The following is a 144,179-nucleotide window of genomic DNA, read 5'->3' on the forward strand; positions in this document are numbered from 1 at the left end:
TATGACATGTCCCATAGACTTGCATTGCTTTAGTGTCACCCTGCGGCAAAATAGGGTAACACAACTCAATGAAAATGTCCCAGTGTGAATGGGGCCTAAATAAGGACCTAGGTAAGGTAGTAGCTGAAGGAATCATCACCCTTACCTAGTGCTAGCAAGCGCGCAGCCGCCGGTGACAGGCGCCTTCAGCCTCCCGTGTTTTGCTAGGTACACACGATTTCACATCAAATCAATAATTTCCGACATGTCTGTTCTATCATGGAATCGATTTTGTACAGTTCTGATCCGTTATCAATTGGAAGCAGATCAGACATGGTGGAAATCATCAATTTGACTCATCCATGATGGAAAAGTGTATTGTGTGAATCTAGCATTAGCGGGCTAAAACTAGCTTGAGCAACTGGCCTAAAAAGCACAAACCTCCCTCCCCCCCCACACACACACACACATAAAATACTTACCTAACCTCCATTGATTTCTTCTAACCCTCCTGTAGCTCCGTGCACGGCTCCTGGCGTTTTGGCCTGACCTGCACCAGGACTAGAGATGGCCCAAACGGTTCGACCGCGAACTTATTAGTGCAAACTTCGGTGGTTCGCGTTCACAGTGAACCGCGAACTTTATGGCGGTTCGACCCGCCCCCTATACTACATCGTTAGGGTCAAGTTTGACCCTCTACATCACAGCCAGCAGGTACAGCGTAGTCAATCAGGCTACACTCCCTCCTGGAGCGCCCCCCCTTATAAAAAGCAGGCAGCATCAGCCATTTCACTCACTCGTGTGGCTGCAGTAATTAGAGAAGGGAGAGGTGCTGCAGAAACATTAGGGAAAGCTTAGTTAGCCTACAGTTAGGCTTGTTAGGTTGCTCCTTCTTGCTGAGACTTCTTGCTAAAAAGCACCCCTCATCCTCAACAGCTCTTTTGAGAGCTAATGTTGTTCTTGTGATCTATTTTTTTTTTGTGTGTGTCCCACAGACACTTGTGTTGCATATACAGCCCTGTCAGTCAGTCTTAGCTGCTGTACCTTGGCCTCTTGGTAATTCCTTCTGTGCCACTGCCAGGCCCAGCACATTCAGTGACTACCTGTGTGTGTGTGACAGGTGCACATTTGTAATACCCATCACTGCATATACCTACCTGTTGTTCAGTGCACCCACCCACCTACCTACGTGACCACACGCAGTGTCACTGCACCTGTCACAGTACCTGTGTATGTGTGTGACAGCTGCACATTTGTAATACACATCACTGCATATACCTACCTGTTGTTCAGTGCACCCACCTACCTACGTGAGCACACGCAGTGTGATATTTAATACCACCAGTCACTGTACCTGTTCACAGTAACCTGTGTGTGTGTGACAGCTGCACATTTGTAATACCCATCACTGCATATTCCTACATGTTGTTCAGTGCACCCACCTACCTACGTGAGCGCACGCAGTGTCACTGCACCTGTTCACGGTACCTGTGTGTGTGACAGCTGCAAATTTGTACTACCAGACATTGCATAATTGTTCACAGTACCTGTGTGACCGCACGCTGTGTAATATACCACTCCGTGCATACCTGTTAACTGCACCTGTGTGACAGCTGCACATTGTATTGAAATACCAGTCACTGCATACCTTTCACTGCACCTGTGTGACTGCACATTGTATTAGTCAAGTTAGTGCATACCTTTCACTTCATCCCCCCTGATATGGACAAAACAGGCATGGGCAGACCCAGAGGCAGGCCACCGGGCAGGTCTGTTCGAGGTCGTGCTGACGTGATTTTGTGCGGCCCTGGCCCAAAGTACAATGCTCAGAAGAAGGCACGTCCCATCAACTCCAAAGATTGTCAGGACGTGGTTGACTATTTAAGCAGAACACCTAATCTTCCGCAGCCACCAGCGCTACTACAAGCACCACATCCGCTGCATTTGACACTTCGCAGGAATTATTTGGTGGGGAATTAACTGATTCACAGCCATTATTGTTACAACATGAAGGCGCTATGCAAGTTACACCACCTCATATGTCATATGAGTTATGTGACACTATGGCTGTAACGTGTGAGGAGGAGAATGATGAAGTACCTGTTGTTGGTGCAGTTTATGAGGTTCTGAGGCAAGCGAAGCTGGGGAGGATGATTATGACGATACCCAACCTGTACCATGAAGTTGAGAGGCAAGCGGTGTCATCTCTGGCACACAGCGTTGAGTCAAGGGTCCATCTGACCACGGATGCCTGGTCTGCCAAGCACGGTCAGGGCAGGTATATTACTTACACAGCCCATTGGGTCAATCGGGTGACCGCTGGCAAGCAGGGAGTACGTGGCTGTGCAGCGGACCTAGTGACACCTCCACGGCTTGCAGGCAGGCCTGCTGCCACCTCCTCTCCTCCTGCTACATCTTCGCTGTCGTCCTCCTCCTCCTCCTTGGCTGCGTGGCAGTTCAACTCTACTGGTGCTGCGATCTCCTCTCCAGCTACACAGCCCCAGGGCCTATGCTGTATGCCAGGTACGACAGCGTCACGCCATCTCAGACATGTCTTGCCTCAAAGCGGAGAGTCACACTGGAGCAGCTATCCTGGCTGCTCTTAACAAACAGGTGGATCAGTGGCTGACCCCGCACCAACTGGAGATCGGCAACGTGGTGTCTAACAACCTCCGCAATCTCATTTCGGCTTTGAATTTGGGAAAGTTGACACATGTACCCTGCATGGCACATGTGCTGAATCTCATAATTCAGAGATTTGTGTGTAAGTACCCAGGCTTACAGGACGTCCTAAAGCAGTCCAGGAAAGTGTGTGGGCATTTCAGGTGGTCTTACACGACCATGGCACGCTTTGATTTGCGATAGCCCGACTCGCTGGAATTCGACCCTCCTGATGTTCGATGCTACAACAGGAGAAAGCCGTCAAACAGTATCTCTACAACTACAGTCAAAGAACACAGTCTGGGGAGATGGGAATGTTCTGGCCGAAGTACTGGACACTCGTGCGAAATGCCTGCAGGCTCATGTGGCCGTTTGAGGAGGTGACAAACCTGGTGAGTCACAGTGAAGGCGCCAGCAGAGACTTGATCCCATATGCTTTCTTCCTGGAGTGTGCCGTGCGTAGAGTGGTGGATCAAGCTGTGGAGGAGCGTGAACAGGAACAGGGGGAAGAGTTGTGGGATCAATTCTCATCAGAACCAGATGTTTCCTTAACAACTGTGGCAGCACAGAGGGGGGGGGGGGGGAGGAGGAGGAGGAAGAGTCGTGTGGGGAAGAGGAGTCAGATGATGAGAAAGGTGTTGTTTTGGAGGAGGAGGCGAAAGAACAAACGCAGCAGGTGTGGCAGGGGGCTTGTGCTGCTCAGCTTTCCCCTGATATTGTTCGTGACTGGTGGGAAAAGGAGAACTTAGCTGACATCACTGAGGAAGAGCAAGAGGTGATGGATAGTGTACGTCTGCATCCAACTTTTAGCATATGGCTCCTTTATGCTGTCATGCCTGTTGAGGGACCCCCGTATAAAAAAAACTCAAGGGGACTGAGCTGTACTGGGTGGTCACGCTACTAGACCCTCGGTATATGCACAAAGTGGCAGAGATGTTTCCGAATCACCAGAAGGATGCAGCACTTGCAGAACAAGCTGGCAACTATGCTTTACAGTGTGTTTAAGGGTGATGTCACAGCAGAATGGAATAAAGGTGCCACTGCCAGTAATCCTCCTCCTCCCATGTCCACGCAGGCAAGGACAGGACACTCTAGCGATCTCAAGGTGATGTCGGACATGCGGACATTCTTTAGTCCAACGCCTTGCCTTAGCCCTTCCGGATCCACCCTCCACCAACGCCTGGACCAGCAGGTAGCCGACTACCTGGCCTTAAGTGTGGATGTAGACACTGAGCAGTGATAAATCCTTGGACTACTGGGTGCGCAGGCTTGACCTGTGGCCAGAGCTGTCGCAATTTGCCATCCAACTTCTGTTTTGCCCTGCCTCAAGCGTCCTGTCAGAAAGGACCTTCAGCGCAGCTGGAGGCATTGTCACTGAGAAAAGAAGTCGCCTAAGTCACAAAAGTGTTCAGTACCTCACCATTATCAAAATGAATGAGGCATGGATCCCGGAGGGCTACTGCCCGCCCGAAGACTAAGTCAGTCCCCGCACACAGCATCTTTGCCTGCAAGCAGTGTGACTGCCTGCCCCATGACTAAGTCGGTCCCCACACAGCATCTCTACCTGCAGGCCGCTTGACTGCCTTCTCCGCCACTACCAACAGGGTCCAGGACTCCAGGCGGATTCCTGAATTTTTAAGGCCGCTGTTATAATAATTTTTCTGGTGCGTGTACATGCCTCCCTAATTTTTCTGGCTGCACTGCAGCTGCAACAACAGCACAAAAGGTATGTACAGTACATGTGTCAATTCCCCTTCGTGATCATTACCTTGCCGTGGTGAAGGGGCATGCGTATCATAATGAAGCAATGACAGACGGCTATATTAGTGTCTCGGGAGGGGGGGCACACCCAAGATAATAAGGTCGTTGCTTCATTGTGGACAGACCAAATTCGATCAGCTGGACATTCACTGCCATTCAGCTAACACAGCCCGGCGACCATATGGGCTTAAAAACCGCCATGGCCTGCACTCTCGCCATGGTGCGCATCAGTCCAGCACGGCCGTCACTACACAAACAGCTGTTTGTGGTGCGTTACACAGTGAGTTTGGTCTGTCAGTGTGAAGCAGTACTCTAATTACACTCCCTGATTGATGTATACACATGCAATATGTTTTAAAGCACTTTAGGCCTGCAATTTAGCATTCAATGTGATTTCTGCCCTTAAAACGCTACTTTGCGTCAAATCCAGATTTTTCCCCGGGACTTTTGGCATGTATCCCACTCCGCCATGCAAAAACTCAGATGTTAGACCCCTTGAAACATCTTTTCCATAACTTTTGTAGCCAGCATAAATGTTTCTAATTTACGAAGTTCGCCTCCCCATTGAAGTCTATTGCAGTTCGCGGAAGTTCGCATGAACCAAACTTTTTGCGGCCTTTCGCAAACCGAAAATTGGAGGTTTAAGCCATCTCTAACCAGGACACGCAACACCCCAGGAGTTGTGCACAGATGCCAGGAGCTACAAGAAGGTTACTAGACGTCACTAAAGGCTCGGTAAGTATTTTAATCCATGCAAAACCCCCAAGATTTAGACCCAGTTATCCCCTCAGTCATGCCAGTAAGTTGAGACATCTGGTGGCCTGAGTTTCGGATAATGGGGTCTTTGCTGTATGCGCTTTTCCAGGAGTTTGCTCTAAATGTCTGTGTGAACTGCACGTCACAGTTAGTGTTCGGGTGATGTTCGAGTTCGGCCGAACACCTGATGGTGTTCGGCCTTTTAAGTTCGGGTTCGCCCCGAACTACTAATTGGCCGCCGAACAGGGCCCCTGTTTGGCCGAACAGGGCCCTGTTCGGCCGAATACTGCCCCCCTATGGGGTCGCAGGCATAAGGGGGGAGCATGCCCCGATCGCGGGGGGGGGGTCGGAAATTCCCCCCACCCCCTCCGCTAGCGCTCCCCCCTCTGCCCGCTTCCCCATACAAAAGTTTCAGGAAGTACCGGTCCGGTGGTAGTGGGTGGCTGGCAGTGGGCGGCACTGTGAAGTGAGTGACTGAGGAGGAGGAGTCCGGAGAGTGACGCGTTGAGGGAGGCCGGGCAGCGGGCGGTTCAGCAGTAGTACGGTACTACTGCTGAACCGCCCGCTGCCCGGCCTCCCTCAACGCGTCACTCTCCGGACTCCTCCTCAGTCACTCACTTCACAGTGCCGCCCACTGCCAGCCACCCACTACCACCGGACCGGTACTTCCTGAAACTTTTGTATGGGGAAGCGGGCAGAGGGGGGAGCGCTAGCGGAGGGGGTGGGGGGAATTTCCCCCCCCCCCCCCCCCCCCCCGCGATCGGGGCATGCTCCCCCCTTAAGCCTGCGACCCCATAGGGCCCCCAAAAGCGGGATGTTCGGGGAGTTCGGCCCGAACATGCCGAACATCGCGGCCATGTTCGGCGAACTTTCCCGAACCCGAACATCCAGGTGTTCGCCCAACACTAGTCACAGTAAGGCAGGGAGCACGCTTATCTGATTTGTGCGCCTTTTGCTGAAGGTTGCAAAACATACAGTGCCACACTGGTCATCGTACTCAATGGCCCACTCGGAAATCACACGTCATTCACGTTTTTCCCTGCGATTTTTAAATCGGACATCTTTCTGCTTTTTTCCACATGATGCACACGTTCGCAATTACAATGCATTCAAAAAAACACCGAACAAATGCGGAAAACGTGGGAAAATGAAAACGCGAAACCCAGAATCACAGAAAAAAACTCTGACAAGGGTGGTAGTCAATCCAGAATCAGGAAATTTGGGCGCCTGTGGATAATGGACTATTTGCGCACCCCAAATTCGCTAATGAAAAATATCCGCTATTGGGCGCCCGATAAAAAGTGGGTTCTGGGCCTGTCCAACTGAAATTTTTACTTTTGAAAATTTGTGTTTTGATAACTATCATTTTCAAATTCGTTTTCACAATTATAATGTTCGTAAATTATCATTTATATCTTAGAAATGTATCACTTTTTATATTAACGTTATTTGCAGTGGAGATAGGGGGTATCAGGGCTAGACGTCAGGAAGGGGGGTTTCAGGGTTAGACGTCAGGAAGGGGGGTTTCAGGGTTAGACGTCAGGAAGGGGGGTTTCAGGGTTAGACGTCAGGAAGGGGGGTTTTAGGCTTAGGCGTCAGGAAGGGGGGTTTTAGGGTTAGGCACCACCAGGAGGGTGTCTTAGGGTTAGGCACCACCAGAGGGGGTCTTAGGATCAGACACCACCGGGGGGTTCTTAGGGTTACAGTAGCTAGGCACCACCAGGGGAGGGTTCTGTGTGAGTGTAGGATTAGGTTTAGTTGTAGTATAATATCAGTAATATTTACCAATGTTTTACTATGCTCTCATTAGGACTGTAAATATATCTTCATTTTCTTTGTTACAGACGATATTTTGCCCTTTTTAATAACGTTATTTTAACATATTTATTATTCTATCTTAGATAAACATGAAGACACGATAAAAAAAAAAAAGAATTCTCATAGACAATATTTTAAAATTTCAGCGGTACCCCGCGCCCTTTTTTTCCTGGCGCCCTTATTTGATGGATGGGTTCAATATTCTCATTCATACTTGCTGAACTCTGTGAGCAAACTTTTTTCTCCAACTAAAGTGTAACTTAAACTTTTTCAATTAAACTGTATCTTACTGTAGAGTCAGTTAATCCAAATGACAGCATAGAGACACGCAGAGCATTAAGAGACTGCCAGAGCGGCAGAGTAATGTGCGACAGAAAGTGCTGAAAGCCACAGAAAGTCACACAGAGCGAAGTCTGACAGCCTAGTGCTGGTAGGATGGGAGGGCGTGTGGTTGGGGAGGGAGGAGGGAGACCCTGCTGCTGGGCTGCACAGCTGCAAATGAGAGGAAGAAACCTGAAGTGACTCAAGTGCTGCAGAAGATGTTCACGCGGGCGGTCACCCGAATCAGCAGAAAGAGACCACCATCAGGTAAGAAACGCCCATCCTGTAGTCCTTGCATTCTGGGCCCCCTCGCCCTGAGATTTTCCTGATTAGCACAGTACAGCAGAAAGTTTGAAGGGACACTTTAGTGTTTTGAACTGAACTCTGATGGTGCCAGTAGCATAGCAATAGGGGATGCAGATGCAACCACACCGGGGCCCTTGGACCAGAGGGGCCAACTAGGGGCCCTTCCTCTCCCATCAATGGTGCTATGCTGGTAATGATCACTTTTACCTATGCTTTGAATTGTGGTAATCATCAACAAACTGTCCCCCTCCTCTGCTTACACCACTCATACTGTGAATGTATAGAATGTTTTTTTGTTTTGTTTTGTTGGGGGGGGGGAGGGGATGAAAAACTTGCACTGGGGCCCAAAGCTCCGTAGCTATGCCCTGTGCTGTTTTATTTTTGTCTCTGGAGTTTTGTTTGCTTGCATATAGTCATAAGAAAAAAAGTGCACAATTTTAATTTGTAAAGTTTTACACTGAAAAATCAGTTGGTCCTTAGAAGGTTCTAAAATTATTTAAATCTAACCTCAGGTTTAGATTCCACTGTTTCTTTATTTATTCAGCGAAAAATTAAGTCAAGGAGGAGAAGCCATGTGTGCAAAACTAAGTATGCTCCAGGATTCCTTCACTTGTGGAACCTTTTTTAGCATAATATCTTGAAGTAATCATTTTCTGGATGACTTTATCAGTCTCCCACGTCATTGTGGAGGAATTTTTTTCTCCACGCATCTTCACAACGTTACCTCAGTTCATTGAAGTTTGTGGGCAGCTTCCTTAAGGTCTCACCTTAGCAGTTCGATTGGGGTGAGGTCTGGACTTTCACTAGGCCATTGCAACACCTTGAATGTTTGACTTTAGAAATACTTTAGTAAACAAAAGAATTTTAGGTTCAGTGACTGTATGGTAACCAGGTCCCTTGGCTGTAAGACAAGCCCAAATCATCACCCCTACACCACCATGCTTTACAGTTGTATGAAGTGTTTGTATGAAGTGTGCCAGTATGTTGTTTGGTTTTAGTGCTGTGCATATTGGCCAAACATCCCCACTTGGTTTCATCTGTCAAAGGGACATTGTACTAGAAGTCTTGCGGCTTGTTTGGAGGTAACTTTGCGGACGTAAGCTGCGATGTTCTTTTTTGGAGAGAAGGAACTTTCTCTTGGCAACCCTTCCAAACCAACCATACTTGTTCATTGTTTTTCTAATTGTGGTCCCTTGAACATTAATATGTTAACTAAGGTCTGTAGAGTCTTTGGTTCTTTGGGGTTTTTTTTTATTTTTCTGAGCATTTTATGGTCTGTCCTTGGGGTGACTTCACTGGCACGTCCTCTCCTGGGAAGATTAGCAGTTGTCCTGAATGTTTTCCATTTGTGAATACTTATTCTTACTGAAATTATTGACTTTAGATTGTTTGGAAATGGCTATACAACCTTACTTAGGCCTCTTTTCCATGGACTGTTTATGGGCAGTGAAATGCCCCTCCAACTCTCACAAGTGTTCACTGATGCCTGGTAACTGCTTGTTGTTGTCTGGTATCTGCTCACTGCTGCCTGGTAACTGCTCACTGCTGCCTGGTAACTGCTTGCTGAGTGCACAGTTCAACAGTCTGTGGAAAAGAGGCCTTATGCTACGTACACACATGCGACAACGATCGTTCGTTGAGAACGACCAACAAACTGTTAATTGATGAAAGAACGACCTAAGTAAAGTTAGTTTAAGGCCTCTTGCACACTGCAAGCAATTCAGATTCAGATTCCGCTTTTTAATCTGTTTTTACTTCCGATTCAGATTCAGATTTGCAGTTTGCTCCTTGCACACTGCAAATCTAAATCTGAATCGGAGGTAAAAACTGATTAAAAAGCGGAATCTGAATCTGACTTGCTTGCAGTGTGCAAGAGGCCTTAAAATGTGTGTAACGATCTGATCGTTAGAACGAACGTTACATCACATAAAGCAACTATTGCGCTTGCACATAAAAATGAGAAGTTTCATGGAGAAATAGCGAAATGCGCATGTCAAGCCTGGTACGACCGTTTCCAACGTTGTACTACTTTTGCAAACGATCGTCGTTGGTAAAAATCCGCCAAGCTAGATCGTTCGTTTTTAACGATCTAGCTCGTCCGTCGTTAGACTTAATGATCGTTGGTTGCTTTTTTTTAAACGATCGTCGTTTGAAACGATCGGGAACGATCGTTTCAAACGACTATAGTCACATGTGTGTACGCACCTTTAGACTGGTGGGCAGCAACAATTGCTTGTTTAAGATCATTATTGATGTCTTTCCCCCTTAGCATTTTGTTAACACACACCTAAATGCTCAAAACCACACACTACTTCTTCATTATGAGTTGAAGAATGACATGCATTTGTACATCTGAAGTTTTATTTATCCTTGACTTTTATGGCAAGTTTTATTTATCAAATTTTAGGTCCTGCTAAAGACCTGGTGATTTGTTTTGTTATGTCCTGAGATTCAAAACCTTAGAGAAAGAGGGGATGCATTTTTTTTCTCATGATTATTTATCTTGTTATCACCACCAGCCAACAAGCAGAAACCTAATTCACATGCCTCATTATAAAAGTCTGCCTACTGTTACAGTGTTTGATGGGCTGCATGTCTCAGTATCGTTGTCCATTCATTCCTGGGGTAGATGTCTCAGTGCACTGCGTGCATCATACTTACCCTTTTGTCATCTGCTAACAGCAGTTTTAAAGCATTTTCCATTGTCTGCTTATAACTGGGATAATTTTCAAAGTGCCTGGGGTCTGCCTGCCCATAACTACGATCTACGTCTCCATGCACTCGAGTCTGCACATTACTGGGGCACTTGTCTCAATACATGGAGTCTGCACATTAGGGATAATTGTCTGATTGCATGGAATCTGCACATTACTGGGGAATTGTTTCAGTGCATGGAGTCTGCTCATCACTGGAGTACTTGTCTTATTCCATGGGGACAGAACGTTACTGGTGTACTTGTCTACTTGTATGTAGTCTGCATAATACTGGGGTACTTGTCTCTTTGCATATAGCCTGCATCGAAACAGCGCAAAACAGCGCAGGGAAATTTGGATGCACAATGCGCCGCCGAAGGCTGTAAAGTTAATTACAGCTATAGCAGCGCTCAGACAGTAGTTTGGGCGCCACCGAAAGACAGATCCCAAATTAATTGAAAAACAGTGTAATTTGCCCACTAGCAATGGCTGGCAGCCCAATTACTTATTTCCCCAGAGTCCACGGCGACCTGGAGGGGGGATAGTAATTAACGCCACCAGGACTTTTGCAGGAGCAGGGTGAGACATTTTTTGGATTCACCCTGTGCCCAAATTTCCCAGTGCCATTTTTTTTTTTTTTTTTATTTAAAATTTTTATTTTTCCAAATAAGTGTCAATACAAGCAAATCCAACATTTCACATGAAAAACAACTTGCATAGAGTTACATACCCCTTATAGGGGAAGCATATAATGTTACATGAATTGGGATCTAAATTGCTACAATTAAGCCGTTGGAATGGTGTCCCATGATCCAACGGTTATTTGTATGATGATATGGAGAATGACTGATCTCAAAGAGAGTTGGATATTGCATCTCACTTTTGGTGGGGGAATTTCCCCAACCATCCACATCCCAGCGCCATTTTTGCATGTACGTGCCTGCATGTCACTGGGATACCTGTTTCATTGCAAGGGGTCTTCTCATGACAGTGGGATTGTTTCAATGAATGGGGATCTGCACATTACTGGGGTACTTGTCTCCTTGCATGCAGTCTGCACATTACAGCTATAGCAATGGCTATAGGGGTACTTGTCTCATTGCATGTAGTCTGCACATTACTGGGGTACTTGTTTCATTGCATGTAGTCTGCACATTACTGGGGTACCTGTCTCCTTACATGTAGTCTGCATATTACTCTGGTACTTGTCTCATTGCATGTAGTCTGCACATTACTGGGGTACTTGTCTCATTGCATGTAGTCTGCACATTACTGGGGTACTTGTCTCATTGCATGTAGTCTGCACATTACTGGGGTGCTTGTCTCATTGCATGTAGTCTGCACATTACTGGGGTACTTGTCTCATTGCATGTAGACTCACTGCACATTACTGGGGTACTTGTCTCATTGCATGTAGTCTGCACAATACTGGGGTACTTGTCTCATTGCATGTAGTCTGCACAATACTGGAGTACTTGTCTCATTGCATGTAGTCTGCACATTACTGGGGTACTTGTCTCATTGCATGTAGACTGCACATTACTGGGGTACTTGTCTCATTGCATGTAGTCTGCACATTACTGGGGTACTTGTCTCATTGCATGTAGACTGCACATTGCTGGGGTACTTGTCTCCTTGCATGTAGTCTGCACATTACTGGGGTACCTGTCTCCTTGCATGTAGTCTGCACATTACTGGGGTACTTGTCTCCATGCATGTAGTCTGCACATTACTATGGTACTTGTCTCCTTGCATGTAGTCTGCACATTACTGGGGTACTTGTCTCCTTGCATGTAGTCTGCACAATACTGGGGTACTTGTCTCATTGCATGTAGACTGCACATTACTGGGGTACTTGTCTCATTGCATGTAGTCTGCTCATCACTGGAGTACTTTGTGTCATTGCATGTAATCTGCATATCACTGGAGTACTTGTCTCCATGTAGTCTGCATATCTCTGGAGTACTTGTCTCCTTGCATGTAGTCTGCATATTACTTGGGTACTTGTCTCCATGCATGTAGTCTGAATATTACTGGGGTACTTGTCTCCTTGCATGTAGTCTGCATATTACTGGGGTACTGATTTCCTTGCATGTAGTCTGCATATTACTGGGGTACTTGTCTCCTTGCATGTAGTCTGCATATTACTGGGGTACTGATTTCCTTGCATGTAGTCTGCATATTACTGGGGTACTTGTCTCCTTGCATGTAGTCTGCACATTACTGGGGTACTTGTCTCCTTGCATGTAGTCTGCACATTACTGGGGTACTTGTCTCCTTGCATGTAATCTGCACATTACTGGAGTACTTGTCTCTTTGCATGTAGTCTTTTACATTACTGGAGTACTTGTCTCCTTCCATGCAGTCTGCATATTACTGGGGTACTGGTCTCCTTGCATGTAGTCTGCATATCTCTGGAGTACTTGTCTCATTGCATGTAGACTGCTCATCACTGGAGTACTTGTCTCATTCCATATAGTCTGCACATTACTGGGGTACTTGTCTCCTTGCATGTAGTCTGCACATTACTGGGGTACTTGTCTCATTGCATGTAGACTGCACATTACTGGGGTACTTGTCTCATTGCATGTAGTCTGCACATTACTGGGGTACTTGTCTCATTGCATGTAGACTGCACATTACTGGGGTACTTGTCTCCTTGCATGTAGTCTGCACATTACTGGGGTACCTGTCTCCTTGCATGCAGTCTGCATATTACTGGGGTACTGGTCTCCTTGCATGTAGTCTGCATATCTCTGGAGTACTTGTCTCATTGCATGTAGACTGCTCATCACTGGAGTACTTGTCTCATTCCATATAGTCTGCACATTACTGGGGTACTTGTCTCCTTGCATGTAGTCTGCACATTACTGGGGTACTTGTCTCATTGCATGTAGACTGCACATTACTGGGGTACTTGTCTCATTGCATGTAGTCTGCACATTACTGGGGTACTTGTCTCATTGCATGTAGACTGCACATTACTGGGGTACTTGTCTCCTTGCATGTAGTCTGCACATTACTGGGGTACCTGTCTCCTTGCATGTAGTCTGCACATTACTGGGGTACTTGTCTCCATGCATGTAGTCTGCACATTACTGGGGTACTTGTCTCCTTGCATGTAGTCTGCACAATACTGGGGTACTTGTCTCCTTGCATGTAGTCTGCACAATACTGGGGTACTTGTCTCATTGCATGTAGACTGCATATTACTGGGGTACTTGTCTCATTGCATGTAGTCTGCTCATCACTGGAGTACTTTGTGTCATTGCATGTAATTTGCATATCACTGGAGTACTTGTCTCCATGTAGTCTGCATATCTCTGGAGTACTTGTCTCCTTGCATGTAGTCTGCATATTACTTGGGTACTTGTCTCCATGCATGTAGTCTGAATATTACTGGGGTACTTGTCTCCTTGCATGTAGTCTGCATATTACTGGGGTACTGATTTCCTTGCATGTAGTCTGCATATTACTGGGGTACTTGTCTCCATGCATGTAGTCTGAATATTACTGGGGTACTTGTCTCCTTGCATGTAGTCTGCATATTACTGGGGTACTGATTTCCTTGCATGTAGTCTGCATATTACTGGGGTACTTGTCTCCTTGCATGTAGTCTGCACATTACTGGGGTACTTGTCTCCTTGCATGTAGTCTGCACATTACTGGGGTACTTGTCTCCTTGCATGTAATCTGCACATTACTGGGGTACTTGTCTCTTTGCATGTAGTCTTTACATTACTGGAGTACTTGTCTCCTTCCATGCAGACTACATGCAAGGAGACAAGTACCCCAGTAATATGCAGACTACATGCAAGGAGACAAGTTCACCAGTAATATGCATACTACATGCAAGGACAAGTACCTCAGTAATATGCAGACTACATGCAAGGACAAGTACCCCAGTAATATGCAGACTACATGCAATGAGACAAGTACCCCAGTAATATGCAGACTACATGCAAGGAGACAAGTACCCCAGTAATGTGCAGACTATATGGAATGAGACAAGTACTCCAGTGATGAGCAGTCTACATGCAATGAGACAAGTACTCCAGAGATATGCAGACTACATGCAAGGAGACAAGTACCCCAGTAATATGCAGTCTGCATATCTCTGGAGTACTTGTCTCATTCCATATAGTCTGCACATTACTGGGGTACTTGTCTCCTTGCATGTAGTCTGCATATTACTGGGGTACTTGTCTCATTGCATGTAGTCTGCATATTACTGGGGTACTTGTCCTTGCATGTAGTCTGCATATTACTGGGGTACTTGTCCTTGCATGTAGTATGCATATTACTGGTGAACTTGTCTCCTTGCATGTAGTCTGCATATTACTGGGGTACTTGTCTCCTTGCATGTAGTCTGCATATTACTGGGGTACTTGTCTCCTTGCATGTAGTCTGCATATTACTGGGGTACTTGTCTCCTTGCATGTAGTCTGCACATTACTGGGGTACTTGTCTCCTTGCATGTAGTCTGCACATTACTGGGGTGCTTGTCTCATTGCATGTAGTCTGCACATTACTGGGGTACTTGTCTCCTTGCATGTAGTTTGCCCATTGCTGGGGTACGTGTCTCATTACATGTAGTCTGCATATTACTGGGGTACTTGTCTCCTTGCATGTAGTCTGCATATTACTGGGGTACTTGTCTCATTGCATGTAGTCTGCATATTACTGGGGTACTTGTCTCCTTGCATGTAGTCTGCATATTATTGGGGTTCTTTTCTCCTTGCATGTAGTCTGCAACTCTGCACATTAATTTACTGGGGTACTTGTCTCCTTGCATGTAGTCTGCATATTACTGGGGTACTTGTCTTATTACATGTAGTCTGCATATTACTGGGGTACTTGTCTCATTGCATGTAGTCTGCACATTACTGGGGTACTTGTCTTATTACATGTAGTCTGCATATTACTGGGGTACTTGTCTCATTGCATGTAGTCTGCACATTACTGTGGTACTTGTCTCCTTGCATGTAGTCTGCACATTACTGGGGTACTTGTCTCCTTGCATGTAGTCTGCACATTACTGGGGTACTTGTCTCCTTGCATGTAGTCTGCATATTACTGGGGTACTTGTCTCCTTGCATGTAGTCTGCACATTGCTGGGGTACTTGTCTCATTACATGTAGTCTGCACATTACTGGGGTACTTGTCTCATTGCATGTAGTCTGCACATTACTGGGGTACTTGTCTCCTTGCATGTAGTCTGCACATTACAGGGGTACTGATCTCCTTGCATGTAGTCTGCACATTACAGGGGTACTGATCTCCTTGCATGTAGTCTGCACATTACTGGGGTACTTGTCTCATTACATGTAGTCTGCATATTACTGGGGTACTTGTCTCATTGCATGTAGTCTGCACATTACTGGGGTACTTGTCTCCTTGCATGTAGTCTGCACATTACAGGGGTACTGATCTCCTTGCATGTAGTCTGCACATTACAGGGGTACTGATCTCCTTGCATGTAGTCTGCACATTACTGGGGTACTTGTCTCATTACATGTAGTCTGCATATTACTGGGGTACTGACCTCCTTGCATGTAGTCTGCACAATACTGGGGTACTTGTCTCCTTGCATGTAGTCTGCACATTACAGGGGTACTGATCTCCTTGCATGTAGTCTGCACATTACAGGGGTACTGATCTCCTTGCATGTAGTCTGCACATTACTGGGGTACTTGTCTCATTACATGTAGTCTGCATATTACTGGGGTACTTGTCTCCTTGCATGTAGTCTGCATATTACTGGGGTACTTGTCTCCTTGCATGTAGTCTGCACATTACTGGGGTACTTGTCTCCTTGCATGTAGTCTGCATATTACTGGGGTACTTGTCTCCTTGCATGTAGTCTGCACATTACTGGGGTACTTGTCTCCTTGCATGTAGTCTGCACATTGCTGGGGTACTGATCTCCTTGCATGTAGACTGCACATTACTGGGGTACTGATCTTCTTGCATGTAGTCTGCACATTACTGGGGTACTGATCTCCTTGCATGTAGTCTGCACATTACTGGGGTACTTGTCTCCTTGCATGTAGTCTGCACATTGCTGGGGTACTTGTCTCCTTGCATGTAGTCTGCACATTACTGGGGTATTGATCTCCTTGCATGTAGTCTGCACATTGCTGGGGTTTACAATCCTTACCATACACCCTAGCTAAATCCCATGCAGATATTCTCCTGGATGGGTTGTGCACCTGGAACCCTTGTGCTGATAGGCAGGTGTGCTAGTCACTATTCCGCTGCGCTGCCCACAGTGGCCCCTGTACTTGTCTCAGTGAATGGGGGCTGCTCATTACAAGGGAAGCACAGATTGCATAAGAGGAACTTTGTTGAATGGTAAAAAGGGAAGTTCTGGAGTAGATTGCGATACGTCCTCCTCCTCCTCACATTGCTGCTTCCAGCTGTGACTTGCAGGTGACGTGTAATGAGGAGACACGACCAGACCTGTCCCCGGCACACGCATAGCGTTGGCATCCAGCCGTTAGTGCCTGGCCTGGCAGACAGGACCAGATCTGTTCCGCACACACACAACGCTGACATCACCCATCAGTGTCTGTCCAGGGTAATCCTTCATCCAGGAGGCACTTCACAAGTCAGGCTGGCTGGGTGTATGTACAGTGCAGGGAGGGGAGGAGAAGGGGGGCTAATAAGAGAACCTGCTGTAACCTGCAGCCATCCTCTGTTGCAGCAGCTCCAGGGATTCAGGAAATGTTTCAGAAGAGAGAGAGATCAACCAGTGGTCTAGCAATAGGGGATGCAGAGGTTGCAACCGCACCAGGGCCCTTGGGGGGGGGGGGGACCTCAATTGCATTATTAGCTCTTTAGTGGTGCTATGCTGGTAATGGTCACTTGTATATATGCTTTGAATAGTGGTAATCATTAAAGCTAATGGGAAGCCAAAGAAGAACAAACAGATACTCACTTAACCTCCTGAGCCATATGCCCGTCACTGTGTCGGGCATACCTCTCGCTAGAATTACAAGTCCCCCAGGAAGATTCTAATAGATTTAATGCCCCCACAAGCTTTAGCTAGCACTAGGCTAGCTAATATAAGTAGCCGGCACCCTCCGATCACCGCCGATCCCCCGATACAGCCACTTGATACATTACCCCACCTGGGTCCAGCGATCGGCGCAGCCTCCCCGCACTGCTCCAGTCTCTATGGGGAGGATCGGGTCTGCGCATGACGTTATGACGTCGGTGATGTCATGACATCATGTACGATCCTCCCCATCGAGAAGACCGGAGCTGTGCGGGGAGGCTGCGGCGATCGCTGGATAGAGGCTGAGTAAAGTATAATGGGGAGGGATCGGAAAAAAATCGGAGGGTTGGCGGCTACTTATACTAGCTAGCCTAGTGCTAGCTGAAGCTTGTGGGGGCATTAAATCTATTACAATCTTCCTGGGGGCTCTATCTGCAAAACCTCCTGAGCGGCGTAACGCTCAGGAGGTTAAGGAGAGGGAGGGCTCTGGGTCCTGTAGAGCCTTCCCATTCCTCTCACGGTCCCCTCGTTTAAACGCTGGTTACCCGTTTGAATCTCCTGCTACGGGAGGCTTTGGAATTCTTCAGGAGCTGAGAGCTCACAAAGACAGGCGGCTCTGTTGTACCTGCGTGAGTGCGCGAGACAGTATGCTTGTGCATGCGCAGTACGGAGCGACCTGTCTTCAGGGGGAACTCGGGCTCCCGAAGACTTCCAAAGCCTCCTGCGGTGGCAGAGAGCAGCATTCGACCAATCGGCTGTATGGGGTGACCAAATACTCCCAGGGCTGTATGAGGCGCCAACTACTACCTCTCTCCCTCCAATATAGGGATCCTTCCGATCAGGTGTTTTTGTGGCGACATTTGTCATCAGTGAAAATCATGATGGTCACACTTGTTTTATAACCCTTGTGAGATGGGTCTTCAGGCTTTGGGGGTCACCAGGGCAGGGCAAGGGAAAGGGTGTGAACACTGGGAGAGCCCATCAAAGTTTTGCTGGGAGCCCATGATTTGTAGTTATGACAGCAACCATTCCTCTAGATGTGTCAATTGTAGGACACTGAATGGAGCAAAGCCTGATTGAGTTGACAGTACGGATTGTGCAATAACTTCCTGCCACACAGCAGATGTGGGAGGAAGACAGCTCTGCATGTAGCGATCGTGTGCTCACTGTACAGAAGGTCATATGACTTCACCATGATCTGTTGTTGTTATTGTTCTTTTGTTTATTTTAGAGCAGTATTGGTCAACTCACTAGATACTGAGAGCCTCGGACGCCACCAAAGGATCACACCGTATATTTAGAGCCATTGTGACCCAGCAGCAGCTAAGATCCTGTAACCCACGAGTACCATTATTTAATGGCTTTGAGTCCCCGTATTGTTTTGAAAAAGGCTGATTGTCCACTTTTGCTTCCTGCTTGTGATGTAGTAATGGTGGCAGGGGTGTACCTACTTGGGAGCAATGGATAGTGTAAGCTGGATAAAACATACATAAATAGGCTTACCTCTATTAAAAAGAGGTGGTAGCCCAAAAACAGTAATACATTTTTTATAGAAACCAGACACTTGAATGATAAGGCATTTCACGGATTACAGTCCGCTTCCTCAGATCCAATAACAAAAAAATGTCTCAATAGTAGCGATTTGCAAGCAGGGAGCGCCTCTAATGTAGAGGCGCTCCCTATATAGGATAGAGGCGCTCCCTGCTTGCAAATCACTACTATTGAGACACTTTTTTTTTTATTGGATCTGAGGAAGCGGACTGCGATCCACGAAATGCCTTATCATTCAAATGTCTGGTTTCTATTAAAATGTTATTATTGTTTTTGGGCTACCTCCTTCTTTTAGAGGTAAGCCTATTTATGTATGTTTTATCCAGTTTACATTATCCATTCCACACATCACATCTTGGAGCGCTTCCTCCCTCCCAGTAATATCCCATACCAGCCCCCTCCGCTCGGGGTGTTGGCCGTGTATGTTGGTTCCTTGGAACCCTTAAACCCCTTTTTCTTTTCCTGGAGAGCGACCTACATTGACGAAGACTAAAGAACCCGAGTGAGGACGAGCTTTCCTCATCAGCCGTCACACTGTTGTTGCCGGTCTTGCAACCTATTCTTGTCACTATTCTTCACATACTGTTGTTGAGTGTCCCATACCCTCAACGTGCTTCACTATCAGGGGCTTCTGGTGTCCCTGTCTTGTTTTTTGTCTCCTTTGGAAGGTCCTCGGACTCCATTGGTACCACACACACTTCTACAGGGAAGCATACACACACACAACCACACAGACACACACACACAATCGCACACAATCACACACACACAAACATAATCACACACACAAACATAATCACACGCACACACACACAATCACACACACACAAACATAATCACACACACAAACATAATCACACGCACACATACAATCACACGCACACATACAATCACATACAATCACACACACTCCACACAGCCAAACATTAGAGCGCTGCTTTAAACTGACTTTTTTTTTATGTTTATTTTAGTTCAGCTAAGGTCTCTGCCAAAGTAGTTAGATTCCTGTAGAGAGAAGAGTCGCTTTCAACAAAATACTAGCTTAACTATGTTTATCATAAAAATGGGTCTTTTAATACACACAACCTAGCAGCCGTGAACACCCCACAAGTGTCATAAACAGGATACCAGAGACCATGAGTTGCTCTGTGACCTTCTGCTACTACTACATTATCTCTGAACAAAGACAAAATTAAAAGTTGCACTGAGGCCATGCACTGATGAGGATCAACCAATCGGAAACAGTCTTTATGCATGTTGGATTATTGTGGCTCTGTACAATTAACACGCTGACACATCATTGCATAACAGGATGATTTGCATATTTAGCAGTGATGCATTGTGGGAGACATCATATGCTCACTCCAACCTGAATAATCAGGAATACCTTCTGTTTTAAAGTGTACCAGACATGAGTAATAAGATTTAGACGTACCTGGGGTTACATGCAGCCCCCTCCACACCGATCACTCTTACGCCTTCTCGTCCTCCCGCTATCAGCCCTGTAAGTTTGGCCAGTCAGCGCATGCGCAGTGTGCCCCGAGCCCCACCAGATGAGCAGGCGCAGAGCTCTCCCGGCGCATGTGGCCATGTCACGCATGCGCAGTGTACCCCGATTGGCCAAGCTATTGGGGCTTCTAACGGGACAACAAGGAGGTGGAGGAAGATGGCGTGGGAGCAATCGGTGCGGAGGGGGCTGGAGGAAGCCTCAGGTGCGTATAAAGGGGCCCATACACTCAGCCGATTTTCTGGCCGACCGATCGATCAATATCGAACGATCGATTGATCGATTGCAAATCGGTTGGCCAATCGACCGATCGACGGCCGATTTCGATCGATTTTGATGGATTTCCATCGAACTTGCAGGGTGGAAAATCTAGGTCGATCTGATGAGATTGCTTATCATTTTGCATTGGCCCTAATGGAAATCTGATGGCAAAAAAATGCCATCAGATCGAATTTCAATAGATTTCAAACTGAAATCTATTGGAATTCTATCCTGGTAAAAAATGTTCTAAAAACACATCAGATAGATCATCAGATGCATTTCTTATCTATCTGCTGCTAATCTGACGAGTTTATGGGCACCTTTAATCTTTTATTATTACTCATCTCAGGATCACTTTAAGAAGGCAAACTTCTGTTTTGCATAATATTTTAGAAAGAGGGCTTTTTGGTCCTTTGTAGCCCCTTACACACTCCTAGGAGTTCTGGTTCACCATGAGCTTAATCTGTAGCTCTAAAAACAAAAATATTTCATAATTCCATATTTCTAGTTATGAAAAAGTTAGATAATCAGGCTACATGTTCAGAATCCCAGTATCAGCCTGGCTATTCAGATAGTCAATGAAACGGCAGGAAATTTGACACCTTTGTAGCAAATTTAGCAGATGTGAATTGTTGGTGTCCGGGTTGTGGAGCAGGTAGCGGTTGAAACATTGGGAAAACGTTCATGAAATGATTATCTATTCTACCTTATACTGTATACTCAAGTTTAAGTCTAGAAATTTAGGTCTAACTCACTAAATAAAAGTATAGGGGTCGACTTATACACAAGTCACAGGCAATACTGTGCACACTGAGTAATGTTTGACACTTTCTTGATAAAGAAAATGCCAAGAAATCACAGGTCTGAAAGTCCTCACAAGAATTAACAAGGAAAGGGGCAAAGGGAAAAATACTGGGCTGCAGGAAGGGGAGTGAATAATTGCTGCACTGGGGGCCTGGAGGAGTTACTGGCTGCACTTAAGGGACAGGAGGGGTTAATGGCTGCAATACTGCATGCAGTGCAGTTATTAACCCCTCCTGGGCCCCAAGTGCAGCTGTTAATTCTTCCTGTGTCCAAGAGCAGCCACTAACTTTTCTGGCCTGATTAGACTTATACTTGAGTCAATACAAATTCCAGCTTAAGAGAGTTGAATATTGGAGTAGACTTATACATGAGGTCAACTTGTATTCGAGTATATACGGTAGACGTTTTTCACCCACAAAACACTCCTCTCGACAATGCTGATAATAGGTTTGTCCTGCCTGGAGTTCAGTTTATAGTGAACTTTTTATAATCATCAGTAGTCAGCCCATAGATGTCTCCAGGGGAACTACACTGAGCAAAAATATAAATGCTACACTCTCGGTTTTGCTCTCATTTTGCATGAACTGAACTCAAAGGTCTGAAACATTTTCACGTACACAAAAGACCCATTACTCTCAAATATTGTTCACAAATCTGTCTAAATCATGGAGGTGAACATGCTGGGTGTGGAGGTCCTGGGCTGGTGTGGTTACATGTGATCTGCGGTTGTGAGGCCGGTTGGATGTGCTGCCAAATTCTCTGAAAAGCCTTTGGACACAGCTTATGGTAGAGAAATGAACGGACAACAGCTCTGGTAGACATTCCTGCAGTCAGCATGCCAATTCTACGCTCCGTCAAACGTTGTGGCATCTGTGGCAAACCCGGATTTACATCACAGGAGCCTATAGGCACAGCTGTCCTGTCACCTTAGACTTCACTCTCCATGAACCTACAAGCCTTCACCGAACCGCACTGCAAGTGTCCCGGCTGGCCTAGCTGTCACTTCTCCCTTACTTCCCTTGCCCGTGTCCCTTAGGTAGCCAGAAGTACCCTCTACATTAAGTAGCAAGAGGTGCTCCCAAGTATTAGATAGCCAGAGGTACCCTCAGTATTAAAGTTAGAGGTACCCCTGACTGAAGGGAGATCTCATGCTGAGAGCAGGGTGAGTAACCTCTCATTTACACTCTCATTAGGACTGCATAGGGAAGGAGAGAGGAAGGCACTCTGGGTGGGGAGTGAGCCGCGTTTCCATCATCAGGTGCCTGTAGGCACTAGAGATGTGGCGAACGGTTCCCGAACCGTTCGCCGGCGAACATCTCCAAATCCCTGGGGCTCTTACTACTTCCGGGTCGCACTGACCCGGAGTAGTACGCCTGCGCTGCCCGGCGGAGCGCGTCCTAGATTGCGCTCCTGTTGCCGGGCACTTTCTGCGCGTGTGCGTGACGTCCTGAACAACGTCACGCTCATGCGCAGAGAGCGCCCGGCAACAGGAGCGCGATCTAGGACGCGCTCCGCCGGGCAGCGCAGGCTTACTACTAGTAGTAAGAGCTCCAGAGATGTTCGCCGGGCGAACAGTTCGCCACATCTCTAGTAGGCACGATCCTACAGTGCCTTCTGGCAAATCCTGCCCTGATCTGTGACATTGTGCTGTGTGATCAAACTGCACATTTCAGAGTGAGCTTTTACTGTGGCCAGTCTATGGCACAGCTGTACAATATTCATGCTGTCTATTCAGCACCTTGATTGGCCACACCCGTGAGGTGGGATGGATTATCGCGGCAAAGGAGAAGTGCTCACTAAAGGTGGCCACTAACTGTCCAATTTCTAGCAAAAAATCATTTAAGCGATCAGAAATTCTTATCGGATTGGTTGTAAATAATCTCCGTTGATGGGTACAATCTATTACAAACAATTATAAAAATAGTCGTCCGATTGGATTTTCGTCAAATCAAAATTTGGATTTTCTTGTAGGTTGTGATAGATAGGAAGCAAAGATTAGTTCGTTGATGGTGTAGTGAACGATTTTTCTTCAGATCAGAATTTTCTCTTGAACGATTTTTCACTAGAAATGTAATCGTTAGTGGCGCCTTGAAGGTGGCCACTAACGATCCAATTTCTATCGAAAAATTGTTCGAGCCATCAGAAATTTTGATCGGAAGAAAAATCGTTCACTACACTATCAGTGAACTAATCTTTGCTTCCCATCGATCGCAACCTACAAGAAAATCCAAATTTTGGTTTGACCAAAATCCAATCGGACGACTATTTTCATAATTGTTTGTATTCGATTGTGCCCATCAACGGACATTATTATTTACAACCAATCTGATCAGAATTTCTGATCGCTTGAACGATTTTTCACTAGCAATTGGATCGTTCGTGGCCACCTTGACAAAGGGTTAGACAAATTTGTGAATAATACTTTAGAGTAACGGGTCTTTCGTGTAGGTAGAAAATGTTTCAGATCTTTGAGTTCAGCTCATGCAAAATTGGAGCAAAACCGATAGTGTTGTTTTTACATTTTTGCTCAGTGTATATAAAAGTGCGTTGTGTGGGTTTAATTAGTCAGGGCACCATGTAGGGCTGATTCTGAGCATTTATGCTGTGAGTTCTCTCTTCTTTCAAGATCTTTTACAGAGGCATGACCTGAATTGGTGTTTGCTGCGTACTGACACGTTACTGCCAGTGGTCTGTCTGTGAGTCATTGTGGTAGCAGTGATTCATAACTATGCATAACAGAACTGCAGGATACTTGTAACGGTGGCTGCACGAAGTCTTAAGGGTCACTTAACAGACGTGGCTTGTCCAGATGTTCCCAAGATGAATGGCAAACACTCGCCAGTGACTGTTTATATAAAAGAATGGTACCCTGGCTTTCAGGAGCATCAAGGCATGATTTGCATATTTCTGAGTGATGCATCATGGGAAACCACAGTGGCTCACTTATAGCTGAATGATCACAAATACCTTCTGTTTTAAGAAGCCCAAATTATATTCAGGATTCTTTCACATCAGAGCTTGTGTTTGGAAAAGCTAAAAGCATGCGTGTTTCATGTGTTACAGCACATAGGAGAATGCAGGTGAAGTTATTGTTTTTTGACCTTCAACTGTAACTGTGTGCGTTGAGACGTTTTAAAAACATATGCTCTTCCTGGACCTTGCGTTTTACATTGATTTACATTGTAACGCAAACGCGTCGGACGATTAAAAGCATCGAAATGCAACACACAAAAACGCAGCGTTAGATGTGAAAGGTAAAATGAAAGTCTATGGACTTTCAATTTACCTTGGAAAACGCAAACTATTGACATTGCGTCAAAACGTCCAAAACCAGCTCAGATGTGAAAGAGCCCTCAGCATTGCTTTTCAGTAAGAGTGTTTTTCAAATAAAAATAGGGACTCCTGCGCACTCAGCTTCTTAAAGGAATTCCGAGGTGAAAAAAAAAAAGTTGAAATAAACAATTGCATCTATCCTCTGTCTCCTAAAAATGACTTTTTTTTTAGCTATCCCACAGTTTTATTTTATATTTAAATCTAATTTTTAAGTTTCCTACTGTTTCATGGCCTCTTCTCAATGACACATTCATTGAAGTATGCCAGAGCTAAAATCTATGAATCCCTTTTTATCTCTTTTCTGCTCCCAGAACCTGTTTTCTGCCGGATGTCCTTTAAAGCTTTAATGAATAAAATAAAACATTAAAATAATGAACAATACTCATACAAATGCCATTCAATAGCCCCACAATCAATCCCCAACATCACGCATCCAATCGTTTTAGCACCAATCCACTATGCATTAAACACACTGCAAGATCTTGTTTCAACCTCATTGATGGTCAGTGACCCTGAGATATCTCGGTCCTGGTTGTAAAAAATGGTAATATAGTTCAATACTAAAAAACCTCTATAGAGAATAATGTTTAAAATATTAAAATGTAGTCCAAAAAACTCATTAAACTGTAGCAAACTTTTGCCGCAAAAAGTTTTTTAGGCTTCATTTTTTTCTACAATCAGGATCGAGATATCTCAGGGTCACTGACCATCAATCAGGTTGAAGCAAGATCTTGCAGCGTGTTGAATGCATAGTGCGGATTGGTGCTAAAACGGTTGGATGTGTGACGTTGGGGATTGATTATGGGGCATACAGTGGGATGCAAAAGTTTGGGCAACCTTGTTAATTGTCATGATTTTTCTGTATAAAACGTTGGTTGTTACGATAAAAAATGTCAGATAAATATATCATATAGGAGACACACACAGTGATATTTTAGAAATGAAATTAAGTTTATTGGATTTACAAAGTGTGCAATAATTGTTTAAATAAAATTAGGCAGGTGCATAAATTTTAATTATTCCAAAACCTTTAGAACTGATTTTTGGCTTGGTAAGCTCAGTGACCCCTGACCTACATACACAGGTGAATCCAATTATGAGAAAGAATATTTAAAGCGGTTTAAAACTCTGACAAAATGTTCAACAAAAATGTGTTTTCCTACTTTTTATAACCCATACAATTATCATATTTGCTTTTGTGCACAAGTATTAATATTCATTTAGACATTACAACTTCACAAAAGTTCAGTTAATTTACTTTGAAAGCTGCTGGTGCATTTTATTCATAACTGTTGTAATTCTGTTGTGAATGCAGCCACCAGTGATTTCTGACCTGTGTTTCACCCCAGGACTCATCAGCTGAAGTCCAGCACAGCCAGAGAATGTTTACATAAATGTATCAAGTAAAGAATGTGTACACAAGATAAGTTCGGCTGAGGGTTCTCCCTGCAGAAGAAAGAGTCAGCCCTGTGATGTAACCCTTTGAATGCTGTTTTACTAAAAAAAAAACCATTGTGTTAGTACATCATATGCTGTAAATAATCTTTTAGAGCAAAGAAGAAATTCTGGGTTATATTCCACTTTAAGGGGGTCAATTGTAAGTTTCCCTCCTCTTTAAATTTTCTCTGAAGAGTAGCAACATGGGGGTCTCAAAACAACTCTCAAATAACCTGATAACAAAGACTGTTCACCATCATGGTTTAGGGGAAGGATACAGAAAGCTGTCTCAAAGATTTCAGCTTTCTGTTTCCACAGTTAGGAACATATTGAGGAAATGGAAGACCACAGGCTCAGTTCAAGTTAAAGGGACTCCGAGCAGTGCAGAAACTATGGAAAGATGCACATCATTTTAAAGCTCTCTTTCTCCTCTTTCCAATGATATATAAACCGCCACCCTACGCCTTTTAGTTTTCGCTATTTTCGCGATTGAAATTGCAGCGACCGCGATTTCGATCGCGAAAATAGAGAAAACTAAAAGGCGTAGGGCAACGATGTAGGTGTCATCAGAAAGAGGAGAAAGAGAGCTTTAAAATGATATCCATCAAGCCATAGTTATATTGTATTACACAGGGCGACTTTTTGTCAAAGTCAGCAGCTGCATTCAGCATAATGGAGCTGCTGACACTGGGGAAAGTGTCGTCCTGTGTAATACAATATAACTATGGCTTGATGGATATCTTTTTAAAGCTCTCTTTCTCCTCTTTCTGACGACACCTAAATCGTTGCCCTACACCTTTTAGTTTTCTCTATTTTCGCGATCGAAATCGCGGTCGCGGCAATTTCAATCGCGAAAATAGCGAAAACTAAAAGACGTAGGGTGGTGGTTTATATATCATTGGAAAGAGGAGAAAGAGAGCTTTAAAATGATATGCATCTTTCCATAGTTTCTGCACTGCTCGGACTCCCTTTAAAGCTTGAAGTGACGGACCAAGAAAAATCTCAGATAGACAGAAGCAACGAATGGTGAGAACAGTCAGTCAACCCACAGACCAGCACCAAAGACCCACAACATCATCTTGCTGCAGATGGAGTCACTGTACATCATTTGGCGCACTTTACACAAAGAGATGCTGTATGCAAGAGTGTTGCAGAGGAAGCTTTTTCTCCGCCCACAGTACAAACAGAGCCGCTTGAGGTATGCTAAAGCATATTTGGACAAGCCAACTTCGTTTTGGAATAAGGTGCTGTGGACTGATGAAACTAAAATTGAGTTATTTGGGTATAACAAGGTGCGTTATGCATGGAGGAAAAAGAACACAGCATGCCAAGAAAAACACCTGCTACCTACAGTAAAATATGGTGGTAATTCCATCATGCTGTGCGGCCAGTGCAGGGACTGGGAATTTTGTCAAAGTTGAGGGACACATGGATTCTACTCAGTATCAGCAGATTTTGGAGACCAATGTCCAGGAATCCGTGACAAAGCTGAAGCTGTGACAGGGCTGGATCTTTCTACAGGACAACGACCCTAAACACTGCTCAAATTCCACTAAGGCATTCATACAGAGGAACAAGTACAATGTTCTGGAATGGCCATCTCAGTCCCCAGACCCAAATATAAATGAAAATCTGTGGTGTGAGTTAAAGAGAGCTGTCCATGCTCGGAAGCCATCAAACCTGAATGAACTAGAGATGTTTTATAAAGAGGAATGGTCCAAAATACCTTCAACAAGAATCCAGATTCTCATTAGAACCTACAGGAAGCGTTTAGAAGCTGTAATTTCTGCAGAAGGAGAATCTACTAAATTTTGATTTCATTTATTTTTTGTGGTGCCCAAATATATGCACCTGCCTAATTTTGTTTAAACAAATATTGCACGCTTTCTGTAAATCCAATAAACTTCATTCACTTCTCAAATATCACTGTGTGTGTCTCCTGTATGATATATTAAACTGACATTTTTTTATCGTAACAACCAACGATTTATACAGGAAAATCATGGCCATTAACAAGGTTGCCCAAACTTTCGCATCCCTCTGTATTTTGTATGAGTATTGTTTATTATTTTAATGTTTTATTTTATTCATTAAAGCTTTAAGAAGCTGAATGCGCAGGAGTCCCTATTTTTATTTATTTGCAAATTCAAGAGTTCTGGAGGGGCACTTCTTCACTCATCTCCTTGCAGCCCATTTATTATTTTTCTCAGGAGGAGCGTTATAATCTACTACCAGTTGTAAGAGTGTTTTTCAGTCTATTTTCGCCCCTTATACCTTCCTACTGGTTCTGGGCCACTAAAAACTGTCTGAGTATTCTGTTGTACTTATTGAAGCCCTATCACATAGAGCCACATCAATCCATACCATGCACTGATGAGGACCAACAAGTCCGAAATAGGCTGTCTGCATGTTGGATTGATGTGGCTCTGTAAAATGTAAAAGTTATAGGCTCACTATGCACCAGCAGTTCTTGATGTGCTCCCGACTTTCAGGGACATAAAAAGATCCTAAAGACAAGAGAGCCTTCCCGTTCCTCTCTGCGTCTCCTCGTTCCTCCACCGGGCCCCCTCGTTCCAGTGTTCGACAAGTGGAAGTACTCCAAAGACAAGCAACTCTAAACTGCACACGCAAATGGGGGGAGGGTTAGTGTAAAGTGGTTTAGGTAAACCAATTGTAGAATATCGGTAACATTTTTCATGTACCGCTTGGCCTGGATAGGAAGTAGGAATGAGAGGAAATTCCTCCAAATATCCTCCACTCATCCAGGAAGTAGAATTTGAGCTAGCAAATAAAAGGCACCGATTTTAACGCAGCTACTGGCAAATTGATCAGCAGCTAGTGCTCCTACTTACTAGCACAGCTTCCACTATATGAGTCGGTGCCGATATGTCTGTTAGAAGACTGTTTTGCTTGGGACTGATGTATGAGGGGGCGGAGCATTCACCCTATTTGTTACCAGCATGAAAATGCTGAGAAAGTCCCCTTTATCATCTCTTACAGGAAGCGGTTATGGAAAGATTAAACTGACGTGACGGTACTGAGTGTCTCCCTGCCAACTGTTCACATGCCACTTAGAGATAACAACATTGTGATTGCCGTATAACCGTCACTATATGGACCGTACTATGCTTTCCCTGTAAGAGCTGACTGCAATCGCTGCTGTACTCGCCCAATCTGGAGCTATCTACAGACACCAGATTTATGACAAACTGTTGTCCATGAGTGTTTCAGGTGAAATAGTCTGCCTGCAGATAGTTACAGTTCATGTATCCTCTTCTCTACCTTATACTTCCCAGGCCTGATTGTGGCCCAGCAAACCTGTACTGGATCCGCTGACAATTGTCTGATATTAAAGTGACCCTTCATGTTAACTGAAACCTGGAAGGGTCTAAATTCACCTCATGCGCTCAGTACTGAGAAGGTCAGAGTTCACCTCCTAGGCCCAGTGCTGAGAGTGGCGGAGTTCACATAGGCCCAATACTGGGGAGGGCAGAGTTCCCCTTTCAAGTTCAGTATGGAGGGGTTTAGAGTTCACCTCATACACTCAGTACTGGGGAGGGCAGAGTTCCCCTTTCAGGTTCAGTATGGAGGGGTTTAGAGTTCAACTCATACACTCAGTACTGAGGAGGTCCTAGCTACGCTTTCAGGTTCAGTGTGGAGAGAGGTAGAGTTCACCTCATACACTTAGTACTAAGGAGGTCCTAGCTCCCCTTTCAGGTTCAGTATGGAGGGGGGTAGAGTTCACCTCATACACTCAGTACTAAGGAGGTCCTAGCTCACCTTTCAGGTTCAGTATGGAGGGGGTAAGAGTTCACCTCATACACTCAGTACTGAGGAGGTACTAGCTCCCCTTTCTGGTTCAGTATGGAGGGGGGTAGAGTTCACCTCATGCACTCAGTACTGAGAAGGTCCTAGCTACGCTTTCAGGTTCAGTATGGAGGGGGGTAGAGTTCACCTCATGCACTCAGTACTGAGAAGGTCCTAGCTACGCTTTCAGGCTCAGTATGGAGGGGATTAGAGTTCACCTCATGCACTCAGTAATGAGGAGGTCCTAGCTCCCCTTTCAGGTTCAGTATGGAGGGTGTTAGAATTCACCTCATACACTCCTTATTGAGGAGCTAACTTCATAGTCTCAGCACTTAGGGGGCCAGAGTTCCCCTCTCAGGATCAGTATTGAGGGGGTTGGCATTCTCACTGGTCCTAGTACTGCAGTATTAAAAGGATGACAATATTTCTGTGCATCTTATACCTATTTTGGCCTCTCTTTCAGAAATTCACATTACAGAAATCTCTAAAGATGCCCCGGAGCACAACCAGGAAAGAACCAAGATATGGTCCTCGTCTCTGGAAAGCCTGCTGGAAGATCCCCATGGTGTTACCGCTTTTAAGGTTCGTTATTAAACAGGGATGGAGTTTTTCATTGGCCAGGGGCAAGAAAGCTCACAGTTGGAATACAAACAATACACAGACAATCCCCTACTTACAATCAGGATCAGATTTGTTTGTAAGTGATACATAGGGAAACGTGGATAAATTATTTACTATTGGACAACTTTGGATTTGGTCGCACAGTATAAACAATGTTTTTTGGTTATTTTCTATGTACTTTTAATTTGTTTTAACCCACTTAAAACAGTTTACACAATACTGCAACACATAACAACATAAACGTATTGAAAAAAACAGTACATTTTGTACATGGAGACAACTTTGTAATTTTTTCAAAATTTTAATTTCAGTTTGTAAGTAGGAGACTTTTCTGTAATAATCAAACAAAAAATTGTGAATAATATGTGACCAGTTTTAAAGGACTTACAAGGTAAAATCTAAATCTATCTATCTTTACTTACCTACTTCCAACAACCAGAGGTCATTTGGGCCCCTCGCTGCAGCTCTGGTGTTCCCCGGTGTCCCGCTGGCCACCTGTAAGAAAACCAACCCATCAGGGGTACGGCGCTTCTGCGACTGCTCGTGTGTGTGCGAGCGCCAGCTGGGGAACATGCCCATGTTATTGGATGCGTACTGCGCCTGTGTAGTACTCGACCGGAGACATGGATGCTCATGTGCAAAAGCGTTGATCCGCCCGATGGGTCTGCGATCCTTACAGGCGGCCAGCAGGACCCTGGGGAGTACCGAAGCTGCGGTGAATGACCCAAATGACTTCTAGGGGCTGGAAGAAGCCCCAGGTAAGTAAAAAGAGATTTAGGTTTTCGCCTCAGGAGTCCTTTAAATACACCTCTGTTCTGTACTGCTCCATAGTACAACTATGTACAAGCAAGGAATGACTATCACCATAGTTCCCCGTAGACTTTTCAGAGTTCCTTGTAGATGTTCCAAAGTTCCCCGTAGATGTTCCATAGTTGTTCGCCTGCTGGAATGACTCAGAGTGAGAAATCCTCAGAATAACTCAGCCAGGAGCCGCGTTACTAATTCACCCCACAGAGAATCATCACTTCAGCCATCCTGTAAATATTATGACGTGCCGACGTGTCCGAGGTGGCGGCTGCCCTACCAGAGTGTGAAAATGTTTGGATTCAAAAAATTAACTGTTCAGGGGCGCAGATGCTCTTCATAAAGGCTCACAGAAGGGACCCCAAACTTTATTTATGTAGATGTTCCATTCCCAGGTAAATGTGAGAAAAACGGAAGGAAATAAGGTGACATTGCAGGGAAAGGCCAGTGTAGGATAGACTGTGGCATGACTAATGCATCTTACCAGTACTGAGCACCTTGTGCACATGGCTGGGGGACCTATAAGTTTGGGGGTGTCACCGTCCGGGGGTCCGTTGGTTGTCAAGATATTATATATTGAGGACAATTGACAATTGAATGCTGCCATTCATCTCAAATCGGGACATGGGGGAACGATCATGTGCATGAAAGCTCGCTGCCGTCTGTCTGAACCGGACCTAAATAGCAGCACAGTTTCGGTTGGACTATGGTCTTTTCCGGGTAATTATCTAAATTTGAGCGGGCCCGTTCACACTGCACGCGTTTCCAGCCGCGTTTTGGAAACGCGTGCAGGTGGCCGATACGCACAACATCAGACATTGCATAGAGTGCAATGTCTGATGTTCACACTGCATGCGTTCCGGACCTGTGCGGTCCGGGAACGCATGCTGCACGCAGATTTTGCTAAAACGCGTGGCTGTCCCATTCACTTTTCAGTGATGGGATCAGCCACGCAACGCACACAAACGCGGATGGCCATGCGTTCGTACGCGTTGCGGTCCGCACGTGTTCCGCACGCATGGCCATCCGCATTTGTGATCTGATTGGGCCCTAAGGTGCGTAGACACCTTTGATGGATGTTGCCCACTTGCAGGGCCATAGAGGTAAGGGGGTCAATTGCCCCCGGGCCCCAGAGCCTCTGGGGGCCCCCCAAGGTGCCCCCCTCCAGCTATGGTGACCCATGACAGCGGGTATGCTGTGTGTTTACTCTGTATAGGAAAAAGAGGGGGTGAATAATGGGAATCCAAGAAACGCTTTTTAGGGGCATATGATGGACTCCTAATGATATTGTGTTATGGGGGGGATTGGATCAGGCCTGGCCACCGGCTCAGGGGCCCTGGGGGTGATTTGGTTGGAAGGGTGGAGTCAGGAGGGCCCCCGAAGTTACTTTTGCCCCAGGGCCCCATTGTAGCTAGAACTGGCCTTGCCTGTTGGGGATCGGCACCCGATCTCCTTAAGCAACATCGCTGGCCGCCTCAGCCGACTTTAGTCAAGCGCGTGTGCGAGGCTTTAAAGATAGCTAGTTATAAAAACAATGACTTTAGTAGTTGCATTGCAATATGTCTACCCTACATAAATAAACAGATGTAACTTTAGGCTTACCAGATCTTAGGAAGACTATAACTCTTCTAGTTTCACCGTGCCTTCATATAATCTATGTTTATAAACCGTAATAATAGCTGCAGTGTCCTCATGTGACAGCTGACATAAGTGAAAGGTAACGTTCGGGCCCTCAGCTTATGAAGAGTCATCTTGGAATGCTAGGCTATTTTCAGGAGTTTCTTTACAAAAGGCAAAGACATTCAAAATACACCCAGGTTTTGCTTACAGCAGCTATATGGACTGCTAGCCCAAGGCATGTATGTAACATAAAACCTGAAAAGAAGCCTGATAGAAAGGAAACAAACTACTATGCATACCTTAAAGTGAACCTCCGGACTAAAAATCTACTCAGCAGAACTGAAAAGGCCTGGTGTTTCTTTAACAGTTTCACAGCATCAGAACTTTGTTTTTCTTACCAAAGCATCATTTTTAGCTGCATTTTTAGCTAAGCTCCACCCATCAAAGAAAAAAGAGGAGGACACACAGGACACATAGGGACACGGACAGAGGAGGACACATAGGGAGAAGGGGCACACAGGACACATAGGGACACGGACAGAGGAGAGCACACAGAACACATAGGGACACGGACACAGGAGGACACATATGGAGAAGGGGCACACGGGACACATAGGGACATGGACACAAGAGGACACATAGGGAGAAGGGGCACATAGGACACGTGGGAGACAAGACACAGGAGGACCCGTGGAGAAGGAGCACACAGGACACATGTGGGAGAGAGGACACAAGAGGACACGTGGGGGACATGGGGCACACAGGAGGGAGACATGGGGCACACAGAAAAACACATGGGGCACTCAGAAGGACAGATGGGGCACACAGGAGACATGAGGTGCACAGGAGGACACAACATGTACAAGACGCTCCTGGAATATAGGCGCACCAGGTTTAGTATATTTTTTTCTCCCTGGTTTTTGGCCCTCTAAACTTGGGTGCGTCTTATATTCCAGAGCGTCTTATACGGCAGAAAATGTGGTACATTTTGTCTATACAGGAATCAGTCTGATGAAGGCTTCATAGCCGAAAGCTTACTGCTTTTCTTCTAAGTTAGCCAATAAATGGTATTATCCTGATTCAAAACGTATTACTTTTATAAAAAATACATATCCTTTAAAGAGGAACAACTTAACCCACAGTTGGTGGAACAGCTGTACTGTCTAAACTAGTTATCGGTGTTCCTCATGTGCTGAATGTAGGGTTTGTTGTTCCTGTGTGTTAAAAATAACTTTACCGGTTATCATCTGTAGAACACAGAATGGGAGGTGAAACAATCTTACATCAGAAACAAAAAGAGGGCCAGCGCGAGCCCAATATAGTGTAGTATGCACTGGTAAATGAAGGTGTGTGGAAAAAGTATGTGCAGTATACTCACAAGTCAGGGTTACCACATAGGCAACCACTGTAAAAGCAGGTCTGGAGATTAGACCTGTCCCCACCCAGGATTAAGAAGTCACTCTCTGTAGATCAAGGAAAAAAGGGGTAACACCCCCCCACCAATGGTGGATATGTATAATGTAGTATGGAGACAGAGGTGCCAGAAGGATAAAAAGATCTAAAAAGTTTAAAAATGAGGAGGTAGTGGTGGACTTACCTCCTCCGGGCAGACACAAGAAAATGCTGAGAAAGCGGGTCACTCCCGCTATACGAGTTGTATGTAAATAAATTGTTTTGCTGAAAATTGATCAGCATTTTCTTGTGTCTGCCCGGAGGAGGTAAGTCCACCACTACCTCCTCACTTTTAACCTTTATAGATCTTTTTATCCTTCTGGCGCCTCAGTATCCATACTACTATCTTACATAAGGTTGAGGGTTTAAGGATAATACTTTTATTGGACGCATTTCGTGAGACCTGTCCACTTCCTCAGGTGTACAATACAGTGTCTAAAGTCCAGATAGTAAGGTGATGATAATGCACAGTAATCAGGGCCAGTTCTAGACTTTTTGCTGCCTGAAGAAAATATTGTGAGGACCCCCACATCCTGCCCCCAAATATTGGAATAGCAATATTTACCCCACATATAAACTGCAACAACTGCACCCACGTATCATCACTGCTGTCAGTGGCATTATAGATACAAAAAATACCCCAACATGCCCCTGGCCATCGTTAGTGTTTCAGAGCAGCAGTGAGGAGAGATGGGCTATAATAATGATGGCTGCATTCTCACACTCATCGCTTCTACAAATATTATTCCAAGAAAGGACATCATGTGCTGCAAAGCGCAGATCTGAACACTGTATCTGTGTCTAGATAATGTGGCCCGCCCCTTCTCTGCTCTCTCTCCGGATGTGATCTTCATAGTACAGCGCACAATGAGGTAGAAACATTTCAATGTAGAATAGAGAGTATCTCGTCCATAGCTGGAGAAGAACAAATGATTTGACTTAGATTTTTGGATCTATGTGATCCAGAAAGTAGGAGAGGCAAAACCAGATCCTTCCACTAGGCTAATCAGATTCAGGAGCAAATAATGAATTAACTGGCAGCTTGATTAAAGGACCACTATAGCAAAAAAAAGGGACCCCTCAATTTCACACTCTCTTTCCCTTGCCTACCCTTGGTGACCCTCACAGCCTGGGGCCCATCTTCCAAGGCTCATGAAATAAGTGTGGACATCGTAATCTTCACACTCATAGCAAGTGTAGCCAAAAAAACTCCTGATCTAAAGAATGGATCCCATTATCGGAGGGAGTGACGTAGTAGTTGGGGGCCCCTTACAGCTCTGGACCTCCCTGCAGTCTAATGTCTTTCTCCCCTGTAGTTACACCCATGGAGCAGGGCTCATGCTGGTGTTGTGGGACTGGTGCTGTTGTGCTGCACTCATACTGGTGTTGTTGGGCCAATGATGTTTCTGGGCAGATGCTGGTGTTGCTGGACTGGTGCTAGTTTTGAGCTACTAGTAAAGGCAATGCTGAGCAAGTACTGCTGTTGCTGGACTTGTGGGTGTGTTGCTAAGCTGGTACTGTGGGGCTGTGTGTGTAACTGGGCTGGTTCTGGTGTTGCTGGACCGGTGGGTGTGTTGCTAGGCTGGTACTGTGGGGCCGGTGTTACCAGGCAGTGCTGATGTTCCTGGGCTGGTGTTGCTGAGCTTTTGGTGGTGTTGCTGAGCTGGTGGTGATGTGCTGGAACTGGATTGCTGGAGTTAGTAGAGTTGGGCTGGTGTTGGTTTTGCAGGGCTGGTCCTAGTGTGGCTAGGCTGGTACTGTGTTGCTAATGTTGATAGTCTGGTACTGTAGGGCTGGTGTTGCAGGGCTGGTGTTGGTGTTGCAGGGCTGGTTCTAGTGTTGCTAGGCTGGAACTGTCGAGCTGGTGTTGCTAGGCTAGTAGTGTGGGGATAATGTGGATAGGCTGGTGCTGTGGGGCTGATGTTGCTAGGCTGGTGTTGGTCTTGCTGGACTGATGCTGATGTTTCTGGGTTGATGCTGGTATTTATCAGCTGATGCTAATCTTGTAAACTGCTAGCAAATTGTTAGACTGCCTATTGAGGGTTTTATTTGCTTCTGGTACCAGAAAATGGCAGCAACAGGAATCTCTCAGATCAGATGGAGACAAAAACATTTAAAACTTGACAATGTTTTTAAACTTCCTCACTCTATCTGAACAGGGTGCACGTAAAAAAGAGAAGTATGGTGTAGTTGCTTATCAGAATTTGTATGGTTATAAGTCGGTGAGATTTCCCTTCCTGCAGCGTTTCTGAAGAGATGTTTGTATGAGGGCCTTAAATTGAGTTGAATTTATTATCGTTATTATGTATTTATCTACTGTATGGTATATGTATGTGAATGTATTGTATATGTATGCACTGTATGGATCTTCTGTACACTGTCTGTACCTACTACTGTACTACCACCGACCCTGTTGTGCCAAAAACTATTCCGGGTACAACTGACGTTGTACTTGGCGAAATAAAATGATTCTGATATAACGCTGACATCTTCTGCAGCACTGTACACGGTACATAGTCATGTCACTGACTGTCCTCAGAGGAACTCACAATATTCCTGTTGTTACCTAAACCTTTGTACACACTTGTAAACACAGGAAGAACATACAAACTCTGTGCAGATAGTGCCTTGATAGTGTCTTGACCCAGATTCAAACGGGTGACCCAGTACTACAAGGGAAGAGTGCTATCCGCTTGTAGTCTAAAACCATACTCAAAGGCAAATTTGTGGTAATCCAGGTAAACGACCAGTGTGTTTTAGGGAAATGGGAGAAAACCAAAGCAGCAGGAGGAAATCTGTGCAAAGTCTATGCAGATAGTGTGCCCATTTAGGGCCAACACTTGTAGTGATGCGAGCATGCATCCAAATCACTTAGAACTGCCATTAACGGCTATGGGGTTCCAGGGAAATGCACCATGTTGTCCAGTGCAATAGGACAGCAATCCACAGGAGGAAAAGGGCAGTGTTTCCCCACCCGACTAGCCTACGGGGAAATGCTGCAGATTTGATCCCTATTCGGCCCTAGTGGATGTTGGCCCTTAGGATTAAGCCCAAGACCCCGAAGTTCTGAGGTGAAAATGATAGCCACTACTGCAGAAGACAAGGTGAAATTATTTTTTATTAGCGGGACTGATGATTAATCGAGTGTCTATTTCTCTTCAGGACTTCTTGAAGGGAGAGTTCAGTGAGGAGAACCTGCTGTTCTGGCTCGCGTGTGAAGAATTCAAGAGGACAGTAGACCAGGATCAGGTAGGCCAGCACCATTACCGTTCCTCGGTCTGCCCATGTTATCAAATTAAAGCCTTCTCGTACTGTGTTCTTGGACACTTGTCCCAGTTTTAGGCCTGTCTATAGAAAATGATCCAACTCGTTTTAATTCAGGCTACCAGGATTGATTCATCTGCAGATGTTGGCATAAAGCTAGGCCAATCACATTTTACAATTCATGATTTTAGACCATTTTATCTAAAGGTTCTTTCATCTTCAGTTATTAGTTTCTGGATCTTAAAGTATCATGTCTATTGGTAAATTTACCTAGTGGGCCAATGAGCAGAGGAGGGGGAGTCTACTAAGGAGATTCACCCAAATGTAGTATCTCCACCACAGTCTTCTTAGCTTATATCTTAGCCAGTTTTAGTGGCTGGATAGTGTACTGGTTAAGGGCTCTGCCTTTGACATGGGAGACCAGGGTTTGAATCCTGGCTTGGGTCAGTACCTATTCAGTAAGAAGTCCTTGGGCAAGACTTCCTAAAAGGAGAAAAGCACTATACAAATGTTAAAATGATTTTTATTATTATTATTAGATTTCTCTCATTTTCAGTGCTAACCTATTTTATTCTCCTATTTCATTTTCAGTACTACCCAGTTTTCCCAAAATTAAGACATCCCCCAAAAGTAAGCCCTAGCAGAATTTTCAAGCATGCTCGAAATATAAGCCCTACCCTGAAAGTAAGCCCTAGCTGCAGTAAGGGGGAAAAGTATGAAAAATTGTGTTATTACTGGAGCCGATGGTCTCGTGGGCAGGACCACGGCTCTGTCATTGAGCCAATCACTGCAAGCTTGGGGACACAGCAGCACGGAGTTGGGGGTAAAGGAGGATGCAGGAGGACATGGGGGACACCAGGAGGACATAGGGGGAAAGGATAGAGGACAAAGGGAAACAGGGTATAAAAGAGGACACAGGCATAGAGGACGCTAAAGGTACAAGGGAGACACAAAGGTACACAAGAGATGGATCCAGCAGAAGAAGAGGCGGCACAGTGGGGAAGGCAGGAGGACACAGCACAGGAACTTGTGTTTTCATAGAAATATAAGACATCTCCTGAAAATAAGCCCTGGCACAAAAAATCATGAATTTCCCTTTGTGTAAATTTTTTGTTTCCACTGCAGATGGAGAAACGGGCCCAACACATCTACAACACCTTTCTGTCCAGCAAAGCATCAGCCCAGGTCAACGTTGAGGGGCAGTCACGTATCGGGGAGCAGATCCTGAAGGAGCCACACCCACTGATGTTTGAGAAGCTGCAGGAGCAGGTAACCGCTCTTTTTATACACCAAGACCCCCGAAACTCCTCCCACTTATCATAGCACAAACACCCAGAACATGACACGTACCACCCAAACAGCCTCACCTCCCCGCCAACTAGAAGCCAAGGGAGGAGTACAGTGGTTTGGGCACTAAGTCCTTCCTCCACCCGAGCCAGTACATCATGAGCCTGGGATGCTGTGAGGATGTAGACTTACCTTCAGAACTGAAGTGACACCCCACCAAGGTTCAAGTATGATGTCATCCCTGGAACTCTTGGTAAATGGTTGAGTAAAAGGAGGGGGGCGGTGACAGGGTTGGGGTAGAAGTGCTAATTCTAATAATTTGGGGGAAAGAAGCTAAAAAAAATGTAGGTGGGCCTTAAATGTGATAATTTTCAATCAGATGCAGTCATTTTATTGAATTGGTATACTGGGAGTTTTTGATTGCATTGAACTGAATTGGTTTTTTTTTTAAAAAAAACAATCATTTTGAATACTTTTGCACTGATGTCTTAAAGGGCAACTGAAGCAAGAGGGATATGGAGGCTGACATCTTTTTTTTAACAATGCACATTGCCTGGCTGTCCTGCTGATCCTTTGCCTCTAATATTTTTAGCCATTGGCCCTGAACAAGCATGTAGCAGAATTGGTGGTTCTGACATTATTGCCAGATCTGACAAGATTAGCTGCATGCTTGTTTCTGGTGTGATTCAGACACTTTAGCAGTCAAATAGATCAGCAGGGTTGCCAGGCAATGTGTATTGTTTATTCCTCGCACTTCAGTTCCCCTTTAAGAAGACATAACACCTTAAACACCGCCCCTCAGCATATGCCACACCTTACTTCACACCCTCTATATATGCTCATAAAGAGAGTAAAAAACATGTGCTGAAATAAATTCATTTTGAAGAAGAGGAGGTGACAATGCCTTTCAATTGTAGAGATGTAGCAAACCTCCGATTTTCGGTTCGCGTACCGCGTTCGCAAACTTTCGCGGAAGGTTCGGTTTGCGCAAACTTTCGTGAACCGCAATAGACTTCAATGGGGAGGCGAACTTTGAAATCTGGAAACACTCATGGTGGCCAGAAAAGTGATGGAAAAGATGTTTCAAGGAGTCTAATATCTGGAGGAAGACATGGTTGAGTAGAATAGACATCTAAAGTGCCAGAAAAAAATCTAGATTTCACACAAAGCAGTGTTTTAAGCCTCATCTACACGCGTAGATGAGGTGGCGATCCGGCGGCTCGATTAGCCGCCGGATCGCCTCTTCCGCGTCCCCGCTCGCCCGCGTGTGCGCCGGATTCGATGCCCGCTCGTCCCCGCGCCACTTATCTTCCGCTCAATTCCCTGCCATTGTCCCCTCGCGGGGAACGAGCAGGGAATCAGCGGTAGCAAGATCCATCCTGTCAGATCTTATCAATCGAGCCGCATCAGCGGCTCGATTGATAAGCCACATCGCCGCCTCATCTACCCGTGTAGATGAGGCTTTAAGGTCAGAAAGCTCATTCGATGTTCAATTGCAGGCCTACGCTACTTTACAACATCAGGAAGTGTAATCCTTCTTCTCCTCCCTCACTCTCTCCGGAGGAGGAGGGTCTTGTCTTCCAGGGAATTGTAGGATTTCAAAAGCCAGCTTACATACCTTGGCTGGGAATTGAACCCAGGTCTTAGTGCTTGGTAGGCAACTCTCTTCACCAGTATACCACCACCAACACTACATGCTGAAGCCAGCCTAGCATGTACCATTATGATATATCCAAGAGAAAAATGAGCTTGCTTAGGGATTTGTAGGATTTCAAAAGCCAACTCACATGCATTGGCCAGGAATTGAACCCAGGCCTACCGCGTGGTAGGCTGCTATCCTAACCATTATACCACCAACACAACACACTACAATGCTACATGCTGAAGCCAGCCTAGCATGTACCATTATGATATATCCAAGAGAAAAATGAGCTTGCTTAGGGATTTGTAGGATTTCAAAAGCCAACTCACATGCATTGGCCAGGAATTGAACCCAGGCCTACCGCGTGGTAGGCTGCTATCCTAACCATTATAACACCAACACAACACACTACAATGCTACATGCTGAAGTCAGCCTAGCATACCGGCAGAATTTCACAGGCAATTTCAGAATTCCGCCGGATTGAAAAAGCAATTCCGTTCCGACCAAACGGAATGGAATGACCAATTTCCGCCCAAAATTGAGGAAAATACATGTTGGTGGTAAAATGGTGTGGATAGCAGCCTACCACGGTGTAGGCCTGGGATGGTGTGGATAGCAGCCTACCACGGTGTAGGCCTGGGATCAGTTCCTGGCCAGTGCATGTGAGTTGGCTTTTGAAATCCTACAAATCCCTAAGCAAGCTAATTTTTCTCTTGGATATATCATAATGGTACATGCTAGGCTGGCTTCAGGTGGTATAGTGGTGAAGAGAGTTGCCAAGCACTACAACCTGGGTTCAGTTCCCATCCAAGGTATGTAAGCTGGCTTTTGAAATCCTACAATTCCCTGGAAGACAAGACCCTCCTCCGGAGGAGGAGGAGGGAGTGAGGGTGCAATATAAGGAATAACAATCAGCCAGGAGCAAGCTAACAAGCCTACAAGAGCCTAACTAAGATTTCCCTAGCAGAGTCTGTCAGCAGCTGTCCCTTCACTAATTACTGTAGGCAGACGAGTGATTAAAACGGCAGGAGAACCTTGCCTTTTATAAGGGGGGGGGCTCCAGCAGTGAGTGTAGTCTGATTGGCGACAACGTGCCTGCTAACTGTGATGTAGAGGGTCAAAGTTGGAGCATTATGGGGCGAATCGAACTTCCGCAAAAGTTCGCCTTCGCCGGTGAACGCGAACCACCCAAAGTTCGCCTGGAACCGTTCGCCGGCGAACCGTTCGGGCCATCTCTATTCAATTACGCTATAACTTAAAAAAATTCCTCTAGCAGTCCACAAACCCCTGGGGTGGACATAATGGACATGATCCACTTGTAATGGATGGGATAGTATGGCTGTACTTATAGGGGGAGATGATGCCTACACTTCTTACGATGGAGGGGGGCATTATGGGTGCAAAAAAGGAGGACATGATGACTACAGCAATTATGAAGGAGACATACCTGAATTTGTTATGGATTGACATGGCTGTGCACAGATATGGTAAAAAGTACGTTTAGGCTGTACTGGTTATAGCTAGGCCATAACATGATGGATGGCACTAGTTATACAGGGTGCATTCTACAGCAGGGTCATTTTAAGGTGAGCAGGTTGCTTTGAATACACCAGGGCAATTATGAAGGTGGTTTTTCGCCTGCACCAGAGAAATTGTGCATGGTGGGCTGACTGTGTGTGTGTGTGTGGGGGGGGGGGGGGGGGGTTTGTTCTTTTTTGTAAAATTGGGGAACATTACTGTATTTGCATGAGAGCCTGTAATTGCTTAGCTAATGGTGGTCAAATTCAATCTGCAACAGTGTCGGCAATAGACGTGTTCTTTCTGGGCCCAATGGGTAGTGATGAGCACAGATTCCGCGTAAATTTAATTTTTAATTGTAATTTGCAATTATGATGCAAAATCAGGAACCGTAATTTTGCATATGTATGTCATTTTTGCGTAATTTCATGCCAAAATTAGGGATTCATTGCAAGTGTCCAATTAATGTCATTGTCACTAAAATTGCATTGGATATTAAGAACAATTGTGGAAATAAGACAAAAAAAATTTATTTTTCAAAAATACCTTGTAGTTTTTGAGATAATCGATTTTGAAAATGCAAAGTAAACATGGTTTGTAAACTGTAATTTTTCGGCGTTTATAAACCATTTTTTGTTTTCATTTTAAAAATCAGATTTATCAAAAAATACAAGGTATTTTTGAAATTTGGTTTTTTGTTACTTATTCCCACTATTCCTCTTAACATACGTAGCAATTTTGGTGACAATAGCCTGTATGAGGACTTTGCTATTGACCACTAAAGTGGGATCAGAATTATGTGAAAATTACTCAAAAATGACGCGAAATTACAAATGGATTTTGCAAAATCAATTGAATTTCTAGATCGTAATTACATATGGCCATATTTGCAAAAAAAAATACGTTAAATTTATCCTAATCGTGATTAGCAGATTTCGACCATCTCTACCAATGGGGAAAACCTCTCCTTGGAGCCAATATAATGCTGGCTGCAAAGGGACAAACGCCTTTAGCTCCTGAGCTATTTAGTAGGACACAGAAGAAATTCTTCAATCACTGTCTGAGAAACAGAAACGTGGTATTCTCTCCAGCCAGAAGATGGTTAAGTCTTCTGCTCTATCCCACTCTTATGCAACCCTGTGCTCTGCAGAACACAGCTTCTCCTTTCCTCATGTATGTGACATGTTTAGCACATATTTGTCACCTGCTTCGCCCCTCAGAGAAACCTTTGTGATGTTTGCGAGAAATGATCCTTCCTAATGAGTCCCGTATACACTGTGCAGTACCTGGCGTGTGGGCTGTGTACAGAATGTAATACAACGAACAGTGTAAATGACCTCCATAGCACCCCATTTATGTGTTACATCCAACAACACAAATACAGAAGTACATACTTAGGGCTTAATTCAATAAGAACTTCTAACAATACAAGTACAGTACATGTCGTTTTAAAAGATCCAGTACAGCAAAGACATGGAACAACAGGAGAAGGTTCTGCCCCATGAGCTTACACTCTAGAACAGCACAGTAGCCGAGTGTTGGCATCTCGTCGCAGAATCAATTCTTGAATACCTCCCAACTATTTGAGATAAAAAAGGACACTTCAGCCATGCCCCTACCACACCCCTAACCACGCCTCCGGCACACCCCTAGTCACGCATACCATAAAGATTTCATAAGAAAAATATGTAATTTTATAATTGAAACCACACTGGTCCTCTCTATCCTGGTTCATTTTCCTTCATATTATCTTGTGAAAATACGGTAAGAAATATATCAATTTTGATAGATGGGTATAAAATTTAGAATCAATTAAACACAATTTTCAGTAAATAAAATACATACATTTACACAGCTCTGTACATCAGTCCTGAAAGAGGGACAAATATGGAAGAGAGAGGGACAGGGGTCCCAAAGAGGGACAGATGGGGGCTATGATTCTTGGCAGTTTAAATAGAGTTTGTGTGTTTTTTTCTCTTTAAGTCTGTGATGCTTTGCTATTGATTAGCTCATACCTAAACATTTCCCGGAAATCTAAAATATTTCTAAAGCTCCTTTTTGGTTTGTTTTGTGAAAGATAAACATATAACAGAGGAACTTTAACCTCTTCAGGACCACAGGCTTTACAACACCCCCCCCCCCCCCCCCCCCCCCCCCCCCCCCAAAGACCAGGCCATGTTGTGTGAAATAGGCCATTTCAGCTTTAAGGCCTCGCTGCAGGGCCGCACGACACAGCACACAAGTGATTCCCCCTCTTCTCCCCCCACCAACAGAGCTCTTTGTTGGTGGGGTCTGATCACCCCCAGGTTTGTTTTTTGTTTTTTTTTTTCAAATAAATATTTACTGTCTCTTTTTTGATGATTTTTTTTTTTAATATGCAAATTACCCTCCCTCCCCCCGTCTGCCTATCACAGCGATCGGCTGAGATAGCCTTTAGCCTATCACAGCAGATCACTTTTGAGTCCCCCAGGGGGACAGCCGTGTCACACAGCAGTCCCCTGTACCGCGCTGCTGCTGATCGCAGCGCTGTACATGTTAATTAGACGGTGGTTTCGCCATCTAACAATCGCTCACAGCCTGCTCGTGATCTCCTGCATAACAGAGCCCCAAGACTTTACACCGATCGGCGTTAGGCGGTCCTGGAGCTGCTGCCGCGGCCACACCCATCGGTGTGACGCGGTCGGCAAGTAGTTAACCAAGGACTGAACTTCCTCCCAATCAGTAGCTGATACCCCCTTTCCCATTAGAAATCTATTCCTTTTCTCAAACAGATCATCAGAGAGATCTGTATGGCTGATATTGTGGTGAGACCCCTCCCACAGTGTGATGTCATTATCAAGGTCCTGCCAGTTTCCTATCTGTGAACCTTGTGGCATTGTGGGAAAGAACGGCTGTTCCCACCTGCCAAGCAAGCATTATCTCCCTCTGTGAATAGAACTCTCAGCAACGAACATTCCGTACAGATCACCTGGCAGAACTCCACCAGTGATACATTTCAGAATGTCAATTAGGGGAGGAAAGATTTTACAATGGGAAAACACTGACTTAATAACCTATAAATTAATTTAGTAAAAAAAAAACAATTTTATTCATGATGTTATTTTCATTACAGTTCCTCTTTAAGGAATCCGATTTTTTTTTTCACATGACAAAAACATCCTGGTAGCCAGTTTGACATCCTCTCTAGTTTGTGGAGTGTTACTGAAAGTGTGTACACATGCACAATTACGGTCATTAGCAGGCATCGGAATTTGATTCCCTGGGCCACAGTTTAGGGCCGATTTCTGTACAGACAGGCTAGTGACACATTCTTTTGCCATGGATGGGGTAAGAGAGTGATAATTTCAAACTTGTCAAAAAATGCCTTTAAAACCACTGGCAAGCAAGGAAATGCTCAAAATAATTTTGATAGTCCTTTTTAACTACTTTTTGACTTTCAAAATGATGAAAAGTTATGAAAATGTATCTCCTAGGTCTAGGAGAAAACTCAGGAGAAAAAGTGAATTGCATATGAGCCCAGGTGTGTTGAGTCCACTAAGGTTGGCCTGCTCTCGCTTGAGATCATCTGCAAGTCCAGATATCTCAGCAATGTGTCACGGAGGATTGGCACTGGCTAAAGTCAAATTTTCTGACAGGAAGAGGCAGGCTTGCTGTGATATGCCCTCCGATCACCCTCCCCTACTCCCCTCTTCCTCGCCCCATTCCCTCCCCTTAAAAGGAGGAAATGGGAGGGTGATAGGAAAGAAAATTGTGGCAAGCCTGCCTCTTCCTGTCTGAAAATTTGACTTTAGCCAAAAGTCCAATTTTTCAAGGAGTGATTGCGGGGACTAGGGGGAATAAGGAGAGTAACGGATAAAGCACAGAGTTATGTAGATCCAGCATGAGCATTCCTCTGTACTTACCTTAGGTAGCTCTGCCTGGGGTCGGGTATCCTTTAAGTGTGAAGTTGTGTAGGTGTATGACATGTTTATATACATTCATTTCCTTTTTTTAATACCTTCCTAGATATTTAACCTCATGAAATATGACAGCTACAGTCGTTTTCTGAAGTCGGAAAAATTCCAGAATATGCAATCATCGGAGGAGAATTTATCTGCCAGACAGGGAGAGTCGGCACCAAAACGAGCGTCGAGAATCTACAACACATGACTGACGAGCAAGACGAAGTCTCACAAAGAACTTGCCACGCCACGGACACCATTGGGGGATATTGACCGTACTCGCAGTCCACTCAAGGCATGGAGCCCTGCAGCCAACGTAGTCTATCTCTTTGGAGTCCATCTCTTTGTCGTCCATAGAGCACCTGATGGGTATGAAGTGACTGTTGTCCCTGGAAACAATGTATTAAGCACCTGGAGAGGACTGGCCTTGATTTTGATCATCTCTATCGAGGCATATTGGTCCATGTCACAAGCTGTGGTCAGTTCACAGCAGCTCCTCAACTTTCTCTTTTGCGTCTTCTGAACACTTCCCCTTTTTATGATTTGCTTGTATTAGTGCAATAGATGAGGTATTTTAACGTTACTAATTCACTTCTAATTTTCTTCATTCCCTCTTCAGATAAGCAAGTCGGCCATTGCTTGACTCTTTTTGTTACAATGACCTCTCCACATTCTTACCCGCAAAGTCCTTTTATGCACAAAACTTATCTCATGCATAAATAACTTCTAAGCACTTTGCAAGCCGTATAAGCTTTCCAAATATGTTGTTCCTTATTAACTTAAAGAGAATCTGTACTGTAACATATTTACAGCAAAAAGCATACCATTCTATTCACTATGTTCTCCTGGGCCCCTCTGTGCTGTTTCTGCCACTCTCTGCTGCAAACCTGGCTTGTAATTAACAGTTTTAGGCAGTGTTTACAAACAAACTAACCAGCTTCTGATAGGCTCACATAAGCAGAGTGTGTGAGTCATACAGAGCCTGCAGGGGGCCTGGAGGGGGGGTGTATAGCTTCTACCAATCACAAGCAGCCCTGCACATTCCACACATTCCAGCTTTAGCCGGACTGTGCTGACAGAAGGAAACAGATTAGATCATATAACAGAGATAACACAGCCACTGTGCAATTAGAAAAGGCTGCAGTAAGCCAGAGCACATTAGGACAGGCAAAGGAACTTATAGCATAGAAGAACTAAGGCTGAAAAGTTTGTTACAGAGTCTCTTTAAAACAGAGCTGTCATGCTCCGAGCAATACATTTTCTTACTTTACAGACTGTGTTTTAGTGTTTCACTTTACATATAGTCTGCTATTTGTAGGCGGAGCTGTACGTAAAAGACCACTATCACGAAAAATTTAAAATGCATAAATAAAAAGTATATTCCTTACCAGAGTAAATGTGCTATACACTACTTTTCTCATATGTTGCAGTGACTTACAATAGGTAGTAGAAATCTGATCGAACTGACAGGTTTTGGACTAACCCATCTTCTCATGGAGGATTCTCTGGGTTTTCTTTATTTTCAAAAGCACTTAAAGGGCCTCTGTCGCAAAAATCTTAAAATGTAAAATACATGTAAACCGAAACAAATAAGAAGTATGTTTCTTCCGGAGTTAAATGAGCCATATATTACTTTTCTCCTATGTTGATGTCACTTACAGTAAGTAGTAGAAATCTGACATTACCGACAGATTTTGGACTAGCCCATCTTCACATAGGGGGTTCTCAGGGTTTTCTTTATTTTTAAATGCACTTAGTCAATGGCAATTGCTCCGTCCATCTGCCAAAAAAAGTGTACAGCGAGCAGGGAGGCTGGCCAGCATCTTTGTATTAATCTTTTTCAGGGAATACCTTTATAAAGAATAAAGGCCATGCTGAGAATGCCCCATGAAGAAATGGACTAACCCAACAGCTGTCAGTAATGTCAGATTTCTACTACCTACTGTAAGTGACAGCAACATAGGAGAAAAGTCATTTATGGCTTATTTTACTCTGGAAGAAATTAACTTTTTACTTGTGTTTTTAAATTTGAAGATTTTCACGACAGTTCCTCTTTAATGACCAGCATTTGCTTAGCCCAACTGCCACAATAGTGTGCAAACAGGTAGGCGGGGCAGTCTGCCTCTTTGAATAGATCCTTTTCATGGAGTGCTCTTGTAAAGGATACATGAAATACTGAAAATCCCCCATGAGGAGATTGACTAGTCCAAAACCTGTCAGTTCCATCAGATTTCTGTTAACTACTGTAAGTGACAGCGACATGGGAGATATGTAATTTATATCTCATTTTACTCTGGAATAGACATACTTCTTATCTGTATGTATTTACATGCATTTCAAATTGTAGGATTTTTGCAGTGCCGTCCTGTAAGGGTTGCCTTGCTCTAAGCACCTTTGCATAACTTCCAAGTTTTTGAGATGAGAACTTTCAGAGGCTGTAGGCAGCTTGTTGGTTGAAATGTTTATATTGTCTGTACGAGGCTTTAATAGTACCCGCCTATGAATATAGTGTTAAGATACTGCCAGAAAGACAGTCAGGATGGTAAAGGGTTTAGGGGGAAGTCGGGGTCAGCACAGAGTAAGGACAGTACAGGGTTAATGTGCCACGTGGTGTAAAAATAGCAGAGAATTAAGCGTGCCAGGCACTCCGCTCATATTCAGAACAATCAGCAGGAGACAATGCTGTACATAAACTCCCTGCCAACGTCAAAGCCAGCTCTGATATCACCCTCAGTGTGATGCAACTTCCTGTAAAAGGCTAATGTAGGAACTTCTGAACTTCTGTTTTGGGAAACTGTAGTGAAGGCTACGGCACTCTCCCTGCTTTGCGCTCTGCACATCAACATTAACATCCCCAACCCCCACCTTACTCTGCCTCTGGGTTTTAGTTTTAGTACAAATGTCTATTTCCTGCAGGGAAATGGCCCAAACTTAGGGTACATGTACAACAAGTCTAACTTCTGTGATGGAAAAACCCTTTAGAACAGTGGTCCTCAAACTAAGGCCCGCGGGCTGAATGTGGCCCCCTGAGGCTTTTTTACCGGCCCCCCACACACAAAATGTATTACTTATAGATGTGGTCAGCTACATCTTTAAATATTGGTGGTCCGCATATAGAATAGAAGTGCTGCCACCACCCATCCACATGGAAGCCAGAAAGCAGTAATTCGCTGGTTTCCAACCAAATTTTACATCAGGTGACACCAGGGCCGGGCCGAGGCATAGGCTGGAGAGGCTCCAGCCTCAGGGTGCAGTGTAGGAGGGGGCGCACAATTCATTCAGCTGTCATTCCTAATTGTGTTTAAAGCAGAAAGAAATAAGAAAAGGGGATACATGGCAGTGACTGCAAGCCAGATAACTAGATATTAAGGTGTTGGGGAGGTTGTGGGCCCTGTGGCGCCTCTTAGTCTAATAGCAATCAGTGTGTGATGGCTGGGGTGGCAGGGATGGAGGGGCGCACTTTGGTGTCTCAGCCTTGGGTGCTGGAGGACCTTGTCCCGGCTCTGGGTGACACTGCTGTCCAATTGGACTGCAGTGCAGGTTGTCACCTGGGTATGCTTCACTGTCTGGCTCACAAAGACTTCTACATCATTTTATGTATACTCCGGCCCCCCAGCAGTTTGAAGTATGTTGACCCGGCCCTCAACCCAAAACGTTTGGGGACCTCTGCTTTAGAACTTTTCTGATGGTAAATGGGTGTGTCTACAGATGAACTGCACAGGCTCTGCAGAGGGGCCGTCCAATCGCAAAACAGAGTATGTTGTCATGGCAGCACTTATACTCCCTGCATCCTCTGCCATGCTTGGAGACACATACTGTAGCTTTCAAGGTAATTTCATTTTTTAAGAATTAATTACAGAATAGCTTGTGTAAAACTGTAACATAGTATAAGACATTTTCAAAGGTCTTACTTTTTCTTTAAAGTACCGCTGAATCCAGGTAAAATCTATGAAATAAAGCCCATGGTGGGCTAGATTAGCGTTACAGAAGTGGCCTGGCCCTGCTCGTTGCCGTTGGGTTTATGTGGTGCACCAGTGCATGAAACGCACGTCAGGCTCTTTTAAAGATGTCAATCAAGCTGTGATCTAATTTGCTGATGTTTTTAAAGCCGACCTGAACTCAGAACTTCCTTTCTGCTCTAAAAGATTTGCGATAGCATAATAACCTTTAAACAAAAAAAATTTTTCTTTGTTACAGCTGATACAAATCCTAAAATAAATCTGTACGGTTACTACTTCCTGATTCATGGAATCAGGCATATTATTAACCTCCTGTGCTTTCAAATTTAACCCATCTGCCTTATCTGCGGTGGCAGTCATGTGACCCAGGGGAGAGATCAGATTACAAATTGTGATTAGACATAAATGAGGGGGAGTTAAACAAGCTAAGCTATCTAAATACATACAGGGTGCATTTCTCTGTATTTCTTTAGTACTGTGCAAAACTTCAGGTCCACTTTAACCACCCTGGCGTTACATTTATTGCAGCCGCGGGTGGCTTTTTTTTTTTTTTTTTAAATGTGTTTGTTTGTGTAGCTAGCACTAAGCCAGCTACACTTTCCCCCCAAGTCCCCCAGCACTGTTTATCCCCCCCGATCGCCGCTGGCAATATTTACCTGGCTGCGATCCCGTGAGAGCCGCAACTTCTCCATCCTTGCTACGGCGACGATCAGGCATGACGTCTGACGTCATCGACATCATGCGCAGTTTCGATCGCCGCCATAGCGACCCCTGGAGGCTATGGAGAGGCTGCGCCGGTGCGGGCTCTGGGGGGGGGGGTATGAATTCGGCGGCGATCAGGGGGGATCAGAGCAGGCTGGCGGCGATTGGGGGGGTGATGTAGCTAGCCAAGTGCTAGCTACACCTCCCACAGGAAATTGTATTCAAAAAGACCCTCCAGGGGCTGAGCAATCCACCGCGGCGGTAATGGACGAGCTGAGCTTGTTTACGTTTTTACCTTTATACTGAATAAAAGTTACACTTTATAATTAAATACACTCATGACCAGATTTACATCACAGTAGCCTACACTTCGTCCCCCATGAACCTACAAACCCCCGCCGAACCACACAGCAAGTGGGCTGGCTCAGCTGTTACTTCTCCAGTACTTACCTTGCCTGTTATAGGTAGCTACAGGTGTCTCTTAGCATTAAGTAGCCAGAGGTACCCTCAGTAATAAGTAGCTAGAGGTGCCACCGACTGAAGGGAGATCTCATCAGTGGAATGCCGAGAGCAGGATGAGTAACCTCTCATTTATATCTGCTCGGGATTCTGCATAGGGCAGGAGGGAGGGAAGCACTAGGGGAGGGGAGTAAGCCGCATTTCCATCATCAGGCGCCTATAGGCACGTGCCTACACTGCCTTATGGTAAAGTCAGCCCTGAATACACTTCTGACTCCAACAACTCAATTTTCTATGTCATGTATAACTAAATTCTTAAATATGCTAAGATCAGAATTTATTATGAGTAACGATCAGTGAGATGCTGATTGTATGAGTTGATGCAAATTGCATGCAGATTGGAAATGGGCCAGTCCAAATGGGCAGCAACAGAATTTAATCTGCACAGTACAAATCTGCATACAATTTGCAATGAGCCATAAAAATGAGCATCCCGTTGATGATCTCCAGCTGAGGTCCCTCAAGCACAGTGGCGAGAGAAGCCGAGAAGCACGTCGCAGAAGCATCAGGAATGTAAATACTTCTCCCGAGTTTATAAATGAGATGTTTGTTGAAATGCTGTAAATGTCTAAAGCGAATAAAATATGTTTTCATAATGAAATGGTTAAAGAAGTCTGATTCACTGAGAAACTGTTGGATAGGACCGAATTCTGGTCATCCTGCCAGAGAGAGAATTTCTAATGGCGAGCCAATCGGATACAATTAAATACCGATTGCTTCTTCTGCTTCCTAAACTTCAGCTCTTGTGGCAGAGAATCTGAGCCCTTAGTCGGGATGATGACACACTCCTACCTCTGTCAATCATGGCTGTTTATAATGGACTAATCAAAGTTAAAGGTGTGTAGCAGGCTTAACTCCAGACACCACAGTACCACTATATTCCCTCAACTTAAACTTAGGCAGATAAGAAGTCAAAAAATCACCCACAAACAAAACTTACCTCCACCTGAGCCACTTCAGGCAAAAATCTAGCGTTTGTACAGGTGCCCTCCAACGTCGTCTAAAGATACGGCATGCCACATCTTTAGCAACCTCTGACTCCAAGAGTGATCGGAGGCGCCCTACACTCTTGATTGCAAGGGTGGTCCCAATCATTCTCCTCAGTCATGGTCCATTGACCATCTAGCATGCCTACAAGTAGAGATGGGTCGAACGGTTCCAGGCGAACTTTGGGTGGTTCGCGTTCGTCAGCAAAGGCAAACTTTTGCGGAAGTTTTATTCGCCCCCATAATGCTCCATTACGGTCAACTTTGACCCTCTACATCACAGTCAGCAGGCACATTGTCGCCAATCAGACTACACTCACTGCTGGAGCCCCACCCCCCTTATAAAAGGCAAGGTTCTCTGGCCGCTTTACTCACTCGTCTGCCTACAGTAATTAGTGAAGGGATAGTTGCTGACAGACTCTGCTAGGGAAAGCTTAATTAGGCTCTTGTAGGCTTGTTAGCTTGCTCCTGGCTGATTGTTATTCCTTATATAGCACCCCACAACGGCTCCCCTCCTTCCCGAAAGTTTGTGCAAACCGAACTTTCGCGGTAGGTTCGCGAACCGAAAATCGGAGGTTCGGCCCATCTCTACCTACAAGGTTTTACAGCATAACAGGTAGAGCTGGGACAAAGTCTTCCAGCACCCAAGGCTGACACACCAAAGTGCGCCCCTCCATCACTCCCACCCCAGCCTTCACACACTGACTGCTATTAGACTAAGAGGCGCCCCAGGGTCCCCAACACCATAATCTCTAGTTATCTGGCTTGCAGTCACTGCCATGTATCCCCTTTTCTTATTTCAACTGCTTCAAACACAATAGGGGAATGATAGCTGAGTGAGTTGTGCGCCCCTCCTACACTGCGCCCTGAGGCTGGAGCCTCTCTCGCCTCTGCCCAGCCCTGATAACAGGACACTAAACATGGCTAAACATGACAGATTCTACACATATGGGAGGGGGGGGGGGCTGCACAAGACTGACAGAATGAAACATTCTCCAGGTTGTCATCAGACAAGACACAGAACATTTATATTGTGCTTTTCTCATAGCGGACCATAAAGTTCCAGAGCTGCAGCCACTAGGGGGTGCTCTATACAGGCAGCAGCAGTGTTAGGGAGTCTCCTCTGGCTTGCTTAAGGTACAGGAAGAGCTGAGATTCAAACCCAGGTCTCCTGTGTCAGAGGCTGAGCCATAAACCAGTACACTATACAGCCACTGCACTACGAAAGGCAGCCAGTTCTTTATGCTGTACTTCGGCGTCCAGTTTTCTAATAATCGTATTTTATCAATGAGCCAAAATTCGGATTAGAAGTCCTCCCAAAAAATAGACACAAACAGTGGAAAAACTATAAACTATGAACTTTTCCAAGCAGCGTACTACAACGCGCTATCGCTACTGGGAGCACTCTGTCCAGGCGCATGGCGTCACACGTATGCGCGGAGCGCTGCTGGCCGTGGCTGTGTGCTGTAGTACGCGTGCAGCCCGGCCAGCGACGGCGCACTGAAGCCTAACCAAGACAGAGGGCAATTACAGGTACCGGAGGGGGTAGAAAGTAGTACGGTGGGAGCAGTAAGCATCAGGCCAGCTCACCATACATGCCTGCTCCACCTGTGCCTCATCTTCATTTGGGCTCTGGTATCCTTTATACAGCAAAGAAACTGTGAAAGACAACTTTGCTACTAATGCTCTCTTTCTTAGCTGTACTACACACTGCAATTCATTATCCCAGTGTTATTTTCTTTTTTTTTTTGCTTCATTGTCACTTTAACCTAAAACTCTCTTTGAAGTCGACGCTCTCCTGCAGTGCCTGTCAGAGAGCGCTCTGAGACTCAGACAGGAAGCTGCCTTGTGGCGAGGTAACCAGGAAGTGAGGCGGCTGGGAAATGTTACAGTCAGTGTCACTGGCCACAAGACAGGAAGTAGTGCAGAAGTTTGATGCACGTTTCGTGTGAATACACAGGGCTTCTTTGTTACATACTGTGTGATGGTTTTAGTTTCAAAATGACGACCAGCATCAAGTTTATCTCAAGCCTTTACAGCAGCTTAATAAGCCTTTTCCGGCTGACGCAAGCCCTGATCTGCGAGATAACTAAAAATATCACGGCTGATCAGAGAGAAGACAAAGTAATTCCTGTTTTGGGTTTACATCAGTCATTTCAGCATCTCTCTGACTCTGTATCTCATTAGCTAACACCAGTTGTGGACTAATACATGACATGGCAGTGATGACTATTTCGTCAGTCACTGGTGGGCTCAAGTGACCTGGCTGACCATAATCAGGTTTAGCCTTTTTCTTTTGGTCATTTTGTAGCCTAGAATGATTCCAAGGATGTCACCCTCTATGTTTGACACTGAAGATGTTTATCGCTTTCCCTATACACCTCCATAGCGTTGAGGATCGCTAACGATTCCACTCACCCAGACCACTGCTACTTCAGTAGACCCCCTATCAGGTCGTAGGTTTCAGGCCATCTACACAAAGACCTCAAGGCACAGGAACTCTTTTTTCCCCCTCTGCTGTCAACTCTCTCCACATCCTCCTACATCTAGTCACCCCCTTCTGCTTTAGATGGACGGTCTAGACCAGGGGTCTCAAACTCAATTTACCTGGGGGGCCGCAGGAGGCAAAGTCAGGATGAGGCTGGGCCGCATAAGGAATTTCACAATCGTGACGCATCGCCGCCTCTGCCCGCCCCTCTCACTCTTCCTTCACAGAGAGGGGCGGGGAGAGGCGGCGATCCGTGCGTCGATTGACGTCAGGAGGGGCAGAGCTGAAGCTGAAAGCTCTGCCCCTTCCAGGAAATGCCGGTGGATTGCCCCCCAGGAGATTTGGGGGCTCTGCAGCCCTCGTTTAGCGGCGGGGATGCGGCGGATTACTTGGGAGCACTAAAGCGAACTAGAAAGAAGCTTTTGCCGGCGAGGGCCACAAAATATTGTATCGAGGGCCGCAAACGGCACGCGAGCCGCGAGTTTGAGACCCCTGGTCTAGACGAACTCTGCTTTTATGCACCTTATTGTTTGCTGGGTTTTTTTTTTGTTTTTTTTTGCTGTACTCTTATTTGCTATTTGCTGTTTTTACTGTACTTTTATTATTTATTTTTCATTCATCTTTTTCTCTACTCTGATCTGAGCTACACATGTGCCAAAACCAATTTCTGGGCATGACCCTGTCGTGCTTGGCCAATAAAATGATTCCGATTCTCATAAAATAACCTCTGAGGCCTAGTGCACACCAGAGCGGTTCCGTTGCGTTTTTAGGAACGCTTGCGGCTGAGGAAACGCTTGGGTAATGTATTTCAATGGGCTGGTGCACACCAGAGCGGGTCGATTTTAGCAGAAACGCAAACTCCCGGGCTGCAGCATTTTTGGGATTTCGGAGGCATTTCTACCTCCAATGTTAAGTATAGGAAAAACGCTAAACGCTTGATAAAACGCCAGATCAAAGCGGTTTTCCAGGCGTTTTTGTTACAGTAGCTGTTCAGTAACCGCTTTACTGTAACAATATCTGTAATCTGCTACACAGAAACGTTCCAAAAACGCTACACAAAACCGCAAAATGCTTCATAATAATAAGAAAAAACGCTTCAAAGTCCGCTAGCGTTTTGCGGATCTGCTAGCAGTTTTTGGTGTGCACTAGGCCTTTCTTGTAGTCTGAGATCAGGACACAGGACAGTTGGAACTGTGTCTCACGCTCTGTCACCTCCTTTCAACCAAAAAGATGGCTGCTCTCATGAAATCACAAACATTTGCTTGTTCTTTTAAAACAGAGTGGGTAAGAGATTATATAGTATCTATATATTTTAATAAAACATAACTAATGTAACTTAGTAGGTTTGTTTAGGCTTGTTAAGTTCCTCTTTAAGAGTGACCAGAAAACAAAATATATACATGTGGAACACAATTGTAACAGTTTACACTGTTGTGAATAGGGATTCATGATTTAATTTCTGCAAAAATTTAAATACAGGCATGTTCCTAGAACACAATTGTGGCATAAATTACACCCCGTAAGCGAATTTTCCAACTTTGGAAAACTAACGATACAAATGTTTTAAACACAAGAGACACGCAGAGAAATCCTTAAAAATAAAACACTTCTTTTTTTTTTATTTCTTGAAAATAAAGATATAGAATAGACCTGTGTACGTGGAGGCCGCAGCACCGCCCCTTTGCTCCTGTCATTTGTGGGTGTGGTTTCAGTCCTGTTCTTCTGTAGGATGCTGTTTTTTTTGTTACCTTGTTACATGCAATGTCCTATTGCAGAGTCATGTGATCGTGGGAGGTATCGTAATTCTTGTCACACGCCAGTCATAAAAGGAGGGGCTTGTGCCCCCCTCACCTGAGCGAACCTTCCGCTTGTGAGGCTGTACTGTGAGAAGAGGTAATGCACTCCCCTCTTTCAGTCCCGCCATGTACAGACTTCCCCCAGTGGAAGCTGCCTCAGAGGCCTCTGAGCCTCCTCTCTGTCTCTCTGTTTCTCTCTCTCGCTGTCAGTAGCGGAGGAAGGTCACCACTCCTGTTAGGGTTTCTCCGCTGGTGAGAGCACTTCCTCACTAGCCGCTCCCTGTAGAATTGGAAGTGATGTGGTTGGTGCTGACGTGGTTTTTTATGGAGGACTTGGTTTCAGGCAAATTGATGGAGTTGTTTTGGTGCTGAGGAAGAGAAACAAAAAATGTATACATATGACTGACGGATCTGCATCTTATGCTCACCATGCTTAAAAGTGATCCCAAGCAGATAGGACCCTGAAGCTTCCCTCTCTTAAGGCATCTACTGTATTAACCTCCTTGGCGGTAATCCCGAGCTAAGGTCGGGGCGGAAAAACCGCAGCTAACAGCGGTAATCCCGACCTCTACTCGGGGTAGCCGCCGGAGGCTGTGTGCAGAGTATAGCGCGCAGAGGGAGCGTCTCTACATACCTCCCAGGGGATCCCGACGTCGGACACCATTCTTCCTCTCCTCCGGGGCTGTGCTTCCTCCTGGTGAGATCGACGGCTGTTGTTATGAGGACAGCCGGCAACCTCACTTTAGAGTTGCAGCGCCACCCGAAGGATGGAGGCATAACTGCAGCACTGGAGGCAGGGAGGTGAGTGATTGCTGGGCTGTGCAGATCTCCATGGCAGCATGATTTTTTTCCAGGTTTTAGGGTCTGAAAGGGTGCAAAAAAAATGTAGACCCTAAAATCCGGAAAGAATCATACCGCCAAGGGGGTTAAGGCTCTCTTCTCTGATCTCAACACAGAGTAGGGACACCAAGAGCCAAATACAGTGTAGTATGTACTGGAAGATGAAATGAAGTATGATAGAGTAGTAAGCTATACTCACAAAGCAGGGTTACCTCAAAGGCAACCACTGTATAGGCAGGTGGGGAGATGAGACCTGACCCCACTCAGGATTAGGAAGTCGCTCTCTGTAGATGAGGAAAAAAGGGGGCAACACCCCTCCACCAGGGATGGACTTAATATAGCGTAGTATGGATACAGAGGCGCCAAAAGGATAAAAGAGTCTAAAACATTTAAAACATAGGGAGGCAGTGGTGGACTTACCTCCTCCAAACAGACACAAAAATTGCCAATGTGTTTGTCAAATACAACAAGTTTATTTACATACTCCGGGGGACAATGCAACGCGTTTCGCAAGTAAGTCCACCACTGCCTCCTCATGTTTTAAACTTTTTTGATTATTTTATCCTTTTGAAACCTCTGTATCCATACTACGCTTCTTTGATCTCAAGCTCCCTGTTGCTGAGCGCGGCCCCCCTCTGCATCGGGGCAGTGTAGTGAAAACAGAGTTCCAATAGATTTCCACATGAAATCTTCGCCTGCCAAATCTTCCCCATGCACTATGTACCCCATCGGGCCCTGGGTGAGTGTTACTGGCTCACTTTTCTGCTGGGGTGCCTCCTCCTTGTCCTGCCTGTACCACCTGACCCTGCCGCCACTGGCGTAACAATAGGGGATGCGACCCCTGCCATCGCGGGGCGGGGGGGCAGGGCCCGCTCAGGGACTTTTGGGGGGCAGGAGGGGTTGCAGCATAAGAGGAGAGCTGTGGCCGCAGATCGGTGGGGAGGGGGGAAATCCCCCCCCCCCCTTCCCTCACATCGGGCTCTCCTCTCAGCGCTCCCCCTCCTGCAATCATTGGTGGTGTTCGTGGCAGCAGCGGCGGTTACGGCAGGATGAATACATTACCTCCTTCTCGCTGGAGGTCTTCCGTTCTCCAAGTGCTTCATTCAACTTCCTGTGTAAACAGGAAGTTGCACTTAGAGAACGGAAGAGCTCCGGCGAGGAGGTAATGAGTCATCCTGCCGCCACCGCCGCTGCTGCCACGAACACCACCAATGATTGCAGGAGGGGGGAGCGCTGAGAGGAGAGCCGAGGTGAGGGGGGGAGGGATTTTCCCTCCTCCCCACCGATCTGCCACACTCTCCTCTTATACTGCGACCCCTCCTGCCCCCCAAAAGTCCCTGAGCGGGCCCTGGGGGGGGGGGATTATTTTTTTTGCAGGGGTGCCCAGGGATTTCTAGGTACGCCCCTGCCTGCCGCATGTACTAACGTCATGTACATGCAGCGGGGTTTTGCGATTCAGGTGCCTGCGGCGGTCATGGAGCAAAAGCTGAAAGATGAGACACACAAGAGAAGGCATGCAAATGGAAAAGATGACTGGGTCTCAAGTTGGACTTGTGCAATTATAGCGGTGAATTATTATACCATAGCAGACAAAAACACAACTTGATAAAGGCCTGTCGGGTCGAAACGTTGTGTTTTTGTCTGCTATGGTATAATAAATCACCACTATAATTGGACAAATCCAGGTTGAGACTCAGTCATCTTCTCCATTTGCTTGGCTGTCTATGCACCTTTGTTGGATCCGGGTGTGGCCTGGGTGACTCCCCGGTGATTATTGGATTTAGCAGTTTGAGCTATTGGACCTTTTTTCTCCTTGACACGGGGAGGCGTGCCAGCAGCCAGGTGAGCCTGGGACACCCACCACAGGCCCAGCACCTGCAGGAGACTGGAACCACACATCTGTTAATTAACAAACCTTTCAGCATTCTCCACTATAAAGTTGCAATTATTTTTTTTTACATCTAATAGTTTATTTTTTTTCTAATCCAGGCCAGATGTTTTGCATCAATAAGGGCCCTTTTACACTAAAGCTGTATACCCACCACAAGACCTCGGAAGATGGATTGGGGGATAAGGCGCTGAAAGATGCAACAAACTATCATTCTCCAATCCTTTTCCGCAATTGCGTACCGCGGGAACAAACAACGGGTGCAAACGCAACTTTGAACGATCAGGTTAATTATCGCGGTAGTCAATGGGGATTGGAATGACCGTCCACAATGGGATCTGTCATGACGGACATTCCAAACCAACGATTGTTGTGGGTAATCTGCCATCGTTGAACATTGTTTAATGAACTTTTGTTAAACGATGTTACGCGATATCACGCAAATGGCTCTGGGTCCTAACGAGCCTTCTTGTTCCTCTCACGCTCCCCACGTTCCATCGTTGGCTCCCCTGTTCCCCGCCGCAGGAGGCTTCAGAAGTCTTCAGGCAGTCTTCTACTCAGCCCTAGTACTCCCGAAGATGGACAGCTCATACTGCGCATGCGCGAGTGTGTGAGAGAGCGTACTCGTGCATGTGCAGTACAGAGCCGCTCATCTTCAGAAGCACTTGGGCACTTCCAAAGCTTCCGGCAGTTTTACTTTATTTGGCTGCTAAAGCGCTAAATTGCACCCGAATGGCGCTCGTGGATGGCAGATGTGACACTGGACTGGGTGGTGCACGCTTGTCGGGCAGTTCAGCCTCCCACCTGAAAGAGGCCTAGTGGTCTCTACATCGTAAATGCTTAGAGATCTGAGGAGACACCTTAGTAAATGAAGCCCGATCTCTATTTAGTAAAACCTCTGCAACACTCACACACCATGCTTCTCACCTGACGTTTAAAAATCCGGTGCAGTAAGCTCTTCCTGGGCGGTTCAGGTGGGTGACTCCGGTTCAGGTCAGGGGACAGGGTGCCATTCGGGCCAAAAACGTTCAGTTCTTTGAAGCATTCAGTCTCAATCATCTGCAGCAGAGAAAGCAGCAGAACACAGTGTTACAGATAGGCCTGCGATGACACCACCTAGTGGTAGGAAGCTGGAGGGGATATGTCTGATTTCCTGTGGCTGGACAACAGCGGAGAGTCTGTGTGATCCAGACCAGCACCTACTGCAATTATAAAAACTCGTACTGGGTGGCCAAACCTGCAGTGGCGTAGCTAAGGAGCTGTGGGCCCTGGTGCAGGTTTTACATGGGGCCCCCCCAAGAACTTTATACATAGCAATTGATACAGCGCACCAAAACTTGCCAAGGACAACCACAGTGTCAGAGGTGCAAGAAGGGGATTGGGAACAGTGTGTTAAGGATTACTACTATTCAAAGCATCTATAGAAGTGATAATTACCAGCACAGGACCAATAGAGAGCTAATACTGTAATAGAGGGTGGACTCTTCGGGGCCCCTCTGGCCCAAGGGCCCCGGTGCGGTCGCTACCTCTGCACCCCCTATTGCTACGCCCCTGCAAACCTGGGTTATATCAGATTATATGCTTCACTACCGAAGAATAGTACTGGCAAAATCACATGTAACGCTTTGCCAACAGGCCTTACCATAGGGGTCAAAACTGTGGCACTGTATATACTTAGAGTTGGGCCGAACCTCCGATTTTAGGTTCGCGAACCGGGTTCGCGAACTTCCGCGGAAGGTTCGGTTCGCGTTAAAGTTCGCGAACCGCAATAGACTTCAATGGGGATGCGAACTTTGGAAAAAAAAATTATGCTGGCCACAAAAGTGATGGAAAAGATGTTTCAAGGGGTCTAACACCTGGAGGGGGGCATGGCGGAGTGGGATACACGCCAAAAGTCCCCGGGAAAAATCTGGATTTGACGCAAAGCAGCGTTTTAAGGGCAGAAATCACATTGAATGCTAAATGACAGGCCTAAAGTGCTTTAAAACATCTTGCATGTGTATACATCAATCAGGTAGTGTAATTAAGGTACTGCTTCACACTGACACACCAAACTCACCGTGTAACGCACCGCAAACAGCTGTTTGTGTAGTGACGGCCGTGCTGGACTGGTGCGCACCATGGCGAGAGTGCAGGTTTTGGTGGCTTTACAGCCCATATGGTCGCCTGGCTGATGTAGCTGAATGACAGAACAGTGACTGTCCAGCTGATCAAATTTGGTCTGACCACAATGAAGCAGGTTCACTGAACAGAACAGGTATGCAGTGGCGGGTTCACTGAACAGTACAGGTATGCAGTGGCGGGTTCACTGAACAGTACAGGTATACAGTGGCGGGTTCACTGAACACAACAGGTATGCAGTGGCGGGTCCACTGAACAGAACAGGTATGCAGTGGCGGGTTCACAGAACAGGTATGCAGTGGCAGGTTTACTGAACACAACAGGTATGCAGTGGCGGGTTCACTGAACAGGTATACAGTGGCGGGTCCACTGAACAGAATAGGTATGCAGTGGCAGGTTCACTGAACACAACAGGTATGCAGTGGTGGGTTCACAGAACAGGTATGCAGTGGTGGGTTCACAAAACAGGTATGCAGTGGCAGGTTCACTGAACAGGTATGCAGTGGCGGGTTCACTGAACAGGTATGCAGTGGTGGGTTCACAGAACAGGTATGCAGTGTTGGGTTCACAGAACAGGTATGCAGTGGTGGGTTCACAGTACAGGTATGCAGTGGTGGGTTCACAGTACAGGTATGCAGTGGTGGGTTCACAGTACAGGTATGCAGTGGTGGGTTCACAGAACAGGTATGCAGTATTGGGTTCACAGAACAGGTATGCAGTGGTGGGTTCACAGTACAGGTATGCAGTGGTGGGTTCACAGTACAGGTATGCAGTGGTGGGTTCACAGTACAGGTATGCAGTGGTGGGTTCACAGAACAGGTATGCAGTGTTGGGTTCACAGAACAGGTATGCAGTGGTGGGTTCACAGTACAGGTATGCAGTGGTGGGTTCACAGAACAGGTATGCAGTGTTGGGTTCACAGAACAGGTATGCAGCCAGGAACAAGCTAAGCCTAACTAATCTTTCCCTATGAGAGACAGTCTGCAGCAGCTCGCCCTACTCTCACTAATGCAGGCACACGAGTGACCGTAATGGCCGCCGCTGCCTGCCTTATATAAGGGGGTGGGGCTCCAGGGGCTAGTGTAGGGCTAGTGTAGCCTAATTGGCTACACTGGGCCTGCTGACTGTGATGTAGAGGGTCAAAGTTGACCCTCCATGTGCATTATGGGGCGAACCGAAGTTCCGCAAAGGTTCGCCTGCGGGACGCGAACGCGAACCACGGAAGTTCGCACGGAACCGTTCGCAGGCGAACCGTTCGACCCAACTCTATATATACTGTGTGTATTTATGCACTCTTCTGCACTAATTTTTCTTATACCCCAGTTTACCTTCTATGAAGGAGATATACCTGTATGTATTTGACCCCTATGGGGTTTATACTGTGCGTATATGCCAAGGGACTACTCTATTCATCACTGACCCCCCCCCCCCCCCCAAAGGGGGAAACAGCTGATATACCTAAATGTATTGACATATTCTATGTGTACATTTACCTATTGAATGGACACTTGTGGAGGATTAGTTTAGCGACAAAAATGTTTATAGTATCTGAGACTGAATGAGATCGCTACACCCCACTGGAGATATACCGTGAGGGGGATCAGCAAAGACCCTGATGTCAATTCAGACACTAGTCACTGATAAAAACGATTTACCAATTGCTTGCACAATCTGTCCACTCATCACTAATTAACATTTATAAATACATCAGAGGGCAATATAATAGCTTGGCGGATGAGCTTTTTGTCCCTAGGCCTTCTCAAAGGACCAGAGGACATGATCTGCGCATGGAGGAAAAACGTTTTAGTCATTTATTTAGGAAAGGGTTCTTTACAGTAAGAGTGATTAAGATGTGGAATGCATTGCCACAGGAAGTCGTTATGGCAAACTCTATACCTGCATTTAAAGGGGGCTTAGATGCTTTCCTTGCGTTGAAAGACATCCATGGCTACAATTACTAGGTTATGCCCAATGATGTTGATCCAGGGATTTTATCTGATTGCCATCTGGAGTCGGGAAGGAATTTTTCCCTTTTGGGGCTAATTGGACCATGCCTTGTAAGGGTTTTTTTGCCTTCCTCTGGATCAACAGGGATATGTGAGGGAGCAGGCTGGTGTTGTACTTTATACTGGTTGAACTCGATGGACGTATGTCTTTTTTTCAACCAAAATAACTATGTAACTATGTAACTATCTATTGTCTTTTCTGAGTCTGAAGTAGCAGATGGCCATACTTTTTCAGAACAGAAACAAAGGTCATACAGACCAAACATTGTACATATTGGTGAGGCCTGTTGGCAAAGTGTTTCATATCAGATTATAGTAAAGACTGCTAAAAGGTTTTAATTGCAGTAACGGGGGCAGTAAAGACAGCCCCATCCCCGGAGTTATTCAAATCAAGATTGAAAAGCCACCTGTTTAGCCTGGCCTTTCCAGACTTACAGAATTCTTCCTCTATTCCACTACTTTCCAATCAACCAATTATTGGTCTGAGCCATTTTGCTTTACAAATGTTATTTGTTGTTGTTGTTGTAACTTGTGCAGGGAGAATGCTGTAATAATATCCGGGACGCCTGGATATGTTATCAATACATTTCAGTGCTGCACATGACAACAAGTGCATTTATTTCCTTAAAGCGGAATATAACCCTGCATTTCAACTTTGCTCTAAAACATTATTTACAGCATATTATATGCAAAAAGCATTTTTTTTTTTACTAGACCAGCATTGGAAGGGTTAAACACAGAGGTTTAAAGTTCCGTGGAGAGATATGCAGAAGTTCAGATTGTTACATTCTATTTAGTTAAATGTATCTATTGAGAAATGTTACACACTCTTTGGCTGTCCTCCAGCTCCTTCTCAGTCAGAGAGAGTGAGTCACATTCCACACTTAGATACATTTATGTAAACAAAATGTATCTATGTCAGCTTCGGATGCGTCTGCATAAATCTCCAGGAATTTTAAAGCTCTGTGTAACCCTTCCAATGCTGGTCTAGTAAAAAAAAAAAAAAATGCTGGTTGCATATAATATACTGTATATAATGTTTTAGAGCAAAGTTGAAATGCAAGGTTATATTCCGCTACTGGGTAAAATTATTTAAAATAAACACACCATGTACTTGCAAAAGAATATTCAATACTTACCTCACCGTCAGTTCCTCTCAGAAGTTCACCATTTTCTTCATACAATGACGCCTTAGGCCTCTTGCACACTACATGCAATTCAGATTTTTTTTAATACATCCGATTTTTGATTCTGATTAAAAAATGTAGCAGCATGCAGTACGTTTTTTAATCGGAATCACAAATCGGATCAGATAAAAAAATCTAAATCACATGTTGTGTGCAAGAGACCTCACAGTTTGACAAGATTTTGTCAGAACTGAAATGTATCAGTTGATGTCAGTTATATATCAGTTGTTAATACACATATTTATGCTTCTGGTGAGAGGTAATAGTTTAATAAATATCACTTTTAATCATAACTTCTAAAACAGGTGCTACCTGGACTAGAAGTCTGCGTAACTAGAAGTCTCCGGGCCCCCCTGCAAGAATTTGAGCGCCCCCCACACCCTGGGGCCCGCTCATGGACAGTTTAGGGGGGCTGGAGGGGTCGCAGCATGAGGGGAGAGCTTGGTAGCACGTTGGTGGGGAGGGGGGACGGTCTCCCCTCTGCGCTCCCCTCCTGCATCTATGTAAGTGGCAGCAGCAGTGGCGGCAGCAGCAGCTATAATTACCTCCATTCACCACCAGAGGTCGCCGATCTGCAAGGGCTTCACATTACTTCCTGTTTTAACAGGAAGTAATGTGAAGCCCTTGCAGATCCGCAACCTCCGTGGTGAATGGAGGTAATTATAGCTGCTGCCGCTGCCACTTACATAGATGCAGGAGGGGAGCGCAGAGGGGAGAGCCCGAGGTGAGGGAGGGGGGGACCGTCCCCCCTCCCCGCCGATGTGCTACCAAGCTCTCCCCTCATGCTGTGACCCCTCCAGCCCCCCAAAACGACCATGAGCGGGCCCCAAGGGGGCCCGGGGGCTGCTTCCCCTATTGTTTCGCCAGTGTACCTGTACTGCCTACAGTATTAATCGTCTTAGCGAGAGAGTAGGATAAATAAATATAAACACCCTTTAAGCAACTAGAGGGGTCTGCTATATAGCAGAGTAATGGTGGCCTATTGAACTTCTTTCCTTTTACCAACTGCTATGAATGTGTGCCATAGTTACACACAGACTTTATGATCTCTAATTAGTTATCAGGTACAATTATGCATTGACATAACCGAGTGCAGAGAAACTGTAATTTACAGCACTGGGTTAATAACCCTTGTAGTAAAAGAAAAAGAAAAAAAGAAACATGGAATGCAGGCATGTTCTAATTACAACTGGTACTAAATACACAGCTATTTATCTCATTACGGAATTGATCCCGTAGACCCAGCTCAATGTCACTTGTACAAACACTGGTAAAATTGCAGTGTACTATCTGCGCACAGCAATTTTACTGCCTGGTAACTGATTGCTGGGCACACGGTTCAACTGCCCATGTGAAAGGGCCCTTCCCCTTTAGCAGCCAATTTATTTAGAGGCTTGCAAGTGCTCCAGGCCAATTTATTTTAGCACATGTTTTAATTTCTTACTTTTTATATTTCCTTGCTTCTAATTAGCACTGCTGTAATGTGTATTTATGGCCAGTTGTCACTAGGTGGCAGTGTGAGACAATAACAGGGGACTTCTGCTTTCAGTTTTTATATTTTCTGCTAGTAGAGAGAGATCAAAGCATATCAAGAATTTACAGCACGAGTTCTGCCGACTGATGTCAAAAGTGCACTTATCTCAAACAAGATAACTCTATTAAAGCTGCTAATAGGCTAAACTCTCCTACCCACGTTCATCTCCCTCCTTAGAATCTCCAATTATCCACAGTTCCATTTCCCCTACATATTGTATTTTATGTTCTCCTACCGCCTAGGGATGTCCAACTCCAGTACTCAAAGGCCATTGTCCTACTAATATATTGTGTTTAGGATAGACTGAGAAATTGAGAAATGTTTTCTACTTGATAAACCACATCTCTCTTAATTCAGTTCCATCAATTCATTTGAGCTTTGCCAAAAATGTGTTAGGGCCCCGGCCCTTGAGGACTGGCATTGGACAGTAAGCTGGACTACGTAGGTTCTCATTCTTTGTACTTTTTATGAATAAAGCTACGTTATCCGCACCCTGTATCTATTTTACAGTGCCACGTAATATGTTAGCGTTTTATAAATAAATGACAATAATAATCACTAGCTTACAAAGACAATGATCTGTAGAGATGGCAATGCTTAGGAGAACTCATGGAGAAGCATGTGACCAGTTTGATCAGCTGATAGATTTGTAAGGCTCTGATTTGCTGGCCCTAATCATGTGCTAAACCAGGAAGGCATCACAGCAAATCAGAACCTTACAATTCTACAAGCTGAGCAAACTGATCACGTGTTTCTCCATGAGTTTTCCTAGGCATTGCCACCCCTTAATGATCTGTATATCGCTGTCCATTGTCCTGAAGAAGGCAATACCTTATGTTGTGTGTTGCTATCATCTCTCTCTATATATATATACAGTAGCACAGTTGTGTGAGTCTGGTGTGGGGTCCCCTCACCTCGTTCTGCCAAGGGATAGACACTGAGCCAGTGGAGAATTTGCTGTAGAAGTGGTCATCTGTTTGGTCCAAGTTCACGCCCTTCACAGTGGAGAACTGCTCAATGTCCAGGACGTCCTTGCAGTAGACGGCTCGAGGCTGGGGCAGAGCAGGAACCACAGGAGAGTGCAAAAATCACCATTCTTCCCACACTCACATTTATGGGATTATATAACAATGTGTAACTAATGTGGAAACCTCACGTAGCTGTCAGGTGATAGAACTGAGTTGTGTGTAAAGACCACTGTCACTAGTATCGTGGCCTCTGCTGAACTGGGGTCCATAAATATCTTCTCTGTGAGTGAAGCTAAATCACCAAATGTTAACAATTGACAGTTCTGTGAGGCAAACCCCAGAGGCTGTAGGGGGGAGTTTGTGCACAGGTAAAAATAAAGGAGAACTCTAGAAATGCGTTAAATGATCCCTTTGGTTATATCAGTCACTGCAAGTATTTCCCATGCTTGTGGTCATCTTTTAAAGACTAATGAAAGCAGGCATTTTAGCTTATGGGTGTTCAAGGCTTGTGTTTAAATGAACTTTAGGAATCTGCTTCACCCCTCCCATTGTGTTACCATCAGAGCCGGGACAAGGTCCTCCAACACCCAAGGCTGAGACACCAAAGTGCTCCCCTCCATCCCTCCCACCCCAGCCGTCACACACTGATTGCTATTAGACTAAGAGATGCCCCAGGGCCCCCAACACCTTCATCTCTAGTTATCTGGCTTGTATTCACTGCCATGTATACCCTTGCCATGTAATGATAGCTGAGTGAGTTGTGCTCCCCCTCCTACACTGCGCCCTGAGGCTGGAGCCTCTCTCACCTCTGCCGTGGCCCAGCCCTGGTTACCACCCATAAACAGTTCTTCCCAATTAAATCCCAACCATTCTATATTAACTTTAATTCAGGGTTGAACTTTATCCCAATCAGAACTCAATACTCCCTTCCCCATGGGAAAGCCTTTTACCTATTCTCGAATAGATATTGTGGTGAAACCCCTCCCACCATGTGATGTCAGGGCCATGGTCCTGACAGTTCCCTGTCTGTGAACCTTGCTTCATTTTGGAAAATAACAGCTGTTTCCAAATGCCAAGGAAGCAATATCTCCGTCTGTGCATATTCAGTAGCAGTAAAAAGAATGTGAACCCTTTGGAGTTATATGGATTTCTGCACAAACTGGTCATAAACTGTGATCTGATCTTTATCTAAGTCACAACATTAGACAAACACAGTCTGCTTAAACTAATACCACTCAAACAATTAAATGTTTAATTGAACACACACCATATGAGCATTCACAGTGCAGGTGCAAAAAGTAGGCGAACCCTTAAGGCGCGTACACACTCCTGATTTATTTTAAACGAAGGGTCGTCACGGTCTAGCGACAGTTTTCCTGTGTGTACAGTCTGTCGGCAGGCTTTCAGTGGATCTGTCAAAACCAGCCTTATCAGCCTGCCGACAGACTGTACACACAGGGAAACTGTAGCTAGAACTGCCGCCCCGCGGGCGGGTCTGACAACCCGTTTTGTGCAGGAATCCGACGTGTGTACGTGCCTTTAGACTAATGACATCTCCAAGAGCTAACTGGAGTGAGGTGTCAACCAGCTGGAGTTCAATCAATAAGATGAGATTGGAGGTGTTGGTTACAGCTGCCCTGCCCTATAAAAAACACACACACCAGTTTTGAGTTTGCTTTTCCCAGGAAGCATTGCCTGATGTGAATGATGCCTTGCTCAAAAGATACTTTTTACTGCTACTGTATAAAGAAATTAGACGGCGAGTGTAAATCATTTCTTGCTCTATCTTCTATTTTTTAACTTTGCAATGTGGTGATTTATCCCCCCCCCCCTTCCTTCTACTATCTTTTGGTAAAGTTCCTATTTAAAGTATACCCATAGTGGTTTTAAGTATTGAAAATAAACATGAAGCCATACTAATAAGCTTACAAAACTTTATTACTTAGTATTTTAATAAGGGTTGCCTATTTGCCATAGTGAAAAACATTGGCCCTGTCCCATCTCGAAAGCAGCTTCACTCATTCCCGCCCAGCAAGTGACGTGGTTTGCCACCCACTTTTCCCACTAGCTGGTCAAGGATGGGAGCAGCAGTGTTCTGTTTCCAAGGCAAAGCCAAACTTCCTACTTTCAAGACTGAATAGCAGCCAATCTTCTTTACCATTAAACTACGGAAAACAAAAAATACTTCTTAAAGAGGAGATATCAGTCATACTATGCCAGGAAAAAAACACACATTTGTAAGTAAATAAGTACATAACAGATGTATTGCACTGTCCACGTTTTGATTTCAGTGAATCTTAATAGTAAATAAGGAGAATTCAGTTCCTGGCAGGGGTTATCTTGGGTCCCTCAGGCTAAAGCCAATCCTGATGTAATTTCCTCCCTTACTCCCCGCAGCATCACAGATCGCAGCAGAGCGGAATAAAGGCAGCGCACACAGGCTCACCTACTCATGGTTCCAGGTGCTGGAGTTCCCGGCTATACTCTCTACACTACTGCCGTACAGGGCGGCGGTAGTGCAGAGAGTATAGATGGGAACTCCAGCGCCTGGAACTATGATGAGGTGAGTCTGTGTGCGCTGCCTTTATTCCTCCCTGCTGCAATCTGTAATGCTGCAGGGAGGAGGGTGGATGCTGCGGTGTAGAGGGTGGATGCAGGGGGATGCCCATGGATGTGGCAGCAGTGTGTGTGGGGCTTTCCCATGGATGCGGCAGTATGGGGGTGCCCATAGATGCGGCAGGGATGCCCATGCATGCGACTGCAGTGCGGGAAGGTCGGACGGTGGCACACTAAGGCGGCCAATCAGAGGGAACAGGAGTGGGAGGAGTAGATGCTTCAGCCAATCAGGCTGAATAAGCTGCGTCTAACAAGAAGGGGTGGAAAGTAAAGGGAAAAAAACCCAGGCATGCACTGCAACTTCTCTTTTGTGGCAGATGTACGAAATAAGAGCCAGGGGCATGGGGACTGATTTATTCTTCTGGAAAAGGAAAGTAAGATTGAAATGTTGGATTGCCTTTTAGCATCATTTTTACTTATTTAACACATAGAAATAGAGAATTGGTTTGGGATTTTATGCCCAACAGTTACACTTTAACCTTTTGGGGAACACCAGTAGTGAATCCTATGTTGCACTTGTGGTGCGATTGGCTCCTGATCACATGATCACTACGATCGCCGGCAGATCATATTGATCACTATTACAGCTGCGGCGGTGGGAGGGGAAGAAGAGGATCCACTCACCTTCCTGACGTTCCCCCAGCGATCGTCACCCCCCTCCGCTCTTGCCGGCATCCCCGCTCGCTCTGACGTAAGTGTCGGGGCCCGGCTTGATGACGTCATCAAGCCGCGACCTGGAACTTAACGGCAGTGCGAGTGAGGATGCCGGCCAGAGCGGAGGGGGCTAGAGCTGCTCATTGCTGGTGCCTGGGAGATGAGTAAAGGCTGCTGGCATTTCGGTGAACACCAGGCTACAGAGGGGACACCATGCCCACCATGCTATACTTGGGATCCGGCTGCCTGACCCCCCCTGCCTGTAAAATGGACGGTCCCCAAAGGGTTAAAATTATTTTTAGTATTTAAAACCACTGCAAGTTAACTTTAACAATATTATCTTTGGAACTGGCAACCACTTGCCTTGGTTATCTCTAACTTACTGAAATATCATTTTTTGTACAGCCGGCACTGGAGAAAGTGTAAGTGACGTTAAAATGTTTGCAGCTTAAAAGTACAAATTACACATATAATTCCCATTCAAAGCCAAATTCCCACACACTTTATAGAGTTCTCCTTTATAGTTCACCTAACCCCAGGCAAACCTACCTAAGGTGAGCACAAAGGTAAGTACATGCTGGATCCACATACTCTGTGCATTGCCCCCTACACTCCCCGATTTACCAAACAGCAGTAGGATTGCCGTACAGAGGCAGTGCACTGCCAGTATTAATGGTCCGTTACGCAATAAGCATCACACACATTAACAGAGTTAAGTGCATGTTGCTATGGAAACGCGTGTTACCATAGCAACTCATGTGTAACGTGTGTGGTGCTAATAGGTTGGTGGATCGTGCTCCCCCTGCGCTAGTACCGATAAAAGTGCAGTGCACTACCTGCGCACAAAAATCTTACTGCTGTGTGGAGAATCAGGTTTCTTCTTCAGCCTATCCCTGTAATCACTCCTTGAAAAATTAAACTTTTGTATAAAGTCAAATTTTAAGACAGGAAGAGGCAGACTCGCTGCAAAGATCCCTTCTATCAACCTCCCATTTCCTCCTCTTTCTCGTCCTTTTTCACTCCCCTTAAAGGAAACCAGAGGTGTTATAAATAAAACGTTTTATACATACCTGGGGCTTCCTCCAGCCCCATATGCACAGATGGCTCCCACGCCGCCGTCCTCAGCCTTCTCGCAGCTCCGATACCGGGTCACTTCCGTCAGATGGGCAAGTCTACGCAGGAGAAGTGCGCTCTTTGCGTATCTCTCCAGCATTTGCTGGAGAAATAGAGGGCGCACTTCTTTTATGCCAGACTGGTTCCAACTGACGGAACTGCGAGGACCCGGTATCGGAGCTGCGAGTAGACTGAGGACAGCCACGTGGGAACGATCCGTGCGTATGAGGCTGGAGGAAGCCCCAGGTATGTATAAATCTTTTCATTTATAACAGCTCTGGTACACTTTAACAGGAGGGGATGGAAGAGAACATTGAGGCAAGCCTGTCTGAAAATTAGACTTGGGCCAAAAGTCAAATTTTCGGAGGAGTGATTACGGGGGTTGGGGGGGGACGAGGAGCGGAACGAACAACGCACAGAGGTATGTGGATCCAGGATGAACATTTGTGTTTACATTAGGTAGCTTTGCCTTAGGTCAGGTATGTCAGATCAGGTGTACCCAAGGGGACATGTGGCATGATGAGCTAAACATGTGTACCGTGTAAATCAATATTCAGGCTGTTTTTTCTTTTTTTATTTTGGTGCCTGAAAAGAGTGAATTTTCAGGCATGCAAGTGACATCTTCTGTCTTGTTTGATACCTTATCCAGAATATAGTAAACTTCACTGATACGCAAATTACAACCATAAATATTTTCCTGGCAGAATACAACTTCTGAGGGCAAGGGAGAGATAGAAAAAGGTCAATAGTTCATGTATTTTAACTCTGGGACACTTAATAGGCTGCCATTGTGCAGAGACAATAAAACATTCAATCCACTTTGTAAATGCTTAAATATAAACGAAAACTATGGGATATCTAAAAAAGTCATTTTTAAGAGTAGGAAAATAAATACATTGAATATCTCATCAGTAAACTGATGAGATAAACAATTATGCTTATCCTCCCACTCCTAAAAATGACTTTTTAAGTATCCCAGGGTTTTCTTTTATATTTAAAGGGGAACTGAAGAGAGAGGTATATGGAGGCTGTCATGTTTATTTCCTTTTAATCAATACCAGTTGCCTGGCAGCCCTGCTGGTCTATTTCTCTGCAGTAGTATCTGATTAAAACCAGAAACAAGCATGCAGCTAGTCTTGTCAGATCAGACTTATAAGTCTGAACCACTGAAACACCTGATCTGCTGCATGCTTGTTCAGGGGCTATGGCTAATAGTATTAGAGGCAGAGGATCAGCAGGGCTGCCAGGCAACTGGTATTGTCTAAAAGGAAATAAACATGACAGCCTCCATATACCTCTCTCTTCAGTTCCCCTTTAAGCATTTACAAAATAGGTTTATATTTAAACATTTACAAAATGGCAGCCTATTAGGTGTATCAGAGTTAGAAAAATATCAATAGTATTTTATCTCCCTCTGCTCTCAGAAGTTGTATTCTGCCAGGAAAACTTTTATGGCTGTAATTAGCTCATCAGTTATGTTTACTATACTCCCGACAAGGTACCAACAAGACAGAAGCTGTCACCTCCATGCCTAGAAATTAACTCTTTGGTGCAGCAAAATAAAACAAGTAAAACACCCTGGTTATTTTTATGTTTTGTTCTGTACATATACATGTTTATCTCAGCATGCCACATGTCACCTCGGGTACACTTTAATGGGGCACTATGGTGAAAAATTGTAAAATGTAAAATATGCGTAAACATAAACAAATAAGAAGTACGTTTCTGCCAGATTAAACTGAGCCATAAATGACTTTTCTCCTATGTTGCTGTCACTTACAGTAGGTAGTAGAAGCGATCTGACAGAAGCGAGATTGGACTAGTCCATCTCTTGATGGGGAATTCTCAGCAAGGCTTTTATTCTTTATAAAGATATTCCCTAAAAAGGATTTAAACAATGATGCTGGCCAGTGTCCTGCTCCCTACACAGTTTTTTGGCAGTTGGACAGAGCAACTGCCATTCACTAAGTGCTTTTGAAAATAAATATATCCCGGAGAATCCCCTATAAAGAGATGGACTAGTCCAAAACCTGTCGATTCTGTCAGGCTTCTACTACCTACTGTAAGTGACAGCAACATAGGAGAAAAGTAATGTATGGCTCATTTTACTCTGGAAGAAACATACTTATTTGTTTATGTTTGCACATATTTTAAATTTTACAATTTGTCGCCATAGTGCCCTTTGACCAGTCAGAAATGTATCCTTTGAGGCATAATCAGCATCTATAGATGTGTCTAAGTAGAACTGTTTCAGAATCTGCAGCTTGTGGCTTAGTGTATGGAATATCCTATGCTTGGTGTGGCATGAGCATGTGTCATGTGATCACATATACATAATAACCCTTCCCGACTGCGGAGCACATGGGAGGGACAGAGGTGTCAGGAAGTAGAAAGTAGCTTGTGTTCTGATTGGTGGCAGGAAGTTATTTGCATATAATGCCCTCCATAATATCCATATGTCCCTTTAGCAATGTCAGGCTCACATGGAGAACTACTCACGTCTGGTACAAAAGGAGGATCCATTATTCCCGCTTCCAACCTCTTAAAGTTTATAGCCCTGAAGAAGGGATGTCGCTTGAGCTCTAACACTTTCCCTTCTTGGCACCCCAGTCGATGCCTCACATCTTTGGTGAGAAGCTGAAAAAGAAAATACAACAGAATAAACCTGCTGCGGGCCTGAACTCAGAACTTCCTCTCTGCTCCAAAAGATTAGCAACAGCATAATAACCATAGTAACAGATGATACAAATCCTGCAATAATAAATCTGCAGTGTGTCCACTTCCTGCTTTCATGGAAGCAGATAAGGGTTAACATCCTGTGTTTACAAATTAGCTGCTTTGCCGAGGCAACCAGCTGACACAGTTGAGAGATCAAATTACCGTGGTGATTAGTCACAGATGAGTAAGGCTAAACTCTGTGAATACATACAGGGTGGATTTCTCTATGTTTTCCTTCTGTCCTGAGCAAGAGTTCAGGTCCGCTTTAAAAAAGATGATATGTAAAAATAAATGGATGTAGAAAGTTGACATTTCTGTGCACATCGATGTTCACTTATCCATCACCTTCATGTGCTAATGGAATCCATAATGGTTTCTTTTGGCGTTTTAGCCACTCCCACAACCCAAAAACATACCAAAAAAAAAACCCATACTAGCAAATCCTTTGGCTTTCCCCAAACTGATCAATACCATGATATTGGATGCTGATCCCTTCTGTAGGCACTCAGCGAGGCTAGGTGTACACTTAGCAGTGTGGAAAAGGTCGCGTTTTTCTGCATATGTGTTTGTGCGTTTTCGTTTTGCATTTTTTTTCTCGCACATGCTTTGTTCTTGTGTTTTGCGTGCGTTTTAATGTGTTTGCGGTTTGCATTTACAAAACGCATATGCGTTTTGCATGCTTTTTTTTTTTTGCATGCTTTGCATGCAATACCTCTGTGTCACCATTGACGATGACATAACGATTTCATATGCCTTTTTGGAAAATATGCAACAAAACCAGCAGTTTTAAAAACGCACATTGCAAAACGCAAGTATATGCGTTTTTACATGCGGCCCATTGACTTGCATTATGTGCATTTTCGCAGCGTGTTCCCTGCCTGAAATGAATTGTTCAACGTGCTCTGCAAATTGCTACTGAAAATCTGTCCACACTATGTCAGTGCACAACCACTTCCTACCAGAGGACATGAAAATAAGTCAGGCTGTGTTTCCACTAGAGCAGAGAACATACATTTTTTTTGTCCATTCTCCACTCACCGCTAAACTGACAGTGAACAGCTCCTATCTTATAAATAGGAGCTGATCACACTTATCACGCTGCAATGGATCCATGGGATTAATTGCAGTAAGCCGGTCACACTTCTGAGCAGTCCGTGATAATCCCAGGTAGGCGGATGCATTCTCCCATATAGCCTATGGGGGAGAGCATCCGCCCCAAGCTCCAGCCGGACCACAGCGGACCATCGGACCGGACACTACACTGTCCACTCCCGCTGGCCGCACGTCGGACGACAACAAGTGGGAACAATGCACTATCCTCTCTACAAAATCCTAGATATATTTAGATAAATAAACACTGTTTATTCCTCTCTGAGCTGATAAAAAGGAGTTGAAAATGAATGACAAACCCCCCTCCTCCCCCAGAGAATTCAATACAGGACTACAAAGTAAACATGTGTAAAATAAAAACAATATATAGATCATTTAGGTGTGATAGGTAGTGATAAAGTTATTGCCAAAGTAATCAGAGCTGCGCTGAACTGTGAATACAACCTCAGTAGCGAAATTGATACTAATAATGACCAGTTCTTTTTTATGTATATCTTATCCAATCCCATTCCTGGATGAGAGCTGCCAAAAGCTGAGCCATTACCTGGGACGCATCAAGCTGTATCGATCCAAATCATTAGATTAATTGGGAATAGTGTCAGAAATATTCTATTTTTATTGTGAAGTTGTCATTGTTTTTAAGTTAACTTATCTCAAGTAACTAAGTATTATGTTGGGAATACACCATACATTTTTCCGCTCGATAGATGGGTTCGATAGATAATTTCCGACAAGTCCGATATTCCTTCCGAGCGTTTTTTGGGTCGATTTCTCATAGAAGTGAATAGCAAAAGATAAGAAAAACGAGCGGAAGAAACGATTGGATGGAAAATCGAGTGGAAAAACGTATCGTGTGTACCCAGCATTACAATTAGATCCAGTCTACATTCCTATATGATTTATAGTGTATTCAGTACTCTTAGCCAATGTTAGGAAAAGTATAGATCACTGAGGCGCCAGGTGCTATCTGGACATACTGCTGTTGTGTGCTCCTTCCTGTAATTGCCTGATGAAGCGGGTTTGACCTGCGAAACGCGTTGCAACCTTATTTGGAGTATACCAATAAATGTCCCTTTTGTGAATACACAGTTGTTGTGTCTGCTTGTGGGAGGTGAGTCCACCACTGCCTCCTAAGCAATAATTTTAAAACTTTTAAATATTGTTTTTATCCTTTTGGCGCCTCTGTTCTCTACCATAATACGCATATAAAAACGCATGCAAACACACTAAAACGCAACACCTCTGCATCACCATTGACGATGACATAACGATTTCATCATGTGCCTTTTTGAAAAATATGCAATAAAACCAGCATTTTTAAAAACGCACATTGCAAAACGCAAGTATATGCGTTTTTACATGCGGCCCATTGACTTGCATTATGTGCATTTTCGCGGTGTGTTCCCTGCCTGAAATGAATTGCTCAACGTGCTCTGCAAATTGCTACTGAAAATCTGTCCACACTATGTCAGTGCACAACCACTTTCTACCAGAGGACATGAAAATAAGTCAGGCTGTGTTTCCACTAGAGCAGAGAACAGACATTTTTTTTGTCCATTCTCCACTCACCGCTAAACTGACAGTGAACAGCTCCTATCTTATAAATAGGAGCTGATCACACTTATCACGCTGCAATGGATCCATGGGATTCATTGCAGTAAGCGGGTCACACTTCTGAGCAGTCCGTGATAATCCCAGGTAGGCGGATGCATTCTCCCATATAGCCTATGGGGGAGAGCATCCGCCCCAGGCTCCAGCCGGACCACAGCGGACCATCGGACCGGACACTACACTGTCCACTCCCGCTGGCCGCACGTCGGACGACAACAAGTGGGAACAATGCACTATCCTCTCTACAAAATCCTAGATATATTTAGATAAATAAACACTGTTTATTCCTCTCTGAGCTGATAAAAAGGAGTTGAAAATGAATGACAAACCCCCCTCCTCCCCCAGAGAATTCAATACAGGACTACAAAGTAAACATGTGTAAAATAAAAACAATATATAGATCATTTAGGTGTGATAGGTAGTGATAAAGTTATTGCCAAAGTAATCAGAGCTGCGCTGAACTGTGAATACAACCTCAGTAGCGAAATTGATACTAATAATGACCAGTTCTTTTTTATGTATATCTTATCCAATCCCATTCCTGGATGAGAGCTGCCAAAAGCTGAGCCATTACCTGGGACGCATCAAGCTGTATCGATCCAAATCATTAGATTAATTGGGAATAGTGTCAGAAATATTCTATTTTTATTGTGAAGTTGTCATTGTTTTTAAGTTAACTTATCTCAAGTAACTAAGTATTATGTTGGGAATACACCATACATTTTTCCGCTCGATAGATGGGTTCGATAGATAATTTCCGACAAGTCCGATATTCCTTCCGAGCGTTTTTTGGGTCGATTTCTCATAGAAGTGAATAGCAAAAGATAAGAAAAACGAGCGGAAGAAACGATTGGATGGAAAATCGAGTGGAAAAACGTATCGTGTGTACCCAGCATTACAATTAGATCCAGTCTACATTCCTATATGATTTATAGTGTATTCAGTACTCTTAGCCAATGTTAGGAAAAGTATAGATCTACTGTGGTCTAAAACTCATGTAATAGTTTGTGTTGACCGTGTCTCATAACTCATGCTGGGTACACTCGATACATTTTTCCGCTCGATTTTCCAATCGATCGTTTTTTTCCACTCTGCAATTCTGCACTCAATTTTCTTATCTTCCGCTCGTTTTTCTTATCTTTTTTCATTCACTTCAATGAAAAATCGACCCAAAAAACAATTGGATGGAATATCGGACATGTTGGAAATGATCTATTGAGCCCATCTATCTAGCGGAAAAACGTATGGTGTATTCCCAGTATTAAACATTTAATAAAATGTAGCTCTCTTCTGAACTGAAGTAACCTTGAGAGCTTATCTGCACTTGTAGTCTAGACATGGTACGTCTTGTAGCTTGCATTCTCAGTACTGGCTCCCAGCCAAGGTCAAGCACCAAAGCACATTTCACATGTATCTGGTGTGCCATTAAAAATCTGTGTATAAATATACATAGAGGCATCCTCTATCATATGGATAAGAGCCTGATAGTTTTGTGGGTTCTAGCCCTCAGCAGGGAGTGGTTGGTAAAGTATGGAATCTAAAGCTCTATCTACAAGGTAAAATTTTCCATCAGATCGAAAAGTGATCTGATAAGAAATTGCATCGTGTGTAGTCATCCAAATTGTTTCAGATCAATTTTGCGATCGATTTCGCATTGATAAGTACCCAAAATCAATTGGAAAATTGATTGGACCGGTCAGAAATGATCTAATACATCTGTCCATCTGATGGAAAATTGTACCGTGTAGATGGGTCTTAACTCTCTGTACTGAGATGACCAATGCTGTAAGATATTTTTTATGATATTTTATTACTGGCTATTACCCTGTTCTATGTAATTTTTGTATATTCCTTGTATATAAATACAAGAATACATTTTTATGTAAAAGGATTCTAGTCTAAGACTCTGGCTGAGAACCCATCTGACCGACCATAGGAGAATTGATGCTTAAAGAGAACCCGAGGTGGGCTTTAAGAAGGCTATTAGGAGACAGAGGCTGGTTGTGCATAATATCACCATCCTCTGTTACTATACTGTGTCCCCCCCCCCCCAGGCCCCCCCTGCGGTCTGCTGTCTCCCCCCCCAAAAAAAAACTACTGTGCTAGCGACATGCAGCATGTTGCTAGCAGGCTGTTCACGTCTAGGCTGTCACTCTCCGCCGCTCCCCCGCCTCCTCTATATCGCCGCTCCCCGCCTGCGTCCCTTCCCTCCCCGCCTCTGTAAGCTGATTGGAGGGAAGAAACGCAGGCGGGGAGCTGCGATATAGAGGAGGCGGGGGAGCGGCGGAGAGTGACAGCCTGGATGTAAACAGCCTGCTAGCGACACGCTGCATGTCGCTAGCACAGCAGTTTTTTTTTTGGGGGGGGGTGGGATGAGTAGAGCACAGGGGGGGGGGGGGGTGGACACGGTATAGTAACAGATGCTGGTGATAGATAGTTTGCACAACCAGCCTCTGTGTCCTAATAGCATTCTTAAAACCCACCTCGGGTTCTCTTTAATCAAGTTTAGTATTTTCCATGGTTCAACTCTTGTAAGTAGCAGACTGGCACCTGTTCCCTGGATGAAGTGCCAAACTATGATAGAGAGCAATTATCTGACCCAACAAGTGACACCTAAATCTACGGAGATGAACTGTTACTAGGATGCAAAGAGCTAAACCCAAGTCTATAGAGAGAAGTTATATCTGGGATGGCTTCTTGATGACAGGCAGTAAGGTGAAAATGTTAGCTTTGAAGATGTTATAAGCAAGTGGACTGAAATGAGAGAGTGCCATGGATGAGCCAGTTTTGAGACTGATAATCAGTATTTGTGAAACACACCATTTTACACAGTGATTTTGCCTCCTCAGAGAACTTCTGTCCATAGTCCTCATCTGTCTCCAAGACTCTCCTGTCCACTTCTTCCCGCTTCACCTTCTCCTTCCTGCCTCGGAATGGAGACTGTCCAGCAATCATCTCGAAGACCAGGCAACCCAGGCCCCAGAAATCCGGACTGAAGGTGTAACGCTGATTGTTCAGTACCTCAGGGGCTGAAAGGACATTTCAAAAATATGTTTAAAAGGTATAAGTTACAAATGTTCTCTTAATTTGAATCACAATGGGTGGAAGAGATGCCCAGGAGGAAGTAAAATGAGTTAAATACTTAAAAATCGAAATGGAGACTTGTCTTCCCTGAAAGGATGATACAGATAAAGGATAAGATTGCATAAGCTAAGGCCATAGTGCAACGAAATTTCTTCTCTTACTCTTAATCTGTGTCATCCTTTGAGGGAAGCCATCTCTTACTTTCTATTTTTAAAGAGAACCCGAGGTGGGTTTGAAGAATATTATCTGCATACAGAGGCTGGATCTGCCTATACAGCCCAGCCTCTGTTGCTATCCCAAACCCCCCTAAGGTCCCCCTGCACTCTGCAATCCCTCATAAATCACAGCCATGCTGCTGACAAACAGCTTGTCAGAGCTGGCTGTGTTTATCTCTATAGTGTCAGTCTGCTGCTCTCCCCGCCTCCTGCAGAACTCCAGTCCCTGCCTGCATCCCTTCCCTCCCTGCTGATTGGAGGGAAGGGACGGGGCAGGGACCGGAGCTATGCAGGAGGCGGGGGAGCAGCTGAGACTGACACTACAGATGTAAACACAGCCTCACAGCACGGCTGTGATTTATGAGGGATTGCAGAGTGCAGGGGGACCTTAGTGGGGTTTGGGATAGCAACAGAGGCTGGGCTGTATAGGTAGATCCAGCCTCTGTATGCAGATAACATTCTTTAAACACACCTCGGGTTCTCTTTAAGGATTTTAACTCTTTTTTTTTTTTGCCTCATCCACCCATCGTGTCTATCACCCTCTAAAAGAGTTTAGTTCCAGTTGACCAACAGTTTCCAGACCATTTTTTTCAAGAGAGCAACCAAAGTACAGTAGTGATCCCTGTGCCCGAGGGGAGATCTAGAGACGGTCGGCAGATCCAACCAAGAGACAAATCTCTCTCTAGTCGAATCTGATGAGAGAGAGATCTGTCAGTTGCCCATACAACACAGGCTGATTTACAATCAATTTAATGCTGAAATTGATCAGGAATCAGCCATGTGACGCCATGTGTTCCGGGCTTCTTCCGGTGTTCATACACGCACCCCACATAGTTGCCTATTAAGGGCACGTGTGTGTGACATCACACACGCACCCTCGTTACTAGGCAACCACATGGCACGGGTGTATGGACACAGGAGGGAGCCCGGAACAAGTGGAGTCCGCAGACAGGTAATGTCTAGAGTGCACTGGGCACCTAAATATTAGAGTGGACAGCGTTAGGGGTTTCATCATATTTGCTGCTCGTCCTAATATTGCTCGCCATTACCATTGCGCACCCGACTGAGCAAGTCAGCCCTACATCTTGCAGCATGTCCGAAAGATTAATGCGACCAATTTCACCCCGAAATTGGTCGTATTGTCGGTCGGGCTTGCACTTGAGGCACCAATTTTCATCTGATTCCAATTAAAATAATCGAATCGGATGGTCGATTGGCCACCAAGTCATCTGATGTATGGCCACCTTTACTCTCCTATATTAAGGCTATATTGGTTGGTTGCCCTCTATAGCAACCTCATCTTTTGAGCACCCCCCCCCCCCCCCCCCTTTACTATCTTATCTACAGCTTACTGGAAAAGACTCCACGATCTGGCCTCCCATTGTCTTTATTTTCAAGGTACCATTGCCATTCTCTCAAGTCATCTCTCAGTTGAATGACCAAACTAATGATACTTCTTGCAGTTCACTTTAAGATTCTCCCAAAAAGGTTCTAGTGGTGAGACAACTTTAAAAAAATCCTAGCTTTTCCACACTGTGCTCTGTAAGGTAGGAAATTAGGATGCTTGTGAGGATGTCTTGCTTGATGTATTAAATAGTCATAAATGGTCCTGCTAGACTGTAATATCTTCATCGGGATTGAGAGATATTATTGCATGTACTTCCTTTCCACAGCATAACAGTAAAGTGTAAAGCGTCTCCTAACTCACCCATATATCCAACTGTTCCGACACGGCCTCGGATCGAGTCCCCCTCCGGAATTTTCACAGCCAGACCCAAATCCGATATCCGAATGTGACCTATAATGACACACAAAAAAGATAAAAAGAGAGCACTGTCCCAATGTGAAGACCCCAGGTGTTTAAATAATATTGGCATAAAGAGAAGACATCCCAAGCCACCATCAACTCATCATGGACTTTATTAACATAAATGGAAATCCAGCTCACAAACAAAGAACTCACCATGGTCATCAAGAAGGATGTTTTCTGGCTTGAGGTCTCTAGGAATAAATAGAAGACAAAATGTCACATTCCAGCCTGTAGTAATATTGGTAGCAGGCTGACAAAGACATATTCTATAACAAACAATAAGGAAAGCCACACGGGGGTCTAACCGGTAAACAATGTTCTCATGATGGAGGTCACAGAGCCCGCACAGTATCTCTGCAGCATAGAAGGAAGCTCTCTGTTCCTGGAAGCCGGGGTTCCCCATGTTGTAGATGTGGAATTTTAGGTCTCCTCCGTTCATTAATGTTAACACCAGGCATAGGGCGTCCTTCGTCTCATAAGCATACGCCAGATTGACCTCGGGTAATAGGAAACATTCATTTAATTAGGAGTTAGAGCTGTCTGTAGGCATATAATTTCTGTATACAACTCATTGCTCGATGGAGCAACTGGGAAAACGTGACACCAGAGGGCAGCACTGTACCAGTATGCAGGATATCAGGGACATTTCTAGCTTTTTTGTCACTCTAGGTAAGTCCTGTGTCAACCCCACACACAACACACACATACATACAAAAACCACACACACACTAGAGAATATAGACCATGTGCTGTATAAGGTGGATGATATAGGAAGTCCTTGGGATACAAATGACTGGCAAATCCTTGGGATCGGAACACCCATGAAGGGGAGCTTAATTTGGGGGTGGGGGCAGGGCTTAATCCAGGAGCGGTGCCCTTAAAGGGAAGGTCCAAGCAAAAAAAAAATGAGTTTCACTTACCTGGGGCTTCTACCAGCCCCATGTAGCCATCCTGTGCCCTCGTAGTCACTCACTGCTGCTCCAGTTCCCCGCTGGCAGCTTTCTGACCTCGGAGGTCAGGGCCGCATTGCATACATTTTTACGCATTCCAGCTAGTGCAGGAACAAAAATGTATGCGTTGCACCACTAACGCGTAAAAATGTATATGTTAATGTTCCTGCACTAGCGGGAATGCGTAAAAATGTACGCAATGCGGCCCTGACCTCCGAGGTCAGAAAGCTGCCAGCGGGGGACTGGAGCAGCAGTGAGTGACTATGAGGGCACAGGATGGCTACATGGGGCTGGTAGAAGCCCCAGGTAAGTTAAACTCATTTTTTTTTTTTGCTTGGACCTTCCCTTTAATCCAGGAGTGGTGACCCCCCCCCCCCCCCCCCAAGACCAATGGCACTCTTGGCAATGGCCTGGAATGCCTTTGGTTAAAAACTGCCCTAAATCCATTAGGACCTTTGTGTCCAATTCTGCTTCATATGTTGCACCACAACTAGGGGCCTAAAAGCTGACCATACCCTATTCAATTATCACTCGATTTTTTTTGTTTTTTTATCAATATTACAATCTAAGTTACAATCTATATCACAATTAAGAGCAGAGCAGCCCCTACTCTATGGAACTCCTTCCCTCCCTCAAGCAGGCCTTAAAGTGTACCAGAGATAAAAAAAACCTGCTTTAATTAATACTATATACTAGTAGGGACATGAGAACAGACACTTACCCTGCTGTCTGTTTCATTCTTATGTGCCATGTGAGCTTGTAATCCCTCCTGTAAAAACCACCGACTGAGCTTTCAATCAGCTGCTTTATCGGGAGGCTCTATAGCAATGAAAGCAGTCTGCTCAAGCCCACCCCCCTCTCTGCCTGTGTTCTTCCTATCTGTGAAAGCAGTCTGCTCAAGCCACCCCCCCCCCCGGCTGTGTTCTCCCTATCTGTGAGAGCAGTCTGCTCAAGCCCGCCCCCCTCTCTGCCAGTGTTCTCCCTATCTTTGAGAGCAGTCTGCTCAAGCCCGCCCTCCTCTCTGCTTGTGTTCTTACTATCTGTGAGAGCAGTCTGATCAAGCCCGCCCTCCTCTCTGCTTGTGTTCTTACTATCTGTGAGAGCAGTCTGATCAAGCCCGCCCACCTTTCTGCCTGTGTTCCGCCTATCTGTGAGAGCAGTCTGCTCAAGCCCGCCCACCTCTCTGCCTGTGTTCTCCCTATCTGTGAGAGCAGTCTGCTCAAGCCCGTCCTCCTCACTGCTTTTGTTCTCCCTATCTGTGAGAGCAGTCTGCTCAAGCCTGCTCCCCCTCTCTGCCTGTGTTCTCCCTATCTGTGAGAGCAGTCTGCTCAAGCCCACACCCATCTCCGCCTATGTTCTTCCTATCTGTGAGAGCAGTCTGCTCAAGCCCACCCCCTCTCTGCCTGTGTTCTCCCTATCTGTGAGAGCAGTCTGCTTAAGCCTGCCCCCTCTCTGCCTGTGTTCTCCCTATCTGTGAGAGCAGTCTGCTCAAGTCCGCTCAACTTTCTGCCTGTGTTCTCTCTATCTGAGAGCAGTCTGCTCAAGCCCGTCCTCCTCTCTGCCTGTGTTTTCCCTATCTGTGAGAGCAGTCTGCTCAAGCCCGCCCCCCTCCCTCTGGCTGTGTTCTCCCTATCTGTGAGAGCAGTCTGCTCAAGCCCACCCCCCTCTCTGCCTGTGTTCTGCCTATCTGTGAGAGCAGTCTGCTCAAGCCCGCCCACCTCTCTGCCTGTGTTCTCCCTATCTGTGAGAGCAGTCTGCTCAAGCCCGCCCACCTCTCTGCCTGTGTTCTCCCTATCTGTGAGAGCAGTCTGCTCAAGCCCACCCACTTCTCTGCCTGTGTTCTCCCTATTTATGAGAGCAGTCTGCTCAAGCCCGCCCCTCCCCCCCCCCCCACTGTGTTCTCCCTATCTGTGAGAGCAGTCTGCTCAAGCCCGCCCACCTCTCTGCCTGTGTTCTCCCTATCTGTGCACAGAAAAGCATCACAGAGAGCAGTACCTGTGATGGGAGAAGCAGCTGAGGTAACATAGATTTATTTATCGACCCAGCTAATTAGTGTCCCAGCTTGAGTTATGCACTTATCTCTCTCCATCTGAGCCAGAAACATACAAGGACACTGCTCTACTGCTGTGATGACTGTACGCAGATTAAATGCAGCAGCAGCAGCTGTATTTGTCTTTGTTTTTACAAGAATAAGTAAAAGTAATTATGATTGTGTGTATATGTCTGCAGGTTTTTTTTCCAAATATATATATGTTCCTGCATACATTATTTGATGAAGAACTTTACACACAGTGGGCCAGATTTATCAAAGCATTACCGACAGTTTTTTCTACTAAAACTGTTCTAACCATTATAGTAAGAAACGTCTCAAATCCTACGTAATAGTGGCAGTTTAGTGTGGATTTCTAAAGCTGCACTACAGTTAAGAAAAGTGCAAATCCATTCCTAAACTGCTGCAGAATAAGGAGTGCTTAATGGGAAGGTTCAAGCAAAAAAAAAAAAAGTGAGTTTTACTTACCTGGGGCTTCTACCAGCCTCATGTAGCCATCCTGTGCCCTTGTAGTCACTCACTGCTGCTCCAGTCCCCCGCTGGCAGCTTTCTGACCTCGGAGGTCAGGGCCACATTGCATACATTTTTACGCATTCCAGCTAGTGCAGGAACAAAAATTTACGTGTTGCACCACTAACACGTAAAAATGTATGCGTTAATGTTCCTGCACTAGCGGGAATGTGTAAAAATGTACGCAATTCGGCCCTGACCTCCGAGGTCAGAAAGCTCCCAGCGGGGGACTGGAGCAGCAGTGAGTGACTACGAGGGCACAGGATGGCTGCATGGGGCTGGTAGAAGCCCCAGGTAAGTGAAACTCATTTTTTTTTTTTTGCTTGGACCTTCCCTTTAATAGGAGTTCTACAAGTGCAGCAGTGCAGCTAGATGTGATTTGTGAAGGGCTCCTCCCCCTCACTCAGAGCTTGCTGACTGCAGATGTGTTGGTTACCTCAGCAACAGTAATTTCCCTCACACACTGCACTGTCTGAGAGACCTTCCTAACTCATCCTATTCCCAACAGTTTAAGAAGGGTTCTGCACTATTTAGTGATTTCTTAGGATGTCTCAGACAGTTCTGTACGGACTTCTAAGAACCTACTAATATTTTCTCTCAGACACTCTTGATAAATGTCTCCCAGTGACACTGACCCGGAAGCATGTGGCGGCCATATTGTATTTTAGACAGGATAAAAATGAAAAATTAAGAATTAAATTGAGCACAGGAGAGCAACACAAATTACAGGAATAGCCTGTATTTTGCAAACACTTTTGGGGGTTATGTTTATTATAAAGGTACCTGTTCATCTCAGGTTTCCTTTAAAGGGAACCTGAATCGGGAACAATTATTGAAAATAGACACATGAATTATCATAGATCTGATCCAGTTCTGTATCATGCCTGAAGAAGAAACTTAAAGTTTCGAAAGCTTGCAAAGAAGTTTGGGACAGTTAGTCATTAAAGTGAGTGTAAAGCCGAAAAAAAGACACAGACGTGTAATTCGACCAATTAGTTGAAGACACACAACAGGGGTGACAACGCTTGTAGGGTTACCAAAATGCCAAAATCAGAGGAATGCTCATGAAAAGTGATTGTGAGGGATCCTTACCACAAACCTGCTGGTCACTTTCTCCAGGATCTGCTTCTCATTCAACGCCATCGATTCGCCTTTCCTCTTCTTGATTCTCTTCTTCTCCAGGCGTTTACATGCATACATTTTCCCCGTAGCTCTCACTTGACACGCACACACCTGTGCCAGTAAAGAGTTCTAATTACTGTCTGAGTACGCATTTTTTAAGAAATGTCACCATCTTGTCAGTGCTTCTGTGAACAGGGGAACTAGAATGGTAAGCATGGAAGAGACCACAATATACAGTATGATGGTGTTAAGAAAAAGAGGGAAAAATAGGACTGGCCGTGGAAACCAGGGATGTCTTCAACCCACCTGAAGCTGAGCGGGTATTCAAAGTGCTAAATTTAATGCTGAGATTACAGGGGCCGATGTTTCAAACAATACCAGTTGCTGGTCTGTCCTGCTGATTTCTCTGGCTGCAATAGTGGCTGAACCACTCACCTGAAACAAGCATGCAGCTAATCCAGTCTGACTTCAGTCAGAGCACCTGATCTGCATGCTTGTTGAGGGGCTGTGGCTAAAAGTATTAGAGACACAGGATGAGTAGGAGAGTCAGGCAACTGGTATTATTTTAAAAGGAAAAATTCATATCCTTCTCAGTTTAGGTTCCCTTTAAAGTTTTTGGCTGGTGGATCTCAGGTGGCTTCACTAAAGTGGGACGTTTTATTAGAGCCTAACAAATGATTACATTAGACAAGTTTAACCAAAAGTTCACAGTCCCTCAAAGGGGATTTTTCAGGTACCTGCAGGTTTTCCACTTTCTGAAATGACTACAGGTTCAAGGGGAGGACATTTCTATTCTGCCTTTGAGACTTGGTGTAAACTGACCAGCAAGCTCAGTCTGTATGCATGTTGGATTATTATGGCTCTGTACAATTTAACAAGCTGACACATCATTGCAATCCAGCGGTTCTGGAGGTGTGTTTAGCTTCTAAGGGTACAATGGTTAATTTGCATATATTCAGCAGTGGTGCCTGGGAGACATCTCGAGCTCACTCCAACCTGAATTATCGCAAATTCTTTCTGTTTTAGGAAAGCAAATTTTTGTTTTTGTTAGACTTGGTGTAAGAACGACCTTTTGAAAAGAGGTCTATCAGGCCTTGACCTTCATGGACCAATTGCATTGTCCTGGGTTCATTTAGGGATGGGAATCTGATACCCAGAAATATATTTCTGAGGAAATATGGGCACATTGCAACTCTACTTTACAAAGGTAGCATGTATTATTCCATGTTGGAAACTTCTTTTAGACTTTTACATCACTCTTATATGACCCCTATTATTATGATGAACAGAATTAATCCAAATAACTCCAATCTATGTTTGAGAGGTTGAAGCCAAGTAGGTTACTTAAGGTATCTATGGTGGACAGGTCCAGTTACGCAATCTTTTTGGTCTGCATTACACGCTAGGCTATCAAACATCAGTCTCAGTCTGAGGTACCGGTACTTATTAATAATTTGATGAATGTTATGATATTAGCGTTTGCTAAATTGAATGATAATCTTGTGAGTTTCCAAAACACTTGGCGAAACAGGATCTCCGGGCTTAATAATTTAGGCTTTAAGTCCTTTCTGCAATTTTAGTAACATTTTTATTATGTTGTCAGGCCATAAGTACAGTTTAGATGAGAGACTCAGGAGAATTTTATGTTCCAATATTTGTTATACGTTATTATTTTTTCATTGCATTTATGTTCTTAGGTCTATAGTTGCTATCTTTACAGGTAGTTGTTTTGCATACTGTATCATTTTGGCATTTGAGCTAAGATGAGAACCCCTACGCTGATCTGAATGATGCAATTACCCTGTTTGTATTTTTACCTTTCTATCTGTGCTTTGATCACAAATTAAAACTTTTTGAAACTAAATTTAAAGTGAACCGAGCACCATTTTTAGCACCGAGGCTATCTCAATAGCACATTAAATATGCATACCAACAATGTGACTCATTCATTTCTTCCTTTTACATTTAAAAGTTTAGCAGAGGGTTTCATTACCTAGTTCCGAGGCCTGCCCGACCACAGAAGGCAGATAGGGACTGATGTAATTATTTTATTACACACATTAGCAGAGGACAAACAAAAGCTTTAATCAGCAGGGGGCAGGTACATTGGACACTGTGCTTCAAAGCATTTACAAAAGTCACAGATGCTATCTTCACACCTTCCCCTGGATAAATAATGGGCAGCTAGAAGGGGAGGGGGGAGCAGCTCTTATAGCTATTAGCAAGCAAAAAAAGTGGTGCTTTGCTCCTTTTAATGCTGAGAGTTTGGAGATTGTTTCCTCACATGTTCACTGATTGGCTGACTCAGGGTAGTTCCATGGAACTCATATGGGACCAGCCCGCGTGCCAAAAAATGTCAACAGGCCTCCAAAGACTTTGCAAACCGAGCCAAGAGCTCCAGTTGGCTAGAATTTTAGCCAGCTTTCATAAGAGGGTCAAGAAGCGAAGGCTTTGCTGCTACTCATAGTTGGTGGTGAGTAGTATGTGGGTAACACTAAAATGAATGCTGACCATCTCTTACACCATGCAGAAGACACCACTGATACCATTTACTGGTCCCCCTCTCCCACTCCTCAGCTTGATTTCTTCCATAACTCACCTCTCCAAACCCGCCTTTTCCAAGGACCCTGTACTGCCGAAACGTGTTCTTGGTTACTGGCTGCCTAGAAGATGAGAGGACAGTTAGTAAAAATCATTACAGAAACATTCCTAGAGAATGGATGGCTGATGGTGAGAGGCCATCAACATGCATCAGGTCATTTACCTCTCCAGCCATTTCCACTGCAGGAATCGGTCAAAGTACATACTGGACAGGTAGCACTGGAAAGGCTCTCCGCTCAGGAAATCATACACAGACCTGTCCCACATGGAAAACCATTATTATATTCATGCCAAAGCTACGTATCGGATAATTACTAATTCTTATTCAACTGCTGCTGCTATGCTTATTTCCATGACTATTTCTAGCACTTTGAAAACATAATAAATAGTGACAATGAGAGTGTGGGTAGCCTAAAACTCCATCTATATCTCATGTAATTTGGGCTGTCTGTAGTGATGGTGTGGGTCATAAGGCACATTCCCTATGGCTTTTCTTACCCAAGCCTCATTTTTAGCTGCACAGAAGAAAACTGCCCGGGCATTTTCCCTTGATGCTGTGCAAAGCATGATGGGATTTCTAAAAGTTGTTGTTCTCCTTCTGCTGTTTTGCTGCACTTTTTTTTTTTTATTCTGAATTTGAGATTTGAATCCTAGCGAGCGCAGCTGGGAGGGGTGATCAGGACACATAACAGTTGGAACTGTGTCTCATGCTCCCTGTCACCTCTTTTCAACCAAAAAGATGGCTGCCCCCATGAAAAAGATGGCTGCCCCATGAAATCACAAACATTTGCCTGTTCTTTTAAAACAGGGTGGGTAAGAGATTATATTACCTATCTATTTTAATTAACATAACTAATGTAACTTAATGACAGTATGTTTGTTTAGGCTGAAGTTTCCCTTTAATATGTTGTTTAAAACAGCAGTGCCCCCTCTGCAGGTGTTGTGATTAATGATGTAACTTGTTGCAGGAGAGGACTTCCTTACCATTTGATTTTTATGGCCTGCTGTTCTACAGCAGCCACTGTGGATATAGTTACACCCCTAGTACAGAGCATAATGCATTTCATATTGTTGTCAGTGCTGTCAGAATCAAGAATTGCATGTCGTAAGAGAATTTATACTTGTCTTGTGCAGATGGAAGACCCAGTAATCCAACTGTCCTATGCAGAGCTGCAGATAATAGAACCTTCCCTTGACACTTACTTGGCACAGTGACAGAAAATCTCTTTGTATGGGCTGATCTCCAACTTCTCTTCCATTTGATGGACGATATCTTGCCCAACTTCAGGGACATAAACTGGGGACTGTAAAAGAGGAAACCAAACTGACGCATCACCACCCAAAACAGACTGTGAACATTATTACCAGAAACCATTTTCTGCCCTACTATTCAAGCCCCACTCAACATTCCTTAGCTGGTGTTTCACTGTCATTCCTTGTGCCCTCGTGCTTTACCATCACACTGTTTCTAACATCACAAAAGCAAATTCTATTGATACTAAGCAATTAGATGATAGACAACTCCTCCACCACTTTCCCCAGTTACCTGATGACTACTTCTTGATATCAGTTTTGTATCTTGATGGCTTAATCAAAGTTATGGGTAGTTCATCTGTATATCAAGTCCTTATCCTGTTCTTGGGGCAAAGTCAGAAGAAAGACTGAGCTATTTACCGGTCTTTTGTCAGTGGATGTCCATAAATCCCCATGCACTGCATAGCATTAGACTATGAAAGCTCAGGACCAGTGGAAACAGAACTTGTGCTGCAGACTTAAGTCTCATCTACAACACCCACTGGAGTGGCAAAGAAGACCATTGAATGCAGTTAAAGGGACACTTAAGTCAAACAAAAAAAATCAAACAAAAAAAATGAGTTTTACTCACCTGGGGCTTCCAATAGCCCGCTGCAGCTGTCCGGTGCCCTCGTCATCTCCCTCCGATCCTCCTGGCCCCGCCGGCAGCCACTTCCTGTTTCGGTGACAGGAGCTGACAGGCTGGGGACGCGAGTGATTCTTCGCGTTCCTGGCCACAATAGCGCCATCTATGCTGCTATAGCATATATCATATACCATATAGCAGGATACGGGACAGTTAAAAATGGCGCACAGCGCCAGATGAATAAGAAGGGCGCCCCATAGCCTTGCATTATATAACGCTATTTAGCGTTATAAGTGTTAAAAAATGGCGCAGGCAGTGTGCCTTACACTTATAACGCTAAATAGCGTTATAAAGCTTAAAAATTTCTGAGGACAGAGGGGTCGGGGGAAGAGAGAGGCAGCGGACACTGGAGGGCATAGGCAGCGGACGAAGATGTGTGCAATATGCATACATTACCTTGTCCCGGGCCGCCGATCGCTCCTTCCCTCCGCTCCTTCACTTCCTCCATTCGTTTACTGTAGTCCTGCAGCCGGCCAATCACCATGCGGTTTCATTCTCCGCATGGTGATTGGCCGGCTGCAGGACTACAGCAAACAAACTAGGAAGTGAAGGAGCGGAGGGAAGGAGCGATCGGCGGCCCGGGACAAGGTAATGTATGCATATTGCACACATCTTCGTCCGCTGCCTATGCCCTCCAGTGTCCGCTGCCTATGCCCTCCAGTGTCCGCTGCCTCTCTCCCCCAACCCCCGCTGCCTATACTAGCGACCCGCAGCCCCCTGCTTGCTTTAATGGCGTACCGTGCTGAAATAAATGTAGCATAAAACGCTATTTACCGTTTTAATGTATTTTCGGTAAATAGCGTTTTATGATACATTTATCGGCAGAACGGTGCGCCATTTTTCTCCCTGCGCCATTTTTAGATGGACCCAGCAGGATAGAGGGTGCTAATGTGTCTGGGAACGCGAAGAATCACTTGCGTCCCCAGCCTGTCAGCTCCTGTCACCGAAACAGGAAGTGGCTGCTGGCGGGGCCAGGAGGATCGGAGGAAGACAGCGAGGGCACAGGACAGCTGCAGGGGGCTATTGGAAGCCCTAGGTGAGTAAAACTCATTTTTTTTTTTTGACTTAAGTGTCCCTTTAAGGACTAAATCTAAACTCTGGCTTTAATTTTATATTTGGTGATGTCTCCATCCCCTGGATATTAGGTTTTTTGTATTGTAGGTAATAACTCGCTGAACATGAATTCTTACCTCTGGGGTGAGGAACTTCAAAATTATATCTCTTCCCTTTTCTCCTAGTTTTTCATCAGGCGTAACTTCGTATTCAGCCTGACAAGGAATACAACCAGATGAGATGGCACGCCCAAAGAATACAAAGTACAGTAATGTGCACAACCCTCAGCTACTGGGGTAAAATCCCATAATGCAAGGAGTGGGTAAGGACTATATAAGACCAAGAAAATCTGGATGGTCGGTAAAAAGTATGTGAGGGGAAAGAATGTGAAGAGCCCGAACAAGGTATAAACAGATGGATGAGGTAAAGAAGTAGTAGTAAGGTTGGAGTGACGCACATCCTAAGGTAATGTTTGGGTGGCCAGATCTTGCTTACTGGATCAGCCAACGTCTATGCAGGTGGTAGAGATCGGCACTCCAAATGGATATCCAAAATTTAATAGCTGATAAAAAATGTCCAACGTTTAGAGGTAATGCAGTACATCTTACTCAAGGAAGGCAATGCAATGGAATGTAGACGAAATGAGTGGATGTGCACAGTCGGGCAGTAACAGCGTTACACTTTTTGGCAGCTATTAATATCTGAATATTCATTTGGAGTGCCGATATCTACTACCTGATAAGACAAAGAGACAGATGTCACATAAAGATTTGCCAGAATGTAGATGAAGAGAAAGGAGGTGTGAGAACAGGGGTGTAACTACAGGGGAGCAGCCCCAGCAAACGCAGGAGGGGCCCAGAGCTTTAAAGGAATACTGTAGGGGGGTCAGGGGAAAATGAGTTGAACTTACCAGGGGCTTCTAATGGTCCCCCGCAGACATCCTGTGCCTGCGCAGCCACTCACCCATGCTCCGACCCCTCCTCTGGTTCACTTCTGGAGTTTCAGACTTTAAAGTCTGAAAACCACTGTGCCTGCGTTGCTGTGTCCTCGATTCCCCTGATGTCACCAGGAGCGCACAGCAAAGGCACAGACCATACTGGGCTTGTGCTATACACTCCTGGCGACGTCAGTAAGAACGAGGACACGGCAACGCAGGCGCAGTGGATTTCAGACTATAAAGTCTGAAATTCCAGAAGTGAACTAGAGGCGGGGTCGGAGCATTGGTGAGTGGCTGCGTGGGCACAGGATGTCTGTGGGGAACCATTAGAGGCCCCGGGTAAGTTCAACTCATTTTCCCCTGATGCCCCTACAGTGTCGCTTTAAGGAGGCCCCAACTGCTACTTCACTCCCTATGATAAAGGGATCCATGCTATAGATAAGGTGATTTTTGCAGCTATACTTGTTATGGGTGTGAGGATTACGATGGCCACACTAGTTTTATAACCCTTACAAAATGGGCCCCAGTCTATAAGGGTCACCAGGGGTAGCAGGGAAGGGGTGTGAACATTGAGGGTCCCCACCAAAGTTTTGCTGAGGGGGGGGCATGATTTGTAGTTACGCCACTGTGTGAGAATGTTGATGGACTGTAAGAAGGTGTGACACAATAGAGTGTAACTAGTGCGAGAGTAGGCAGAAGGAAGGGCAGATAGGTAGAAGGTGTGGGAGATGGATGGATGGATGGAGAGAGGCATATGAAGGTAGAAGGAATGGCAGATAGGTAGGAGATGTTGGAAGGTGGATGAAGAGAGGCATATGAGGCAGAAGGAAGGGCAGATAGGTAGAAGGTGTGGGAGATGGATGGATGGATGGAGAGAGGCATATGAAGGTAGAAGGAAGGGCAGATAGGTAGAAGATGTGGGATGGTGGATGGAGAGAGGCAGATGAAGGGTAAAGACGGAGTGTAAAATCTGGTGAAGGCTGAGGCAGTTTGGGAAGATGAAAAACTAGGAAACATAGGAAGCCACAGTGACAAGGGGCTCGATTCACAAAGCGGTGCTGACCCAGTTAGAGACTTTAGGCATGATAACCATTGCACCACGCTGGTGAAAAGCCAGTTTAGGTGTGATAAGTTTAGGCATGATAAGTTTAGATAAGTTTAGATTGCGCGCAAAGTCCCGCACGCAAAGCAGCGCCATTAAACTCTATGCGAAGTGCACCAGACTTTGCTAGCGCAAAACTTTTGATCAGCTGTGCACTGCGGTGCTAACCCAGTTGGTGCCTAAACTTATCACGCCTAAACTTATCACGCCTAAACTTATCATGCCTAAACTGAGTTTAGGAGTGATAAAGGGCTTTTCACCAGCGTGCTAACTGTTAGCACCGCTTTGTGAATCAGGCCCAGGGTGTAAAGAAGCAGATGGGAGTTAAGTATCAGGGTGTCAGCAGATTGAGTGTAAAATAGTGTGAGGAGGTGGATTGATGGTAATAATGAGTTGGGAGGCAGGTGATAAAAAGGTAAATGGTGAGAAGAAGTAGAAAGGCAGGTGGTGGACAATGAAGTGTGAGAAGGTAAATGCAAACAGATACAGGGCACAAAAGCTGGTATCTGTAAACACAACAACAACAAAAAGTCTATTCTGAGGTTTATAAACTGGTAAGTCATGTTCTAGGTATCTATCACTTCAAAACACAGAAGGCCCAGTCTGAAGCCAGCTATGTTATCTCCATCATTGGCTGTCCACCCTCCCCAGGAGGACCTCCCGATTTTATCTTACCACAGCATCCAGGAAGTTAATGAGACACTGGAGTTCTGGTTGCATCTCACAGAACTGGCGGAAGAGGAGCCTCCCAATCGGTTGCTTCTCGCAGAGGTTAGAATAGTCCTTCTCTACAAGACAGCCACCATCACGATTTTTGCCTCTTTATTTTTACATTGTAGATGGGGATGAAATGGAGTTAAAGGGTGCTAAAATGAACATATTAAATGTACATGCAAAATTAAATTTTATCCTGTAGTAAAACTAAACTAAACTGAGAAATCAATAGACATGAACATTCAACCACTTCAGCTCATCCATGTATGACAATACACAGCCTTGGACTGAATACCACATGAAATCCACAAGTTCTCAGAAAACAAAAAGACACATACATGAAATAGGGGCGAGTGGAAATGGGCACCTGTTTTCGTTAATAAAATTTTCGTTCATATCTACCGATATTCTTTGTTTTAAAATGTAAATTGTGTAAATGACCGTAATATTGGTATATATTAACAATATATTACTACAACTTAACCTAACTCTACTTTCACACAGAGCCCTCCCCCCCCTCCGACGTCTAACCCTAAATCGCCCCTTCCTGATGCCTGACACTAAAAAAAAACCCTTATTGATTCCTAAACCTTAAACCCCCCTTCCTGATGCCTAACCCTAAAACCCCCCTTCCTGATGCCTAACCTTATAACCCCCCTTCATGAAACCTAACTCTAAAACCCCCCATCCTGTCATCTAACCCTAAAACCCCCTTCCTGACGCTTAACCCTAAAACCCCCCTTCCTGACACCTAACCCTAAACCCTCCTTCCTGACGCCTAACCCTAAAACCCCCTTCCTGACACCTAACCTTAAAACCTCCTTCCTGACGCCTAACACTAAACCCCCCTTCCTGACGCCTAACCTTAAAACCTCCTTCCTGATGCCTAACCATATAACCCCCTTCCTGATGCCTAACTCTAAAACCCTCCATCCTGTCATCTAACCCTAAAACCCCCTTCCTGACGCTTAACCCTAAAACCCATCTTCCTGATTCCTAACCCTAAACCCTCCTTCCTGATGCCTAACCTTAAAACCTCCTTCCTGATGCCTAACCCTAAAACCCCCTTCCTGACACCTAACCATAACCCCCTTGCCGTTCCAATTTTGTCGGCAAGGGGGCGGCGCAGCACTTTTAATTTTTTTTTTTTTAATTCATGTAGCTAGCCTAGCGCTAGCTACATGATAGCCGCTGACAAGCGGCATCCTCCTACCTACTTCGATCGCCGCCGGCAATCTTTGCAAGCAGGAAATCCCGTTCAGAAAGGGATTTCCTGCTCGGCCTCCCCTGTCGCCATGGCGACAGGGCGGGATGATGTCATGGACGTCGGGACGTCAGAGGGAATACCGATCCACCCCTCAGCGCTGCCTGGCACTGATTGGCGGATTGCGGCGAATTGGCGGCGAGCGGGATATGCACGCAGCTAGCAAAGTGCTAGCTGCGTGCAATAAAAAAAAATTGTGAAAATCGGCCCAGCGGGGCCTGAGAAATCCTCCTGCACAGGTTACCCCGAGCTGAGCTTGGGATAACCGGCAAGGAGGTTAAAACCTCCTTCCTGACGCCTAACACTAAACCCCCCTTCCTGATGCCTAACCTTAAAACCTCCTTCCTGCTGCCTAACCCTAAAACCCCCCATCCTGTCATCTATCCCTAAAACCCCCCCTTCCTGACGCCTGACCCTAAAACCCCCCTTCCTGATGCCTAACCCTAAACCCCCCTTCCTGACACCTAACCTTAAAACCTACTTCCTGACGCTTAACTCTAAAACCCCCCTTACTAATATCATAATGTTCAAAACGATAAAAAATTGAAAACTATAATATTGTCACTCATTTTCATAACGATAATGATTGAGCGCCCAAATTTCTGCTTTGGGCGCTAATAGCCTATATTTGCATTAGCGCCTATGGGGAGCCCAAATCGTCTATTAGCCGATGGGCGCCCAAATTTCCTGCTTCCAAAAAGTCTAGCACTGAGTATGTAGAGACAATTATATTATTATAAAATTGTGAATATTGTGAATTACAGGAGATGCTGATGCTTCAAAGATGTGTCTGCTGTTTTCTCTGCTCACCTCGGAGGCCGCAAATCGTATGGCTTACCTATGGTTCTGCGCAGTTCTTCACACTGGCTGATGTGTGGAAACCTCAGAATTTCCTTCCACTTCTTGCTCTTACCCTTACGTTTTCCACCGCCCCCTGGAGAGACAGAATTTCATTACAACTGGAGTTATGTAGAACTAACTTCAAGTGGATCTTAACTCTTGCACAGGACAGAAATTAAACATAGAGAAATGCATCCTGTATGTATTTAGAGAGTTTAGCCTGTCTTATTCCCCCTCATCTATGACTAAGCATAAGTAATTTGATCCCACTGCAGAGTTATTGCATGATTTATATCAGCTGTAACAAATGAATGTTTTATCTTTAACCTTTACAGGACCGCTCCACGCCAATTGGCGTGGACGCAGCGGCAGCTCCAGGACCGCCTAACGCCGATCAGTCCTCAGGCAGTGTTTGCAGGCGATGCTCGCGCATCCCTGCTTGAATGATGGAGCTCTGCTCCATCATCAGCCTTCCAGCGGCGATCGCCGCTAGGGACTGTTAGACGGCGCAATAATAACAGTGTACAGCGCTGCGATCTAAGGCAGCACTGTACTGGGGATAGTCGTGTGACACGGCAGTCCCCCTAGGAGACACTGGAGTGATCGGCTGTCATAGGCTGAAGCCTATGACAGCTGATCACAGTGATTGGCTGACGGGGGGAGGGGGGAGGGAGGGGTGGTGAAAAAAAAATAGTAAAAATGTATAAAATAATCAAATAAATATTTATAAAAAAAATAAACATGGGGGAGCGGTCAGACTCCACCAACAGAAAGCTATGTTGGTGGGCAGAAAAAAGGGGACGGGGCAATCACTTCTGTGCTGAGTTGTACGGCCCTGCAGCGAGGCCTTAAAGCTGCAGTGGCCTATTTAGTGAAAAATGGCCTGGTCTTTAGGGGGGTTTAAGCCCGTGGTCCTTAAGTGGTTAAAGGTTATTATGCTGGTGCACGGTGGCGTAGTGATGGGCAGCACAGTGACTTGCAGCGCTGGGTCCACGGTTCAAATCTCAACCAGGTCAACATCTGCAAGGAGTTTGTATGTTTTCTCCTCGTGTTTGTGTGGGTTTCTTCCAGGCACTCTGGTTTTCCTTCCACATCTCAAAAACATACAAATAACTGAATTGGCTTTCCCCTAAATTGGCCTTAGTCTATGATACATACACTACACCATACATACTGTAGACATATGACTATGGTAGGGACTAGATTGTGAGCCTCTCTGAGGGACAGTTAAGTGACGAGACAATATACTCTGTACAGCGCTGCGTAATATGTTGGTGTTATATAAATAATAATAATGCTGCTGCTTATCTTTAAGAGCAGAGAGGGAGTTCAGAGTTCTGGTCTGCTTTGAAGGTGTAAATGGTTATCCAGTGGCTGTGTTTTAAACTGTGAGCTCAATTTACTGTGCATTACCACATTCTGTAATGCAGAATACAGCTGATTTTACCAAACATCTGGTCAAATTTCAATTCACTAAGTCTTATACCGCATGGAAAAGTAATATTACCGACTAGTGAGAAAAATGACAGACTTGTGTGGTAAACACCTCAATCAATGTCAATTCACAAAGATTAGAGCATTCGGGAAAACAAGAGAGACGTTCAGTATTTTACCTCCAGCCTGGAGCTGCCAATAACTAACAATCAGCCATTCGGTAAAAGGAAAAGGCCAAGGAGACAGCCAATAGGAGAAGCCACTCTTATCTAAGTACTGTATTTCTTGGACTATAAGACTCACTTTTTCTCCCCCAAAAGTGGGGGGAAAAAATCACTGCGTCTTATAGTCCAAATGTAGGGAGTTCCTGACTGGTGAACGCCTGACAATACGAACCTCCAGCCCGCCACAATGTCGGGGACCAGTGTTGCCAACTCATCCCTTTAATTACTGACACCTTTAAGTTCTACAGGTTCTGGGGCTATTTGCACATTACCAGTGCCTTAACTGCATCTACCTAGCCACAAAACCTGTATAATTCATATGTGTCAGTATTTAAAGAGATGAGTTGGCAACACTGTCGGGGACTCCCTGTACTGTGCCTGTGTAGAGGAGAACAGAGGGGGACAAACGGAGGACACAAAGGGGCATAGGGGAGGACACAAGTAGGACAGAGGCGGACACATGGGGGACACAGGAGGACACAAGGGGGACACAGGGAGACACAAGAGGTGTAAGTATAGAAAGTTGTGGTTGGGCACACCATAAAAAGTTGGGTGCTTGGTATTGTGGCATAGGCAAACCACTAAGCAAAGTCAGTATTCAAATATACCAGCACTCTCAGTTCAAAAAATCACGCTCTTTTTATTGAGCTGACATATCCACAAAAAAACGACAATTGTTTCCAATTGTGGTTTTTTTGTGGATATGTCAGCTCAATAAAAAGAGTTTTTTGAACTGAGAGTGCTGGTATATTTGAATACTGACAAGAGGTGTAAGGGGGCATAAGGTACAAAGGGGCATAATCCACAAGATTTCCCCTGGTTTTTGTCCTCTTAACTTAGGTGCGTTTTATGGTGAGGCGCGTCTTATAGTCCAAAAAATACGGGTACATACCCCATTAGTACCAATGTATTGCTGGGCAGAATATTACAAAATAAAGAAAACACTACAAATGCAGGATGAGCACATTCATTGAAGTTTCCCCCATAACCCTTTAGATGCGCACATGTAAAGACTGATACAGAGAATCAGAGGGATTAGTGGAGGCATGAAGATCTAAAGTAACACCAGGGATGGCTTTTACACTTGCACGCTGTCACAAGCGGCAACTTGCAAACTTGCAAAGGAACGGTTCATGGCAGACCACTCGTATCAGAAGAATCACCACAACTCAGAAGTGGGAGAACATCACCGTAGTAACAGAACACAGCTTGCTGCAGAGACCCGCTCCACAGCTGATTGGCCTTCTACTTTTCACCAAACAGGCCTTAGTGAATTGAAGTCATTTTTTTTTTTGTAAATTACCAAACTATCCCCACATGTGCGAAAATCTTGAACTTGCAAAAAGAAGTCTAAAATACCAAATGTGGCATTTTACAGACCTTTTATTTTTACCAAACAACCCTTCGTGAATTGAGGCCTGTGTGTTTGCAATGGCTAGTTGATGTAAAATCACTTTTTTAAATGCCTTTCTCCAGACTAGAGAGGAGGTCCCGGAATCAGAACAATTCCAAATTCTGATTATTGCATTGGAAGTCGGCCGTTCCATGTAAAATCACAATTACACTGTTTCGAATACCGCGTTCCGTTCTGCCAATGCGAAAATTGGCTTCGGAAACAAGAATTTTCAGCAAACACAGCATTAAAGGAAACCTAAAGGCATGAAAAAAAATGAGTTTCACTTACCTAGGGCTTCTACCTGCGGTGGGGGAACGGAGGATCGTTGAGGACCGATGAGAGCACAGGACAGCTGCAGGGGGCTAGTAGTAGCCCCACGTAAGTGAAACTCATTTTTTTCACACCTTTAGGTTTCCTTTAACACAATGGCTAGGAAAGTGAAAACTGGCTTCTAAAACACACATTTTTGGCCCATAGTGATCTCAACAAAATGGCCGCCGGGGATTTCCTGGAGTGGCAGAACATGTGTTTTTGCACATGAGAGGGGGGTCCATGTCCATGTGGAAAACTGCTCGTTCTGCCACTCTAACGTGGCCTCCAGAGACTGGGGATTCCCCAGTGGCCATATTGTTGCCGTCACTGTTTGCAGAAATTTCTTGTTTCAGAAGCCAATTTTCACTTTCCTAATCATTGTGTTAAGGCCATGTTTGCCGAAAATTCTTGTTTCAGAAGCCAATTCACATCGGCAGAACTATTGACCACATTGACGTCAATAGAAAATGCCTTTGGCACACAAAAATTGGAAAGCAAAATTCAGTGTTTGTCTGTGGAACGCTGAGTTTCTATCAACCCTACTCCAGACTGCTACACTGCTGCCCCTCCCCAAACATCCCCCCCACCTAGTCATAAACATAAGGGCTATGTTTTGTTTTTTTCAAAGATACCCAAATACCTGCGTTTTCCGCAATGCTAGCGTTTCTGCCTAGTGTGTTCCCTGCCTTTAGGGCCCTAACAGAACTGTTACACGCACCGTGGGAAATGTGCCTGGTGCTGTGTCAGTAAACACAGAAGCCAAGCAATGGTAATGCACACCCGCATAACTCCCAACTTTTTGAGATAAGAAAGAGGGAAACTTAAGCCACACCCCTGCCACACCCTTATTCACGCCCTCTACTCACACATTGTCACACATACCAAAAAGATTTCATAAGAAAATTATGTTATTTTATAATTCAAACCACACTTGTTCTTTTTATCCTGGTTCATTTTCCTTTAAAGAGAATCTGTATTGTTAAAATCGCTCAAAAGTAAACATACCAGTGCGTTAGGGGACATCTCCTATTACCCTCTGTCACAATTTCGCCGCTCCTCGCCGCATTAAAAGTGGTTAAAAACAGTTTTAAAAAGTTTGTTTGTAAACAAACAAAATGGCCACCAAAACAGGAAGTAGGTTGATGTACAGTATGGCCACACATAGAAAATACATCCATACACAAGCAGGCTGTATACAGCCTTACTTTTGAATCTCAAGAGATCATTTGTGTGTTTCTTTCCCCCATGCACTGAAGTTTCAGGCTGCTCTTTTCTTCCTGCAAACAGCTTTGCCCTTGTTTGTAATTCCTCACTATGTGAAAGCCCAGCCAGCTCAGAGGATGATTTATCCAGCTTGTAAAAGGTAAGAGAGAAGAGAGAAGCTGCTCTAATCCTAAATAATACACAGGCAGTGTGCAGAGAGGGGCCTGGAAGGGGGAGTTCATAGCAGAACCACAACACTGAAGAACTTGGCAGCCTTCCAGACACAGGCCGACAAGTCTGACAGGGGAAAGATACATTGATTTATTACAGAGACTGTGATAGTAGAAAGTGCTGCAGTAAGCTAGAACACATTAGAATAGCTTTTGGAACTTGTAGGATGATAAAAAACAGGATGCAATTTTTGTTACGGATTCTCTTTAACAAAAATAAATATTATATATTAATAAAAATGATGGGAGTAAAGCTTATATTCAATAAAAACATTTTTAGTAGAAAAACACATTTACACAGATCTGTACAACAGTCTTGAAAGAGGGACAAATGAGAAAAAAAAGAGACAGAGGGATTAGGTTCCCAAAGAGGGACTGTCCCTCCAAAAGACTCCTGTTGCTTTAAAGCGTACCTGAGACGTCGTTAATGGCTGTATTTATACTTACCTGAGGCTTCCTCCAGCCCCATAAGGGGCATAGGCACCCTCGCCGTCCTCTCCATTCTTGTGCTATGGCCCCTGGTAATCTTGCCGGTCACGCTCTTCAGCCCATGCGTAGCCTGGCTGCGCGCACGTTCACTCCACGCTTCTGTATCCGAGAGTGTTGGGCGCCTGCACAGTACTATTGTGCAGGGAGCACGACAAGGGGTTTGCCCATGGCCAGGCCGCAAATGCACAAAAGAGCGCAGCTGGACAGATTACTGGAGAGGGAGCCCCATTAGGCTAATCCAGTGAGACTTCAAGAGAACACAAGGCAAACAAGAGGCAAAAAATGAGATACTTACCTAGGAAGAGGGAAGCCTCTGGGCCCTTTAGGCTTCCCACCTCCTCCTTCCAGCCACCGTGGCTCCCCAGGACACTTCTGAAGATCGCAACCTCACTCCTCTTCATGCACGAGCGCAGCCATGCTGCAACCCCACGGGCACAGCCATGGCGCGGCCGTACTCGTGCTTGTGCATAAAGAGGACGGTTGTGATGAGCAATCCAACCAGCTGTTGTCATATTTATTTACTTTCGGTGATATGCACGAGGCAATGGTGGGGGCCAGGAGGACGAGGGACACCTCTGGAGGATCCAGAAGCTTCAGTCTTCTTAGGTAAGTATCTAATATTTTGTCTGATGTTCGCATTGGGCACACTTCAGTCAGAGCACTGGATAGGCATGCTTGTTCAGGGTTTATGGCTCTGAGAGGATCAGCAGGACAGCGAGGCATTGTGCATGATTTAAACGGAAATAAATATGACAGCCTCCATATCCCTCTCACTGCAGGTGTCCTTTAAAGGAGTAAAAGTAAAAAAAAAAAAGCCCATTTACTTACCTGGGCTTCTTCCAGCCCCCTGACGTCTTCCTGGTCCCTCCCCATCATCCATCATCCTGCACCCCCCCATTCCTCCAGTAACCCCCTCCAATGCTGGATGCGCAGCCCCCTGCGCTTGCCCTGTAAGCAAAAATTGCTACTACGCATGCTCCCGGCCATGGCAGCATGATAGAGTAGCTGGCCGCGCATGCGCATCGACTGGACGACTGGACAATTCGTCATTTGGCCAGACTACGCAGGGGGACAGCAGAGAAACGGCTGAGCACGGGATGACGGTGAGGGGCCAGGAAGACTTCAGGGTGCTGGAAGAAGCCGAAGGTAAGTAAATGGGTTATTTCTTTTTCTACTTTAAGTTCACGTTACGTAACACTATTTTGCCAGGAACTCACCATAAAAGCCTAAAACAGTGTAGTCACTAGAGATGGCTCAAACCTCCGATTTTCGGTTCGCAAACCTCGAACGCGAACCTTCGCAATAGACTTCAATGGGGATGCGAACTTTGAAAACTAGAAACATTTATGCTGGCCAGAAAAGTGATGGAAAAGATGTTTCAAGGGGTCTAACATCTGAGTTTTTGCATGGCGGAGTGGGATAGACGCCAAAAGTCCCGTAGAAAAATCTGGATTTGACGCAAAGCAGCGTTTTAAGGGCAGAAATCACATTGCATGCTAAATTGGAGGCCTAAAGTGCTTTAAAACATCTTGCGTGTGTATGCATCAATCAGGGAGTGTAATTAGAGTACTGACAGACCAAACTCACTGTGTAACGCACCGCACACAGCTGTTTGTGTAGTGACGGCCGTGCTGGACTGGTGCGCACTATGGCGAGAGTGTAGGCCATGGCGGTTTTCAAGCCCATATGGTCGCCGGGCTGTGGTAGCTCAATGACAGAACAACAGTGACTATCCAGCTGACCGAATTTGGTCTGTCCACAATGAAGCAACGACCTTATTATCTTGGGTGTGCCCCCCCCCCCCCCCCCCCCCAGACACTCATATAGCCGGCGATCATTGCTTCTTTATGAAGCAATGCCTTAAAAATTCAGGAATCCGCCTGGAGTCCTGGACCCTGTTGGTGGTGGCAGAGAAGGCAAGCGGCCTGCAGGCAGAGATGCTGTGTGGCACTGGGGAGCGACTTAGTCTTGGGGCAGGCAGCCAGTGACACGGCATCCAGGCAGAGATGCTGTATGTGGGGAGTCTGGGGACTGACTTAGTCTTCGGGCGGGCAGTAGCCCTCCGGGATCCATGCCTCATTAATTTTGATAAAGGTGAGGTACTGAACACTTTTTTGACTTAGACGACTTCTCTTCTCAGTGACAATGCCTCCAGTTGCGCTGAAAGTCCTTTCTGACAGGACGCTTGAGGCAGGGCAAGACAGAAGTTGGATGGCAAATTGTGACAGCTCTGGCCACAGGTCAAGCCTGCGCACCCAGTAGTAGTGTTGTCCGGATCATGAACGATTCGGATCTTTGATCCGAATCTATTTTGTGAGTCGAATCATCCGAATCATCAAAATGAGTGATTCGGATCGCAAAAGGGGCGGGGCCAGGAGCGACACGCCCCCTCTCAGCGGGCAGTGGGGTCCTGGAAGCAGAGCAGAGATGGATCGCTCTGTTGGAGGGGACTCAGGGGAGCCAGCCTTGCAGGAACAGGTAGAGGGGACATGGGTGCCACTGCCAGATATGTGTAGAGCACACATACTGGCTATAATGTGCTGTTCATTATAGGCTGTCTGCTCCTAGTTGTGCAGTGAACACATTGGAAACTTTTGGCTCAGCTCAGCACAGCTCAGTAACTTTGCAGGCACTGTGATTGCTGTGCAATATGCTCCTCCTGCACTCGGCACTAAACAGCTGCACTTATCTTTGGGGAATGCTTTCTTTCACTGTGCGACATTTCCATTCAAGGTATACAGATGAACATGTAGGTGAAATATATGTAAAAGCATATGATTGCAGCATGTGGGTATTGTGTGCAAGAAAACATTTCTGTTCTCTGCTCGTCCCTCCTCCCTTCTCTGTCCACTCCCTGCCCTCTGTCCATCTTCTCCCCTTCTCTGTGTGTCCACCCTCCTCCCCTTCTGTCCTGCTAGTCATTTCACCCCCGAATGCTTCATTAGTAAAATGATCCGAGATTCGGATCAAAGATCCGGATCTCTTCAATGATCCGATTCGAATCATCCGGATCATTGAAAAGATCCGAACTTCCCATCTCTACCCAGTAGTCCAAGGGTTCATCGCTACTCACAGTGTCTACATCCACACTTAAGGCCAGGTAGTTAGCTACCTGCCGGTCCAGGCGTTGGTGGAGGGTGGATCCCGAAGGGCTAAGGCGAGGCATTGGACTAAAGAGTGTCCGAATGTCCGACATCACCATGAGATCGCTAGAACATCCAGTCCTTGTCTACGTGGACATGGGAGAAGGATTACTGGCAGTGGTACCTTTATTCCTTTGTGCTGTGACATCACCCTTAAACGCACTGTAAAGTATAATTGCCAGCTTGTTCTGTAAGTGCTGCATCCTTTCTGCCTTCAGGTGAGTTGGAAACATCTCCGCCACTTTGTGCCTATACCGAGGGTCTAGTAGTGTGGCCACCCAGTACAGCTCATTCCCCTTGATTTTTTTTATACGGGGGTCCCTCAACAGGCTGGACAGCATAAAAGATGCCATCTGCACAAAGTTGGATGCAGACGTACTATCCATCTCCTCTTGCTCTTCCTCAGTGATGTCAGCTAAGTCCTCCTCCTCCCCCCAGCCACGAACAATACCACGGGAAAGTTGAGCAGCACAAGCCCCCTGCGATGCCTGCTACGGTTGTTCTTCTACCTCCTCCTCCTCCAAAACAACACCTTCCTCATGATCTGACTCCTCTTGCCCACACGATTCTTCCTCCTCCTCCCCCTCTGTGCTGCCGCAAGTGTTGAGGAAACATCTGGTTCTGATGAGAATTGATCCCAGAACTCTTCCTCATGTTCCTCTTCCTGCTCCTCCGCAGCTTGATCCACCACTCTACGCACGGCACGTTCCAGGAAGAAAGCATATGGGATCAAATGGCGCCTTTACTGCGATTCACCAGGCTTGTCACCTCCTCAAACGGCCGCATGAGCCTGCAGGCATTTCGCATGAGTGTCCAGTACTTCGGCCAGAACATCCCCATCTCCCCAGAGTGTGTCCTTTGACTGTAGTTGTAGCGATACTGTTTGACGGCTTTCTCCTGTTGTAGCAGGCGGTTGAACATCAGGAGGGTCGAATTCCAGTGAGTCGTGCTATGGCAAATCAAGCCTCTCACCAGCAAGTTGTTTCTCCACTGAATATCGGCAAAGCATGCCATGGCCGTGTAAGACTGTCTGAAATGCCCACACACCTTCCTGGACTGCTTTAGGACGTCCTGTAAGCCTGGGTACTTAGACACAAATCTCTGAATTATGAGATTCAGCACATGTGCCATGCAGGGAACATGTGTCAACTATCCCAAATTCAAAGCCGAAATGAGATTGCTGCCGTTGTCACACACCACGTTGCCGATCTCCAGTTGGTGCGGGGTCAGCCACTGATCCACCTGTTTGTTAAGAGCAGCCAGGAGAGCTGCTCCAGTGTGACTCTCCGTTTTGAGGCAACACATGTCTAAGATGGCATGACGCTGTCGTACCTGGCATACAGCATAGGCCCTGGGGAGCTGGGGCTGTGTAGCTGGAGAGGAGATCGCAGCACCAGTAGAGTTGAACTGCCACTCAGCCAAGGAGGAGGAGTAGGACGACAGCGAAGAGGATGTAGCAGGAGGAGAGGAGGTGGCAGCAGGTCTGCCTGCAAGCCGTGGAAGTGTCACAACTAGGTCTGCTGCACAGCCACATACTCCGTGCTTGCCAGCGGTCACCAGGTTGACCCAATGGGCTATGTAAGTAATGTACCTGCCCTGACCGTGCTTGGCAGACCAGGCATCCGTGGTCAGGTGGACCCTTGACCCAACGCTGTGTGCCAGAGATGACACCACTTGCCTTTCAACTTCACGGTACAGTTTGGGTATCGCCTTTTGAGAAATAATTGCGGCCTGGTATCTTCCAATGCGGTGTCCCAATGGCCACAAATTTTCGGAAGGCCTCAGAGTCCACCAGCTAATATTATTATTATTATTTAGTATTTATATAGCGCTGACATATTACGCAGCGCTGTACAGTATATATATATATATATATATATATATATCTTGTCACTAACTGTCCCTCAAAGGAGCTCACAATCTAACCCCTACCATTGCCATATGTCTATATTATGTAGTGTATGTATTGTAGTCTAGGGCTAATTTTTTATTTTTTTTTATTATTTTTTTTAGAGGGAGCCAATTAACTTATCTGTATGTTTTTGGAATGTGGGAGGAAACCAGAGTGCCCAGAGGAAACCCACACAGACACGGAGAGAACATACAAACTCTTTGCAGAAAGTGCCCTGGCTGGGTTCGAACCAGGGACCCAGTGCTGCAAGGCGAGAGAGCTAACCACTACGCCACCGTGCTGCCCAGTATGATAACAGCTGGCGAGCTAACAGTTCCGCCAAGCCAGCTGTCAGACGCCGGGCAAGGGGGTGACTGGCAGACATTGGCTTCTTCCGCTCAAAGATTTCCCTCACAGACACCTGGCTGCTGCTGTGGGCAGAGGAGCAGGAACCGCTCAAGGTGAGAGGCGGAGTGGAGGAGGGTGGCTGTGATTGTGAAGGTGCAAGGGAGAAAGCGGCAGAAGATGATGCACCTGAAGGAGGAAGAGGAGAAGGAGGGTGGCTTTGCTTTTGTGTGCTGCTTTTCCTCTGGTGCTCTTCCCATTGCAGTTTGTGCCTTTTCTCCATGTGCCTTCGTAAGGCAGTTGTCCCTACGTGGCTGTTGGCCTTTCCACGGCTCAATTTTTGGCGGCAGAGAGAACAGATGGCATTGCTCTGATCTAAGGCAGACATACTAAAAAATTTCCAAACCGCTTAGCCCCCCTGGGGTGATGGCACTATGGTGGCATCAGCAGCTGACGTTGAAGGGCATGTTGGCTGGCTGTCCATAGGTGGCGATACATGGCACCGGACACTGCCACCAGCTGTTTCTGAAGACAAGCTCCCCCTGCTTCTTTCAACAACTCGTCTCCTCCTACTCCTCTCTGACTCCCCCTGTGAACTGTCCCCTTGGTCATCTTGTCTCTTAGGATCCCACATGGCATCCGTATCATCATAATCATCCTCCCCAGCTTTGCTTGCCTCAGACACCTCATAAACTGCACCAACAGCAGGTACTTCATCTTCGTCATCCTAACACGTTACGTCCATAGTGTCGCCTAACTCAGACATATGAGGTGGTGTAACTTGTTTAGCGCCTTCATCTGGTTGTAACAATAATGTCTGTGAATCAGTTAATTCCCCACCAAATAACTTCTGCGAAGTGTCAAATGCAGCGGATGTGGTGCTTGTAGTAGAGCTGGTGGCTGCGGAAGATAAGGTGTTCTGTGTTAAATAGTCAACCACGTCCTGACAATCTTGGGAGTTGATGGGATGTGCCTTCTTCTGAGCACTGTACTTTGGTCAGAGCAATATCCTGCCTCTATCTGGCCAGCAGACGCCAGTCAGCCAATCAGGTGCACTGTCATACACCCTTTGCCTGCTGTACCATACCTAGCAGGAATTACATAGATTAGCATTCAGGTGGGAGGCTTCGGTTGGACGCAATCGTGAATTGCGTCGTTTACAGGGACGCCCCGTGTAGGCACATCTCCCACACGGTCCCCTCCCTAACCACTCACCTGTCAACCGCATCCTAGAAGCTGCAAAAAATAAATTTAAAATCACAAACACTGGTCCACATGACAGCCCAGTACACGGGACGTCCCTGTAAACGACGCAATTCACGATTGCGTCCAACCGAAGCCTCCCACCTGAATGCTAATCTATGTAATTCCTGCTAGGTATGGTACAGCAGGCAAAGGGTGTATGACAGTGCACCTGATTGGCTGACTGGCGTCTGCTGGCCAGATAGAGGCAGGATATTGCTCTGGCTGGAAGTTAGCAATTCTGTTTGTTGCAGTTGGCATTCAGTTTAGAGGTGGTGGGGTGAGTTCCCTGGAGGTGAGAGGTCCAGGGCTTGCCCGCACTTCCCTCTAGGTGTCGCATGGTGGTTTGGGGGCCCCAGTGAGTGAGAGAGACCTGGGGCCCCTGGGCTGTCATGTGGACTAGTGTTTGTGATTTTAAATTTATTTTTTGCAGCTTCTAGGATGCGGTTGACAGGTGAGTGGTTAGGGAGGGGATCGTGTGGGAGATGTGCCTACACGGGGCGTCCCTGTAAACGACGCAATTCATGATTGCGTCCAACCGAAGCCTCCCACCTGAATGCTAATCTATGTAATTCCTGCTAGGTATGGTACAGCAGGCAAAGGGTGTATGACAGTGCACCTGATTGGCTGACTGGCGTCTGCTGGCCAGATAGAGGCAGGATATTGCTCTGGCTGGAAGTTAGCAATTGTGTTTGTTGCAGTTGGCATTCAGTTTAGAGGTGGTGGGGTGAGTTCCCTGGAGGTGAGAGGTCCAGGGCATGCCCGCACTTCCCTCTAGGTGTCGCATGGTGGTTTGGGGGCCCCAGTGAGTGAGAGAGACCTGGGGCCCCTGGGCTGTCATGTGGACCAGTGTTTGTCACTGTACTTTGGTCCAAGGCCGCACGAAATCACATCAGCACGACCTCGAAAAGACCTGCCGGGTGGCCTGCCTCTATCTGTTTTGCCCATATCGGGGGGATGAAGTGAAAGGTATGCACTGACTTGACTTATACAATGTGCAGTCACACAGGTGCAGTGAAAGGTATGCATTGACTGGTATTACAATACAATGTGCAGCTGTCACACAGGTGCAGTTAAAGGGGAACTGAAGAGAGAGGTATATGGAGGCTGTCATGTTTATTTCCTTTTAGACAATACCAGTTGCCTGGCAGCCCTGCTGATCCTTTGCCTCTAATACTATTAGCCATAGCCCCTGAACAAGCATGCAGCAGATCAGGTGTTTCAGTAGTTCAGACTTATAAGTCAGATCTGACAAGACTAGCTGCATGCTTGTTTCTGGTTTTAATCAGATACTACTGCAGAGAAATAGACCAGCAGGGCTGCCAGGCAACTGGTATTGATTAAAAGTAAATAAACATGACAGCCTCCATATACCTCTCTCTTCAGTTCCCCTTTAACAGGTATGCACGGACTGGTATATTACACAGCGTCTGGTCACACAGGTAATGTGAACAATTATGCAATCACTGGTATTACAAATTTGCAGCTGTCACACACACAGGTACCATGAACAGGTGCAGTGACTGGTGGTATTAACACTGCGTGCACTCACGTAGGTAGGTAGGTGCACTGAACAGGTGGGTATGCAGTGATTGGTATTACAAATGTGCAGCTGTCACACACACAGTTACTGTGAACAGGTGCAGTGACACTGCGTGCACTGACGTAGGTAGGTAGGTGCACTGAACAGGTGGGCATGCAGTGATTGGTATTACAAATGTGCAGCAGTCACACACACACACACACAGGTACCGTGAACATGTGCAGTGACACTGCGTGCGGTCACGTAGGTAGGTAGGTGCACTGAACAGGTGGGTATGCAGTGATTGGTATTACAAATGCGCACCCATCACACACACACACAGGTACCGTGAACAGGTGCAGTGACACTGCGTGCGGTCACGTAGGTAGGTAGGTGAACTGAACAACAGGTGGGTATGCAGTGGTTGGTATTACAAATGTACAGCTGCCTGTCACACACACAGGTAGTCACTGAATGTGCTGGGCCTGGCAGTGGCACACACACTATCAATTAGCAAGGCTGTATATGCAGCACAAGTGTCTGTGGGACACACACCAAAAAATGAGGAGTGCTTTTTAGCAAAAAGATCAGCAAGAAGGAGCAACCTAACAAGCCTAACACAAGAGCAGGGCCGGGCCGAGGCATAGGCTGGAGAGGCTCCAGTCTCAGGGCGCAGTGTAGGAGGGGGCGCACAATTCATTCAGTTGTCATTCCTAATTGTGTATGAAGCAGAAAGAAATAAGAAAAGGGGATACATAGCAGTGACTGCAAGCCATATAACTAGATATTAAGGTGTTGGGGAGGTTGTGGGCCCTGTGGCCCTCTTAGTCTAATAGCAATCAGTGTGTGACAGCTGGGGTGGGAGGGATGGAGGGGCACACTTTAGTGTCTCAGCCTTGGGTGCTGGAGGACCTTGTCCCGGCTCTGCACAAGAGCCTAACTAAGCTTTCCCTATGTCAGCAGCACGGTTCTCTCCCTTCTCTAATTACTGCAGCTACACGAGTGAGTGAAATGGCTGACGCTGCCTGCGTTTTATAAGGGGGAGGGAGGCTCCAGGAGGGAGTGTAGCCTAATTGGCTACCTTGTGCCTGCTGACTGTGACGTAGAGGGTCAAAGTTGACCCTAATGATGTAGTATAGGGGGCAGGTCGAACTCACATAAAGTTTGCGTTCAATCGCGAACGCGAACCACCGATGTTTGCGCAAATAAGTTCGCATGCGAACCGTTCGGGCCATCTCTAGTGGTCACTCAGGTTGAGGTCAACTTAGAGCATACATGTCAAACTCCGACCTGTGGGCCAAATCTGGCCCTCAGAGCCATGAAATTTGGCTCCCAGGTGGTTTTCCCACTTTGCATTATGTTTGGCCCACTCAAGATCACCAGGGAAGCTACATTTGAGGTTAAGCCCTAGAACACAAGGGAAGCCATATGGGGGAGGTAGGGGGAAAGCACTAAAACTAGGGATCTGTATAGGGCAGGGTGGGGGCCACTATACACCAGGAAACTGTACAGGAGAGGCAGGACCACTAAACACCAGAGAACTGTATAATGGAGGGAGGACCACTAGACACCAGAGAACTGTATAGGGGAAGGAGGGGGCCACTAGACACTGGGGAACTGTATAGGCGTTGGAGGGGGCTATTAGACACCTGCAAACTTTATAAGGGAGGAAGATGGCCAGTAGACACTGAAGTTGACCCGCGACTAGGTCCCAGTGTTCAATTTCGGCCCACTTTGTATTTAAATTTGACACCCCTGGCTTAGGGGAAGGGGGGAGCCCATTGGTAGCAACAGGCTTTAGGCAAGGAAAAGTACAAACCTGGCCCTGCATCTCTATCACTACTGGGCCACTCTAAGCTGGGACTGAACAAGTGGAAACTATATTTCAGCAAATCTAGGAGCTGTTATACATGGAAGAGGGGGCTTCACACTGGACGGGAGGGGGCTGCTGTACATGGAGGAAGAACCAGATCATCCACAAGGCAATTCTAGACAGTTGCCTAGAGCCTGGAGAAAGTCTAGGGGCCTGGTGGCTGATAGCCCCCACCAAATCTTACTAAAAAAAAAGACAGGGACCCATTTCATTTTAATCCATTTCTGCAAGGGGAGTCACAAGTAGGTTGTCCTAAGTTGGCATAAGTATAAATCCATCCTTGAGTCAACCTAACCTGTATTACTAGAATCTATTAGATGGAGTCCGCTTAAAGAGAGTCTGAAGCGAGAATAAATCTCGCTTCAGACCTCATAGTTAGCAGGGGCACGTGTACCCCTGCTAAACCGCCGCTATCGCGCCGCTAAACGGGGGTCCCTTCACCCCCAAATCCCCCTCGGTGCAGCCGGGGAGCGCTTCCTGGTTGGGGCAGGGCTAACCGCTGCAGCCCTGCCTCACGCGCGTCTGTCAGGGCGTATCTCCGCCTCTCCCCCGCCCCTCTCAGTCTTCCTTCACTGAGAGGGGCGGGGGAGAGGCGGCGATGCGCCGCTGATAGACGCGACTGGAGGCAGGGCTGCAGCCGTTAGCCCTGCCTCCAGGAGCGACCAAGTCTGCGACCAAGTGTCGCAGTGGGGGGTTTGGGGGTGAAGGGACCCCCGTTTAGCGGCGCTATAGCGGCGGTTTAGCAGGGGCACACATGCCCCTGCTAACTATGAGCTCTGAAGCGAGATTTATTCTCGCTTCAGAGTCTCTTTAATGCTAGGTACACACCATACAATTTTCTGTTAGATTCTTGTTAGATTTACCTACAACATGGAAAAAAGCTATCTGGCAGGTAAATCTAAGAGAAAATCTAACAGAAAATTCTATGGTGTGTACCTAGCATTAGGAACCAAAAAGAGTCTTTAAAATTAAATCAATAGATTGCAAAGTAAAAAAAAAAAAATAGAAGAGAGATCGAGAATTGATTGATATTTGCAATGTACGGTAATTCGTTCATGTTGTTTGATGCACAATCAGCCTGCACACCATCATCTTTACTGCTGGCAAGGCTAGAAGGTTGTTATTTTTATAAATATACATCTCCACAGAGGGAGAGACTGGTTGCTTGGCAGTTGTAAACAGCTGTTAGTTCCCACAATACAACAAGGCTCACAGACAGGAAACTGTCAGGATCTAGGTCATGACATCACACTATGGGAGGGGTTTAATCACAATAACTGCCATACAGAAGTCTCTAATGATCTATTCAAGAAAAGGTAAAGATTTCTTGTGGGAAAGGGGGTATCGGCTACTGATTTGGATGAAGTTCAATCCTTGGTTACAGTTCCTCTTTAAAATGAAATAAACATGGCAGCCACCACACGTTCAATCCTTGCTTACAGTTTCTCTTTTATATGTTTATCTTCCACAAAACACAACAAATCAGAGCTTTATAAATATTTTAGATTTCAGAATAAAGTTTAGGTATGAGATACACGCTCGTAGCTGGGCTGATTGGTAACGGTGGTTCCATAAATAAGGGAAGATAGTGAGCATGGTGACCTCCCATAGTAGAGGAAGACAACATCGATCAGCCAGGAAAATCCACACAGTGAATTGTTAATCCCTTGAACAGGGGCTGCCCAACCAGTGCGTTACCGACATCAAATCACTGCCCAATATGACAATACATGGCAGTTGCCCATTGTCCATGTTTATAAACCCACGGTTATGTCGGAACTTCACACTTTCAATAAACATCTACCCTATGTACCCAGATTTTAGCGCCCCATTTAAAAGTTCCATTGCACATCAGCTTCACCCAGCCGAGTTTCATTTTCATCCAATGACATCTGCAATATGCACCAATCACTGGTATGTTCAGAAACAAACAAACATAAAAAAAATGTGCTGCTGTCTGAACTCAGTTGGAGGAATCGACATGAATAGGTGGCCATACACAGTTAAGGTGGCCACACACCATACAATTTTTTAAATATCTGTTCAATTCAAGAATAGCAATCAATTTTTTTGACCTGATTATAACAATTCAAAAATCTGACCAATGTACCACACACACCTATGTTCAATTTTCCCCCAATCATGAATCAAATAATTGAAAGCTCAGAAAAAAATGGATTGGAACTGTTTATCAAGTAATCAACAATCCATCACGCACCATACAAATCTTGATAAAGTTGGTCTGTAATTTCCAACATGTACAATCTCCAAACATCAAAAAAAATGGGAAATTCGATTTTTCAGGACAACCAACCAAAATTATCGAATTGGTGAAAAATTGGATCTTTTAATTGTATGCTGTGTTGCCACCTTTAGATCAATCCCTCTCTGATCTGAATCTGATCAGAGATGGATTGAATACCCCCATACATGGCACAAGGAATTTCATCGTGAAATCTATTGAACTGCAGCTTTGCACCATTCGATTCAGTGTATCACTATGGACTGTCCATCTATCGTGGCTCCCCCAACCCGTCTGGACGAAATTTTCCATCCAATTGTAATTTTGACAGATTTTTGCTACAATTAACCAATTAGGCCCCATTTACACTTACAAAATGCTGGCGATTTTTACCAGCGTTTTGCAGGAGTGATTTTTCCGCAATTTCATGTGGAAAAATCACTGAACACTTCTATAGCAGTGAAACACGATCTCCGGGAAATTGCCTGAAAATGGTGCAGGCGACGCGTTTGCATTTCACGGGTTTTTCCTGTTTTAGGGCGATTTGCGGCGATTAGCACAAATTGCCCAAGTAAGAACGGGCCCATAGTTTTTTTCTTCTCGTCTCAGGTACACTTTAACATATCCCAATCGGTTGTGGTCAGGGGCGTAACAATAGACCCTTCAAGGGAGGCATCCGCAGGGGGCCCCAGAAGCTGCAGGGGGGCCCGTGGAGAGAGACTGACAACTAAGGGCACGGAGAGAAAAAATGTTCTGCTCTCTGCACAATTGTTCAAAAGACTGCATCTGCTTAGCCACTGATAAGGAATCATACTCAATTTTGTAGACAAAGATTTGTAGACAGTTCCTATTAAATGTGCAGCAGGGTCTTGTGTACAGCGCCCTACCCCAACCTCTCTACCCTTCCCCAAGTGCTGTGTCCTGTAGGAGAAGTCTGCAGAGCCAGTTCTGCTCGATCTCATATGGACAGAGTGAGTGTAATAAGCTGAGGCTGGGAGCGCACTTGTCTGTCAGTTTTCTTTAGGCATTTTCTGCACACCATGGGCTTGATTCACAAAACTGTGATAACTCATATCACGGGCGTTTTCGCGTTTTGCGCGCGGCCATGATATGAGTTATCACAGTTTACTGACTCAAGCCCCATGTGTGTCTGTATGTGTGAAAACATGCACGATTTATCACAGAAGCGAATGTCATTGATAGAGAAAATGCCTGCAGTGCTTCGCTGCTGTCTGTTTTTATCTGCATGGGGAAAACACATTAAAGTGTGCACTGGCCAATTGTATAACATGGCTTCTCAGTTTACCTGTGCAGAAAGTGAGGGGGGAGGGGAGACCATCCAAAGTTTCGCAGGGGGGCCCAGTGATTTCTAGTAACGCCCCTGGTTATAGTCCTGCTGTCACAGGCAGGGCCGGGCCGAGGCATAGGCTGGAGAGGCTCCAGCCTCAGGGCGCAGTGTAGGAGGGGGCGCACAATTCATTCAGCTGTCATTCCTAATTGTGTTGGAAGCAGAAAGAAATAAGCTAAGGAGATACATGGAAGTGACTACAAGCCAGATAACTAGAGATTAAGGTGTTGGAGGGGCCCTGGGGTGCCTCTTAGTCGGAGGGCCCGTTTCCACTAGTGCGGTGCGGAATCGCCGCATATCACCGCTGACAAAATCGCATGCGGATGCGATTCCGCATGCGTTTTTTGCCGCGATTTCGCATGCGATTTCGCATAGGCAGGGTATATGCGATTTTAACCATGTCACTGCCTGTGTCAATTTACATTACTTTCAATGCGAAATCGCACGCGAAATCGTGGCAAAAAACGCATGCAAAAAACGCATGCGATTTCCCTATTAAATACATTGCCTGCGATTCGCCTGCATTCCACACGCAGGCGAATTCTGCAGGGTCTACCGTGCAGAAAAATCCTGCACATAAAAACGCAAATGAAAACTGACAAGTGGAAACAGTCCCATCCACTTGTATTGCCTATGCGAATCCGCATGCGTTGTCTGCATGCGAATTCGCGCTAGTGGAAACGGGCCCTCATAGCAATCAGTGTGCGACAGCTGGGGTGGGAGGGATTGAGGGGCGCACTTTGGTGTCTCAGCCTTGGGTGCTGGAGGACCTTGTCCCGGCACTGATCACAGGGAATACAACAGCCACAGTGAACGTGGCCTAATTACCCTTATATTTATAAACAGACCCTTTCGCTTTCTCCTCTGGTGGCAATCACTGTCCTCAGGATCTGATAACACGACATTTGGGAATGTCATCTCAACTGAACTCTCAATAAACCAAATAGTAAATATATGCAGCAAATTTTTCAACCTGCATTATACAACTCAAGAGGACCTGTCATGGCATGCCCGGCTCATCCCAGTGTGTAACATGCGCCCTTTCTTATATAATGTACGACCAGTGGCGTAACTAAGGAGCGTGGGGCCCCGGTGTGAGCTTTCCATGGGGCCCCAGGTACTCTGTATGATGCCCCAAAACCTATCAAGGATACCTGCAGTGTCAGAGAGGTGTCTTTAGAGTAAGGAAACAGTTTGCTAAGGATCACCACTATGCAATACACATATAGAGGTGTTCATCACCAGCATAGCACCAATGAAAAGCTAACAAGATTGATGAAGGAGGGTCCCTAGTGGGCCCCTCTGGTCCGAGGGCCCCGGTGCAGTCGCAGCCTCTGCACCCCCTATTGCTACGCCACTGTGTACGACTCCATGTCACATGATGAAAATTGGTAAAAAAATAATAATATTGATGTTGATTAGGCTCGTAGATTGAAAAACAAAAAAACACTGCTTGGTCGATGACTGACACAGAATTGGGATCCCACCATCGGTGACCCCACAGCCATCAAACATCTCAGGGAGGAAAAGGATGGGGGGGGGGGGGGGGAGGGAAGAAGGGGGGAGTTTACATCTCCAACTGGTCACATCATATACAACTGCTATAAGACACCTGTGTGACTGTCAGTGAACAGTGAGTTCCAGGCCTGGTACCTCATTTCATGCACAAGAGAGGAGGGGGAAAAAAACCTTTGTTGTGAGGATCAGAGAAGGAGAAAGGGATCTGATTTCATGCTGCAGGTAGTGGCAGCTTAAGGATCCCCCCCCCCCCCCCCATTTCTACAGATTAACCCCCCCCCCCCCCCCCCTCATCAATGTATACATTTGATCAACATAATAAAAAATGAGGGTGTAATGTGATCCCTTGAAGGGTTAAAGCTGGCATCATACACACACTTCATTTGTGAGGCTGATGTGTTGGTGAGCAGGGTGGGGGCTGCAGACACCCCCACAACACATCAGGCCAATAGCAGAGCCCAGGGATGCAGGAGGTTATGATGGCACTGCGAGCCTGGCATAGATACCATGTTCATGTTGCCATTCCCAGGGAATGGAAGGCTGCTTGTGCATCATTCCCTATCATGCCTGAGCCATGAAGACGTGTATGGGGGGGGGGGGGGGGGGGGGGGGACTGTATGTGTGTGTGATGCTGCAGAACAACGGTGCATGGAGCCAGCAGCAGCAGCCTCCCCCCCTCTCCCTCTCCATCCTCCCCCAGATTCATCTCTCACTCACCTTCTCTGGCTTTCAGCAGAACCGTGTTGGCCACAATGTTTTCCAGCTCCATTGACAGCCTCTGTCTGCAAGGTGGCAATGCAGCAGCTCCGGAGGCAGAGGGAGGGAGGGAGGGAGAGGGAGCTGGGGGTGGGAGGGGGAGAGAGGAGACAGGAGGGGGTGAGAGGAGACTGGGGTACACACACACTACACCTCACACAATGCTGCACAGGTATAGGAGGAGAGAGGGATGGGGGTGTAAGGGGGAGAGGAAGATGGGAAGACACACTGAATAAAAGATTGAGGTGCAGGTAGGGTGACACTGTCACACACTGAATACAGAAGGGGGGGGGGGGGGGGGTGGCAGGGAGGACAGAAAAGGATGGACAAGAGTGACAGCATGGGGTACACAATGAATAAGGAATAGCATGTAAGGAATGGAGGGGGGGGGGGGGGGGGGGGCAGAGCAAAATGGACTTAAAGGTAAAGTGTCAGTATATGGTAAAAAAAAAAAAAAAACTGGCCTTATCATAAATATTATGTTAATGAGATTAGCATTGATGTTTGATTGCTAAGGTGTCAGCAAGAGCACAGGTAAGGGTTAATGACGGGTTGATTAAAGCCGGTTAAAGGATAGTAAGAAGAATATGCAGGCTGCCATATGTATTTCTTTTTAAACAATACCAGTTGCCTGGCAGCCCCACTGGTCTATTTGGCTGCAATAGTGTCTGATTAACACCAGAGACAAGCATGCAGCTAATCTTGTCGGATCTGACAATAATGTGAAGGTGGCCATACACTTATAGATTTGCAGCAGATTCGACAATCAGATAGATTGGATGCCTGTCAGGTCGGATCTGACAGGAATCTATCTGATGTGTGCCACACACCTGGAACAGATTCCCAATAGATTTTAGAATGAAATCTATTGAAAAGCATTATTGCAGCATTCGATCCAATGCAACACTATGGGCCATCCATCTGCTGCCAGCAGCCGATCGACCTAGATTTTCCATCCGGACCGATCGAGCAAATCGATCGAAATTGGCTGGAAATCGATTGATCAGCCGATCGATCATGCTTCCTGCTGCATCCATTTCTAGCCAATTCGATCAGAGCGGTCGATGGCTGAAATTGACCAGTGTATGGACCCCTTAAAAAACACCTGATCTGCATATACTTGTTCAGGGTTTATGGATAAAAGTATTTGTGGCAAAGGATAAGCAAGATAGCCAGGCAACTGGTATTGCTTAAAAGGGCATAAATATGGCATCCTCCATTTCTCATATATCCCACACGTGCCATATAAGCAAAAGTGTACAGATGTATATTTTTGTCTCAATAAATTTGACATTAGATTCAATATAAACATTGGCTATATCAAAAATCTATTGAAACTGTCATTTTCAATTAACGGAAAAAAATATTGTCTAATATCTTATGGCATACACTGTACAATTTATTTGCCCAATTAAAAAAAATGCCTTATGAATTGTCAATTGAAGTGGATTTGAGTATTTAGGATAATAATTATGATCAAAACACTGAACAGCAATGTTTGTTTGTTTTTGGTTGGTTGATTGTAATGTCCAGGGCTTGTTCACATTACAGGCGCTTTTGTAAAATTTTAAACGCAGGCGATTTTCAAAATCGATCTGAAAGCTCTTGTGCAATGATTCTCTATGAGAGAGTTCATATCTGAACGGTTCGTTTGTGATCCGCTTAGAAAAGTGGTGCTTGGGCCATTTTTGAGGCGATTTGCCTCAATGGAAGGTATAGGAAAAACGCAAAACGCTCACAAATTCGCTTTGGCAAGTGATTACGTGAACGTTTTTTTTTTTAAATACATTGTATTTATTTTTTCCGGATTTTTCTGGATCAAAGGGCGAAAGCGTTCTGCAAAAGCGCTTACAAGAACGCCCACAAAAATGAACGAATGTGCAGAAAATCACTGGTTAATGCTTAAAAAAAAGCACGGAATAAAGCCCGCCGCGGACGGACACGCGAGCCCAACGCAATCTTTACAAGGCCTAAATGAAACCTCCAACTCCACGTACCCAAAAATTGCTCCGACTCCTCAACACCGACTCCACAGCCCTGGTAATCTCAATTATAATATCTGGCCAAATTGTGTAGTGTATGGCCAGTTAACCCCCTTGCCGTTCCAATTATTGCGGCAAGGGGGCAGCGCAGCACTTTTAAAAAATTTTATTTTTTTTTAAATCATGTAGCTAACCTAGCGCTAGCTACATGATAGCCACTGAGCAGCGGCATCCCCCCACGCCCTCCGATCGCCTCTGGCGATCTGTGCAAGCAGGAAATCCCATTCAGAACGGGATTTCCTGCTTGGCTTCCCCCGTCGCCATGGCAACGATCGCGATGACGTCATCGACGTTGTGACGTCAGAGGAAGTCCCGATCCACCCCTCAGCGCTGCCTGGCACTGACTGGCCAGGCTGCGCAAGGGGTCTGGGGGGGGGGGGGGGGCGTCGATCGAGTTATGCACGCAGCTAGCAAAGTGCTAGCTGCGTGCAATAAAAAAAAATTTGTGAAAATCGGCCCAGCGGGGCCTGAGCAATCCTCCAGCACAGGTTACACCGAGCTCAGTTCGGGATAACCGGCAAGGAGGTTAAGCAATACAGAGTAGTAGAAGAGGTGAAAGATTGAAAGCAGGAAGTAGACACACTGTAGATTTATTGCAGGATTAGTATCAGCTGTAACAAAGACATGTTTTTCTTTAATGGTTATTATGCTGTTGCATATCTTTTAGAGCAGTGAGGAAGTTCTGAGTTCAGGTCCGCTATCGGACAGCTCTGGCTTTGGACATCTACTGTAGTATAAACAATGTGTTTTGGTTGTTTTCAATTCCCTTTTGAAATGTTTTAGTTTCAAAGATTTTAATTGTTTATTAAATTGTACAAACAATCAGAAGGCAATCTGAAGTCCGCATGGGGCTGATCCAGTGCAAATAAAAACAATACATAAACAGAATAAGCATAAACAGATTTCAATACTGTATGAGGTGGTTACAGAATAGTTCTATGGTGCTTACTTCTTCAGCTTCCAAGCCCCTTACACAAAATACGCAAGGCAGTCAGTTCTACAGGGCTATAGCAATTACCTCTCATCTGCAAAGGACTTCTAGCCAGCCCCGTTTCTACAGGCGGGCAAGTTGGGTGTCCACCCGAGGCGCAGTGAAGGAGAGGGGATCAGTGGGCACACTTGTACTCGGGGAGGGGACCCGAATCCTCCCTCTCCTCGGACGCCCCCCTCTATGCTTTCCGGTCCACTGCAGCATTATAGTGCGCATTGCACATAAACTCAAGCGATGTTCACCTGCCGCCGGGCTCCTCTCTCTGACTACAAGAAGCAGGAAGTAGTAAGAGGAAGCTGCATTGAAGTCAGACAGAGGAGCCTGGCGTACAAGTGTGCCAGCAGCTCCCCCCTGTATCTATGCCCTGCTACTTAATACAGGGGGCACCCATGCCTGACTAATTTTACAAGTTGCGCCTGGGGCAACGTCAGGTTTTGGCGCCTAAAGGTCAGGTTTTGGCGCCTAAACTGCCATTCATTTTGCCGCCTTTTTAAGAATTCCACAAACTGCGCCTGGGGCAAAATACCCGCCTGCCCCCCCCCCCCCCAGATCCGTCCCTGTTGCTAACTATACTGGGGGAACCTATGCTTGGCTAATTTTACAGGGGGCACCTATGCCTTGCAACCTATACAGGGGGCACCTATGCCTGGCTACCTATACAGGGAGCACCTATGCCCTGCTACCTATACAGGGGGCACCCATGCCCGGTTAATTTTACAGGGTGCACCTATGCCTTGCTACCTATATTAGGGGCACCTACGCCTGGCTACCTATACTGGGGGCACCTACGCCTGGCTACCTATACTGGGGGCACCTATGCCTGGCTACCTATACTGGGGGCACCGATGCCTGGCTATCTATACTGGGGGCACCTATGCCTGGCTACCTATACAGGGGGCTCCTATGCCTTGCTATCTATACTGGGGGCACCTATGCCTGGCTACCTATACAGGGGGGCACCTATGCCTGGCTACATATACTGGTGGCACCTACAGTACACACTCTTGGCATTCTCTTGATGAGCTTCAAGAGGTAGTCACCTGAAATAATGGCAGTATTTGTATAGCGCCTTTCTCCTGTCGGACTCAAAGCGCTTGCAAGGCAGCCACTAGAGCGCACTCAGTAGGCAGTAGCAGTGTTAGGGAGTCTTGCCCAATGAACTCCTTACTGAATTACTGGCTTACTGAACAGGCAGAGCCAAGATTCGAACCCTGGTCTCCCATGTCAGAGGCAGAGCCCTTAACCAGTACACCATCCAGCCAATGGTCCAATGGTCTTCCAACAGTCTTGAAGGAGTTCCCAGAGATGATTAGCACTTGTTGGCCCTTTTGCCTTCACTCTGCGGTCCAGCTCACCCCAAACCATCTCGACTGGGTTCAGGTCTAGTGACTGTGGAGGCCAGGTCATCTGGCGCAGCACCCCATCACTCTCCTTCCTGGTCAAATAGCCCTTACACTGCCTGGAGGTGTGTTTGGGGTCATTGTCCTGTTGAAAAATAAATGATGGTCCAACTAAACGCAAACCGGGTGGAATAGCATGCCGCTGCAATATGCTGTGGTAGCCATGCTGGTTCAGTATGCCTTCAATTTTGAATAAATGACCAGCAAAGCACCCCCACACCATCACACCTCCTCCTCCATGCTTCAAGGTGGGAACCAGGCATGTAGAGTCCATCCGTTCACTATTTCTGTGTCACACAAAGACACGGTGGTTGGAACCAAAGATCTCAAATTTGGACTCATCAGACCAAAGCACAGATTTCCACTGGTCTAATGTCCATTCCTTGTGTTCTGTAGCCCAAACAAGTCTCTTCTGCTTGTTGCCTGTCCTTAGCAGTGGTTTCCTAGCAGATATTCTACCATGAAGGCCTGATTCACACAGTCTCCTTTTAACAGTTGTTCTAGTGATGTGTCTGCTACTATGTGTGGCATTGACCTGGTCTCTAATCTGAGCTGCAGTTAACCTGCGATTTCTGAGGCTGGTGACTTGGATGAACTTATCCTCCGCGGCAGAGGTAACTCTTGGTCTTCCTTTCCTGGGGCGGTCCGCATGTGAGCCAGTTTCTTTGTAGTGTTTGATGGTTTTTGAGACTGCACTTGGGGTCACTTTCAAATTTTTCCCAGTTTTTCGGACTGACTGACCTTCATTTCTTAAACACCCTGGCGTTCTGATTAAATCGCCAGGGTGGCTGCGGGAGGGTTTTTTTTAAATAAAAAAAAAACTATTTCATGCAGCCAACTGAAAGTTGGCTGCATGAAAGCCCACTAGAGGGCGCTCCGGAGGCGATCTTCCGATCGCCTCCGGCGCCCAGAATAAACAAGGAAGGCCGCAATGAGCGGCCTTCCTTGTTTTGCTTATATCGTCGCCATAGCGACGAGCGGAGTGACGTCATCGACGTCAGCCGACGTCCTGACGTCAGCCGCCTCCGATCCAGCCCTTAGCGCTGGCCGGAACTTTTTGTTCCGGCTGCGCAGGGCTCAGGCGGCTAGGGGGGCCCTCTTTCGCCGCTGCTCGCGGCGAATCGCCGCAGAGCGGCGGCGATCAGGCAGCACACGCGGCTGGCAAAGTGCCGGCTGCGTGTGCTGCACTTTATTTGATAAAAATCGGCCCAGCAGGGCCTGAGCGGCAGCCTCCGGCGGTGATGGACGAGCTGAGCTCGTCCAGACCGCTCAGGAGGTTAAAGTAATAATGGCCACTCGTTTCTTTACTTAGCTGCTTTTTTTCTTGCCATAATACAAATTCTAACTATTCAGTAGAACTAATTCTATTCAGTAGGACTATCAGCTGTGTATCCACCTGACTTCTCCACAACACAACTGATGGTCCCAACTCCATTTATAAGGCACTAATTAAATCTGACAGGGCACACCTGTGAAGTGAAAACCATTTCAGGTGACTACCTCTTGAAGCTCATCAAGAGAATGCCAAGAGTGTGCAAAGCAGTAATCAAAGCAAAAGGTGGCTACTTTGAAGAACCTAGAATATGACATATTATCAGATGTTTCACACATTTTGGTTATGTACTATACTTCCACATGTGAAAAAGAGAAGAACCGAGAGCCCGATATGGTGTAGTATGTCAAGATAATTGGATTATTAGAAAGAGTATGAATTGTATACTCACAAACCAGGGTTACCTCCAGGTAACCACTGTATAGGCAGGTGAGGAGATTAGCCTGTCCCCACTCAGGATTAAGAAGTCGCTCTCTGTAGGCTTGAAAAACAAGAAGGGGTATCCCCCTCCACCAAAGGTGGATACAATCAGTATTATGATAGAGAACAGAGGCGCCAGAAGGATAAAAACAATATTTAAAAGTTTTAAAATTATTGCTTAGGAGGCAGTGGTGGACTCACCTCCCACAAGCAGACACAACAACTGTGTATTCACAAAAGGGAAATTTATTGGTATACTCCAAATAGGATCGCAACGCGTTTCGCAGGTCAAACCCGCTTCATCAGGCAATTACAGGAAGGAGCACACAACTGGGGGTAAGAGGCAACACATTTGTACAATACCTGAACAAAACTGCATATAGATAAACATAAATATTTGTGTGAGGGAATTCACTGGTGTGATTTAAGTTAACAGGAAGAGGTGACTAGTTATTATGTTTTTGTGGGGGGTGGAAGGACACAACAGGAGGGGGAGGAGGGGGGGGGGGGTTTGGAGGACCCAACGGGAGGGGGGGGGGGGAAGGAGGGCGGAATGCCAGGGGGGGGGAAAGGGGGGGGGAAAGGAGAGTGGTAATAAGGATTGGACATGGGAAAATGGGAGGGGGGGGGGAAAGGGGGGGGGGTTGTTTTAAGGGGAGGAGGAAAATGATGGTAATTTTAAGTATTATATATAAAAAATATATATATATATATAAATATCAAATTGTAACATTAATATTCATAAACATAAAAAAACGTTGATCTCAAGCATGTGGCGAGATAATTGTCTAACATACAGTAAACAGTATCATAATTCACATATAAACACGCACCCATACATATGTGCATTAGGAGCGGTAAGACTATATGAGATATTGCAAAGGAGTTAAGGGATGGAGATCATACATTGGGTGTTTAAGAGAGACAAACAGAGCAATTTGTGGAAAACACTTAATAAAACAATCACCAAAAAGGATTCACTTTGTTAATTCATAGCTTGGATGCCTTCAGTGTGAATCTACAATGTTCATAGTCATGAAAATAAAGAAAACTCTTTGAATGAGAAGGTGTGTCCAAACTTTTGGTCTGTACAGTATGCCTGGCTACCTATGCTGGGGGCACCTATGCCTGGCTACCTATACTGGGGGCAGGGCCGGGCCGAGGCATAGGCTGGAGAGGCTCCAGCCTCAGGACGCAGTGTAGGAAGGGGCGCACAATTCATTCAGCTGTCATTCCTAATTGTGTATAAAGCAGAAAGAAATAAGAAAAGGGGATACATAGCAGTGACTGCAGGCCAGATAACTAGATATTAAAGTGTTGGGGAGGTTGTGGGCCCTGTGGCCCTCTTAGTCTAATAGCAATCAGTGTGTGACGGCTGGGGTGGGAGGGATGGAGGGGCGCACTTTGGTGTCTCAGCCTTGGGTGCTGGAGGACCTTGTCCCGGCTCTGACTGGGGGCACCTATGCCTTGCTACCTATACTGGGGTCTAAATGCCGGATTGCAAATAACGTTAATGTTATAACGCCTAGAGACTGCCCTGCCTCTAGCGTTATTGGTACATATAGAAAAGCGCACACTGCCTGTACTAATACCTGAGGCAATGTGCATTTTTCGATATGTGGCAAAATACCTGTGATTCTGATTAGTGTGCTCTATGCCTTACTATGTGCTATGGGAAGCAAACCCAGGATCCAGACATTACTGGTGCAGGCAGGTGAGGAGTGAAAGAGCAGTCATAGGACCTCCCAGATAGATTGCCTCTTGCCAGCAAAGCTAGTAGTTTCTGAACCATACACAATATTATCACTATACTGGTTGAGCAGCATCTCATGGTTATGAGAACACCTACACAGGAGAAAGACCTCAAGAAATGAGATACAGGTCCTCTTTGTGTATCAGTGAGAGTACAGGCACCCCATGTTCTTTTTTTGTAATGTTCCTGTAACGATTTAGTCAATACAGTGTGAATGCACCAAGTGTCAGCACTCAGCGTTCTCCTTTGTAGAAGAAACGTATTTGTTATCTGTGACATCACAGAAAGCACAGTGAGAAGGCGCCACCAGCCTGCCAGAGATGGAAGTGCATGTAGTATTCAATAAACCGTTTCCAGGTTTATTACAATACAATATACAATACAATAACATTTCTATAGCGCTTTTCTCCCATAGGACTCAAAGCGCTTAGGCTCTCTCAGATTCAGTAATTAGTAAGATAAAGTATTCACACAACAAAAGTTATATTTCTGCAAATGCCAGACTGAACAGGTGGGTTTTCAGTCTGGATTTAAACACGTCCAGGGATGGGGCTGTCCTGATCTGTTGAGGTAAGGAGTTCCAAAAAACGTAGGGGCAGCATGACAGAAGGCTCTGGGACCAAAAGTTTCTAAGTGGACTCTGGGTATGACTAGATTATTAGAACCTGTGGATCTGAGAATGCGGGGATTGCTACGCAGCTGTAACATATCTTTCATGTATCCAGGGCCTAGATTATTCAGGGATTTAAATGTCAGTAGGCCGATCTTGAATAGGACCCTCCATTCTATAGGTAGCCAGTGAAGGGAATGCAGGACTGGCATTATGTGGCAGTGACGGGGTTGGTTGGTTAGCAGTCTGGCAGCAGTATTCTGTATCAGCTGTAGGCGGTACAAGGCCTTTTTTGGAAGGCCAGTGTAGAGAGCATTGCAGTAGTCCAGTCGGGATGTGATGAAGGCGTGGACTAAGGTTGGCAGATCTTCTGGGGGTATGAGGTGCTTGATTTTTGCAATGTTCTTCAGGTGAAAATAGGATCATTTCACCACAGCAGAGATTTGAGTTCTGAAGTTTAAATCCCCATCAATTAGAACTCCCAGGCTACGCACATGATCAGAGCTGCGTAGATCCGTGCCTCCTATTCCCAGTGGTGAAGACTGCAAGTTAAGTTGTTTTGTTATCATGCTCTGCCCTCCAATCAGAAGGACTTCAGTTTTGTCTGCATTTAGTTTCAGCCAGTTGTCATTCATCCATTGCTGTAGTTCACGTAAGCAGGCGTTTATAGTTAGAGTTGGGTCTGTCACACCAGGCTTGAAGGAAAGATATAGTTGGGTGTCGTCTGCATAGCAGTGGTATGTCAGGCCATGTTTTTGGATTAGTTTTCCCAACGGTAGCATGTAAATCGTGAAAAGCAGGGGAGAGAGGATTGAGCCCTGGGGCACCCCATACTTAAGTGTTACAGGGGTGGAGTAGGAAGGGCCCCATAGACACTTTGTGGGTTCTGTCACTCAAGAAGGATTGGAACCACTGTACTATGCCATCAATGCCGCAGTATTCCTGTAGCCTGTTTATCAAGATGTCATGGTCAACTGTGTCAAAGGCTGCAGAAAGGTCTAGCAGTATGAGGATCGAGCACTCTCCTCTGTCTCTTGCCATGAGCAGGTGGTTGCATATTTGGATGAGGGCAGTTTCAGTGCTGTGGTGTTTCCTGAAGCCAGACTGGAATGGGTCATAACTGTTATTTTGTAGGATTCTGGCTTCTAGCTGGAGGTATACAGCTTTTTCAATTAGCTTTCCCAGAAAGGGGAGGTTAGAGACAGGTCTGTAGCTGGTCATTGCATCTGGGTCCAGGGAGGGTTTTTTGAGGAGAGGCCTGATGATTGCTTCCTTCAGTAAAGCAGGAAATATCCCTGATTGTTATTAACCAAGGCCACATTAAAAAGCCATTATTACCCAGTGACATTTGAACACCATGTAAAACCCAGTGCAATTTTGAAGTTTGCAAAAAAATATAAATATAAAATTCAACCAATACACAATATACAACTGGCATGATGTAAACATAGTGCAAATGTCAGAAAAAAGGTGTTTGAAGATGTTAAAGGGAACTCGATGTGACAGGGATATGGATACTGTCATATTTATTTCCTTGTAAACAATGCCAGTTGCCTGGAACAAGCATATGGCTAATCCAGTAAAACCTGCATCAGTTCAATCAGAGTACCTGATCTGCTGCGTGCTTGTTCAGGGTCTATGGTTAAACGTATTAGAGACAAGAGATCAGGAGGACTGCCAGGCAACTGGTATTGCTTAACCTCCCTGGTGATACATTTCTGTCTGGAATTATGAGTCAAAAACTGTAAAAAATTTTCAAGAATTTTAGGCCTCCAATTCTTAAAGGGAACCAGAGACGTAGCACCCTCATGTATTTTACCATATATATCAGTGTAAACATTAGAGAAAACACCTACCCAGCGCCCTGTTTCATTCTTCACTGCGCAGTCTGCTTGTTATCAGCCCTGATAAAATCCCCGACTGAGCATTCAGTCTGGCTTTGCTCAGGAATCATTATAGCTGAATCATTATAGCAGAAGCAGAGCCAGAAGGGGGCAGGCTTGGACTTGAAAAGACATCAGAGAAGACAGATTCAGCAATAATGATTCCTGAGCAAAGCCAGACTGAATGCTCAGTCTGGGATTTTATCAGGGCTGATAACAAGCAGGCCGTGCAGTGAAGAATGAAACAGAGAGCAGGGTAGGTGTTTTCTCTAATGTTCCCACTGATATATATATATATATATATATATATATATATGGTAAAATATATGAGGGTGCTTCGCCTCTGGTTCACTTTAACCTCCCTGGCGTTCTATTAAAATCGCCAGGGAGGCTGCGGGAGGGTTTTTTTTAAATTAAAAAAAAAGTATTTCATGCAGCCAACTGAAAGTTGGCTGCATGAAAGCCCACTAGAGGGCGCTCCGGAAGCGTACTTTCGATCGCCTCCGGCAATCGAAAGTAACAAGATAGGCCGCAATGAGCGGCCTATCTTGTTTCGCTTTCCTCGTCGCCATGGCGACGAGCGGAGTGACGTCATGGACGTCAGTCGACGTCCTGACGTCAGAGCCGCCCGATCCAGCCCCTAGCGCCGGCCGGAACTGTTTGTTCCGGCTGCGCTGGGCTCGGGCGGCTGGGGGGACCCTCTTTCGCCGCTGCACGCGGCGGATCGCCGCGGAGCAGCGGCGATCGGGCAGCACACGCGGCTGGCAAAGTGCCGGCTGCGTGTGCTGCTTTTTACAGAATCAAAATCGGCCCAGCAGGGCCTGAGCGGCGACCTCCGGCGGCATACCCCGAGCTCAGCTCGGGATTACCGCCAAGGAGGTTAAGTCATAACTCACCAAAATATGTCAGAATAAAAGCCTGGTAGACATTATGCATATTAATGAAAGACTAGAACACAAATTTGTTGCATTAATTAAATTTATGAATAAAGTTAAAAAATTGTGAAACTGTACAAATAAGGCAGGCAGAGAGTAGACAAAATCCAGGCAGAGGTCGGTGCAGGCGGCAGGCAGAGAGTAGTCAAAATCAACCAAATGGCTATATTGTCATCCTGTGCTTTCAAATGAGCTTATCTGCCATGGCAGTCAGGTGACACAGGGGAAAGATCAAATTACAACTTGTGATTAGAGACAAATGAGGAGGAATTAGACAAGCCAAAACTGTGTGTGTGTGTGTGTGTGTGTGTGTGTGTGTGTGTGTGTGTGTGTGTGTGTGTGTGTGTGTGTGTGTGTGTGTGTGTGTGTGTGTGTGTGTGTGTGTGTGTGTGTGTGTGTGTGTGTGTGTGTGTGTGTGTGTGTGTGTGTGTGTGTGTGTGTGTGTGTGTGTGTGTGTGTGTGTGTGTGTGTGTGTGTGTGTGTGTGTGTGTGTGTGTGTGTGTGTGTATATATATATATATCGACCTGAGTTTGAATTTTGGCTCTGCCTGTTCAGTACACCGGCACCTATTCAGTAAGGAGTTCTTTGGGCGAGACTCCCTGACACTGCTGCTGCCTACTGAGTGCGCTCTAGTGGCTGCCTCGCAAGCGCTTTGAGTCCGACAGGAGAAAAGCGCTATACAAGAAAAGGAATTATTATTATATACACTGTATATAGCGCATTTCTCTATGTTTTCCTATTGTCCTGTGCAAAGCCACTTTAAAAATTGTTACTGCCCCCCACCCGATGATGTCACGTCGCACCGCCACTCCATGATTGTTATTGGCCACCGGAAGATCAGAGAAGTAATGGGGACTCCAGCGGCCGTGGGGGAGAAGCCTGGGTCTCGCTTTGCAGCGCTGATCGTGTGCGGGACCCAGAAACAGAGTGCATGTACTGTTTTTAGGCAGCCCGACCTGAGCACGTTCTTACCGCTATTAGCTGACAAAGCGGAGCCCATGCTTAGGTCGAAATTACTGCCAGGGGGGTTAAAGGGAAATAAATATGGCAGCCTCCATTATCCCTCTCACCTCGGGTTCCCTTTAAAGCAAACCCGAGTTGAACCTCAGGTGAAAAATCAAATACAGTAGAATCCCTTTATAGTAAACTCCAAGGATGGTGTACCACATCAGAAGTTTGCTATATCAGAAATGGTCATACTCAAGCACATACAGTACCGGATCTTAATTTAGTCAATACTTGGGAGCCGTTTTTTCTTGTCAATGCTTCAGCAAGCGAGCACAGACAGTGTCTAAGCTAGATCAAAATGTTCAGTGCTCAATATGCAGGGATTTGTTTGTAATAATCCTGCAACAGCTTGCACAGGAAGCATGGATTTTACCAGTTAATGCAAGTACAGTACTGATACTGTTCTGCTCTGTCCACGTTTCTGTGCAGCCTGGATGATACTGGAGCTTTGCAGCCATGCACAAGCAAGTCACATATGACAGGCAATACCCTCAGTAATCAGGCAGCAGCTTACACAGGAAGCATAGGCCACACCAGCTGGTGCTTTTGCGGTAATCCACGCAGGCCCAGAGTAGTGTGCAGATAGCAAGCAGGCTACAAATGGCTCCCAGCCCGCCCACTGACCACGGCGCATGAGTCTACAACTGACATACGACGCCCACTTTCCACTATAGCCGGATACAGAATACCGCAGGGGCCAAAAACAGGTTACTATAACAGAAGTTCTATTATATCCGGGTTTACTATACAAGACGCTACTCCCATTTACTTATAATGGTGCTTGGCCAGGACCTGGATATTTAGTTTACTATACCAAAAGCTTTACTATATCGCAGTTTACTATAACAAGATTATACTGTTCTTAACTAAGGAGAAGAAAGCCTCCGGATCCTCTAGAGTAGGGGTCAGGAACCTTTTTGGCTGAGAGCGCCATTATATTTTAAAATGTATTTCCATGAGAGCCATTCAGTATGTTTCAAACTGGGACAGTGCGCATGCGCAGAAGAGGGCTCGCATCCCTGTTGCCATGGTGATGTGTATACAGTTGATCCTCCAGGCAGCGGAAGTGTCAGACACGTCTTCAGCTTCTCTTGGGTTTCAGCAACATCTGCAATTTTCCTGAGAGCCAGACAGGAGAAATACCGACTAACAACTTGCACAATTAGCTAGCTCACTTGGAGGTTGATTCCCTTTGTAGGACGAGATCCCACACTTTGGCCCAATAGGCTGCCAGTCAAGTGACCGGCAGCCTATTGAGCCAATCAAACTGCGGGGAACTCGTCCTACAAAGTCACTGGACCTGAAAGGGTCCAGGGTGGGACAATTGGAGCAGCTGTTCGTTTTGGGGGTAGCGTGAGTAAGTTAGTAGTGCATGCTACAGCAGTAACGTGCCTACTTTGAAAATTTTACTTGCGCTGCCACACTAAGCTGCGCTGCTTGAGCGGTGTAGCTTAGTGAATACACCCCTAACTGTGAGCCAGATGTAGACATCAAAAGAGCCACATTTGGCTTCCGAGCCATAGGTTGCCTACCCCTGGCTCTAGAGGCGTCACACACTCTCCTCTAGGCCTCTGTCAGAATCCAGGAACCTCCAGAATATTGGGGCCGCTCTCCACTTCTGGCACAAGCGTGCGAGCATGGCCGTATATGCGCTGTAGCACAAATTGTTGTTTTTTTTTAACCATGCAAATTGCTTGGCTGTCCCGCTGATCCTCTTCCTCTATTACATTAAGCAATAGACCTTAAAGTGTAACTGTTGGGCATAAAATCAATTCCTTATTTTTATCTGGTAAACAATAAGGATGCTAACCAGGCAATCCAAAAGTTAAAATAACTATTACTTTTCGTGTTTATAAATGATCATTCCCCAGTCAGTATCCAACAAGTACTATGAATAGCATCCTTGTTAGTATAGTGGTCCTAATCCCACAAGTATTATGATCAGCATGCTCGTTAGTATAGCGGTCAGTATCCCACAACTATCACCATCAGCATCCTTGTTAGTATAGTGGTCAGTATCCCACAAGTAACACCATCAGCATCCTCGTTAGTATAGTGGTCAGTATCCCACAACTATCACCATCAGCATCCTCGTTAGTATAGTGGTCAGTATCCCACAAGTAACACCATCAGCATCCTCGTTAGTATAGTGGTCAGTATCCCACAAGTAACACCATCAGCATCCTCGTTAGTATAGTGGTCAGTATCCCACAAGTATCCTGATCAGCATCCTCGTTAGTATAGTGGTCAGTATCCCACAAGTATCCTGATCAGCATCCTCGTTAGTATAGTGGTCAGTATCCCACAAGTATCATGTGGAAGTCACTTACTTACCAATACACCAAGATTTCAAAAATAAGTCAGGAGATGCAAAGAAAAAACAACTTATGGCTTTATTCAAAAATAGCACATGTATACATGAGGGAAACCCAGATAAGCCTAGCAAAAGGGTCAAGGCAGTTTAAGGTTTCTGCTTCAACTTCCGCTGTGCACCAGTTCTTATACCCCGAATTATGTGGTCATGATGTAATTTACTTGTCCAATAATAATATATGTCTCTAAGGATCTTCTTCTTTCACTCCAAGAGGGCGGAGAATTCTCACAGCCTTGCACCTGGTCTGGACTGCAGCACACAATCTCTCCGGCATCCTGCTCCCATAGTTACTTTCAAGGCCTTTACTTGCGTGACTCGAATCATCCCCCGATGGGAGGTTGCTGTATCAGGCACGCCATATCTGTTTAGAAATTCCTGAGAAGACAAAAACTCACACAGTACCAGGTCTTAGCTAAAGCATGTCTACAGAGAAAAAATCTGAGACTAACTTTAAAGGGTAACTCTATTCATCTGAATCATCTGTGTTACATTAGCCTTATTAAACATTGGTGTCACCTTATATCTATTAAGTGCATATATATGAAACTTGGATTAACATACAGCTATGACATTAACATACCCCCCTGTTGCACATATATATGTATAAGGTGGCAAAGGGTTCAACTACATAGACTTGAAACACTTCTTAAATAATGGAAGCTAGCAGTTGCTTTCATCGTAGCCTTGTAGCATTGCAAAATATATATGTTTAACGCCTACTGCTTCTAGTGTACTATCTTATCAGATATCAAACAATCTACAAAACTGAGAAGTCAGTTTTTGGGAATTTGTGCTTCCCCATAAAGCTGTCCTCCTCCTCACTGTCATTGTATTCCTCATGTTGGAATGAAAACATGGCTGCATCAGTTTTCTGCTTTATGAAACTGCCCAAGTATTTCCTGACCAGGGGTATGACACAACAAGCCAAAAAACTGAACATGAGTATCACAATAAGTATCATAGTACCAACATTTTTTAGGAAACCCTTCCAGTTTCCAAACCAGTCATTGAACCATTTTGTAAAGGAATCTGATACACCAGAGTTTCTTTTTAACTCGTCGGATAGGTCAGTCAGTTTCCTCAAAGCTTCTGTCACCCGTCCATCAGGGCCAGTTTCACTGGGAATGTAGGTACAGCAGGCCCCGCCCAGTCCCAGAAATTTGCAAACTCCTCCTTTTTCGGCAAGCATCATGTCCAGACTCATTCTGTTTTGAAATGTCATTTTGGAGTTTGAGCCTAACTCATTAACTATGCCCTGCAGAGCATCACGCGTGAAATTCACAAATCTTTGCTGATTGTAATATATGTAGTTTATCCACTCCACGTTTTTGTTAATGGTGATCTGTGGAATCAAAGACTCAAACCCTGCCCACACCGGGTTTCTGGCCTTAAATTCATCTGGAACCCCTCTGGGGACACCTATTGCATCCAAAAAGACATGTGGGTCCAGGTTACCTTTAAGTTCTCTCTTAAAGATCTTGTGGGCTTCTTTTTCAAAATCCTGGTCACTCTCTCTAAACATATGTATGGGCATAATGAGTTTGGCCAGTGCACAGTGACCTTTCCACACTGGTGGCAATCTAGGGCGTAATTTAAGATCACCGCACAACCAGTAGATATCACCAAGGGAGTGTGTCTGATGAAATAGTAGGAAAGGGTCTGCTTGCTTCATTACAGTACAGTAATCAGGGGGAAATTCACCCACATCTACTCCACCTGAATTGGTACTGTTATGACAGGTATAGTTACCCTTGTACACAGTTGCTGAGTGGTCAATTTGATCAGGGGTACCTTTCTTCAATGGGTATCGGTCTATCCACATTTTACAGAGTGGATCTGTTGTGGCTGGGGTCTGACCTTTACTCCTATAGAGTGACAGAAAACATTTCTCACCCCCTTCTGGAAGGGGAAGTGGCACAGTGCCAAGGTGTGGCCTTGCTCCTGCACATACATAACAATCCGACATATTGTGTTGCTTGGCTGTGTACCTCATCCATTCAAGCCACATGTTAGTATCTGAATATCCTGTCTCCATGGCAATGGTCTCCTCAAATGTAGGGTTAGCCAGGGCCTGTACCCATGGTTCCTGATCCTCATGCTCCATGACTTTAAACTCAGGGTTTTTGTACATGTCCCTGAGCGAAAACTTCCCCAGAGGCCCCCCCTGTATACCCTGGGACATGCATGCCTATCACATACGTTCCTGCATCTCCAGGGCTCGGGTTTTCTATATTCAGGGTCAGGCGCTGGGAACTATCTATTAGTTTTCCAGGCATACAGGCTCCCCCAGCTGTTGTTAAGGTCATCCTTGAGCGAAGGGGCACCCCATTTCTGTCAACCCGAGTCATGGCAGGATCAGGTCTGTATCCGCAGTCAGTACCTGTCTTCCAGGCAGCTGCTTTCCAAGAACTACATTTATACCCCCAATGGTCATCAGTCACACAAATGAAAAATTGTCCTTTTTCATAAAGGCTGCAGTGCCAATTACAACGTTGCACAACCTGGCAGTAGTCAAAGGTGTAAGTCGCCACTTGTATTTGTGAAGAATTATACCAGAACACTAAGCTCTGGTGTTCTCTTGTTACAGCAACCTGTCCTCTTCGCATCAGTCCTATATTTATGGCATCCCATTTAACCCTTGGTCGGTTGTGAGTTACATTATCAGTTTGTGGAAAGGCTGAAGGAGGTGTTTGGAAATGCTCTAGGGCTTCTAACACTATCCACAATGTCCCAATAAAAAGCATAGAAATAATAACTCCCTTTCCACTTGGAGTCTTAAAGTATCCTGTATCCAAGATTCCCATTTCTGCTCTCTCTTTTTTTTTTTTTAAAGAACTCTGGGAATTAAGCGGGCCCCAACTCTCCCTAATCTAGCTCCTCAATCATCCTGTTCAGGGCTTGTGCCTGCTTTGAATGGAGGAAAATCTCTAATATTTCCTCCACCCGCTGTGACGTTGTCTTGACTGGAGCTCAGGCAAATGTTCCTCACACTCCAGGGCCCAGGAGCCAACACCTCCCGTCACAGGATGCTGTCTATTCTGTCCCTGAACCGGGAATGGATGCCCTTTTGCAGTGAGTTAAATGTATCCACGAACTTTTTTCGTCAGCGCTTTTGCAACTGTGAGTGCATCAGCTTTTGCAGTGGGAAAGACTTCCACCCACCCCGAGAATATATCTAGCACCACTAGAGCATATTTCTTTCCCTCTGCAGGGGTGAGTTCAATGTAATCCAGTGCAATGGTATGAAAGGGGTAATGTGGTGTAGGTGTTTTACCAATAGGTGGCTTTAATCCCTTTCCTGTGTTGTGCTGGGCACATACAGTGCATTGTGAGACAAACTTTTTTTTTTTTTTAAAAAGGTGCTTATGCCCGGACAGTAAAAATATTTGGTGGCTATAGCCATCATACCACCCGTTGAGACATGGGTGACCCCATGTAACACAAGAGCCAATAATCTGTACAAAAGTCTGGGAAGGCATAAGGCATCATTGACACAGAGGAGGCCGCTATCATTAACTGTTGCATGTGCCCTTCCCCACGGAGCCTTTTCAGCTGCTGGTGCATTGTTGTGGAATTCCACTAAGAGATCAGTGGTGATCGCTGCAGATGATGGAATGATGAAAGGGGAGGGGGATGATGGCAGAGGGGGATCAGTGACAGGGAGTGAAGGGGAGGCCGCAGCTGTGGTGGGCAGAAGGGATGGGATGGGATGGCTCAGAAGTTTGGAGAGGGCGCAGCGCCGCCAATTTCGCCTCAGCATCTGCAAGATTGTTGCCACGGGTGACGTCAGAGTCATCACGCATGTGTGCCATGCATTTTACCACAGCTACCTGCGAGGGCAGCAGTACACTATCAAGGAGCTGTTGCAATAAGTCTTTATGGCGGACTGGTTTCCCAGCCGCAGTTAACATGCCACGGTTCCGCCACTGTGCAGCGTAGGTATGACAAGCAGAGAACGCATACTGGCTGTCAGTGTAAACAGTGAGAACTTCACCCTCGTGCAACGCACAGGCTCGAGTGAGTGCATGAATCTCTGCAGCTTGTGCGGAGTAGGAGATTGGTAAGGGACCAGACTCCAAAACAGCATTCAGGGTAACAACAGCATATCCCACTCTGTTCACTCCTAAGGCATCTTTGGAGGCAGAGCCATCGACAAAGACGAGCGTACTTCCGGGTATTGGTTCAGACTTCAGGTCTTCTCTGGGTAGAAAGACCTTTTGTGACTCTGTGACACAATCATGCTGAGGCTCAACACTCTCTGCAGCGGGGGTCGGGAGTAAAGTTGCTGGGTTGAGTGTGGTACAGCGTTTCACTGTAAGGTGAGGCTGACCCAGCAAAGTGGCAGTGCAATACAGGTGACGGGCAGGAGTAAGTAACGTCATTTTATCCTGCAACAAAAGAGCATGCACTGCGTGGGGAACAAGAACCTCTAGTGGATGGTAGAGGACCAGGGTGGCCGTTATGTCAACAGCCATCGCAGCCGCAATAACAGCTTGTACACAAGACGGCAAGGCACATGCAACCTGATCCAAAGGCTTAGAATAAAAACCTAGCGGCCTCTGTTTGTCTCCCCAAGTTTGTGTCATCACAGCTGTCATGCATTTATCTTTGCAATCAACATATAGTTTAAAAACCTTTGTGTAATCAGGGAAGGCTAAAACCAGGGGATCTTGCAGCGCAGACTTACACCTCTCAAATGCCATAGTCAAGTCATCTGTCCAGGTGACTTTGTCAGTCATTGCCATTGGGTCAGTGTGGATGGCATTGAAAAAAGGCTTAACCAGTGCTGAGCAATGGATAATCCAGGCCCTGCAGTAGTTAAGGGTCCCAAGGAACGTCATCATGTCTTTCTTTGTCACAGGTTTTGGTATATCTTGGATAGCTCGTACCCGCGTATCCTCAATAGTACGTCCTGCACCTGAAATGAGTTGTTCTAAATATTTAACAGTGGGCTGACAACTGTAGTTTTTTACGTGAGGCCTTGTGGCCCTGTTCTGCTAAGAAACAGAGCAGTTGCACTTTGAGTTGCAGACACCTCTTCTCATCTGGAGCACCTATACACAAATCATCGACATAAATGAGGAGTCTGCAATCATCAGGGACAGGGAAAGATTCTAGAGACCTATTTATCTCTTGTGAAAAGATCGCCGGACTTTCACAGTACCCTTGCGGGAGTCTCGAGTACGTGTACCTTTTCCCTTTAAAGGTAAATGCAAACCATTCTCTGCTACCAGTATGATGGGTTCAATGCCGGCAACCATGTCAGGTTTGAGTGGATACTGTTTTTTGTAAGGCCGGTACGCACCTTTAGCAACTACAATTACATCCTCTGTTTTTGTATCAGGCCCACGTCAGTGTCAGATTGTGCCCACAGCTTGTCTGGGACACCGGACAACGCATGTCAGGACGCATCTGCAAAGTCAACATTGTCAGATTCTTCAGGTCGTTTAGTCAGGTGTATCAGCATTCCCGTGATCTGAAGGTGGCGTGGGCAGTAAATGCCCTCACCACCTTCTTCTTTCCATTTGTTCAATAGAATCCCGGCCGTGTCCCAACGTCCCCACTGCGGTTTGTACAGTGAAGAATGAGTTTGGGACAGCAAACAGCTCATCCTGCAGGATGCCGTCTGTCTCAACACTGTCCCAGCCTGTTATTGAAACCTCATACAGAACATAACCTTCTGCATTTTCCCATAGTCCGGTAATCTCTACACAGACTTTTCTCCTCATCGGGTACTTTTGCTCATAGTCCAAATCCCTGCATCCATTTGCTATGTAATGTGTGGTGATGTGTGCCACACATACTACCTCCTGAAATGTATCAGCCGGACCGGCATCCTGCTGCATCCAGTTCAGGAGTGAATTTGGCAGAATAATACCGTACCAATGCACGTCAGGTGCTTCTGCCACAGGAGCACGATGGATCTGCAGTGACTCTGGACCGGGAGCAATAGTCAACTTCAAATCACCAATCAAGTCTCTGCCACACAGATTAATTGGGCACCTTGCAGAGATTATGAAACTGCAAAACACAGCTCTGCCTGACTTTTCATCTAAAACCTGCAACGGTTTAGTGGTTGGGGACACTTCAAACCCACCACCGGCATTGCGTGTAACAACTGTACCCAACTTTTCCCACGGGATATTTAAACCAGTCCCCAGGACAGACCTACATGCACCAGTGTCAACCAAAAACTTGATTCTAACACTCGATACAGACAAGAGGATTTCAGGCTTTTTTGTGTCAGCATAATCAATCTCAATCACAATAGTGTCATGGCTCAACTCTTCCCTGCCTAGTCATGCAGACTGGGTTTGTTGCTTGGTTTGATTGGCCGTATTCTCTGGGCAGTCTCGTGCAATGTGATCCCGCTTTCCACATATGAAACATTCCCCTCTTTCTCGTTTTCCAGCATAGTCACGCACAAATCTACGTGGACGGGGACGTGAGACATCTCCGCTGTATGCACCCTCCTCACCCGCGCCCTGGTTGCAGGTGGACAAGGAATAGGAGGCTGCCGCAGCAGGATGTCTCTTCTGTCCCCGCATCTTTTTTTCTATCAGAATTTTCTCCGCATGCCTGGCATACTCCAAAAACTCTGTCACACTGCACGTACGCCATGTAATCAAATGTTTATGGATTGTCCACTGTAATTCTTCCTTTAAAGCCCTATCAATCTGTGCTTTGAGCTGTTGTTCCCATGGTGTAGTGCCATCAAGCACTGCAGGTTTCTGCAACCCACTGTATTTTTCAAAAGCATCCATGACCCGTGCTACCAGATCATCCACGCTTTCGTTTGCTTTCTGGGAAATCGTAGAAAGCTTGGTAAAATCTGGGGTGATCTTATAAAATGTTATCATTCGTTGGATCAATGCATCCCACCTAGTGGTTAAGGTTGTGCTATCCCAATCCAACTCCACTGGCGGGTCAGTCGCAAGTCGTCCAGGCCCCTATGCACTCCAATTACCCTCAACATTCACCCATCCAGTTCCACAGACTCTTCTCACAACTCTCTCACATTCAGTGGCAGTCAGCTTAAAACTCCGTCTCAACTCAGTCAGTTGTTTAGTTGTTTAACGCATTCAACCACATCCTCTCTCGGGCTTGGTATAGTCTTAATTGCATTCAACATGTCGTCCTCTGTCCAGGGTCTGTAAACATGTATGGTTTGCCCTGCTCCGTTTGGGAGCTCTATCATAGGCATTTGCATTGCGGGTTCAGGGTTGCACTTTTCAGTAGGCACTGAAATGGTCACCGCCGGCTGTCGCAATGTGGTGGAAGATGGATATGGTAACATGGCGGAACCCGGGAGCTGTGACATGGCTGCCATCGGGTGCATAAAGATGGCGCCTGGATTATAGGAAGGAAGTTGAGGGTGTGGAAGCGGTGGGTAAATGTTGGTATATTTCGGCGGGGTCTGAGATGGCTGTTCTTCACTATTTGCACTTACTCTCAGATCTCCCGTTGTCACAGCTAACTGATCAACCTCCTGTTTGATGCCCGAGGCTGAGGATGCTCTGCCTCGGGTTCCTGAGGTTCTTCGTCCCCGCAACTGTCTATCAGACGTTGTCACCTCAGTTTGTCTATTAACAGGTTTGGACTTAGTGGGCTCACTGATGTTTCCTGTACTTGAGGAGCGGGCTGGATGTCCTGACTTATGGTCTGGACCCCGCTGAGGGGATTGGGATCTCTGCCTCAGCCTTTGTGCTTCTCCAGCCTCAGCTCCAGGCACATCTCCACTTTCACTCTCGCTCTCAACATCCTGCGCAGTCGCACTGTGACCATATTCACCCTCCAAATCACTCGCTTTCTTCCCAAAATAAAAGGAGCACAGTTCCCTCTTACGCTTGTCAGCTTACTCTCGCCATTCTCTCGCCAATTGCAAACCATATTTATTCTGCAAAATCAATTTCCCTTTACTTCTTCCTCTCTAGCCTTTATCAATGCCCTGCATTGTTTCGGGTGTAAGTGACCCGGGAATTTGAACATCTCATGCCAGACCTCGCATTTCTCCGTCAAGCGGGGGTCTTTACGGTGCATAAGAAGTTCATCATCCGTTGCACGGAGAAGTTGAGCTTTAGTTGCATTCTGCCCCATCCTGCCTGACAACTCTACTTCGGGGTACCTGTGACCTGTTTCCTATGATGTGACTGCTCAGCCGCCGCTGCCCCCCAGTGGACCGATACTGTGCTAGGGCCGACTTGCTGAATAGTACGCTTCACTGAATGCCGCTGTAACTCAGGCGCGCTTTGCGAGAATAACTACCCAGCCTAGCAAATCAGTGATGATAACCACGGCTATTATCCGGCTTGCACTTGAGCCCTGAATTCAACCCGGCTGTTGTAGCCCTGGATTAGATCCGGCTTGCACTTTCGCCCTGGATTACTTTTGCCCTGTGGCTATTGCGTGGTATCCGCTGTTTCTCCTCATCCGGTCAATGAGGATCTATTCCACCTCGCAGATACCACGACTAACAATTTGGTAAAATTGCCAGCTTTTTTTACAGATCACAGGTATACCCCGGCTAACTCAATTGTCATGCAGTACTCAAATAAAATCAAATATCTACTTACTTTTTTGATGCAGCTTGATAGCTCTCAGCGTTGACAATCAATTTAATCCGCTCAATCCGTGGCCGGCCACACATTCACACACAAACACACCAAAAAAGGTAAAACCCGCCGCTCTTCAAAGCATCTCCTGAAATCCTGGTTCTTGGATTCGAGCTCCGTCCCGTCTGGGTATACCACTCCGAGAATTTGCCCCTTTTTACAGGGAATTTTCACCCTGGAGGACTTATTTTGTTGGGATGACTGGGATCATCACCCCCATATTTCAGAGATGTACCCCAGGCGAAACAGAGTCGATCCCGCTTCGAAGGACCAAAATGTGGAAGTCACTTACTTACCAATACACCAAGATTTCAAAAATAAGTCAGGAGATGCAAAGAAAAAACAACTTAGGGCTTTATTCAAAAATAGCACATGTATACATGAGGGAAACCCAGATAAGCCTAGCAAAAGGGTCAAGGCAGTTTAAGGTTTCTGCTTCAACTTCCGCTGTGCACCAGTTCTTATACCCCAAATTACGTGGTCATGATGTAATTTACTTGTCCAATAATAATATATGTCTCTAAGGGTCTTCTTCTTTCACTCCAAGAGGGCGGAGAATTCTCACAGCCTTGCACCTGGTCTTGACTACAGCACACAATCTCTCCGGCATCCTGCTCCCATAGTTACTTTCAAGGCCTTTACTTGCGTGACTCGAATCATCCCCCGATGGGAGGTTGCAGTATCAGGCACGCCATATCTGTTTAGAAATTCCTGAGAAGACAAAAACTCACACAGTACCAGGTCTTAGCTAAAGCATGTCTACAGAGAAAGAATCTGAGACTAACTTTAAAGGGTAACTCTATTCATCTGAATCATCTGTGTTACATTAGCCTTATTAAACATTGGTGTCACCTTATATCTATTAAGTGCATATATATGAAACTTGGATTAACATACAGCTATGACATTAACAATCACCATCAGCATCCTCGTTAGTATAGTGGTCAGTATCCTACAACTATCACCATCAACATCCTCGTTAGTATAGTGGTCAGTATCCCACAAGTATCATCACCATCAGCATCCTCGTTAGTATAGTGGTCAGTATCCCACAAGCGTCATGATCAGCATCCTCGTTAGTATAGTGGTCAGTATCCCACAAGTATCACCATCAGCATCCTCGCTGGTATAGTGGTCAGTATCCCACAAGCGTCATGATCAGCATCCTCGTTAGTATAGTGGTCAGTATCCAACAAGTAACACCGTCAGCATCCTCGTTAGTATAGTGGTCAGTATCCCACAAGTATCACCATCAGCATCCTCGTTAGTATAGTGGTCAGTATCCCACAAGTATCACCATCAGCATCCCCGTTAGTATAGTGGTCAGTATCCCACAACTATCACCATCAGCATCCTCGTTAGTATAGTGGTCAGTATCCCACAACTATCACCATCAGCATCCTCGTTAGTATAGTGGTCAGTATCCCACAAGTATCACCATCAGCATCCTCGTTAGTATAGTGGTCAGTATCCCACAAGTAACTACATCAGCATCCTCGTTAGTATAGTGGTCAGTATCTTACAACTATCATCATCATCAGCATCCTCATTAGCATAGTGGTCAGTATCCCATAACTATCAACATCAGCATCCTCGTTAGTATAGTGGTCAGTATCCCCACAACTATCACCATCAGCATCCTCGTTAGTATAGTGGTCAGTATCCCACAAGTAACTCCATCAGCATCCTCGTTAGTATAGTGGTCAGTATCCCACAAGTATCACCATCAGCTTACTAGTTAGTATAGTGGTCAGTATCCCACAACTGTCACCATCAGCATCCTCGTTAGTATAGTGGTCAGAATCCCACAAGTATCCTGCTCAGCATCCTCGTTAGTATAGTGGTCAGTATCTCACAACTATCATCATCAGCAGCAGCATCCTCGTTAGTATAGTGGTCAGTATCCCACAACTATAACCATCAGCATCCTCGTTAGTATAGTGGTCAGTATCCCACAAGTAACACCATTAGCATCCTCGTTAGTATAGTGGTCAGTATCCCACAAGCGTCATGATCAGCATCCTCCTTAGTATAGTGGTCAGTATCCCACAACTATCACCATCAGCATCCTCGTTAGTATAGTGGTCAGTATCTCACACCGATCATCATCATCAGCATCCTCGTTAGTATAGTGGTCAGTATCCCACAAGTATTAAGATCAGCATCTTCGTTAGTATAGTGGTTAGTATCCCACAAGTAACTCCATCAGCATCCTCGTTAGTATAGTGGTCAGTATCCCATAACTATCATCATCAGCATACTCGTTAGTATAGTGGTCAGTATCCCACAACTATCATCATCAGCATCCTCGTTAGTATAGTGGTCAGTATCCCACAAGTAACACCATCAGCATCCTTGTTAGTATAGAGGTCAGTATCCCTCAAGCGTTACCATCAGCATTCTCGTTAGTATAGTGGTCAGTATCTCACACCGATCATCATCATCAGCATCCTGGTTAGTATAATGGTCAGTATCCCACAAGTATTAAGATCAGCAT

The 144,179-nt window shown here is 45.7% G+C and overlaps 2 protein-coding genes across 3 annotated transcripts; one reads left to right on the forward strand and one right to left on the reverse strand.

Annotated features, from left to right (window-relative positions):
- The first annotated feature begins 7,481 nt into the window (after window positions 1–7,481).
- On the forward strand, window positions 7,482–51,926 carry RGS10 (regulator of G protein signaling 10). The gene is made up of 5 exons (XM_068255307.1): window positions 7,482–7,563; window positions 30,459–30,577; window positions 37,655–37,741; window positions 38,882–39,025; window positions 46,210–51,926. The coding sequence occupies exons 1-5, from the start codon at window positions 7,515–7,517 to the stop codon at window positions 46,351–46,353; spliced, it is 543 nt and encodes a 180-aa protein (XP_068111408.1). The 5' UTR covers window positions 7,482–7,514; the 3' UTR covers window positions 46,354–51,926.
- Window positions 51,927–56,391: 4,465 nt separating this feature from the next.
- GRK5 (G protein-coupled receptor kinase 5) lies at window positions 56,392–118,544 on the reverse strand. Of its 2 annotated transcripts, XM_068258861.1 has the most exons (16): window positions 118,282–118,544; window positions 97,151–97,246; window positions 95,010–95,122; window positions 92,433–92,510; window positions 90,507–90,607; window positions 89,467–89,559; window positions 89,302–89,365; window positions 86,673–86,813; window positions 82,376–82,566; window positions 82,224–82,261; window positions 81,969–82,058; window positions 79,782–79,990; window positions 74,022–74,159; window positions 67,086–67,223; window positions 60,251–60,382; window positions 56,392–56,963 (listed from the first exon to the last, which is right to left on the reverse strand). In XM_068258861.1, exons 1-16 carry the CDS (start codon window positions 118,331–118,333, stop codon window positions 56,865–56,867), a joined length of 1,773 nt encoding a protein of 590 aa, XP_068114962.1. In that variant the 5' UTR covers window positions 118,334–118,544; the 3' UTR covers window positions 56,392–56,864. The 2 variants fall into 2 exon arrangements, with proteins under 2 accessions (XP_068114962.1, XP_068114963.1); XM_068258862.1 differs by lacking the exon at window positions 118,282–118,544 and having other exon boundaries at window positions 95,010–95,154; window positions 97,151–97,213.
- Window positions 118,545–144,179: the final 25,635 nt, after the last annotated feature.

Source organism: Hyperolius riggenbachi, chromosome 10 (genome assembly GCF_040937935.1).
Source record: "Hyperolius riggenbachi isolate aHypRig1 chromosome 10, aHypRig1.pri, whole genome shotgun sequence".
Lineage (NCBI taxonomy): Eukaryota > Metazoa > Chordata > Amphibia > Anura > Hyperoliidae > Hyperolius > Hyperolius riggenbachi.

Excerpts from the sequence above, each read along its gene's own strand:
- GRK5 (XM_068258861.1), bottom strand. The coding sequence starts at position 118,333 with ATGGAGCTGGAAAACATTGTGGCCAACACGGTTCTGCTGAAAGCCAGA. Across the intron at positions 97,247-118,281 it reads TCTGCTGAAAGCCAGAGAAG|GGGGCGGTGGAAAACGTAAG; the intron begins GTGAGTGAGAGA and ends CTGTCTCTCCAG. Across the intron at positions 95,123-97,150 it reads AGAACTGCGCAGAACCATAG|AGAAGGACTATTCTAACCTC; the intron begins GTAAGCCATACG and ends GCTGTCTTGTAG.
- RGS10 (XM_068255307.1), top strand. The coding sequence starts at position 7,515 with ATGTTCACGCGGGCGGTCACCCGAATCAGCAGAAAGAGACCACCATCA. Across the intron at positions 30,578-37,654 it reads ATGGTGTTACCGCTTTTAAG|GACTTCTTGAAGGGAGAGTT; the intron begins GTTCGTTATTAA and ends ATTTCTCTTCAG. Across the intron at positions 37,742-38,881 it reads GGACAGTAGACCAGGATCAG|ATGGAGAAACGGGCCCAACA; the intron begins GTAGGCCAGCAC and ends TTTCCACTGCAG.